General features: G+C 44.3%; 5 protein-coding genes and 1 long non-coding RNA gene across 10 annotated transcripts; 4 read left to right on the forward strand and 2 right to left on the reverse strand.

Moving 5' to 3' along the window:
- Window positions 1–7,765: 7,765 nt before the first annotated feature.
- On the reverse strand, window positions 7,766–13,848 carry LOC122176219. The gene is made up of 5 exons (XR_006177651.1): window positions 13,834–13,848; window positions 13,651–13,740; window positions 11,773–11,875; window positions 10,281–11,250; window positions 7,766–8,731 (listed from the first exon to the last, which is right to left on the reverse strand). It is a non-coding gene; the product is annotated as an uncharacterized LOC122176219 (long non-coding RNA).
- Window positions 13,849–60,377: 46,529 nt separating this feature from the next.
- Window positions 60,378–65,825, forward strand: KDM8 (lysine demethylase 8). 2 transcript variants are annotated; one of them, XM_042864504.1, is made up of 8 exons: window positions 60,378–60,844; window positions 60,937–61,103; window positions 62,531–62,663; window positions 62,804–62,811; window positions 63,448–63,484; window positions 64,281–64,430; window positions 65,176–65,268; window positions 65,357–65,825. In XM_042864504.1, exons 1-8 carry the CDS (start codon window positions 60,380–60,382, stop codon window positions 65,519–65,521), a joined length of 1,218 nt encoding a protein of 405 aa, XP_042720438.1. In that variant the 5' UTR covers window positions 60,378–60,379; the 3' UTR covers window positions 65,522–65,825. The 2 variants fall into 2 exon arrangements, with proteins under 2 accessions (XP_042720438.1, XP_042720437.1); XM_042864503.1 differs by lacking the exon at window positions 62,804–62,811 and having other exon boundaries at window positions 60,378–60,835; window positions 63,443–63,484; window positions 65,357–65,823.
- On the reverse strand, window positions 65,136–73,140 carry NSMCE1 (NSE1 homolog, SMC5-SMC6 complex component). 2 transcript variants are annotated; one of them, XM_042864505.1, is made up of 8 exons: window positions 72,979–73,140; window positions 71,879–72,038; window positions 70,483–70,604; window positions 69,861–69,938; window positions 69,143–69,289; window positions 68,082–68,198; window positions 67,297–67,417; window positions 65,136–66,852 (listed from the first exon to the last, which is right to left on the reverse strand). In XM_042864505.1, exons 2-8 carry the CDS (start codon window positions 72,033–72,035, stop codon window positions 66,785–66,787), a joined length of 810 nt encoding a protein of 269 aa, XP_042720439.1. In that variant the 5' UTR covers window positions 72,036–72,038; window positions 72,979–73,140; the 3' UTR covers window positions 65,136–66,784. The 2 variants fall into 2 exon arrangements, with proteins under 2 accessions (XP_042720439.1, XP_042720440.1); XM_042864506.1 differs by having other exon boundaries at window positions 71,879–72,022; window positions 72,979–73,139.
- Window positions 73,141–74,189: 1,049 nt separating this feature from the next.
- Window positions 74,190–87,931, forward strand: IL4R (interleukin 4 receptor). 2 transcript variants are annotated; one of them, XM_042864700.1, is made up of 11 exons: window positions 74,190–74,213; window positions 77,311–77,418; window positions 80,364–80,505; window positions 81,612–81,763; window positions 82,921–83,075; window positions 83,668–83,824; window positions 84,290–84,389; window positions 84,986–85,055; window positions 85,167–85,243; window positions 85,342–86,210; window positions 86,265–87,931. In XM_042864700.1, the coding sequence occupies exons 2-11, from the start codon at window positions 77,352–77,354 to the stop codon at window positions 87,332–87,334; spliced, it is 2,859 nt and encodes a 952-aa protein (XP_042720634.1). In that variant the 5' UTR covers window positions 74,190–74,213; window positions 77,311–77,351; the 3' UTR covers window positions 87,335–87,931. The 2 variants fall into 2 exon arrangements, with proteins under 2 accessions (XP_042720634.1, XP_042720633.1); XM_042864699.1 differs by having other exon boundaries at window positions 85,342–87,931.
- Window positions 87,932–94,450: 6,519 nt separating this feature from the next.
- On the forward strand, window positions 94,451–106,347 carry IL21R (interleukin 21 receptor). Its single transcript, XM_042864535.1, has 9 exons — window positions 94,451–94,557; window positions 97,377–97,451; window positions 99,549–99,654; window positions 99,781–99,977; window positions 100,517–100,668; window positions 101,060–101,237; window positions 101,676–101,772; window positions 102,205–102,286; window positions 105,139–106,347. Exons 2-9 carry the CDS (start codon window positions 97,397–97,399, stop codon window positions 106,042–106,044), a joined length of 1,773 nt encoding a protein of 590 aa, XP_042720469.1. The 5' UTR covers window positions 94,451–94,557; window positions 97,377–97,396; the 3' UTR covers window positions 106,045–106,347.
- A 3,395-nt stretch (window positions 106,348–109,742) lies between these two features.
- LOC122176395 (interleukin-9 receptor-like) lies at window positions 109,743–120,803 on the forward strand. Of its 2 annotated transcripts, XM_042864867.1 has the most exons (8): window positions 115,232–115,310; window positions 115,683–115,791; window positions 116,411–116,604; window positions 117,304–117,440; window positions 117,730–117,904; window positions 118,065–118,179; window positions 119,142–119,226; window positions 120,252–120,803. In XM_042864867.1, the coding sequence occupies exons 1-8, from the start codon at window positions 115,232–115,234 to the stop codon at window positions 120,801–120,803; spliced, it is 1,446 nt and encodes a 481-aa protein (XP_042720801.1). The 2 variants fall into 2 exon arrangements, 1 of the variants encoding a protein (XP_042720801.1); XR_006177730.1 differs by lacking the exons at window positions 115,232–115,310; window positions 115,683–115,791; window positions 117,304–117,440; ... (2 more) ...; window positions 119,142–119,226; window positions 120,252–120,803 and adding an exon at window positions 109,743–109,790 and having other exon boundaries at window positions 116,411–116,462.
- The last annotated feature ends 1,093 nt before the right edge of the window (window positions 120,804–121,896 follow it).

Here is a 121,896-nt window from a genome sequence, read left to right on the forward strand (position 1 = left end):
GCCAAATATTCAAGAGATAAACCATCCATCACTAGCAGTTCTTCTGAGGAACTGCAGCATCACATTTTCTTTGGGGAATGCTCAGCTAGCTGACTGTATGACCAATATGTTTTTATACTTGCAAGTGAATTTCATGCTTGTAAAACCAAAGCACTGGCAGTAGCCAGGGATGAGATGGAATGACACGCCAGCTTCCTGTGGCCGTGATGCAACACGACACTGATGAACGTAGAAGTTGCTTGTGCCAGCCCTCCTGTGGTGCAAATACCAACGAAGCTCCATGCAGCTCTGGCTGCCAAGGATTCACGATGGTAGTTTCCAGCATGGTTACCCAAATTCTCCCAAGAGATAGCAAAAGAGAGAGGAAAAACTCTTTCATTTTCCTTCTAAGCTAAGCATAAGCACTGGGCACTTTCCCTGCTGCTCTGTCCTCCTACTGATCTTCCTTTCCAGAGGCTAGGAGCCCTGGGACGCACCTCGGCTCACCAGCCCTTCCCACAGCACCACTACTTCCTTCCAGCTGTGTCCTCAGCCTCCAGCTGCCCTTGCATACATTAATGCCAAATTGTCTTAAAATTGCCCAGGCCTTCTGTAATACCCAACCACCTGCACAAGCCGGAATGGCCATGCTGATGCAGCACGTGCTTTCCTTTACAGCATACAAAGGCAGTGCCTCAGCCCTGGCCCTCCACACCTGTTTAACCCGGCTTCTCTCCTGCCTTCTTCCACTCTCTTATCACCTGTGCTGAAGCTCAGTCTCCATCTCTCTTCTCTCCATCTCCTGCAGTGATACAAACAGATTTTTTTTCCACTCATTTACACATTGCTGGTACTTACAGTCCACAGTTTTCTGGCTGATAACAGAACCATCAGGACTGACATCCTCTTGCAACTGCTGGGCTTTTGAACTCCCAAAGTGTGTCTAAAGAGCCAGTGCACTTTCTCTTCTAGCTCCTTCTGCCTCAGACCCTCCTGGACAATCAATTCCTCTTGCCCTTCCTATTGTGGCAGGTCTCTGGCAGGTCAGTTTGGATAAGCAGAGCTGTCCCCTCTGGTCTAGAGTCTGCAAAATGCCAGATTTTGCACTGGAGCTCAGTTTCCATCTATTTAGTGATCAGTGATCCATTGGCTGACAGTACCAGCTGCAGGGACTGCACAGAGCTCACAGGGGAAGGCCAGGAGCCAGCAGAGCTGTGAGGGCAAGAGATGCACAGTGGGGTAGAGACTGCTCAGGCACAAAGGCAGCACCAGTCTATGGCAAATAGCAGTTTTTCTTCCGATGCTACTGTCCCTGAAGCATAAACTCTGATGTCAGAAATGTGTGCTGGAGGGTAATCACAGAGAGGACGAGGGGGTTCTGACTGTTTCCCCCACACGTCTGCTGTCCACTGGGCAGCAAAGTGTAAACCCCAGGGTTATGGGATGGCTGGGGCAGGTGAATGAATGCAGGGCAACAGGAAGCTTCTGCTTTCTTACCTCCAAATGTTTTTGCAGAGCTCCATCTAGGGGGGATACTGCTGGACAAGGCTGCAGAGCAAGACAAGTACCAGTAAACAAGTAAATGGCTCCTTCCCTTGGCCCGAGGCCTCTTGTCACACACTTACGGTGCTAATTAAAAAGGGAGGGAACAGCCCATAAATTTTACAGTTTACTTTAACCTAGGTTCCAGCTGGTTTTAAAAGAGCTGATGAAGGTAAGTGCATCTGTGCAGCTCACTGGTGCATCACAGACAGCAAGCCAGCATGCTTAATTAAACGTTATTCTAGGAATAAAATTTAGCCCTCAACTGACAAGACTGCATATTAAAGCATCCATTTCCCAAAGACAGACCAACTGTAATCAGAGTCTTCTGCTATGGGAAAGCAAAAGTAATCCCAGATGCTGACACGAACATCCCTCAGACAATGGTGGAAAAAAGTGCCCCTGCCACAAAAGTGGACACAGCTCTGACAAAGGACAGAACTGCCTGCAGGGGCAAGGAGCCTACTTACAAGCCCCATAGCATCCTCTGCTCTCAGTCTAGAGACTAACAGGGAACAAAAGTCCTGGAGAGAACAGACTGTGAAGCGTAAGTCCTGGCAGCACGGGCAGCACGGAGCAATCCTCCAGCACAAAGGGCTTACAGCTCCTGAGGGCTGCTATTCAGGTGGTTCTGACGTTCCTTACAGGCACAGGAAACCTCTGCTAATGTCTGCAGAAGGATTAGCCCCTTGTCTGCAGATGTGCCAGACCCTCCTGTCTGGCAGATATACTGCCTCTGGATTGAGTCTGTCCACATGCTGGCATCCATACGCAGACATGAAGTAACATATATATCCCCTATCTGATATATCTGCTCTCTGTATCCACCCAGGCACCCCATGCTTCTCCCATGGCCTTTAAGGCAACAGCAAGCTGGTGCTCCTCCTTTCTTCTAGTACTTGGGGCATTCTCACCCTATTTTTGAATACTGGAAGGCCTTGAGAGCTCATGAGAGACAGCAGCACTGCAGATAGCACTGCTGCACCCTGAGCTGCCAGATACTGCTCTGGAGAAAAAGCCACTGCAGCAGGCAGCAGTTCAGGTAACTGAAGGCCCCTTTAGGGATGAGAAACAACAGATCTGCTCACATCCTCCATGTATTTTTATTTCCAAGTGAATCATGGTGCCTCCTTTCATGGTGTCAGCCCTGGGAAGAAAGACTAGAGCTAAACTGCACAAATCCTCTAATATTGCTGTGCCGACAGCTGGAGGCCTTCACATATGCAGATATTACTTCTTTGCTCAGAGGTCTCTTTCTAATTTAATACTTCTCCAATATTGCAGAAGCTATAACATGGGCTTCTCTGGGGTAATACAGCTCAGTTCCCAGGAAAGGGCAGTCGGGTACTGCAGCTGCACCCATCTAAACATCAGGACAGCAGGATGGCAGCCTGCACATCCCTGCACATCCCTGCACATCCCAACACCTGGTCCAAGCAGTGCCCAGCCTGCAAACATGTAGAAGTAAGTGCTGGGTTTTGTCTGCTGGGTCCTTCCCCTTCTCTGATGGTTCCCACCAGTACCCTACGAGTGGCTTTGACAACTCTCTAAATTTAATGATATTAGCCAAGGGGGCTGGCAGCTTGATCTGCCCTTTGCTGGTACTGTCAGATCACATAGCTGCTAATTGACCAGTGTGTCTCCTTTTGCTGAGCTATTAGCAAAGGCACCATGGCAGCTTTCTGACATTAATTATCTATGAGTTAGCAGTATCTAAAAACATAAATAATAGTTTGCCCCATGGAAGGCTGTGCTCACTGCACCACTTCTGAGCTGTGGATGCCATTGTGGGCCCTGCAGCCAGATGGGGTCAGGCAGCATGTGGAGCTGCCAGCACATGGGTTCGGTGGGATGTCACAGCCCAAGGATTCCTCCTCCATGCAATTGACTCCATCCCTGTTCCCTGAAGATGTGATCCCATCACCAGCTCCACAGCCAATGAGAGCAACACCCTCCAGCAGGAGCCGGGCTATCTGCGCTCAGCCCTGGTTTTGATGTCCTCTCTTACAGCCAGTTCCAAACATGAAACGCAGCAAAGAACAGCCAGTGCGAAGGCCACAAGGCCAATTCCTCCAGCAGACCATCACTAAAGAAAGGATCAAAACCAGCAAACCTCCACACAGGTTTCCTCTCCTGGCAGCTTTAAGTCCAATCACCTCTGGTTAGAGGGGCAAACTGTCTCCACAACAGCCACCTCTGGGATTAGCAGAGCTCAACAGTTAGCAACTGAAACCACGGCTGTTAAACAAACAGGCTCCAGGCACTCACGCTGCTGAGAGGGCTGTGATACATTTAACACACACTTATCTGCGTTTCACACATGCATTTTCATTTAGCAAACACTCATCTGAGAGTCTCCTAGCCCTCCTGCCTTCTCTGCAGCGCTGCAGCAGCGCAGCTCCTGTGCACACCCCTCCAGCCCTTTGGCTCTGCAGAGGAAAGGCTGCTTCCAGCCTGGACACTGGGCCATGGAAGCGGCCCCCAGCTGTTGCTTCCCAGGGCAGAACCTTGTTGTGCGACAGAGGCAGCCAAGCCCCCTCATTTGGGGAAGCGTTGCAGCCAGTGATGGCTGTACAGAACTTCAGCCAAAGGTGGATGGCTATGACCTCCTGCAGGGCAACTAACAAACTTTCCATTTTTATTCTCTACTAGAAATATTTCAAACACCAAATGACCCGAGGTCATTAAACTCTGTAAAGAGATTGCAGTGAGTATTTCCAGACATCTCTCAGAAACCAAGTCACCATGACTGACTGCCTGGGACTGGAGGAAAGCACAGATCGGCAAACATTAAATTGTCCCATTTTATAACCCTCCAGAATTTTTGCTGAGGTTTCATAATTTTTCATAGCCAATTTGATGACTATATTAATTAAAATCAGAGTTGAGTAAGAGGTTTCTTTATCTGCTTCTCACCCTATATGATATGAAAAATGAGTCTGTTGAAAAATAGGATGACGATGGATACCCACAGAACACAGGCTATCAGCCAGTTGCTAATTGAAGTCAGGTTGCTGTGCAGGACTGTTTCTGCTCATCTATGATGGTTAATAGATACATGCAAAAAAATCCCATGCTTTTGCTTCCTGTGTTCATAGCTGTGCAATGTCTGGCTACATACACAGGAGGAGATGTGGGCCTGGAGTACAGTCATCTCATTTCTGGTACGGTCTATCCAAGTATCTTTTGCAAGAATAGAAGTGTGACACAAACTTATATCACAGGATTAGATATTGCTTTTTCTTGCCATTCTTTTAGCTTTTCTTCAGCAGGGGAGAGAAAAAAAAAACCAAACCAGAGCTAACATGATCAGAGTGTGCATGGTGAGCAGCCCAGAAAGCCGTGAAATCACACAAAAGATTTGATCAGAGTCAATATCAGCTGCTGAGCTATAATAGCTTTTGTGATTCTCCTAACAGGATTTTAATTTTATGTTTATTATTTGGGGACCAGCAGAGCACAGGAAATGCATTGTGGTGGTGTGGGCCCCCTTTCCCTCTCTGAAAGGGTGGGAAAACTCCAGTGCAAAGCAAACGAACTTTCAGTATTTTTAATTTTTGCTTGTATTCCCCATGCTTGGCAGGAGAGAGTGAACTTAATTAAAATCAATGGAGAAAAAGAATGGGATAAATCACAATATGAATATTCTCTGTGCCTGTACGCAAGCACAGCGTGTGCTCCTGCCTGCACTCAGAACAGTGATCCCTCAAAGCACAGAGCAGCCTCCCTGCCCTCCATTGTCTCCAACAGCTCTGCAGCTCCAGTTTGCAGGCTGCTCCCTCCTGCCTCAGCTTGTTCTGCCCGATCTGGGGTGGTCAGAAGAGGCCAAGACGACACTGTGTGGTATGCATAGAGCAAAGAGCCCCTTCCCCTGGGCAGCCCCTACTGCAGGCAGCCTCTACTGCTGGCACTGGCTGCATGCAGCCAGGAAGACACACAGCTGTTTTCCTTTTGTTCTGGTTTTGGGATTTTGAAGGAGATGAAATCGTAAGACACTTTTCCCTGCCTGAAAAACTTGCTGTCAGTGTGCATCTTCCACAGCAGCATGCAGAATTGTCCTGCGCCCATTGTTATTAGTGTCTGCAACTCCACTGCATGGGACCTGCTGAAGAGGTTGGGGACATAAGTGGCAGAGCAGGATGTGGGATGCTGCCACAGGCAGGTTGGCTGTCAAGGACCACCACAGACCCTGAACCACCAGGGCTCAAAGTAGGAGAGCAAAAGAATGAGAGAGAGAAGAGGATGGGGAAAGAGGGAGGGATGGGGATTGCTGGCACTACCCACTCTGCTCGCTCCCAAAGAGTCTGATGAAGGGAAAGTCTTTGATTGCTTTTCAGAAGCAAATAACAGCTCTTTAGAGTCACCTGCCAGCAATTGTTGATGGACATCAAAGCTGTGACCACGTCTGTCAAAATTTAATTGTAACATGCATTGTGCTGAGCAATTCTGAGTCCTGCTCTGGGCTTGCTGGGCTCCACAGTGGCTGCCCAAAGGGCTGCAGGGCTGGGAGCTGTCAGGCTGTGCTGGCAGCAAGGATGCTCCAACATGTACAGGATTGACCCAGGCAGCCCTGGTCCTTTGCCCAGCAGCAGTGATGTGAGAGCACTGCTGAGTGTTCCCCTCCACCAAGAGCACACTCTGCATTCCTCCCCCTCCTCCTCCATTTCCAGTTTCCTCAAACCTCTCAAGACTGACCAGCACAATGTGGGGCCTGCAGTGAGCCGAGCCTGTGTCCCAGCAGCAGGAAGCCTGCGTGTACCTCAGGCTCCACACTTCCTCTCACCATGCAGCCTTAATAAATTAAAAAATAAAAATAAAAAACTTGTGATCTCAGTGTTTACCACTGCATGCCAATCCCTTCCAGATGAATTAATTTCTTAATCACACTTTTAACGGGGGAGATTGTTAGAGCCCATGCGGGAGTGGTTCCTATTAGTACTATTTAAGTGCTGAAAGCTTTTCATGTCGTAAACCAGCCTCGTGGTCAAACAATAAAACCACCATCTCACTGGTGTGTAACAGGCCTCCAGGCACCCATTGCTGACAGCAGCCCAGAAACACTGCGAGCTGCTCTGCACAGCAGCCTCGGCCAGAGGGACCCCAGAGCACTGCACCCATTGCGCTGGGCACCAGTGAGTGCTCCACGTCTCCACGGGCTGCTCAGCACTCTGCTTTTCTTCCAGTCAATCTTTTGCAGATTTATGCTGGGGAAATGGGAGCATTAAATATCCCCCTGCTGTAATTCAGTGTGCAGCAAGAGATACAGATTTAAATATTTAGTAGCACATAACTGGCTAAAAGGCTCAGCAACATTTTTAAAAATCACTTCTTAATAAAACCGGACTGAAATATTCCCCACAGTTAGAATTTATGGCTGGTAATTGGTGTTCTTTTGATAAATAGGAGTGAATATATATTTATGAACAACAAATATTAATGAAGAAATAATACAGGAGCCGAACTCCAGGCTGTGCAACTTGCTATTACTCTACGGTATTCCCCAAGGGACACTGACATTAAGCAAACACAAAAGCACAATCAACAGTGCTGTCTGACTGAAAAAGCCAGAGCAGAAGTGTGGTCCTGGGGCACACAGCCCTCCTCAGGGGCAGCTGGAGACAACGAGAGGACCCACGCAGCCCAGCAGATGCCTGCATCCAACATGAACTCTGCCCCCCACACTGAATATCAGACACATCTCGTATCTGCAGTGCAGCTTGCAAACACTCCAGAGCTATTGATTCTTATCATGATCGAGTCATTAATTTGCATGTGCTCCCCAATGATTAAAAACTTGGAGGCAGAGCCTATAGTAACTGCTCCTCTTCTGCAGGATGGCAGGAAGAGATTTATCTACAGGTGATGATCTCGATTACCACTTAGGCACAGCGTAACAGGAGCAGCATGTTGATTTCTGTTTTTCACCCAGCAGTTTTTAATGCCTGTTGCAATCTGCACCAGAATCTTGAATTAACATGTAAGCCAGATAGAGAAATCCCTGGAGCAGACAGGAGTCAGCCATCAGGTTTCCCAAAGCCCAAGGAAAGTCCTAAAGCCCACAGGAAGGCAGAAGCAGAGCACTGACACAGCCACAGGAGATGAGCTCCACAGGTTGGTTCTGCTTCTCTCCTCACATCCCTTTGCTGAGCACTGGGCCCTACTCTGACAGCACAGCAGAGCTACATCATCTGTGAAAGCCAGAGCAGCCACAGGAAACATTCCTAGCATTAAATAAAAGAGACTTTTATTCCGCAATAGAAACTCTGTGATCTCGGAACACGATTTGCATAAACAGACAATTTGGCTATAAACAATTTCAACATTAACGGGTATTTACATATACAACAACTCACTCAAAATACAATTAAAGGCCTTGATGGATTGGAAAATGTCAAAACATTTAAAAGGCTTCAGCACACACTTGATTTACATCTCCTCGGTCAGACATAAAACCAGAGATGTGTTTACATTTTCTCTGCCAGAGCACAAAGCACGTGGAGGCTCTGGCTCCCTGAATCAGCAGCCTGGCCCCAGCACGTGCAGGGGATTCTCCATGCAGAGAATCATCTGTGTTTTCTCTAAGAACAAATTTAAAATGAGAAGATTACAGCACCAATTCCTACAGTCACTTCACAGCCATCTCCACCAGGTTCACTTGAGGGAAGGTAAGCTGCAGCTCAGGCCCCCTCCTCCTCACTGCTCCACCAGGATGGTTGTGGAAGGAAGGAAGGAGCCCTGCTTGCAGACCTCACCAAACACTTGGCATTTCTGCACACCATTATTGCTGAAATAATAAGCAAGAATCCTTGTCCTCATCTGCTTCCAGATCATTTTGAAGGCTGGCCACAGCTTTACTTTTTCCCTTCAAGGTCAGATTCCTCAAGGTCTACAGGCCAAACAATTCTAGATAGATCCTAAAAATACACAGCTTTATTTGTAAACTATCTAATATATTTTAAAGGGCAGGCGCTCCACACTGTACTTTTTATTGCCACTTATCTTCCATCTCTGCTGCTGTGTTTATCCCCCGCCATGCAAAGGCATGTGCCACAGCTCTGTTTCTGCACAGCAGACACAGCAGAACACCAGGAGCTCAGTCAAGTGCAGTCCTTGTAATCTGTTGGAGAGCTCGTGGAGGAGACCAGCGTGCTTCATGAAATACCACTGAGCATATAAAGCAAAAACCCATCAACAGTCATCGACCATGGAGCTGAAAGGAGGTAAAGACTGTGAGCTGCACTCACAAAACCCACAAAATTCTGCTGGCAGTGTGGTGTAAAGCAGCTCCACAAGGCATTCCTGCTGGCAGTGCAACACCCTTGGCGCTGGGAGTTTGCTAAGCTGACAGAGCAACCTGCCTCACACCACTGCGTGATGCTTCCTTTTGGGCTACCGGTCACCACCAAACCTCAGCGCGTACAGCTGGGTCAAATGCTCACCTGCACAGCCACATTCACACACTCCTGCAGTGCTGTTGGGGCTGAGAGATGCTGTGGTGTGACACAGCAGTGCAGAGATGCAGCTGTCCGAGCAGCAACAGGAACGGCACAGCACAGACAGCCCCTCCTCACCCCGCTGGGATGGCACTGCTGGAAGCACAGCCCAGCTTGGGCTGCACTCGCCCCTCCAGTCAACACTCAGCCCTACAGTCAGTGTGGGGAACGTGGCGGGACAAAACACTCATCACTCCAGTTAGGTCATCAGCACTGCATTAACTGTGCTCCCTGAGGGTTCTCATCTCTCATCAGTCTGCCACTAAACACCTGTTAGCTCCTGGCAGGACCTTCCCACAGCCAATACTCAGCCTGAGTCCTCCTGCCCTGGCCGTGGTAGAGCCCTTTACTGGAGCTGCTACTCTCACCGCTCAACAAGTCACGAGCTGTAGTTTATTATAACACAGCACATAGATGCTCTCTTTTTCCATTTGTCTGCATTAAATAATTATTTAAGCTATATTAGGTATTTATCAAGTAAACTGCCACCATCTGACGTTTCCTTATTGTAGCTGGAGATTTAGAGCAGCAATTTGTATGCATCCCGGCCCCTGCATGGGCTCTCTGCACACTGAAGTTATGATATAAGCGTGATGTTTTATGAGATACTAGAACTTAATTCCAAAATTTTAGGAGGAGGGAGGACAGAGGTAAGGGGAAGCAGGTCTGCCAGGTTCCCTGGGGCAGTGAGGGTCTCTCACTATTTTTCCTCCTTGAAATAAAGGGCAGCAGCTGCCGTTCAGGACAGCAACAGAAAAACAGTGGCACTGCCAGCCCTGAGCTAAGGGTGCTGAATGTGACACTACAGGGCACCTCTGCACTCCCAGAGGGATTCCTCTGTGGGAAGTCGGTCCTTGGCTGCTGTCACCATCATGCCCGCCCCCCACTTTTCCCACCTCTCCTGGGATCTTGGAGGCCTCCATGAGCATGCCACACCACGGAACTGGAAGCTAAATGCAAGCCAAGCCAAGCCCTTTTTCCAAGGATCCTGCCAATATAAACATCATCTCTGGGGCAGGACAAAGGGTCCTGAGTAACAAAATCTGCCTCCACCTCTCTGCACAGCTGGAACTTGCAGTGCCATTCATCACCTCCATCTTCCTGCAGATTGCTCTAACACTCCTGACTAAGAGGCCAAGGTAGAGAGCAGGCTGTGTGCAGACTGGCAGCAATTCCTACCCACTTAAGCATGTCCTCTGAAACTGCAAGAAGCCCAGCAAAGAAGCCTAGGCTAGGAGAAGTGATGCAACATCTCTTTACCCTTACCTCTAGCTTTGGAGGTTTTCTCTCCCACTTCAGCTCTGACAGTTTGCACAGGAACCCATCCACACTAGAAGCTGCTTCCTTCAGTTTCACAGATGTTTTATGCTGCTCTTTTCTTTTCCCTCTCTCCCCATCTCTTCTCTCAGCTTTCTTCCATGTCATGCCCAAGCTGGACATCTCTGGGGCAAAACTGAGAGATGCTGTTTACAAAAGATGTCAGTTCTTGGCAACCTGCACATCTGAGGGATTTATCTGCTCTCTGCATGAGCAGCAATTGCAGCACCCTCAACCACACTTCAGCCATCACCATAACTACTGCCTGTCAGCCTCTCACTGCAGGTCTTTCAACAGATTAATTTTAAAGGATTCAGTTTGGCTGCATGCATCCAGTTTGCCTTGAACCTCTGCTGTGATGTGTGTTAGAGCTGCAGCTCTTGTCCTGGCAGCTTCTTTTCACCTCACCAGATGTCTGCCTTGGCAATTGCACATCCACTGAAGAGGCTCAACACGAAGACTGCACACCAGGCGAGCCCCAGGAGATGGCTCAGCACTTCTTCTCAGACTCAGCTGAAGATCTGTACCAAAAGAGTCGGGAAACTCAGCAGTGGTTCAGCCCCCTAAGCAGGCCTGGATGGGGCACGAACCCAGCTCTTCTGGAGAAATCAGCAGCAGGGGCTGTTCTGGGACCAGGAATGTTAGGAGAGCATAAAGAGGAGGCTTGCACAAGTGAGGACACTGGATGCCATGGCTCCCTAGTGGAAGGGATGGGGTGCACAGCAGAGCCCAGCCAGCAGAAGTCCTGGTCATCTGTGTACACTCCAGGGCTGGGCTCAGCTCTGTGAGTTCCGTGTTTGGAGCTGCAACTGCTACCTTTGCTACAGGAGGGGCTGCACAGGTAAGGACATTTGGCCTGCGTTTGGCTGGGTGTGTTTCATCCACAGGAGGCTTGGACCACTCCACCAACAGCTTTGACCTGTGAGACAACAGAAACAACTATAAAGACTGAGGGAAAAGGTATTTCTAACACACAACAGCAGAGACAAACTGCAGACACCAGCGCTCACTAAGTTCAGGCCAGGGCTGAACTGTGAGATGGTAAGAGCAGAGACAGAAACCCGTCCCATTTTCAGGTGTTCTAAGAATGGAAATGAGCCATTGTTTTTCTTTCTATATTCTTGACACTTAACCTACTCTTTATTTGCATTGATCACATTTTACAGTGTGATTAAATTTGTATGGAAGAAAGCCAATTAGTTTTGTCTTACACTTACTGAATGCGATTTATGGTCAGACAAATTAACTCTCAGCACTTAGTTTGATTTATCCAGCAGCATAAAGCTTGACAATCTGTACTCTCAGATAATCTGTTTTAAAAGAATTATCTTTATTGTTATTTTTCTTTGGAATAAACCATTAAACCTGGAGGTAGGTGCATCTTTCTGCTCACAAACAACTTTTGGCTAAATCCATACAGACAGACACCATATTTGCTTACCAAACATAAAATGATTCTTCTCTTCATAATAAAGACCTCCCTGTCTGGTTCTTACAAAGGTCTTGTGCTCATCTTGCAAACATTCAGAGTGCGTGTTTTGATCCTATAAAATAAAATACAAAAATAGCATTTCTTAGCGTATCAGACATAATGCTAATTGTCCTCTAGCATGTAAAGCCAAAACATGATGCTGAAAGCACCTATCAAGACCAGACTTGCAATCTAGGAAACAAAACTGTAGTTAGGAGCATCCAAGGAACAAGATCATGCCAGCACTCCCGATGCAGATAGTAACTTGGGAGGATCCTCAGGGGGCACAGTTGATCCTCTCTCTTTGCAAGGAGCCCCTTGAGAAGCTTCTCATGTGTGGACTATGCAACTGCTATTTGGCCAAGCCATGAAGTATTATGAAAGTCAAAGCTTGCACTGAGAGGAGCGTGCCATCTGTTCAGGCTTGAGAGACAGGAAATAACTATCAAAACTACAGCCTAATCATAATCAGCTGGCTGGCAGCTAACAAGCACACATGCTGTCTGGCAAAGAGCGAAGATGCTTATCAGCTGAGCATCTTGCAAGAGAGAAATGAAGTATCTGACAGTGTGAGGGAGAAATACAAAAAGAGCAGGCAGCCAAAACAAAGCTAATTAGTGAGGGGAGTCATGTGGTCCACTGAAAAACTGGGAAGCATCTACACAAAGGTCCTCTAATTGCTCCTGTGCACCTCTGCTTAGATTCATATGCATTGTTGAAGGATATGGGAAATGCATAAACCAGGAAGCAGCCAAATACGTCTGCAAGAACCAAACTGAAGCCAACAACAGAGATGGGAACTGAACCACAAAGCAATTAAATACGCACTGGGTAGAAAAGCTTAAACTACAGGAAAGTATGTTGGATGTTCTGTGAACAAGGACATTGACAGCTCATGGTCAGTGAAGTTAACTTGCTGGTGTGCTTGACACCATAACTGGTGTCATGCTTCAGTGCTTGCTATTTAGCTTGATAAGGAAGTGGAAAATTCATTACAGAGTTACATCTCTGTTCAGAGAGAACTGATCTTGGGTCAGTTCCTCAGTCTGTCTGGAGCATCTACATTGCTAATGACTGGTGGGCGAGCAGATGCTCCTGGGATAGCAAGGCTCTGGACGGCAGTAAACACAGCAGATGCATTTGAACCCAAGGAGCTGCTACTTTTTAAATTAGACAGCAGTGAGAGACAGTGTTCCCCTCACCAACCAGTCTGAATTCCCAATCCACAATCACAAGGGGGAACATGTCCATTCACTCTGTATGCATCCAAACCTGCAGTCCATAATTCTCGGCATGAAGAAGCATCAAAAGATTTTGCATGTACCAACTACTCAACAGCTTGAAAAAAAATAAAGTGAAGGACATCAGACCCTTCTTTGGACATAGCATATTCAGAGGCAGACAGTAAGTCTTCAGAAGCAGCAAGAAACCAACTGCATTCTCTGTAACCACAGCAAGCCATCAGTATCAGCCACGAGAGGAAGGCCCACGTGGGACTTCTGCAACCTTCCCACCAATACAGATGAAGAAAGAAGAAAAAATACATGTAGTTAGAAAACTATGAGGCCTTGAGACAAAAACGTCCATGGGTGAGGATGTTGTAGAAAGAAGAATGATAAATTGTTCTGCTGCATAGTCATCCTCTCTCAACAACTTGTTGAAAGCCTCAGCTGAATAACACAACATTGAATTTTGTATGAATTAGAAGATAAAGAAAATAAAGAGTGAATGAATAAAGATAAACTTAACAGAGAGTTAAGAGACAACAACAGAGAGTGCAGCAACACAGACATACAATAAAATAAGTAGTGCTGGATCACACCTACAACATCCTGACAGCAAACTTACGAATCTCCTGCACCGGTCTTGAATTTTAAGATGATGTGAAGTCTCTAACACAGAAATCAAGTCCCACTTTTAGGCACAACCCAACACAGCCTGCAAGAAAGCAGAATTAACAGGATAACACGAGAGAGCATGATTAACAGTATAAGCTAACTCCAGGGTCAGAAGCATCCCACAGGAACCCACAGAAAATGATGGAGGAGAGCCGGATAAAAGGCTCTGTGGTGGCCCAGGCCCCTGCAAGGGCTTTCCTCCTTTGCAGGGATGCATTGCAGAGAAAGAACTCGGCTCATGAAGTTTTCAGACTGCTATGGTACAAACAGTTTTGATTTTTAGTGTCTGTTTTTCTCATGTCCTTGGCCTTTGCATTTCTTTCTAGAACAATAACAGGAGCAGATAAGCGTGCTTTAATCTGCTCCCGGTGAAAAGGCGGAATGCTGATTGCTTGTTCTGCCTCTTTTGGCTGAGCATTTTTATCCTGCATTGCTGTGGGGAAAGGTCTTGGCTCTTCAGGCTCCAGCTTTTGTGAGCTGAAGGGTATTTCCCAAAGTGAGCACTGAAATGCTTCAATGATCTTAAAAAAAAAAAAAAGAAACACCAAAAAAAAAGAAGTTGTGCAGATTTTGTGAGATTTTGGACTGCGGTAAAAGAAAAATCTAACAAGCTGAATGTCATTTTTTTAAGGAGATAAGAAAAAGGCTACTGGAGCTGTCAGAGTTTAAGCTTCAACCTTTATGTTTACAAAGCAAAAAGGGCAATTAAATGTGGAAAAATAAATCTTTCCAGGACTCTGCCAGTGCTTTTCTGGTTGGTACTTGGACGGCTGAATGACAGGCAGGTTCAGTGCCTTGGGCAGGGACTCAGAATACAGCAGCCCTGACATTTATTTGACGCTAAGTAGTGTACCCTAATAAAGATGTTCCTTAAAGCCATTCCCTCTCGCCTGGCAAACAGGCATTAAAGAACCTCCTCAATGCAACTGGACTGCCCATCTGCCCTGTCCTCCCCACGCCGACTGCCTTCTCCCCTCCTTGCTGAAGTGTAGCTGCTTCTTGCACATTTTTGCCACTGGGTCTGTGGAAGAAATTGTTGGAATAAACCAAGAATATGATAAATTGGTTTATTCTGTGCTTTTCCTTCCTGGCTATTTTTCAAAGGGCTTTTCCACAAAGGTGTCAGTGGATGGCAGTGGATGCTCCATGCAAGCATAGGGTCAGTAAACACACATAGAGCACATGTGGTAAGGATGCCTGCCCACACCTGCCACAAACTGCAGCCCTTCTTGCAAATAAAGAAGCAGCTGAAGAAAGCCTTCTTTCCTCAATACACACAATAAGATCAACTCAGCTCCCTGCCCTTGTAGTCTGTCAGTTATGAGCCTCTGAGCACACCAACACAGCACTGCAGGGCACAGGTTGCAGAGAGGAGTACCCTGATGCCAGCTGTGAGGTGCTAGTTGCCATTCAGGGAGAAACCATGTTTCCTTCCCCTTTTCTTCCCTCCAGCTCTTCATGTACTGCTCTCTTCAAAGACCAAGTGCAAAAAGAAGGATGAACAGAAGTGGGGGAAAGGCAATGGGAAGCCCATCTCCAAGTGCTAAGTGACAGCAGATGGTCGAGGCGCTGCTCTATGACAGATGAAGAAATCAGTAATATATTTGTCACAGGCAATGTCATTTTCAGCAGCTTGCCTGCCTGCCTTAGCTCCCAGAGCTGCCAGCCCCCATTGGACACAGATCTCTCAAGGGTGCAGAGCATCCTTGTGCCTTCTCCCGCAAGGCTGCATGCATTGGCACTGGCACAGCCTGCGAAGGAAAGACATGTGGGGTCAGATGCTGTCCCAGCAGAACAGATTCGCTCGGTGTTGCCTGGGTGTGAAATGTTCTTCACAAGCTCAGCAAAGTAACACTGTTCCCTCTGCCATTCATCACCCTAGCACATCACTGACTGAGAGCCAGGAATGGTTGTTGGCGTGCTGCCACATGCACAGCGATGCCTGGGCACACAGTGCTGGAAGGAAGGAAGTCAGATGAATGGCAACATGCAGCTTCCAGAGTGACAGGCTCCCATCTGCAGGCCTGGAGCAGGACACTCAGGGTCCCTGTCCTTCCTGCTCTTTAGAGAGCCATAGTTCTACAGATGAGGGCTGGCACAGCGCATGGCGAGTGAGAGGATTCCAAGAGTACCTGGGAGTGGAGTAGAGTGGGTGGTGAGACTCGGGGGCTCCAAATTTCTTGTTCATTTAAGGACAAATTCCACTTCCTTGGTTTTGTATTCCTGCATTCGCATAGCAATCTGGGGCTGCTCCTCAGAGGTTCTGCCACTGCCCAGCTGCCAGCTCTGTGCTCCAAGGCTGACCTTCACCATTTCTCCTTGCCAGCCTGTCACACCATCCCATTAGAAATTCTGTGTGATCAACATATGCTCTCCCAATTGCTTCTGCAGAGAAGTATTTGGTTTGCAGTACCTGTGAGAAGATATCCAGCAGACAGTGACAAATGCCACATCCCTCCTGCAAGTTCATAAGCTCAGGGAGAAGAGTGCCTTCTGCCTACTGACCCAGAGCATGACAAACAGTGCAGGAGCATATGTCTGGGAGACAGAACTCAAATTGAATTGTCTTGTTGAACAAGCATGGGAAATCCCATTCTCATTATTTACACAAATAAATGTATACAACAGAGATCATTCTATCTGCTAGTAAATAGTGTTGGCTTCATATCTCCCTGCTCTTTTGTTGAGCAGGAGAACACAGAGGTTGCCACACTCTTGCTGGAAGCATTTTTGCAGTGGCAAGCTCACAAGCTTGCCAGGCTTTAAAAGAAACTTGGATAAGGAGGGGAATAGCAGCTATTTTGGAGGACAGGGGAGCAGAAAAAGCTGCCCAGCTCTGCAGTGGCACCCACACAGTCCCCATGTGGGCATGGGTGTGTTCAGCAAGACTGGAACACCAGCACTTGACATTGTTGTTGCTTGTAATGAATCTCACAAATAGTGAAAAATTAATTAATGATAACACTTAGCACTGCTACGCCACTTTTACATTTACAAAGCTCTATGTAAACATTAACTAATTAATCTACTGTACTTAGCAATTATATAGTGCTTTAAATTTTCCAGGTCTTGTACAAACATTAGCTAATTAATCTACTTAATTATTTCTGTGCTTTATATTCTGGAGCACTGCAAACCAGCAGCATAAGGAGGAGGTCTCAGCAGTGGTACTTTTGAGCTCTGTGGCATTTGCAATGCCTGCCATGTTCCGGGGAGACATTAGCAGGCATACATGCTGTCAGTAGGGCCAAGGATACAAGAAGTCTTCGGAGAGCAGATGCAGAAACTCCTACCAGTTAGTTAAAAACTGAAAGGAGTTCAGAGAACAGCTGTAAGAATGATTTCACATCCACAGAACTCACTGCACAGTGAGAGGCTGAAGTTGCTCAGCAGACAGAGAGTATCTGAAAGGTGAATTGGTCACAGCTCAGAAGCCCTCATACAGGGATAACAGATGAGTTATTCAAATAACATCAAATTAGATTTGACACTTGGAAGAGAAAGGTAGCAAAACTGGAAAGGAAATCCACTTTTCTAAAAGTGAATGTGAAAGGAAAGATCATAGTGACAGGCACTGGAATGGAATTTGGGGCTGTGTGCTTCTCTAACTGCTGTGGCTTTTAGTGTAGCTTCAGGTTCGATCACTTGTGGAATGAACACTGATCTAGTTAAAGCACACAGGCTTAAAAAAGATACGCACAGATATGAAGTATTAACCTCAGGGAAGTGAGAGCAGACCCCAGCTGCACAGTGCGCATGGCAGCACTGCTGCTCCTCTGCACAGCCCTGGGAGCTGAGTTGTCCTGGTACCATGGGGTGCCCAGGAAATTAGACAATCCACTCCAATTACCAAAGCTACAGAAACATGAAGCATTTTTCATCAGAAAAATCCTGGAAGAACGAGGTCTGCCAATCAAACAATCCCTAAACAAGTATTAATGTATACTCACTCATGCAGAGCTGCATCTCTCTGCTGTTTACTGCATTTTAACATCGTCAACACAGCTTGCTGAAGCACTCACAGTGCTCTGCTGACCTCCATTATTTATGATGGCATGTGAAATTGATTGTGGTTGAAAGATTCTTACTGGAATAAAATGAGCTTCTCAATTATTGACACACACACACAAATGTCTATTTTCCAGTGATCCCCCATAGGGACCACTTGCCTGGCCCTGAGTTCACGACAACAGATATCTCCAGTCACCAAAATACAGGTGACTGCATTGGAATGATTGTCAAGGTAAAGGACAGCAGAGGTCAAGTGATTCTCTCTCTGTATCACCACTTGGAAGGTAAACTGTGAGGACAATGTAAGGCTTTCTGCTGCTCCTAGACGGATAAATGATAAGCTCTACAGCAAAGCAAGTTGTGATCATTTTTTATACTTTCTATCAAACAGAGCAGGAAATATGCACTAAGTATTAATGAGATTATGAAAAGATGAACAAGGCTTTCAGAAATCCAACCTCCTACTTGCCTTTGCTCTCTAAGAAAATCCTCAGCTACTTGTAATCTAATAAAAGAACTTAACCCACTGCAACAGTGAGAGAAATCCAGTGCTGGTTGTATACCTCTCTTCCACAAGAATAGCAGAGCTCTACATATGCAATGATCAGACCGCAGAGAGCAAACCCACACCTCTACCTACCTCGGCTTCCTGCAGGGCAGACCCCTGAACCACACCTGCACTAGCTCCCAACACTCCATCCTGAAGCACCAGCCTCTCTGCAAGGCTGAGCCCAGCAGTGCTGACTTCAACCTGCTGGACTTCCCTCCCTGGCTGCAGGTGTCAGTGCATAGCCAAAATGAAAAGAAGTAGGCACAGAAGAAAAAGAGCTGTGTGTTGTCCTGCCCACAGTGTCCTGCAACAGGACTGTGACAGAATGAAGAGAGTGGAAAGCTCACCCTGGGACACCACAACCCAGGGTTGATACTTCTCCATTCAACAGGATTTTTTTTAAATAAACCTATTCTCTCCCTTCTGCCTGAAGCCTGACCCTATGCATGCCCCTTCCACCCCAAACACAGGTTGCTCAGTCTGCTTTCTTAGACCAGCACCCTAGAAACTCGTGCAGTCCCGCAGTCCCACTGCTTACTCATGCAGCAAACTTAGCGTTAAAACCATGCCCAGCAGCTGTTCTGTGCCCTCTGTTCAGGAGACTTCCCATGAAAGGCAAGCCAGCAAGTGCAGTTAGATGAGAGATGCATGGTGCTGGGACTGCCGCTTTTGGGGGAGTCAGTGGTGAAACACAACTTGACCAACCTACAGGGGAAAGAACCAATTATCTGGCAATTGTATGCAGCCCATTTCAGTGGGAGGCTTGTAGTCAAGGGGAATAAAATATACACTGACATCAGTACACGGAGGTTCCCATTGGAAGCCACTTTCACTGCAGTGTCATGAATCTTTTCAGAAACAGCTTGAGAAGATTTATTTTGTGTATCAATCTTCCTGGGGAGCGGAGCTGACAATGGTCATACATAATAATGTTTAAGTCAATTCACATGCACAGTCAGTGTCTGTCTACAAGTCTTGGCCCTAATCAGTACATTAAATAGAAACTTATGACTAATAACTCAGAAAGGACCTCTCTAGGGGCGATTAAATGCTCCTCTTTGGCCACTGTCAGCTCCTCAGGCATGTGCTGCAGCAGCACACACTCCCCTTGGCTCCAGGAAGGGGGAATGGAAAGTTACAACTCTTCTTCTGTTTGCTCGGCTGACGCATTTTTTATGAGCTGAATTCTTTACTTTAGATTCTGACAGTGATTTTGTGACTTCATGTCTGTAAATCAGTAATCACAGTGCCTCTCTGTCCCTCCCCAAGAAGTCAGGGACCACTCCAACATGGGATGTATTTTTTTATTTGGTTATACAGTTCTCCAGTTTACTGTAGGAACACCCTATCATGAAGCCTATGACCAACGAGGCAATCACTGTGTTTTCTTCTGGCCTCAAAATCCATAACCTGGACCTCACAGATCTTCATGAACACAGCACTGGCAAGATACATGTTGTGAGCCTTGGGACTCCTGCAAGGAGCAAACAACCCAGAGCTCCCTGTTCAGGGCCATCTACACTGTCAGGATCTCCATCTTGTGCAGAAATCATCCAACATATCCTCACCAGGCATCCAGGTAGGCATCATATGCTCCAGTACTGCTGGGACTATTCACTACATGTGCAGAAATATACTGCTGTTGGTAGATTTTCACACATAAAGAGCTCATGTGTGACACTTCTTTCTCCTGAGTTTCCTTTGGTTGTTTGGGTGGGGGTTTTTTTTGTTGTTGTTTTTAACAGGTAGCAGACCATCTCAAAACTGAGTCTTCCATCATTACACAGAAAAAATCTGTCCGTGAACTCCTGTTCATCCCCGTGCACAGACACCACTCAATACAGAGTCTGTGGAGTCACTCATTTAAACCATGAAGCATTTACTTGAAAGGTATTTGAACTCTGATGAAGGTGCCAGAGGAATGTAGCATTCCAGAGGGATTCTGGTATTCACCCTTATTGACACACTCGTGTCGTGGGCCGGTGGTGAGGTTACATGGGATGTTGGAGATGTAGGCATCACCGTAGCAAGCCAGCAACTCGACTCACAGAGATGCTGCTATGACTCAGTGGCAGATTATAGGAGTCAAGTGTCCCACTAGACCAGATTCTTCTGAATGATTCACTGTGAAGAAGAGAGATAGAAAGGAAAGCATCTTAGAAAGCAGATCCTGGCTGCCTGCACCATCCCCACCTCCGTGTGGCTGTCATTCCTCGCTTGGTGGGAGCACATGGGAGATTGCTGGCTGTGCCCAAATCCTACAGACAGCAGCTCTGTGCTAGGAGCCTCCATGGCATTCCCCATAGCACCGCACAGGAGAGCCCAGGAGGGGGTGTCCGGGTTAGGCTGTGTCCAGAGCAGTGCAAAGAGCTCTCCATATGTTGTTTTCTTCAACAGCTAAATCATAGATGATAGTTCATTAAGCTTGAGATTCATCCGTCACTGTTAGTGTTGCACTCAGTAATAAAATAATCATTTGAAGGAAACAGTTATCAGAACCCAACAAGGCCGTGGGCTGCTGGGCTGGCCTTCCCACCAGGCCTGGCAGACAGCCTGCTGCCTTCTGGTTCTGACAGACAGGGCTGTGATGGGAAAACCCCAGATGGCTCTTTTTATTGTGAAAGCACTATATGAAGCTGCAAACATATCTGTCACCTTCCAGCACGTTATTTACCAGCTCTCCTCAACATTCCCCAAACAATATTTTCTAGAGACTGTAATTCAATACCTCACACCCCTGAGCTGTAGCATCAGCCCAGAGAGTAACGTGATAAATGCACTGCATCCCTCCAGGGCTTGGGCTGGGGAACTGGTTCGTAGTATTCCAGCTGTTAATTATCCCTCCACTTTTGTTATTCTTATCCCAGCTGTGCCTCAGTATTTATTATATGGAACTACATGCACTAAAAACATTCTGATTGTTTTAAAGTGTAAGGAACAATTTACCCCTTTTGTGCAACACCATGCAGCTCAAGGGATCAAATGGCAAGGTTTGATCAATGAGGCATCACTGGATTACAGGCAGCAGACTGCATGTTTAGGAGAAGTGCACGCAAGAGAACACACCAAGAATGTTAAGCACAGACACACGTAACTTCCATCATTCTCCTTTCCCCATTTCTTCCTTCCCAGGCCAGAAACATCCTCAAATTAATCCCCATGTGAGTGCTGAAGAGAACATCTAAAGCCAAGGCAGCCTGGCTCTGCTGTGCTCTGGGAAGAGCTGCTCCTGCTCCAGCCAGCCGAAGCGCGGTCAGCCTCACTGCAGGCTGAGAGCAGCACCCGCACGCTGCAGGCAGCTCTGTGCTGCCCCTGCTCTGACCCAACTCCCTCACACCAGCACCGCACAAGGCCCAGAACTGTCAGCACTGCAGAAACGATGCTCTTGGCAGCCCCCAGGAAACAGGGAAGCAAATACTACTATCTCCGCTTTGCTTCCAAGAAACTTCCGCAGGTAATTAAGACCAATGCTGCCACTTCTTGAACTGTGAATTGCTGATATTTAATGACATTTTCCAAATATTTTTAATAGACATTTCAAGTCTCGCTCCTAATCTGACATCCGTCTTCTATTAGCATGAAAACAAATAGAAGGGCCTGAGAATCACTGCTTATATTTTAAATGACTTTATTGTTGGTTTTATTACCTTCCCCATTAAGCTGTCACAATATGTGCCTCTTCCCATTTCCGTGATGACCAGTCAGTGAAATCTGTCATCTTTTCCATGTGATTTATATAGGACCCCAGTGATAACTTAATTAATGCGAAGGATAATTATCAGCTATATTATTAAGGTTTCTCAGTTGCCCCAGGGGATAACGTGTCAGAAAGGTTAAAACACTGACAAGCAATAAAGCATATATTATAATTAGAGAAGAGCAGGGATAGATACTGGCTCTGAGCAAGAAGCTGAGCTGCAGTTTAGCATTCACTCAGCAAAGACAGCAATAGCACGGTCACATCTTCCACCTTCCACCAGGACTGCAGAAGTCCAGGCCAGTTCCTTGGAGGGGATTCCAACAAAGAATATGTCTTATCCCATTAATATATATTGATTACTCAAACCTAGATGACCATGCCTACAGTGAGCTGATTTATTATTCATAATTGAACAGGATGTGGTAGCTGAAGTAGACAAGGTTTCTCCCATAACTCTTCTGCTTTTCTTCCCAGATCATCCAAAAAGTTTTTCTTCACAAGAACGGCAAAAGGAGCGAGAGCAAAGAATTGGCATTTCTGAAATGAAACACTGATTTCTTCTGGGATTGGAACTGCGGGTGCCTGCCTTAATTGGTAATATGGCATATAGGTATAACCTGGAGGCTATCCCTGAGATAAACGGACCTTTGGCTCAGGCACAAAGCAGTAACTCAGCAGTACATCTGAAGTGAGACTACAAACCTAACGCAGTTATTTCTCTAGATCTGCTGCTGTTACATCATGAAGAGTAGGCAAGGGACTCAGGAGCTCATAAATAGTTTTTCATGGCAAGCACGTACACCAGCCAGATGAAATCTCTCTCTGAGAAAATATGGAAAAGTGGTAGATTTAACCTACTGCAAAATGTCATTTCTTGAAGGGGAAAAGCCACCATCACCACCACCACCACCAACAAAATACACAACTTTCTTGATGCTTAGAGGATGTGTTCCTTCTGCAGCAGCATTTTAAACACTCAGCTCTGGACTTGGCTTTACGCAGCAGAAGGAATTTGCTGCAGCAAATCCTGCCAGTTCTCCCCATTGTAATCACAGTGAAAATACATCATCACCTATTATTATCTCCACACCTGGGGCACCTGAGCAGGTTTGTGGACCCGAAGTAGTGCTTGGGTAGGACATGGCACAGAAACTGGGTGGGGAATAGTTAACTTAAACACAGCAGGCAAAGGTGCCTCTTCAAGAAATGCGTAAGAAATAACAAGCATCAAGTCAAATTAAGTGGCTGTCCTCCCTGCCAACTGTAAAAGCTGTTTCCACTTTCCTTCAGGCAATTTGTCCAATAGCATGCACTAACACACCACACATAGCAGGTAAACTTCCCCCCTCCATTGGTGGTCTAGCGGGGTGAAACACAGCCAGAACACAAAGCGAATGCACATGTGCAGATGCAGCACTGCAGGTTCCAAAGCTGCTGCCACTGCTGAGCTGGAGGGAGGTTTCAGTGTGACAGCCCATGCCAGGCACAAGGGATGCTCAGGAAAGGGAGAAGTTATCACAAGAGGCATTTACTACAGGAAGCAAAAGCACACACAGATCACACTGCCTGGTAGCTTTCCTATGCTCGTCTTCCTCCCAATATTAAAATGCCCCAAGAGAAAGAAACAAATAAAAAACCAAGAAGTGAGAGGGGCTGAGGTCAGTGCAGAAAAAGCACAGAGAGATTATCTATATACACCATCTCCTACCAGAAGCAGAGAAAGCTTCCCTCTGACTTTGGAAGTCACCCTTTATTAAAGACTTGTCAAGTGACAGAGAATTAGGGAACACAGGTGCTTAGAGGGAAGCAGGTGTAAATAACACCATTCCTAGCACAATGAATACAAACACCAACTCAGGCCTGAACACCAGCACCCAGCATCACAGCACCTTGCAGAACATTGACAGAGTCTCTACAGGAGTATTACCTCTGACTCTTGATGAAATGTCTCCAGTAGCATTTTCTCCCCGTTGTGCTTTGCAGATGCTTCCCTTTTTAATGTCAGAGACAAGCAGCTGCACTTCTGAAAACAACACATCCCAATAATGCTCTATTTACAGCCAGATCTCCATTCTCACCCAGTGCTGGTTGTGTTTATCCCTGTCTATCAGTAGGGCAAACCGCAGCCCAGGCCCATGGCTTAAGTTAACCTCAAAAACACGTTCAAATAAAACATCAACTTTGTACTATTGAAAGCTCTGTATCAATGAAAAGGTGAGAAACATGCAGTCTATGTATCATAGCTTTCCAATTGTGATGTCTTCGCTGAGCACAAAGGAGTATTCTACTCCTTAACAATCAAAACCAGATGGTACCAATTTTGATAGCCACTTTCACAGAGCTGAGAATGCTTTTGTTGTGCTGAATCTATTGTAAGCCAGTTAGCTTCAGTGGTAATCAGATATTTAACATACTGAAGAGACTGGGATGAATGCAGGAACAAGCTTGTTAATCGTCAGCTGTTTACTCCAAAAGCAGTGTGGGGAGCTATTGGAAGTTACGAAGGCGGGATGGAGCAGAACATCACTGGCAGGGCCTAAGCCCAGTTTGCTCCCTTCTTCCTGGAGGGGTGAAGCCAGCCCCTCCACTGCTTCTCCCTGATGGAAAGCCATCCCACTATCCCATTCCAGGTCACAGCTCATTTCAGGGACACACACAGCTCCTGACACTGCCCCACACAAACACTGTTTCCACACTGAGTGCCACAACTTAGGGCTACTTGCACATTATGGGTCTGGGAACACAGTTTTACTGTGCTTGAGGGCACCGGAAGGGGTGTTACAGTACAGGAAAACAGGAGAGCACTAAATGTACAACGCTGTTTTTCTGCCCTACTTCTGCTGGGGGAATTGCAACCAGGAAGGTTCTGAGAGCAAGCAGGTAACAATTCTTTACTATTACCAGATGACAGCTCCTGGGAATGTACAAATCAGTTAGCATCTTGGGGCCTGATATAGCAAGTCAGGAAATTCTTCCTCCCAGTTGCTGTCTGTTTGTAATATAGTTAGCACAAATGTAGGAATCAATATCGCTGCTCACAGAAGTTACAAGCATTAAGGATGCTAGGTAGAATATGAGCTTGTCCTCTCAGAGCTGAACGTCTTCTAATGGCACTTGAAGCATCCCTGAAAGTGAAGTAGTCTCCATCATCTTCCCTGAGTCACTTCACCACAATGAAGTATTGGATCTGATCCTATTTAACCAACAAGTTGAACTGGGAAGCCTAAACCTTACCCATTTTTGCCATCTCCAACAAATCCTTTTGATAATCAAACACTACAGCCTCAGACTTCTTCAAAGAAAGATGCACAGCAGTACAAGCCAGACAGCTCTCCTGTTTCCATACTCTGTGTAGCAGCTGCTGTTCCCTCACCGTGCCTGCTCATCAGCACAGACCCCCTCCTCCTATCTGAGACTTTGTGCATCAACTTGTTGCCTTCATAACAGAAAATGTGCTGATATTTGATGACTCAGAATAGGATTAGGAGATAGTCAGGCATCCGTCAGGAAGCTAAGAAACCCCCCAGCAGTGTGGCTTACATGCTTTGGCAATGTGAATTTCAGGAGAGTATATCTTGTGTCTTCTCCTAATAGCAACACTGAAAATCCACCAGAGATCAGTTTAATGCTTTGGAAAAGGTTAATGTTGTTAGGGATTTACTGCTATATTTGAAGTAGTTTAAACTATTATTTTTATTTCCTTGAGTAAAATGGAATTTCAGTGAATCGTGCAGTTAGACGGTCAGCTTGTGTCTGAAAGAGGTCATTAAAAGCTTGGGTGGTTTTAAATAGTATCTAATTCTGTCTGTCTGGCAGGGAGTGCGGAACTGCCATCAGCACTGGGTTAGTCACATCAGTCCCCCACCCCTGACACTGCTTTGCCTCCCACAGCAGCTGCCTGGCGTTTGCACCGAGGCACACGGATTCCTGTTCCTTCACACATTCCCCAGTCTTGGCAAACTCCAATGTCCAAGGGCAATACACTAACCCTCCTCATCTGTGCCGAACAGTGGCTTGTGGCAAGAAGTGCTGACAGGGTGAGTCCACAGGTAGGCTGTGCAAGAATGGACTAATAATGCTGCTTCTTGCACACAACAGCAGAGAAGCCTTTGCTTGAAAAACTTGACAGTGGCCACGTGCTATTTTGAGAGCCAGCAACTCTTTCCTCTGGAGGAAGTTAAGGGCATCAATGTCTCCTGATGCTCATCTCACGGGTCATCTGCTAGTCTACAACTGAAGTCATTTGTGCAAAATACTGTGACAATGTCAGTTGTAATTGCATCAGTCATGCCACACAACAAGACAAATATGACAACATCAGAAATTGCTTAAGACTGAAAAGCAAATGCAGGAAATAGCAAGCAGTCAGAAACAATTATTTTACTATAGTATGCGCAGTAACAGCTCTCTTTTCTGACAAACAGTTCTCCTGGGAAACAGTGTACAAAGCTGCCAGAGACTTTTCACTTTCCCATGGGATACTATCAGTCTGAAAAATGCACTCCGTTTTGTTTAGGGGTTCTGAAATTACAAGGCACCAGCCCCAGATACAAGAACCCTTTTGCAGTTTCCGCTCCTCACAGCGCACAGACACCTGCCTCTGCAGAAAGTCCAGTTCTGTTAAGATATAACATGAGGCATTTTACCCTACCAAATTCAGTTGTAAGAGAAAATGCAGTGATTCATCGTGCTTCTTTCAATGAGCTGTGAACATGCCTCTGCTACAGCCCTCTGACAATGGCATCTTTACTGCACGTGAGATTGGCGAGCCAGTGCTAAAGTGACTTCCCATTATACCCCTGGGAAAGAACAAGGCAGGTTTCCACCTCAGCAGACTGTTAACCTTGTAGCAGAGCTGCCTAGACCAAGCCGACATGTGGGAGGGATTCTTCCTACCAAAATTAAATAAACCTTATGTGAAAAATGCCATTTCCAATGTCTTGAGCTGTCAATTGCAGGAGAAAACGATATTGATTTTTCCAGAAACTTTATTTAAGCGAGTGACCTATTAAATGAAACTTATTTGACACCAGATGGCTCTTGCAATTTAATTCTTGACTGAAATGATGTCTCCAAGGCTTTGTGATGTTCTTTATCTTGAATGATGAAAGGCATTTTCCTTACAGCCATTTGCGCCTGTATCCCAGGACTTTTGCAAAGGAAGTCCTCAAAAGAACCTGGAATTCTTTAACCTGCCTTTGCAAGCTGCTGAAGCTGCCCGCAAAGGAACAACAGGCCCATGCTTTATAAAAGCTGCAGATAAACCTCCTAAGCTTCTGTGATGGTGTTGGTGCTAAACCAGCCTTCTGGGGAACGCTGGCACTCAAACCTCCCATCTTTCCTCCTGTGCATCTCTTTCCCCAAGTTCCTCAAGGCAAAGCTAATTCTGGGAAGAGATATTTGCTTCTTAATTCCAGCTCCCTCTGCACTGGTCCTTGAAGTTCCTGTTGTCTGGCTGTGAATACAGAGCTGTCTGCCATGCTTCAGAGACCACTTGCTTCTGCTTACAAAAGCTTTTCTGCAGTTTGTTCTTTTAAAAGAAGCCAATTTATTTGTATTCAAAATCTATAAGGAAACAATTGAATAGTAAAACTGTCAGAATATGTCTCTTCCATCAAAACGGCTTAGGCACATCCAAAATGTCAGCACTGAATAACAACCCAGATCCTTTGGGTGCCCAAACCCACAGCTGCTTCTGCTACTGAGCATCAAGCAAACTTGGCAGAGCAGTTAACGCTGCAGCATAATACATAATGTCACTTATGCAAAGACAGCTGAGTCCTAATGGTCCTTTTTACTCAGAAGTTCTCACCAAAGGCCCTTCATGGGCACACACACAAAGCCTTCTAGATGTTGGCCATGCAGTGCTCACAGGAGGACAATGCAAAGCACCTTGCCTGTGTACAGGATCCTGTTATGATGCTCTGCACCACGTATGGGACAGGTAAAGCCACATCTTGGTTGTATAAGTCCATGGGACTGCTCTAAGAAACTGTGGAACTAAGCAAACACCTCAAAGCTAAGTATGGAGCCAGAAGCAATGGCTGTGGGTCTGAGGAAGATTCCCAGGCCTCTCACTGGTACTCCTTCCTACTGGGAGAACTCACAGTCAAGGTATTGGATGCTAAACAGCCCTAGGAGAATAGAGTTACCAACAACACACGTTATTTCTTGCTCTAAGAAGCTATCTGATTAGCTGCTTCTTCCTAGTAGCTCCCATCAAACATCCCACCCCAGAGATGGAGCAGCAAGCAAAGGCCACTGTGCACTTTGATCTCCCCTGCAGTACCATCAGCACAGCATTAAGGCCCAAAGAGCATACAGTTGTTTCTTCCTTTCTTTCAACAAGTCTGCTATTGACCCATCTCTGTTCCATCCAAGGGGCTACACAGACAAGTCATCAAATGCTTCCCTCAGCAGGCAGCCAGCCTGACTATTCCTATAAAACCCCTTCTTACATCTCCCCTCATCCCAGTTCAGTCACAGCAGAGAAGCTCAAAGGATTCAAACGCAATTTTCTCATTGAGTTATAATAAGTCTTTTAGAGAAGTAGCTAGAATTACATAGAACCCATACAAACTAAAGCAACATAACTATTCTGCATTTGAACTTTTCATTATTATTCCTTGGAGTTAACCTTCTCAGCTTTTAAATCATAAATTCATTTTGCTTTCTACCATCAGACAGGGGGCATGAGCTGCAGGAAACGTGACACGAGTGTTTGTTTCACACTCCCTTTAGCTAAAAAATAACAGGGCTCTCAGCGGTCATTGCTCCTCAAAACCAGGCCTAGAGAAATACATTCACTCAGGCACAACGCTGAATGGCAATGTGGCATCTCCTGCACTCTGAACAGCCTGACTGCTCCAAACACTGCACCTATCCAGCCCCAGGGCTCTACTTCTGGGGCTTCCTGAACCACAAGAGTTAATGTAAGATCATTCCAGTCTTCTGGAGAAAGAATCAGGAATGCCACCTATGGCCCCAAATGGCACAACAGAGGGGACTGATTTGTCAGTGTATGCTACTGATGACTTGATTTTCCCAAGAACCACAGAATCACCTGTCCTGCTAGCAGCACACCTGCACAGACAGTGCAGACATGGCCATTTCAGCTAAGATCTGATGCTATTAGTATCTGAACTGCTTTGAAACAGAATAAGGTTTCCTGGCTAGTGTATGGGGCATGCATTCTCTCACAGAAAGGAGCAACAAGTTTAATCACCCTGTCGCTTCAAAGCAGCAGCTCATGCCACAAACCAGCAATTTGCCACTAAAACCAGTTCCTACCAAAGGTGTTGACATGCTGCTGGAGTCTATTGCACTCTGCATACAGTTGATAGGCTGCCACACTCTTCTCTCACAGCTGCCTGCAGATAGCTGGAGGAATACACCCTTAAGGACAAGTTTCCCTCATCTAATGTGTTTGGTTTCTGTTCCTGCTGCCAGTTCAAATGCCAAGACATCTTAAAAAAGAAAGCCCACAAAGCAGAGTTTAATTTATAAAACACTAATATCTTTCTGAAATTTCAACAAAGCTGAAGCTCGACTTGAAAATTAAAGCCAGCTGCATTTGCTCGGCTTGTAATTAATTCCCTTCATGCCAAGTGCTACCTTGGGAAAGAGAACCAGCCATAAACATATTCACCTGTCATTAAAAAAGGCATACAAGGTAAATAATTCAAGAGATTTGAAAATAAATTCATGCTTTCGCAGAAGCAGACTTCCAAGCTTCTTTTCATCTTCTCTCTGCAGTACCTTGCTGTAATAGAACAGTGATACACATATAAAAGGAGAGAGAACAGAGCATGAACTGGGCCAGTCTAGCTTGAAAACCAGAGGAGCCTGTTTGCAGGGCCACAGTCCTATGAAATACACACAAAGCATCCTGGATTTGCAGACACATCCACAGAAATGAAACCCTTGATATTCTAGAAAAACGCAGGCTTTCAAAGCAGGCAGGACTCTTCTGAATGGAGTGGGGGGAGGAAATCTGTGGTGCCTCCTCAAAGCTTTATGAGATGGAATGTGCAGCTGAGTTGTTGAACAGGGAACAACAGCAGCTTTGCTGCATTTATGATGCAATTTCATTACTATGACTGGCACTTTCAGGTCCTGCATTTATTAGCAGCATCCTACTAGAATAAGATAGTATTGCAGGTGCGAGACACTCAGCACCAACAAGGAGGCTGGCTACATCTGCTCTTTACGAGGTTCTGCATATATCTGGTAGAGACTGTGAGAAGGAACTGTGCACTCATTTCTGCTGCAGTGGAGTAGAATAAGTTTCCATTCACAGCAGCAGTTCTGTTCCCTCAACACAGAAGCAGGAGGTGACCCAATACAGGCATGCTCGCCTTCTGGCCTCAAGGACAGTGGAGGGACATGGCTAAATCTGAACCTATTTGATAATAAGAAAGGAAGCAAAGAGTTCTACATATTGTGTTTCTGTATCTCATGTTGCACTTCAGTTGCTTTGGATTCCTAACCCAGGAAAGAGGACTGCTGCCAAGACACCTTTCTGGGAGAACCAGGCACCTTCACTGGCCAAGGCACATCTTGTTGGCTGCTTCCAGAGTCACATTTTTGCACAGCATTTGTCATACAATAAAAACCTTCTTTGGGTGGAAATTCACTTCTTATAACCTTCATGGGAAAGCTGCATTTCTCCTTGGTGGGTGTAATGTGATGGAAAGCATAGCAATGACAAAAGTGCAACAAGGTCCAAGGCTGCAGCAAGACAGGATTTGTTCAAATGCAACAGCTGTGGGCACAGAAATAAAAGGAAGAAGCAACTTACCTTCAGAGGGTACAAAGGGATCTCTAGCAAGACACTCTAGCCTCCTCTGCATCTGAACTGCCTGCCCCCTGCCTCAGTAGCTACTTGGGTATTTTACAGCTCCTTTTAGATCCAAAAACTTGGGTATTTTACAGCTCCTTTTAGATCCAAAAACTGCTGCATGCAGTCAACGTTGCTGCTAGCAGTTGAGGGCTCTTGCCAGCTCCGCCATTTGCATGGCCAGGTGGCTGATCTCCCAAAACCAGGGCCTGTGGTCACAAATCCTATTTCTCTCCATGCCGATAGGAAGCAATCTTGATTCATTCATTCAGCTTGTATTGATCATCTTTATTTTTTATGGGAAAAGAATCATGAGGAGCTTTTTCTGTTTAAAGCTGAGGAGATGTTGTTCAAAGACATGCTGTGATATTCCTCTGTCTGACAGCTTTATTGGATAATAGCCACTGATGGTGTATATGTGCACGGACAGTCAGACCTTTTATGTATGTATGTTCCCATAGAAAAGATTGGTTTAAAGGTACTATTTTAGTATTGTTGTGATTGTACCATGGGACCAAGAATCCAAAAGGCAGATGAGAGCCAAAGGTTGATGAGTAGAGGTTCATTGGCTCTCCCTGTTCTCCATACCCCAGCAGGGCGATGCCAGACCACTGTCTGCCTGCTAAAGCCAGGCAGCATGGAAGGTGAGAGCACGACTCGTTGGAATTCAATTAGTAAATAATAATCAGACATCCCAACCTGATCTGGTCAGGGGCAACCAGCTCAGGGCAGAGGTTGGAACTGCATGGACTTTAAGGTCCCTTACAAGCCATTCTGTGATTCTATGATTATTTCAAAAGTGAAGAACAGATGTTCCTCATATTAAGGAGCTATTATGCTAAGTGTCATTGCAGTGACTTGTGGGAGCAGCATACTCATTTGACTAAGATTAGCTGTTACAACAAGGTCATTTATGCTTTAATGCAATTAGTTATGCCAGTATTGATAGAAGAAAAAAAAATAGTCTTGTGTTGAGACAGGGATGTTTCATTGCCAGGGTTGTACCTCCTTGAGTTCAAGCTTCCTCTAAAATCATTTGCAGAGATGGGGCACCACCACCACCACCTCTCTGGGCACCCCGTGCCAGTGCCTCACCGCCCTTAGTATAAACAGCTTCTTCCTTATATCCAGCCTGAACCTCCCCTCCTTAACACCTCATGTCAGCAAGCAGAAAACACACTAAACACACATAAACCTTCTCAAACAATGCAAAGTAGGAGAAAGAAAAAATTAGACTCTTAAGAGCATTCAAACAGCTTGCGAAATTTGCAGGAAAGGTATTGTAGGAGCCTGCATCACACTCAAATTGTCTAACAATAAGTTTCCCAATAAACAGCTGTTTCAAGAAACCCAGCTCCAAATCCACCCTCTCTTTTCTACAGTGCATGTCAAATCTGCATCAAAACGCTCACCACCTGTTTCCAGTTTGCAGGCAACCAATCATTGTTCATCAAAGTAACAAAGCTGTTTTAAATTTGAAAGCAACAAATCCAAGTTTAATTATTTTGTCCTTCAGAGCTTTACGCTATCTTTTGCGAAAGCCGTTTCAGAGATGGAGAACTCTCATTGGCTGCCTTAAAAGGGGAATAATTGATTGACAGCTGGAAAAACACTTCTAAGGACAATAGTATTTGTCAGTCTGGTATTTTTCAAACTAAAGACAAATTGCATTTTATCAACACCCTGAAATTATTTTGTCAACAAAATTCATTTTGTGGCATTCCCTTCATCTGTCAAGCTGACAGAACGTTCTCCAGAGTGTTCTAAAAAAACATTTTGCTAACATGATTAATTTATCCAAAATTTAATTTTGCTTTTTAATCATACGTATAGAAAGATGTTGCAGGACGTGCGGCACAGGGAGGTGTGAAGAGCAATGCCATTAGCTCACACAGCCAGGGAGGCAAGGCGTACCAACCTTCAGCAGTTGAGGAGATGCAAGATCTGATTGGTTCTGTGCAGACAAAAGCCCTGGTTAAGTTAATCGTGCTTTCACAAATCATTTGATCTTGCTGAAAACATTTCAAAGAGCTTTATGTGGAGTATTCCACAGCAATTCGAGAACAGTGTGTGTGCTTGCACAAAATGAAGCATTATCACCCTAACTCGAGTAGAATGTTCTGGATGGTTCTGTCAGCTCATGGCATGGATGGTATGGGAAGATGCACAAGTACCCCACACAACAACAGTACATTCATTTCTTATGCTTTCAACACGTTAATGCCAGTAGCAAACAAATGCTCTGGTTCTATGCCATATATTATATTTTTTAATGGAATTTTCCTAACAGATTTATGCCAAATGCATAGCAGTGACTGAAACACCAGGATTTCTGAGATTTCCCCTCAGATTCTCTTGACTGTGCTTCCACTTGAATGCAAATCTCTAGCAGACATGGAATCGGACAATCTTCCTTATGCCCATTTTGTTTTTTGATAAAATGTTCCACTGGGAGGTCAAGTAACTTTTCTAAGGTCGTGCATTAAACCAGCACCAGGTGAAGGAGCAACAACTACGCTTCCTGCCGCCCAGTGTATCCTCCTAGGCAATAATACCAGTGAATGTTACTCTTGCATTGTCAGAATTACACGTGTGTGCCTTGATTAACAATAAATAAGCTCAGATGCTCTCAAACAAGATTATATCTGCACTCGTAGGGATGGAAGGTATCACCCCTTTCCACAAAGCTCACGGGTTGCATTTTGAAACACTGAGAATGTTAAAGGAAAAAGCATTGCTGAAGCTTTAGAAGTGAATTCACAGGCAACTGAAATATTTTTCCCAAGAGCTGTAGTCTGCAAGACACCTTCTGAAGTCAATTGACAACAAGAGAAAAGACTCAAACTAAAGCATGGGTCTCTCTGTACTTCTGGTCCCCTGTTCAGAAGCACAGACAGATGCTCACATGGATTCAAAATGAGCGTTGGTTAGACAGACAAAGTCATGCTGTGTGCTCAGAAATGCTGATAATTGTTATCCCAGGAAACAAAACATTCTATCAAAGCTCCTGAAGCTTGTTTCTACATCTTTACCAGTTTCTATCATATCAGTTCTGCAGTGCACATTCTGATTTCCTGAGAGATGATTTGTGCTAAAGTAACGAAAAGCTCCAGTGTGGAAAAGCCAGAACACAGCACACAGGTTTCACCATGAACACAAATTCTTCCCAGATGCAGCAGTGTCTGTGCCATGCCTTCTTTACGACTTGCCTTCATGGCTAACAGCCCTGCTGCAATAGCTGAATTCTGACCTAGCAGAGGATGCAGCTGGTTGGTTATCCCTTACCTCAGTGCTGCCTGCTGAGTGCCCCAAGAGCCCAGAACCTCAGTGGTCATTCACTGACATGGAATTAAAATCTGATACAACCCTTTCCTGACTTGTCTCTGATGGAGTTTTGTAACTGCCTCTCATCCTTCTCCCACTGCTCAGTCTTCTTCTTACCTCCACAAAGTGCTGCAGTTTTTATAGTCACAGCCACATTACTTTAATAGACTTAATCCCTCTGGGCCTCTTTTGATACTGAATTATTAATTCATTAATCTGTTTTTCATATTTCTAAACAGAAACAGACATTACTGGGCTGAATAATCAATACTGTGTTCTCTCATTTCTTTCCTTTTCCATCATTTTAAGAATCTACTCTGCTTTCAATCTTGGGTCTTTTTAATAGGATTTGCTTTTGTGAAGAATTTGACACTTCATTAAGGCAACTCTATGCTAACAGATTTAATAATTCCTATCTGCATTGGTCACTTATAACTGACGTTACACATTCAAGTCACTCTTGAATCTGCCCGAGAGATATTCCTAGAGGAAAAAGACTTGCCTTTGGGATCTGTGCTCCTGTTGCCAGTGATAACAGATCCAGAGTGAATCAAGGCTAAGACTATATGCCCTGCCTTCTGCTGCCAGGAGCTTTGTCCTCTCACCCTTAGGAGAGAGGTGATGAACCTTACACATTGACACTAACTGCAGCCAGCACAGCAGCCCAGCTCAGCCAGCACAGCCCAAAGCAGAAGAGGTCATATTGTATAGAGCAGCGTTTTAGCCTAAATCTCTACAAAAAGCTCACTGCACAGCTATCAAGCCTGAGACACCCTTGGTCAGACACATCCCAGATCTCTTCCAGTTCAGCAATCATGTATCTGCAGGTTAACCTTCAGGGACCCACGTACTCTGGGAGAAGGACCCGATTTCTGCAGTACCAGCCAGGTGACTCCAGCACATGAATTCCAGAAGCAAGAGTTGCATTGCAGAGTCAAGCTGAAACACAGCATTGGTGGAGACCTCAGTCATCTTACCAGATGACATCCTCACCAACAAATAGCCAAAATATTGCCAGCCCTCCACCAAATGGCACAGTCTGGCCTGTTTGGTCCTGTTTCCTGTCCACTACATTCTCTCTGCTGTATGCCAAATTCTCCTCAGCACTGATTCTTCCCAGGCTGCAGTCTGGTGTGCCAGCTGCATCTGCCATCACTGGACTGGCACAATAGGAGTTAGCTGTCACTGTCAAGTGAGCTGACAGGTGTGCAAAACAGCAGAGCTTCATACAGAGAGGATCTAGGTGAAGCACCTGTGAGCAGAGTTTCCATCTGGTTGTAATGTTCCAGAACGAAATAGACAAACCAAAGACAATTACTTACAGTAAATGTTTCTATTACACACAATGATTGGGATACTTTACAGATTTAGAATGTGATGGCACGAAGGAAATCTTAATGAGGAATTAAAAGGCCATTAAGAGTGGGGGAAAATGTTAACTGAAGAGTACAAAAGTATTAGGAAGTGCCAAATGCCCACACATACCCATATATGCCAAGTGCATATATGGGTATACTCAAGGATGCAGAGAGTATAAGGGCAAGTTGTAGTTGTCCTGCAAGAAGCAGTGCCAAGAAGAGCCCTGATGTGCCTGGCAAAGCTCAGGAAGTTGCTGTCTGCCACCAGAATGGATATAGGATAGAGATGTTTCTCTAGAGTAGCCTTCATAAGGGAAGCATCTTTTCCTGCAAAGCAGGACTTGCACTGTTCCCCACCACAATAAATATCAGCATGATTTCTTGCAATTGTAGAAAGCTCTGTTTTATCTCTGAACTCCATGACTTTTCTTGAAACCAACTGTTCTCTCTGTCAGCACTGTACACCTTGGATCAGGTCTTCTACTAGAAAATGGCACAAAAGTTCACAAAATTTATTTCCAACAGCCAGACCAAAAAAAAAAAAAAAAAAGGCCAACAACATATTTGCTGCACATTTCAGAGAGAAAAATCACATCTCTTGGTTTTGTAGTAACAGGAAAACCTGAAAAAGATATGAACAGATCTTTTAATCATTCATTATTACAGAAGATGTCATTCTCTCTTCCTGAAATGAATGAACACGTCAGTAGTTGGTCCTCAAACCTCCTTAACTGAAATACAATTGCTCTATACTAGATTTCAAACCATGCTGAACAAAGCCTACATTTCTCTTCACTGTTGCTATAGTGAAAGCTTAATGGTCAAGGCTGCTCCCTACATGCAGGAATTTGCTCTCTGTAAAGGGTTATAAACCAGCCCAGCTTCAGCCCAGCCAACAAGAAAGCAGCAGACAGACAGCTCTCTCCTGTACCCCACGCTCTGTTCTTAAGGGAATGCCAGGTAACCTCAGAGGTCTTTCACAGCTCTTACTCTGGTGGCTTCAGAAAGGGAATGTTTCACCCTGAGTTGCAAACTACTCCATCCATAAGCAAAATGGTGGGACATCATTATAATTTTTTTTACCCGCATCCTGCCTGTGTTTTCAGGAGGTATAAGACACTGCAGACTGCTCCATCACCTTTTCAGTGTAACGAGCCCTCTCCTGTACCGTGCAGTGAACCAGGGATGCTGCACCTCAGAATGACTTGTGCATGTGAGGTAGAGGAAGAGAAGGAAGCAGCAGCCACCTCTTTAGCACACCTCCCTGTGACACCAACAGAGCAACATAACCCAGGCAACATAACCTGCTCCTTTCCTCCTCCTGGCCTTTGGCCCCTGCATGGTGGACCATGCAGCAGAACCTGTCACCCACAAGGCAAGTAAAGGAGCAGAGAGTTGGATCACACACGAGAAGTGCTTTCAACTGATACACACACCTCTGGCACCAGCTCCCTTGTCATCCAATCCCAGCAAGTATGTATTAATGAAGCTTGCCTGATTGTTGATTCATTTGATTGTTAAAGCTTGTGGAACTCGTACCGTTATTATTCACTGTTATTAATGTTCACAACTCGGCCTCTCTCTTTCCAATACGCTCCACAGAGGAAATCGAAGGCTGAAACCAATTGTTACAGTCAATGAATGATGGAGCCGCTTGAGGATAGGAGCATGCCTGCTGCTCTGGGACCGCTCCATGTTAGTGGGAGTCAGTTAATCTTCACACACAAGGACTGCAAACTGAGAGGCTATTTCAGGTCAGTTCTCTGTTCTGTACACTGCTTCCTGAGTCAACTGGTCTATGACAGTCACCCTAACAAAGTGGTCTCTGCATAGGACCAGCAACCCAGGGCAGGCTTTCATCTATGTGCAGAAACAAAGTTTCCTTTGCTCTCCTCCTCCAGTAAAGAAGACAACACCAGAACAGTGCAGTAGAGTGCAAAAGGGAGGTCAGCATTGCATTGTGTGTGTGCACGCTGCTTGCCTCAGTACTTCCCCTTTCCTCCCCTCCTGCAAGCCTTCTCCACCTCTGCACAGCCTCTTGGTAAGTGATCATTTTCAATCGTTGTGCCACTCCCCAAGACAGAAGAGCAGCACTCCTATCTGTCTGGTAGTCAGGTTGCTTCCAAATCTGCAACAGGGCTCTTATGGCAGCTTTTCAGAACAATGTACGTCTTCATGTTATACCTCCAGCATCTACAGAGCCGTCACATACCATATTCAGTCTATTATTCATCTCAAGTAGAGAATTCTGCAAAGCAGGAGGAAATAAAAGAGGGCTTAATACAGCTTTACTAAAATGGAATTTGCCAAGGACTCATAGAAAAATGGATTTAATTAGGGCTGCTAATGGGGAACAGTTTGTTCCTGTGATTTAAGGCAGAAGTTAGATAGTGTCTATAATTTCAACATTTTAAATTATATATACCAGGTCATTTCTCATTTCTACCTTAATTATAAAAATCCATCTTTATGTATCACAATTTCAAGGCAAATAAAGCAAAGGCAGCAAAAATGATATTTTATTTAATAAAACCTGTGAGAACTCACAAAAGAAGCAAAAGATACTTTGTGTGGATGAAGCAGACCTCATGTAGGAAAAACAGTTGCCAGACAGCCCTCCATGCACTACTTTGGGACAGCACAAAGAGGCCATTTGGAGGGGGGGAAACAGATGTTTCCAAATAAAGGAATAAGTAGTCTTACACTATATTAAAAAAAAAAAAAAAAAAAAAAAAGAATCTCAGTGTGATTTTTATTCAGTGGTGTGAACGTCCTTCATTTAATTTTGCAGCTAAGCAGAATATTATAGTTGCAGGCACTAATTGGCCTGACGTGCTCTGTCTAGTAATCCCACATTCCAGAACTCTCTGCTACACCTTCAGACATTGATCACTGTCAGGATATCTGAATTGCCTGAAAATCAGTTCTCCAGATAGGAAGGCCAAAAGATGTTGTTAGAACCGCTCCTCCCACGTCTCCTCTGTACCCCAGGTTTATTTAAGTCTAATAAACGTCGCTTTGGAGAAATTCCTCGTTAGCTGACTCTGACCAGATGACCTAAGTAAATGAGTCCAGGCATTGTAAAGCACGGATTAATTTAATAACAAGTAATGCAGACAACTGACTAGCAAGCTAGGCCCAGCCACTGCTGCAGCTTCTGCACCCACTGTAATGTATTTTAATGCCGCACCTCAGATCAGAACAGAATCAATGAGTGAAGTTCAAATGTGGCACTTTTCCTATTTCCCTGACAGCTTATTTCATGGATCACAGGGACCAAAGTACAGCTGCTTATTCAACAGAGGAAAGAATGAATCAATTTTCATTCTTTAATACACTATGTGACCTATTCTCTGATGCTCTATCCTTTACAATGGCTCTACTCTCTTCAAGACCTTCAATTTTGTCAGATAGAGAAAATTTAAAATAATGACAAAATGCCCTGCCCTAGGTCTGCTTCCAACTGACTAACTGCTCTGCCAGTAATAAGTCCAAATGAAAGATATTATGTCACTCAGGTTGAATTAAACAGACCAACTGTAATCCTACATCATTAAAAAGGATCCTATCTCCTGGAAGATTTCTGTGCTTGCTCTCCAAGCTTCCCATGAAAGGTGCATGAACTCCACAAAGATCCTGATTCTCACCTGCTTCAATAATTCTCCTGCTTCTAAATATGAAGGAATAACCCAACAAAATGGCAGCCACCAAACAGCTCGCAGCTAGAAGAGCAGGCACATGGCTGAGGATGTCACCACTTCTTTTTAAGCAGCTCTAATTTGGGCAGAATTAACACGCTGAGAGGCATCATTCCGCAATTTCACTGTGAAGATTATGTTTCTCATTTAGAAGCATCCCTTGGTACTGTAGTTTTAATTACCCTCTGTGTGGCTCATGTTTGTCTTGCCTTATTATTTATCCTCAGTTCACAGGTGATACTCATGCTGTTCTCATCACTGCTAACTTTGTTTCAGCCTGGGCTTTCTGCTGATAGCCGTGGAATGGAGGCTAAGTTGTCAGCAGCTATTGTAGTCAGCTGCTGAGCAAGTGGATTTTGATGAGGTTGATCTGATTGGCTTTAGATGCACGAATGAAAACTCAGCATCAAGTACTGGCCCCACAGCCATACGGGTTAGTGCTCTGCATCCCTGTCACCAGCACCCGTATGTCCTGCAGCTATCAGAGGACATGAAAACTGCCCACTAAGCTCTGTCAAAGTAATGTTTAAAATGAAGTTCCAACAAGACCTTTTCCCTTCAAACAAGGCACGCATTAACAGCAGTGTTTGAAAAATGAATCTAAGCCCTGTCTGCACTGGGAGTTTGTTCCCAGTGCAATGTGCCATATTATGGCAACAATATATTCTTCAAGTGAATGAAAACTAATGAATAACTAACCCCCTGACAGTCTTGCTATTACTGAGTGCTTAGGAGCTGGGTAAAACTGACAGAGTAAGATGAATATGGTACTAAGACGAGACGTTACCTTGCATGACTGGTCAGGGGAATCCAGATTTAATGGACATTACAGATGGGTTAATTCTAAAGGCTGAATTTGATTCTAAGCTGTAGCTGTTCTCTGAGCAAGTAGACCTAATTTTGCAAATAGGAAGGCTAATCACTTAGACGACTGAGGCACAGGTTGTAGCCCTATCTGTGAAGGAAGCATTGGGAGCTTAGTCTTGGGAAGAATGGGTGTGAATTGGCCACTTGCTTCCATTTCCCTGCGAGGCAGAGTCCTGCACCCTCCTCAGCAGCATCCAACAAAACTCAGGCAGAAGCTACAGCCAGCCAGAAAGGAGGACAATCCCCAGCAGGAGGAATCACCAGGGCACACTGAATGTTCACTTGCCTGCGTTCACAACACAGGAATCGCAAGACACCAGAGAAATTATCAGGTATCAGGCTGAAAGAGGAAGGGCAGTATGATCCCAGAACTGGAATCTGCTCACGGCTGGAGGACTTGCAGCAGCAAGCACATGTCGCTCTTTCCTGGAGCCACGACATGGCTGCACTTTGCAGTTTAAATGCACCAGTAGCAGACCTCCTCTGTCCTCTGGAGATGTGGAACAGGTCCCAGCCTGGACCTCTTCCCAAGAGCAGAGCTTTCAGATGATGGTAACCTCATCACAGCGAGACGGTGGTCACAGTGATGTTGGGACATCAGGTATAAACCAGGAGAAGACAGTTCTCGTAATTACAAAGTTGAGCAATATTAGAGGAAAAATAATCCCTTTGCTGGATGCCAGCAAATTAAATATTAATCATAACTGTTTTGAACACAAAAATGCTCATCTTCAGATATTTTCCATGAGTGTTAAAATCAGAGCAGAACTAAAGCTTTATTCATTTTCCATTATCAGCTTAAATAAAAACACTCAGAAAAACGGGCAATGATGTACAGAAGCCACTCAGCACAGATAATTGGAATGTAAGTTCAGGCAACCAATCACTCCTTGATTTTGCTTCTGATCGAGATAACTGGCTTGTTTCACTGCTCAGCTCAGTCTGCTCAGACCGTCTCTCAGCTTTGCCTGATGGAGATGAAGCTCCCAGAGCAAGCATCTTTAAGTGACAAGAGGGCAGCGTGGGAAGCAGGAGGAGTTCACCCTGCCAACCTCTGAGCAGGAAGGCCGAGGAGCAAGAGGGAGATGGGGCAGGAAAAGAGGTGAAAGGACAGAGCGTGGGGCAGCTGCCATAATGTTGTTCCTGCACAGGAGATGGTAAAAGGAGCAGCTGTGTGAGACTGAGAGCTGGCATCTGGGTGGTTGTGCGCTCAGCAGTGTGTTGAGGCAATGTCAGACCGCTGTATTTACTTCATCCAGAATAGAGAACATGAACTTCTGTTTATAGTTACAGCAGATCATCTTTGCGTTCTCAATCACTAATTTACATTTAAATTTTTGCTTGGAACCAGGACAAGAATTATTTTATAACAGCATTTGTGACTGTTCTCTCTTCTGCTTAATTATTAACTTTGTTGTAGTAAATAAAGGGTCTTTATGAATTCCATCAATCTCAACAGGCCCTTCGCGTGCAAGACACTCCCAGACATTTGTAATGAAGAAACCACATTCACTTTTGCTTTATTTAAAGGACTGAAATGATAAATATAGTTCTGTGGATGCTCTTGTGCAGTTCCCTAAATTAGAATGCTTGCCAGCAATTATGCCTGACTTACTAGCTGCTTCGTTACAACAGCCTAAAGGATAGAAATAGACTGGAATAAATTGGGGCTTTAAGAGCTCATACGCCCTTCAGCAGCACAGGTTTTCAGAGACAGCAGAAGCTCTGCTAGCTAACACAGTGCTCACTGCTCTGTTTTGAATCTACGTTATCTCTCCATGCCAGGAAATGTGCATCAGTTGAACTCTTCAGCCATGTCTCTGAACTGTGCTCTCACAACTCTGCACATTGTGGTGGTAGGGAACTGCTTTGGAAGGAGATGCAAAAATTCAGTATTTATTTCCTTTAATACATTTTATGATCAGCCTTTCTTTAGTCATTCTAATGGGCTTATGCTTTGTGGAGTGCTGGGTTGCTCTGCTGTCCTCAAGATCCCTATCAGAAAGAATGCACAGGGAAGGTGCCAGCCACTGAATTATTTATTTGGTGCAGCCTCCACAACTGGCCTCACCATTGCAAACACATCTCTCCAGAGACACAAAAACTGAAGCAGTCACTGCTCCTGAGTGTTACACATCCCAAGATGCTTCTCACAGCTATTTATACCTCGTTTTGCTAAGCACACATTGGCAGGGTTTCTTCCTCTGATCCAGTCTGATCCTGACAAACAGTTGTTTCCCTGAGACAGACACAGGAACATGTTCTATTCTGTTTTTATAAATAATTACGCATCTTTTTTCCCCTCTTGATCTCAAAAAGCCATAATCTTTGGGTGCTTAGCTATGCTACCCAGGATGATGCTAAGGGGCTCAACACAACCAATGCAGAAGCCTGTTAATGATATCAGCTGAGCAACAGAAACAACAAGAGCTTTTGTCCATATGAAATGAAAATGACCACACTCTCATTCTGGAAGAAACTGTGGTATTAGAAAGCACAGGTTTGACAAGATAAACTAAAAGCTACACTCTTCAGATTCCAATAGGCCTGTTCCGTATTAATTATTTACCACGATGTTTTCTTAAAGTAGTGCCTTTGTGCCTTTAATTTTCAATTCCCCTAATGCTATGAGGATCTCTGCTGGCAACTCATCAATTATTAATAGCATTAAAACAATATTTGTTTTCCCCTGAATACATTTTTGAGTGCCGTCCTCGTACCAGTTAGGTTTTTCTGAAACTTTAATGAGGGTCTCTGATTTCCTCCAGTCTGGTGGCTGAGGCACAGGCTGGTCTGGGCCTTTGAAGTAGCTGTCGGAGCATGCACAGCTCTGCATCCTTCACAGCGTTTGTCTCACTGGGGCTGGGGGAGTGATCAAGCTAAACATCTGTGTTGAGGGAGGAGAAACAGCAGTATGTCTGTAATTGGGAATTCCAGTTGCTGAGTTCAGAGGTTCTGTTGTTCAAATGACTGTTTTGCATTTTCTTATTCCAGCAGCCGTTCTGAGGCTCAGTGGTGAACGTCTGGGTTTTTTCTTGCTTTGGAATGATTTTCTCCTAACAAAGAAAACAGCAGTGCAGTTCCTTTAATCTACAAGAAAACCATTCCATTTCAGCAGAAGGATATTTGAAACATCACTGTTTTAAGAATTTTGTGCAGTCTCAGCCACTCTCCTCTCTACCAGGGCACATATAAAAAATTAAAACCCCAAATACCACTCCTTGCTTTTCTGGGCCCTAATTACAAATACATTTCCACCAGGAGGAGTCAACGTAAGCCTAACACTGTGCGAAATCTTATAATTTCAATATAATCTTTACTTACTGTGGATTGGTAATTGGAGCTGTGGAATCAATTTTTCCCCTAGTTGAAACACCCAAATGAGTATGAAATATGTTGCATTTGTTCCATGCACATCTACAGTTCTGCACTTTGCTTGGAGTGGGATGATCTTTCTGATGTATTTTTTATAACAGAGCAACGTTTCCTCAGACTTTGATGTTCCACATCTACAGCTATTATAACCATTTGCTATTTAGATGCATGATCTGTGGCTAATCTCCAAAGCTTTGATGCATGCAATAATTATTACTATTGATGTCATTGCACCATATTTAAAATATGAGCCTCTTTTATAAGTCTTCTACTAACAGTAAAGGCAGACAACCAGTTCACCCCAAGGCTGGAGATTTCCTGTTCATTAGGAGAAAGCCTCAGAAGCAGTGTAAGGTGGCATTCCATAACCTTCATTGAGGCAATAGCAATGATGACTGCAAGGGCTCAAAGAACAGACGGTGATGTAATGTCTGCTTTGGTCTCGGTGCACAGAGAACCTCTCCAGGAAACTGAGCCTTGGGGTCTCCAGTTGCTGCATTCTGACAGTCTGCTCAGGATGCTTGACCCTGAAGTCTGCCATGTAGTATGTTTCACCTAATCCTGAATCTAGGACTGTGAATAGTTTTACCTGTGCAGTGTGTCACTGACATTCAGGTGTCTAGTGTTCACTTAAGCCTTGGTTTTCTGATCTGGCTAAGCAAAACACCCAGAAACTCCCCACGATTCTTCACTGCTCTATCATGAAACCTGAGTCTGGATAGGTTGCTATTTGGGGCAATGTGATGAGGGTTTCTTTTGAGGGCCACAAGACATTGTGAGTCAGTGTCTCTCTTGGTCTAGCTGCATTCAGACAGTCACATTTAATCAAAACTGCACAAGAACATGACCACTGGGAGAAAATGAATGTCCCTTGATAAGTTTCCTACTTGTGCATACATTCTGGGAGTCAGGTTAGCTCTGAGAGAATAAATGTCATACTTTTAAAGTTGAAAAGATGCCTTGACACAGCTCTGTTAAGCTGCAGTGGAGCCAAGGTTTCACATGAACTTCATCAAAAAGCTGATTTCCATTATCCTAAGAAATGTCCTTACTCCTTGGCTGTTTCCTCATTTTTTGGGGGAATATCTATGAAACAAGAAAACCCAAATGGTCAAGAGCAGTAGCTTGTGATAAACTGGGGACCGGTGAAGAGAAAAAAGCTGCTTTTTTTTTTTTTTTAATGGCAGAACAAACAGACAGATATTTTTTCCAGTGGAAGAGGAGGCAAGTTGGAGTCCCGAATGGATGTGACCCACTTGGAGCAGAGAGGAGTTCATAACAGTCTGCCAGGCCAACGCAGTGCAGAACGCTGCATTTCCAAGCATGAACATCTCTATGTAAAGAGTAGACTGACAGATTCTGATTGTAGAAGACAATGAAAAGTAGATGCATCAGTGAACACTTTCTCATGTACCTTGTTTACACTGTGCAGAATTACGGCCTACAGAGAGATGTGCACTGCTACTCCAGAGGGCACAGGCAGGGTACACTGGCAGCCTGGATACCCACTGTGCAGCTGACCTGACACAAGCAGGGATAGTTTACTCTTCCATGCACGCTGTAACGGGAGTGGATATTTTTCACGGAGACCACATTAAATCTGTATTTTAGGAAGTGCTTATTTTGCCTACAGAAGAAATAATAGATTCTGCCTCCGCAAGCCAGAATCCTGCATATAGCCTAGAGCCCATTGGTCTGCTGAAGCACCTTCTGGAAAGACCAACAGCCCTACTGTACAGACACTGACTGCTGAGCTGCATCACATTCCTCCACCTCTTGTCACAGGGATAGCCACTGCAACTATAACAACATCTTCCTATTGGTCTCTTCTGGATTTGTTTTGCCTGAGCTTCTCTGTTCTGAGTCTTTCAGTGCACTCACGTGCCTTAAATATGAGTGCTTCCCCTCAAAACCTGCTCACCAAAGTTGGCACAAAAACAGGGCTGATTCAACTGGCAAAAAGGCCAAGTGCTGTAAAAGAAGCACTACTACAGTCAAAACCAGAAAGATTCAGTGTTTTTCACTTGCTAGAATTAATTCTTAGAGACTAGAATAAAAAGTTTCCACGTTTCCTTCCTTTTTCTCTCATCATCATTTCATTACCCATTTTCCTGAACTGCATTAGCCACACGCTGGAAGGACAGAACGACACACACACTCATCTGTCTTGCAGGGCAGGGGCACCTGATGTCCATGATCTCATTGCCCCCCTCGCTCCTTTTCCTCTCCATAATAACCAATGTTCTCAGCCTCATCTGAGCACAAGGCCTGGTGCAACACAGCTGAATTTTTCAAGTTGCAGGAAAGCACCCAAGCCACTGCGCCACCAGCAGCTCATCACTGCTCAGCCAGTCACTACTGCAGCCCATTCTGCACCAGGAGCTTCTGGTGCTTGCACCAACCATGTGGATTCATCTTCCCACTCATACTTTATTAGCTATGTTAAAGCACAGGTTGGACCACCAATGCCAGCAAAACAGGTGAGATGGCTTGGTTTGCTCCAAGAGCACATTGATGTCTAGCCCTTGTCTCGGCACTCCAATACCACAGGTAATGTTACAAAACTAAAAATGTACAAGCATGTGGGCCTTAATTAACATTTTCAATTTACTAAAATGTACTTTATAGGTCTCTAATTACACTGAAGCAAGCTGCATTCATATATTTAGTTAACTGTTTCATTATGCTACTGGCAACCACTCCTGGAAAGTCAAACTTAATAAATTCGAACATCCATTCAAACTTGCTAGAAGATAACAAAAGACAGAAAGCAGATTAAGAACTTCAGCCTACGAAATCACATGGGTCTATAGGCAGTGTGGGGACTCCACTGGGAGGCATAGAGCATGCAGGAGAAAATCAGTTTGATTCTGAAAAGTGCATGGCTTAAGCTGCTAAACTCAGCCTCTTTCTGAGGGCACCTGGAAAAACTTGCACAGTCTTCTGGCTTAAAACTGCCAGCTGACATGAGATGAAAGTTGTTGCTGTGCACCTCATTACAAAGATACAAAGAAAGACTTCCAAGCAACAAAATTCAGTGGCTCCTGTAAGGCAAGAGCGAGGGAGCCAGCCCGTCTGGATAGAGCAAGTCCTTGTGCAGTGAGACAACCCTTCTGCACGTCTGTAAGAGGTTAATTATGGGCTGCCTTTGCCTTACTCAGACTCCACTGTTTGGTCAGACATGTAATGTCTAAGTAGAAATTTCATTGATTTTATTATATACAGCCAATGTTTTACATGGCAGGATCAAGAGACAGAAGACAAAGAATGATTAACTGAGAAACAGAACAAAAGCAGAAGGCCAGCAAGGGCAGACACAAGGATCAGGAGTCAAGGACAGATGAGAGCAGGGAACAGAAGAGGCTCTTCGGAGCTACAAGACAATTACACATAGCAAGGACATTCTCTGTTCACTGTCGGGACAGTCTCACTTTGCCTCCCTGCCTTACTCAGCCATTACAATCAGAACCCTGGCCTTTACTACCCCTGTCTCTTAGGATGTGGTTGCCCAGCCCAAAGGCTCCTGACCTGCTGTGCTCGCTGCAGGGTCTCTCCTCCTTATTCTGTCTGCAGAACAGTGTGATGTGAATGCTGCATATTGTTCTTCTGCTGGTGTCAAGTTGCTTCAGCAGGATGACACTAAAGGTGCCCAGTTATCTGCCACTAGGGCGCTCCACTGGATTTCCCCAGCAGAGATCTATGGCTAACATGTATTGCAGTATGAAGGAAAGGGCAAGTTAATCCAGAACTGAATCAGGCAGTTCTGCAATACAGTTGTAGATCAGGAAGCACTAGGAAAGAGGCAAGACAATCTCTCTGACAGGACATTATCAAATCACAAACCTGAGAAGACCAACTGTTGCCTGCCCACAAACTCAGTGGTCTTAGCAGACGTGCTCCCACTCAAAACAAGTGCCTCACACAGAAGCTCTCCTTGTACCAGGAGTTACTTCCCAATCCAACACTTGCCTTACCATGAAGCTATTTGAAAACTCATCAAAGTTTTAAAAAGAGACTGATTTGAGCATCAGAGTAAGATCGGAACACAAATAATTGTTAATCAAGTCTGGCTTGCATTCTAGACCAGGCCAAGAGACCCTCAGAGCTGCACATACAGATCAGTCACCTGAACAAAACCACACAGAAACCTCTGGGGTATTTAAGCATTCAAGTGGCAATGTAGCAGTGTAGAGTCTTGCTTTAATGTGGATTACCAGCTGCCCTTCATGATTCGGGTTATTTAAATAAAACAGAAGCGCTGATGGGGGACGTTTCTCACAAAAATGTGTGTGTCTGAATGGCATGTAATAAAGCTCTCTGGTGTAAGACTGATAGCATTTTAACCCTAGGTATTTCTGCCCAGGGTTACATACATTTCCAGTTTCATATTTCCAGACCAACTCTTCGTCTGGATTGCTCTGAATTCAGAAACAAGCACAGCAAGCACAAGGTCACTCCTGTCCCATCCGCTCATGCTCTGTTCATGCTCTGTATCTGTCATCAGTTCCTGGGTGGAGGTGTGCCCAGGGACACCATCAGCATTGGCTGAGAACAGTACCTCTCTGCCAGACTGCAATCTGAACACAGCATCTTTCCTGGACAGAGTTCTGGTAAACCAACATTGTCATCTGAGGATTGAGGATTGATTATGATGATAGGAAAGTAATGACAGTATTTACACAGGAAAAAAAAGAGCCTGCTAACCTGATGCAAAGCACAGAGCTATTTGCTGTGACAAAATACTGCTCCTGCTCATGGATTGCAAAAACTATGCAGAAATCCAAGGAATGTTTTTTGGCAACTGTTACCTGGAAACTTGTTCCAAACTCATTTCTCAGTCTGAAAACAGAAGGACACACAGGACTTTGTCACCTGAAAGATGACGCCTTGGATTTCATTGTACACCAGAATGGGTACAGTTGAAACACACATGAAGCAGCAGTGCCAGAGTTGGCTTTTTAACTCATCTTTCGGCCTTAGCTTGCTGCATGAATTACAGAGAGCAGGGCTTGCTCAGGCTATGTAGCACTCTCCCATTTACTAGCTGCCCAGGTGTAAGCATGCAAAGCACACAGCAGATGGGACAAGCTGACAGTCCTGGCTGAGAGGGAAGGAGCTGAAATATCCATAATGGAAGTGCTCTGAACTTATTTTCATTTTTTGGCTCATAATGAAAATTATTGGTATTACCAAACATTTGATTTCATTTTTGAAAAGTGATGCTGTGTCACCTTTCCCAAGGAAGGCATCAAAGGTAGAAAGTTGTTCAGTTAACTAATGAGGCTGCAGATAGGAAGCAGGTACCCACATAGCTTCTAAAGCATAAAATATCTGAAAAGGATCCAAATGTCATTCCATAGGAGAGGAGAAAGGAGAAAAAAAAGAATTTCTATAGCTGTTGGCCTGGTCACTCTATCAATAAGCCAATAAAAGAACTTCATTATCTACAGTGAGAGCTTCGAATGCTGCATCATTTTTGCATTCTCAGTGAGATACTGGGTAGCTTCCCTGTTCTCTGCTGTAAGTTCTGAAGAGTTGATGTCACCTGGTGGAACAGGCTTTGCACAAGAACACCACAACGCCTCAGCACTCATCAGCCTACAGACGTGGGAGAAAATCTATGGAGAAGTGATCAAGCATCATAGATAGCAACAATTACATTCAGTGCTTAGAAGGACAGGAAAAGGTGGCAAAGGGTAAAATGCTCTGCATACAGAACGGCAACTGCTTTTTCTTACCTGCTCCTCCTTTGTTTCTGCACAATCTCTATCACACACAACAGTGACTCCTTGCACACTACAGTTATGGCCTCCTGCAGCTACATACTGTACAATATACTGTGTGGGAAACTGTCCTTACCATTGGAAGTTTGTGTTCCAAGAACCAGAATAGAAAACAGCTGCTGGTGCCTGAACAGCAGAAAGGCAAAGCTTGGTGATGAAGCAGCAGTCACACCTTACTGCCTGAGAGAATTTTGGTGCTCGTAAAACTGTCCCTATATCACATCTCCAGACAGAGCTCTCCTCACTTTTCTCAGTGAGGCTGCCAGGTTCATAACAGCTTTCTCCCACCGGTTAAGGAAAGGAAAAACAGCATCCTTTTCCTTTACCCCATGCTCTCTTCCTTCCTGTCCTCTAAATTGACTAGCTAACTGGCCAACTTCAGGAATAAGAAAACATCCCAAATTCTTGCAGAAAAGTGCCAGAGTTGCTTATCTTCTCAATACACAGAAGAAATCACTGTATAGTGTATAAATCATTTGTCACCATCCTCCCCTGAAAACTCATTACAATAATAGCCTAATCATTGTGATATTCACTCGTATTGCTCCCATGAACATTAATCCTCATTATTCATCTGGTATTAATGTAAATGTCACAAATACTTCCACATGATCTTCCAGGCCCTGTGTATGCTTTCACCATCCTGGTTTCTGCTTTGAAGAAAGAAAGGTTTTCATTCATTACTTGAAAACAGACGGGCATGGAAGTCCCAGCACTCGTTAACTAAGCTGATCCTGTCCCTTGGGTCTCCCAACGTCTTCCTTTTAGTGAAAAGCGCCTCATACCACATCACTGTGCAAGCTCCTTGATTTAAGGGCTTTGTGTTTTCATTTTGTTATTTTGTACACATTCCACAGAAGCTGATTACTACATCAGTGCTCAACAATTAACTCTAGAATCATCAAATCCACCAGAAGCGAAGAGCTGGGCTTTCCTACATGCTCTCTTCTGTGCCTGTGCACTCTGCTGGACAACAGAGAGGGACCGTTCTGCAGGCAGGTCACACCAGCACCACTCATTTTCATGTCAGACAGCCCATGGCAAGAAAGCACAGCTAGTGGTGAGCGGCATATTCTCCTACGGTAACAGGAATGGGGATAACACCGTCTGCACAGTCCAGGCATCTTATCACAGAGCCAAGAGTTTTAGTACCAATTCCTTCAATGCTCTTCTACATTTCACCAGCCCTGCCTTAGACATGGCTAGAATACGAAGTACAATTCCACAGAAGGAGCATCAGCTAACCCATGCTGCCCTCTTCAGGAGCTGCTATTAATTCATTACCAGGCTGCAGCACAAGCTGGATGGGTAGAGAATTTAAGCTGATTTTCATTAACAGGCCCATCAAGAACTTCATTTTAACAAAGAAGAAAAATGTCATCTCTATCTGAAAATAAACGAGACAGGGCATTAAGAGCAGCTACCCAACTTACTCCTTACCAAGCTCCTGAAATCACTTCCCCTGTGTCACTCCATGTGCACAGTGCAGCACATTGATATGGGGACTAAGGAGTGCTTTTGGCAGAGAAGGAGCAAAACCACTCATGTTTCTGAGCCCTGCAGAGGTTTTCAGGTCGCTGGCCTGAGTAACAGAAGGTAAAGACAGTGCCCTGTAAAGGAAGAGCTTTCCCTACTCCACCAAGTGCTCTGATATTTGACCCCGGTTCATAGGAAACAGAATCAGCTTTTCTTCAGGAAGGACACACACCTAGGAGAAGCAAAGGAAGTTGAAGAGTGGGGCAGCGATGGCAGTAGCTATGCTCTTTATCAGTAACTGGGAAGTGCAGAACAAAGGAGAGCAGAACAGCAAAAGCATTAGTCCATGCTTCAAGCTCTGATGCAGCACACACGGCACATATCAGCACATTCCCTGATGGCACGGGCTGTCGTGAGCTCAGCTGCTTGACCACAGTCACAGACTTGGCACTGAAGGGTCCTACTTTGACAGAGACTCAGGAAGTAACAAAGCAAGCCAGTTTGCCCACCCAACGACAGGAGTATGTTGTGTCAGAACCAAAAGGACGGGAAACTCATGCAGAGGAGAGGAAGGACACCAGGAACAAAGGCACACACCTGTCTGGGCCTTGTCCAGTCATAAACTCCTGAAGTAGGTATGGGGAAGGGGTGAGTATCAAACAACTCACACAACAGAGGGTAACAATCAAAAGGCAAGAAAGGTCATGTGAAGTGGGAACAAGGGAAGATTTTAGCATTACATCAGTACGAGGAAAGACCAGAAAGAAAGCCATTCAGAGAATTTCAACTAGTTATGTTTCATTAATCAGTTTAGAATTCAGCACAAGTATGTGTTTGAAAGGCACAGCTCTATCTGGGAAGGTCACAGTCTACCACGTACTGCAAAGAGCTCCCAGTAATGCTGCCTCAGTGAAGGGCTTTAAGCTTCTTCCCATTACACAAGAGAAAAAGCTAGACCTGTCATATCCAAAGCTGATATCTGGAGGCAAGCTAAGGCACATTTCAGAGATAGTGCTTATAGTCCAATGATGTTTAAATCTTTTGCTCCCATCTGCCACCCAGGGACATCTTTGCATTTTGCTTTTATTTATCACCAAAGTCTATTCTCGTTCCAGCCTGTAGAGGCTGGTGAGCTGCATTTCTTTATTTTTCATTCCAGGGAAGTATTACTTATGTTGAACCCATTTGTCCCTAACAGAGATGTAAGATGTAGCTCCCCAGGAATTCAGATGTTATTTAAAGTTATTTTCCAATATCTAATTTGCCTTTTATTTATTTAGGGAGTTATTTCAGCCAGAGCCTTGCTATTGAGAGACACCATGACTTGTTTACAGTGCTGGTCCTCAAGGCAGCCAGGAGCTGGGGGAGTCAGGCAAGCAGCAACATTATAGATTGAAATAATTACAACGTAGAATACAACACTAAATAAAAGTAAAACCAGCAAAGACAAGGGAGGAAAAGGAAACAAATTGGAAAAAGTACACTGTCGTTCAGAACAATCACAGTGAGGGGCCAGGACTCAGCCAGACGTCACCTCATTTTGGATCAGTTCTCCCTGTGCATGTTGTGACACTGTCTGTGGCTACTAAATGGGCTGGCATTGCACCTTTCCAAAGGCTAAATACCAGGCCTGCCCTAAGCAGATGGTTCCTGGACCATTTCAGCAAAATAACTGTCTTGCTGCAGCATCAGCAGATAATTCCCAGCACTAGGTAAATGAGATCCTGTCCGTTCCCAGCCCTGCTCTGTTGCAGACATACAAAACCTTTCAGCCTGGCATTCCCAGCCCTCTCACAGTATAGCTGACAGTCCGACATACACGGAAGACTCCATCAGGTAGCAAAGGCTGAGCAGCCTCACTCATTTATGTTGAAGCCCTCCTGTACTGATGAGCTCAGGTCTCTATGCACGGCAGTGTGCTGCCAGCTGGACATTCCCTCTGTAGTATCAACAAACCACACTGTCCTGAACTGCTTGGGCTCCTAAGGAGCATTAAGACCTGTCCTGTGCCCCGGACACAAAGTAGCTGCTAATTATTCCCTCTACTGTTGTTTATTTTTGGTCTCATTCTATGATCACTTAATGGGAAGTAGATTATGCAATAATTGAGTGTTGGAACCAGCAGATCCCTCCACAGCAGGAGATGTACATTATTTACCCATAAAAAATATTTCAATGGTTATTACCATGTAAACTGTGATTAATTAAATTCACAGGAATTATTTCTGAGGCATGTAAATGGGAAGATTCCTGCTGAGGAAAAGCTGGAAAGCTGGCTCCATCCTGACAGCAACAGGGCTGTGAAGCAGGAGGAAGCCCTGAACTTACCCCCATGATTCTTGCACTTCAGAGAGCAACAAAGCATGCAAAGGAATGGGAATGGTGGGAGCTGGAGTCAGTGCCCCATGAGCCCATTGAAAATTTCCATCTAGAAGGGTCACAACCTCCTGACCTTCTGGGTTCTTCAGTGCTAGCCAGGCTCCAGGGAGACCTCACTGTGGCCCTCCAGTATTCAAGGAGAGCTTATTAACAGGAGGGGAACCTACTTTGTACATGGTCTGATAATGATAGGACAAGGAAGAATGGCTTTAAACTGAAAGAGGGGTGATTTAGATCAGATGTGAGGAGGAAAACCTTTACTCAGAGATGGTAAGGCAGTGGTACTGCTGACCAGAGCAGTGGGTGCCCCATTCCTGGAGGTGCCCAAGGCCACAGATGGGCCCTGAGCTGGCTGATTTGGGGGGCACAGCCAGGGCACAGCAGGGAGTTGGGCTGGGAGGACAGTAAGGTCCTTCCCAATCCAGCCCATCCCACTCCGTGATTCTGTGATTTTTACTCCCTTGCACAAGTATTAGGAGTACTCTCCAAAATCACATAGGCTTAGATCATACCCCAGAGAGGTGTACACTCCCACTATTTTAGCTTTTACCACAACCTCATAGCAAGGAGTTCCATAGCTGCACTGTGTGCAGTGTAGAAAAATACCTCCCTTTCCTTTCCGCTCTGAATTTGACGTGTTATTGTGTCCTTCCTTTCACCCAAGCTCCTTCATAAACAGAGGCACTGAACAATCATTCCTTCCTACCCCACATGACATTACACACATATATTTATCTTAGCTGTCCCTTTTCCAAGCAAAGCTTTCCCCAAAGAATTTCCAGATGTGCGATCATCTTTGTCACTTGTCTAATGCTTTCTAGTTCTGCTCTTTACTTTCTGGAAAGGAGGATCAGCACAGCATAGTGTTCAAGGTGTGCAACACCTGCAATGTATGCTAGGATAACCATGTTACCTGTTCTACTTCTTCTCTTAGACCTGACACATCATTTACATTTTGGATTCCAGGCCAGTGCTGCAACAGAAGCATATTTTAGAACCCCAAGTCTCCTTCGTTACTTAACAATCTCTGCTGTACTCATTACTGTACACATAAAATTAGCAGTTTTTCCTTCTGTTCATCGCTTTATGTTTATCTACACTGAATCACATCAGATCAGCCACTCGTTATGCAGATGGATTTCCACAGCTCTTTGCATTCAACTCTTATTTCTACTGTCTTGAATAGCTGAGTGCTGTCAGCAAACAAGCAGTCATCGTGCAGCCTTTTCTCCAGACTGCACCTGAGTATGTCAAACAGCTGAAGCACAGATCCCCACAGGATTCAGCTGGTGACCTCTCCCTGCTGTGAAAACTGGCCATTTACTCCCATGCCTTTTGAGTTACGTGTCCATCTGGGAACCTGTCCTCTTGTACCCAGAGCTGCTTGCTTTATTTAGAAGTCTTTGAGCAGGGACCTTCTTGAATTCTTTTCTGGAAATCCAAGCAAGATACATAAATCCATTTTTCTATCCTAGGTTTGCTGCCTCCTTCAGAAATCTCCAAGAGATTTATGAGATGTCACCTTTCTCTGCAGAAGTCTTATGTCTTTGGTGCATCACGTGCTTCTGACTTTGTGCATTCCAAAAAGAACAAGATCCATCCTGTATCCAGGTTTTCCCTAGTGAGGTTACAATGACTAATTAACAAGGACCTTTCCCATAAACTAGCATTTACATCTCCTGGGTATACAGCAAATTGTTCCCAAGAAATGCTGCCTGAAGCCACACTGAGACGGCTGGAATAGGTACCTCTGCTCCTCCCTGCATATCAGAAAAGTCAGATGCAGCACAGTGAGGAAAAGGTGAGCTCTTTATTGTGCTCATGGTAATGTTCCTTTCGCTAAGGGCACAGGGAAGCTTCCTGGCAGTAGCTTTCCAATCCGCAGTTCTGCCACTGGCAACAGGCAGATCATCTCTGTCCATTTGTGCAGCTCCCAACATCCCCCAGCACAGGGACTCCTAAAAGCAGCATTAAAGCTAAAGGGGTTTGGTTCCATGCTTAGAATAGCTGAACAGGTGCAGCAGACAGCAGTCAGAAGCAGCATGTGTAACCTGGGAGCCATTTGTCACCAACTTTGTCTGACTTCTTAGAGTGAAGAAAACAGAATATAGTATTCATCACCTTAAATTCTGTACAGTGACAAAGCAGCAAGTGCATGTAATAACTGAAATACACTCTGCAGACAGTAATGGCCACTGTTAAAGTGTAATTTGATATTTGGAATATGACGGAGTCTATCAATTTTTGCTTTTGTATTAAAGTTGTTTTTTTCCATCTGTTGAAAGTAGAGCTTTGTGATTTCACAGCGCATTACACTTTATGGGCTTCATTTGCTGCACCCAAAGAATTTCATTCTGCTACATTAAAAAATACCTTGGGATGCTGGATATGCTTTTAACTTTCCAAGGCATGCCGTTGTGTGAAACTCCTAGCAGTGCACTTCATTGAATGTTTAGTTTATACATTTATAATATTTAATATAGTACAATATAGTATATATTATACTATATACTATATATAGTAATTACTAATTAATTATAATTAATTAATATATAAATATGTTTTAATATTAAATAATACGATGTGAATCATGAGGCATATTGGCCTTGTCACAACAATCAGAATTCTGTCCCTTTCTTTTTTAGCCAAATCCATGATCATCACTTGCTGGGAAAGCACTCATCTCTGAAGAGTGCTTGGGTCTCTATCAGTGCTTTCGTTTTCTTATGCGCCACACATAGACAGAGGAATGGGAAACTACTTCAAAGTTCGTTTTGCTGCTGATGTCATGCAGATGTGTTCTACACACATGCAGATACACGTGGGTATGCTTATGCCTATGCTTACACTCATGTGGGAATCTTGCTTTTTTCTAAGGTAAAGCACACGTTGTTCTAGCCAAGTGTTACCAATACCAAATCAGGACTAGCTCTTGGAGGATCGTCCCCATCGCATCACCATGACTACCATCCATTGCAAGTACCATCACAAAACCAACTGCCAAATGTGTCATCTGTCCTTCCTCAGCAACCAAGCACTGTTATCACCAGTGATCACGCCTCAGTAGTGTGCCTGGTCTCCCATTTTGTCCCAGGTTCCAAGCCTGCAGCTCCCTGCATGCTTGTTACTATTATTGCACTGACTCAGATCTTGCTGTCAAAAGATCCCTCTGCCTAAGGATCTTGCTACAAAGTGAATTCAGCAAGGTTTAGTGCATTGCTCAGCCAAAGCCTTCCTACTGGGCCTGTTATCTGGAACTGATGGTTTAGCCCAGCAGGTGATTCGAATTTGCGTGTCAAACACAGTGCCAAAAGCAGAGGAAGGGCAAGGCACTGCTCCATTGTGAAATCTGGGAGATCACCTTTTTAGAGCATCACCACAGCCTGCAGTTTCCAAACACAAGCTGTGTGGAAAACAAAGTGAGGTCACTCGCTGAGAAATGCAGCCCTCTCCAACAATGATGCATATTACATTTCCTTTTAAATCACCACGGGGAGAATTTCCAGGGCAGAGGAATTTGCACAGCACTTTCATGGTTTGTTACAACACAAAGGGATACTGACTGCATGCTGCTTCTGTTATCTTCTCTGCAGTGGACCAGAAAGTTTCCCAACAGGCCCAGCTGGCTTAAACCAGAGAGCTCACAAATGGAGGATATCTCTTTCCATTGCATGGGTGAAAACACAACTATAACTTTTTCTATTATTTCTCCTCACCTTGGCAAGTAGCTGCTCATTTTCAGAGCAAATAGCAGTGTGATCTGACTTTGCAAGATGCCAAGTACTCCAGCTCTGGTCAGACCTGTATGCTTCATGAGAAGCTCTGCTACCACTCGCACCATGCGAGGTGGGTACAGCATCGCTCTGGAAGAGACGAAACCCAAATTCCTCTCAGCGTCACATACATCTTGGATCTTTTCAGGAGGAGGCAGCAGAGCAGCAGACATTCCTGCCATTGCAGCAAGCATCTATCTACAGTCTGCCAGTATGGGGAAAGAAAAAAATACTTCCAGTTGGAAAATAATGACAGAGAACAAGGCTAAGAAAAAGCCTCCTGTTTCCTGCTGGGCACACACAGCGCCACGACAGAGTGGAGCTTCAGTTTTTCTGCTGTGATTCAAGCCAAGTGGCACCAAACCTATAGACAAAGCAGAGAGGCAGCAGGCATCACAGGCAACACTGAAAAGTCTGAGCTTGATGTGTTTCTCTCCTGCATTTTCTTACAACCTCCAGTATTATTATAGTGACGCACAACACCATAGAATATAATTGCTGTAGTGATTACTTACAGCCATTACATTAAGCTTTAAAATGTTCCTTTCAAATTGAACAATGTTTTTTTTTTTTCAAAGTCAACAGCTGGTTCACAGCTTGAAAGCAACAGTTAAGATAAATTAAATAAAAAGGGTAATAAAATCACAGACTAAATTTAATTTCTGAAGCAGATGCAAACTCCAGCATAGCCTTTTAAATATCTTTTTAAAACATCCACGGAAACAAAAGTCAATACGACCGATAATTATACTGTGCTCATTAATAAGAATATGATGTATGAGCTCAAATAACTGTGTACACTTCTAAATATACTTAAAACAAGTACAAAAACAAATTCATGCAGCATTTATAGCCCCAGTCTGAGGGATAAATCAAACAGAAGTTTCCAATGGGTGTAGTAAATCTTGTGAGGAAGGAAAAACTGTTTACTTATATATTCTTCTTCTCAAGGTATACATGCATAATATAAAGAGTAGTTTATAAAGAGGACTTTCTTACTCTTGGAATAAAAAGGTGGTCCAATATAAGCTCAAAATCAGGATGATGCCAGGAGCCCTTACCAGCTATTGGAATGCTCTACTGGAGCAAAATACAACCTTTCCAGTATTTCTAGAGTATACAGCCTCACTTAAATGCCACGAGGCTTTTCTCTGGCCTGGTTTTCTAGTCATCTTTGCCCAAAAAAATGAGTTAAGTATGTAAAAGAGGATGCATCCCTTTACTTTTAAGAAAAGGTAGCAGATGCATCTCTGTGCAGATGGACTATACCAAATATTTTGCGACTCTTAATGCACAAACAGATGCACAGAGGATGCCTTGGCATGTATTCAATATGTGATTCACCTCACCTACATTTGTCTGCCTGAAAAGCAAGGAGGTCATCTAAGTTAGTCTTTTAACTTCCTTCTATAGCCTGAGGAGAGAAACAGACACCGACAGAGAATAATGTATTCCACTTGCTTGTCCACCATAACTATCCTATCTCAGGATATGATATACCTATCAGGTTATGAAAAAGCCCATGCTGAAGACATCTCTTTCCAATCTCTCAAGAGCCCAGAGGAGCAGCTGGCACTGGACACCTCATGAAATCAAGTTAAATCCCCACCTCGGGTTCAGCTGTAACAGCAGAAGGAGTACTTACTGCCATAAAGATTTTTTGTTCCTTTTAATGTTGAAGAAGCTGTCGGAACGTGCTTGCAAATGTAGAGGAGATTCAAACCAATATAAGCAAGGAGGGAAATAACTGTATTTTTAAAACAGTGTGATTTACAAAAGTTCCATCCTGCAAAGGTAATTAAGGCTACATACAGTAAGCTATACTAATAGTGAATATGTCTCATTTGCATCTTAGCATCGACACCTATGTCCCAGATGGGTGTTTCATAACATTTTTGGGGAAAAAAAAGCGTTTTCCAATGATTTCTGAAAGTGGAACCGGGTGTGCTTTTATAGCCTGCTCCAGAAAGAACACTGTGTGTCCTACACACACTGCAGCAATATGCATCCCGAAGAGCCAAGCAAAATGTCACCTTAACTCATGGAAAGTTATTCCACCTCATAATATCACAGAAATTACGACAATATGTTGTTCTACACGAAAGTACATGGCAGTGCTATTTGTGAGACCTGGCAGCTGCCACTCTCAGCAGAGCAGATGGCAGCGATAAAAACACAGTGCAGGGAACAGGTTGATAAAGACATATCCATCATTACACTTTTGCTTTACAGCGGCGCTCAACTCAAAGATACAATCAAAACGCATGGGTCTGTCACTCTCGAGTAGGAAGAGTTTGCTTATCTGAGCAAAACAATTCTCCTGTAATGATTAATTCTGGATGTATTATTAGTCAATATTAATCATCTCCTGTCCACGGGAGCAGGCAGAGACAGCTGGGAAGACTTTCAAAATCTTAAAAGACTTATGTGCTTATCCCTTTGTTCTTCAGACGGACAGACAACCATTCGTTGTCTGTAGTGGAAAATCAAAGTCAGCCACGGTAACGCTGTCATGGCAATCATCAGTTTACATTCTCACCAGAGGACCACAGGGCACATTACACTCTCATTTTCTTTTCTCTATTTATTTGTTTGTTTGTTTGTTGCCGTGCAGAAGATGTTAAATGAAAGTGATTCTCATGGGAGGTACCAGCCAACAGTCCTGGAAGCAGAAATGATCTATTTACCTTAAAACACATGGACCAATGGACTAACTAGTGGACAAACTAATAAAATCAACTTTAAATTCCAGATGAAAATCTACTAGCTTTTGTAACAGAAATTCTAGGCCTATCATATAATGTTTATTTTAATAGATGACCTCCATCCATACTTTTTAAAGATTAATTCCACCCTTGCACCCTCCTCAGCAGAGGTGATGGCAACAGTGGGGCATCTCTGCTGGTATGGATTTAGAAGCATGGCATGCAGCTCTTGTTCATCACTGGCAAAAAATGCACAGCTGGTGGTGGTGACTGTGTTGAAGTGTTTTGTAGCTGAGAATCTGCTCTATCAGTGTCATTGGGCTCTGTGTTTGTTGTCATTTCCATGGAGGCAGATAGGAGGCACTACTTTCTGTATGGCCTCTGCACACACGGCCTGTGACAAATCCTCTTCACTCAGTGAGGCCCAGGCAAACCAAAAACTGGATGTGTCAATCGTACCAGCCTCATAGCAAGCTATGCTGTGACCTTAATGAGAAGTACACAGAATTAATACCACTTAAGATACAGGATTTATATAATACCGTGATGGTCATAAAAGTATCACAAAATGCCATACGCTGATGATGGAACATCATCTTCTTTACGAAAATACTCCATAAAAGCACTCCGTTAAAACTGAAGTCTACTCTCAATTGCAGCTGGAAAGCTAGCAAAGCCCATCGCGCTCTCACGCCCTGTTCCTCCTCTGGAGGCAGACTGCTCACAACGCACAGTCGCTCCCAGCACCCCGCCGCAGCCCGGCTCCTTCCCGCCCTCAGAACCCGGAGGAGCTCCGCCCCGCCCCGCCTCTCCCGCGCATGCCCGGCAGCGCTGCGGGGCCATGGCGGGATCTGCGGGGCTGTGGGAGGAGGTGCGGGCGCTGTTGCCCGACTCCGAGGAGGAGCTGAGCCTGGCGCTGAGCGGAGAGGTGGACGACTGCGTCCCGCCGCTGCTGCTCCGCGCCCGCGCGCTGCTTTACGGGGCGGCTCCACCGTGCGAGGCGGCGTTGCGGCGGCTGGGCGACGTCGTCCGCGACTACGCGTGGGAGAAGCTGAACGCGGGGCCGTGGCGGGACGTCGGCAAGGCCTGGCGGCAGGTCTACGCCTACGGCTGCCTCTTCGGCGCGCTGGCCGAAGTCGCCGCCCGCCGCCCGCTGGAGCCCGCCGTCCGGCTGTGCGACATGGGGTTGCTGATGGGCGCCTCCGTGCAGAACGACGTCCTCGCCCGCCTCGTCCGCCTCCTGCAGGCGCACCTGCCCCGCGCCGAGCGGCGCAGCGCGGCCCCGGGCGGCGCCAAGGTACCGCCCGTGCTGCGCCTTCCTCTCGGCCCGGCGTCCCGCGGGGCTCCTCGGTGGCCGTGAGGGGCTGACGGCGTTTCCACGGCGGCGTTCTGTTACAGAGGGCGCGGACTGAGCCCCCCCCGGCGCCGGCTGTACGGCCCGAGGATGCGGTGCCGCACGAGCGCTGCCCCTCGCTGGAGCGCTTCCGAGACCAGTATCTGATTCCGCAGAAGCCCGTCGTCTTAGAGGGGATTATTGACCACTGGCCGTGCATGAAGAAGTGGAGGTGAGAATAAGTGCTTGTTCCGCGTCCTGATGAGGGCCGGGATCGGTTTTGTGTCGGGTACTGCAGTGTTCATAATGCAGCGCACACCTCCATAGGTGGGTGCTGTCCGGAGCGATGTGCATTGAGTGCCTCTTTCTCGGCTCTTTGAACGTTTCCTCGTCGATGCTGGAAATCAGATGGCACAAACCTCTTAAGAACTTCATGCTAGAGGGGCTGCCGTGTGCCAGGGCAGTCAGATCCTGACTGTTGTGTCCAGCCCGTCCGCACAGGGGATGATGCAGTGCTGGTGTACTGCCTTTGTATTACTGGAAGCCAGAGGCAAGTATGAATTGCCAGCTGTACCAGCAGACTTACTCACATTTTGAGTGGGTTGGCCTCCATCAGATACTCACTTCTCAGTGATTTTTACATCTCAGAACTTGTTCTTCAATTTCAGAGTAAGTATGAATAAGCATAACTGGCTTTTTGATTCAGAGGTATGATCTTTGCCGAGTAGCAATTTTTGAACATTGAGTTTCAAACAACCACATCCAGGAGCAATAACAATATTGTGGTGCTGGTTTGATGTAGGCGATGGTGCCAGCATTTCCAGTCCTGAGAATGAAATATTTATGAGATAAAGCTTATGATCCCTCTCTGAAGGGTACAAAACACTCAGGTATAGTTTGAGGAATTGCTTACATTCTTGCATTCCACAGTCAATGATAAAGTCTACATTAGTTGATTTTTGTTATATGATGGTACATAGATGGTACATAGAAAATATGTAATAAAATATAACTTTAGTTATATATTTATACGTGCATTATATAGCCTTATTATTTCAGAAATGTCTTAGTCTTTTTTTTGCAGCCAAGGCACTCCATTCTTCAGACACTTAGAATGAAGAACTTTTTGTCATAGCTACTAATCACAGTAAATGAAGGGATATGGATTACTCTTCAGAGGAACTCTTCTGATTTTTGCCAGAGTGGATGTTATTAGCACCTAAAATTTGGCACTGACAGCTAACCTGGCATTAATAAAAAAAAAAAAAAAAAAAAAAAAAAAAAAAAAGTTATAGCATGTTATTTAGCAAACTTGGTAGCAAGCAGAAAAAAGCTCGGCTGTCAGTAGCCAGGAGAGGCTAACAGCCTAAATCACCTTCACTGGTAAGGAAATGATAATTAATAGAGAAAAACGAGGTTTTAAAGCAAAGCAAGGCAGATGTAGCATGATTTACATACAAAACTGGCCACTTGTTTTCTTGCTGGTTAGGTCAGTTTCTGCAGACTTTTGCTACTGCTTGGTTGGTTTTAGAGGAAAGGAACTCACTTTAATAGAGTTTTATTACTCTCAGAGATTGGTCTTGGTTGGTTGTCCTACTCTCGTTCAAAATTACTAAGAAGAGAATTAACAGAAGTGTGATGGAACTCCTTTTGTTTCAGCGTGGACTATGTTTGTCAGGTCGCTGGGTGCCGCACAGTCCCTGTGGAATTGGGTTCCCGGTACACAGATGAGGAATGGTCTCAGAAGCTCATGACCGTCAATGATTTCATCAGCCAGTATATTGTGAATGAGGTCTGTTACTTTCTTTTTTTTCATTTCCAAAAACAGCATGTACTGGTACAGAATCTAGCAACAGCTAGATTGTATTTTCATGTACAATCAAATGGACAACAGCTGAAATTTGAGGAATAGAGGAATTTCTGCACCAAAAGCCTGAATGGTGAAGTTCAAAGATAAGGGAATTAATTTTCCTCCTCAATCAGCAGCATTGTTCCACACAGTTATTAAACTGCTCAGTGAGACCTACTGGCAGGACCCAAATTCATGTGTACCAGCAAAAAATTAAGAAGGTGACTGGCTGCCAAATGGCTGTTTACTTTCACAGCTGAGGATCTGGAACTTTATTTCTGTTTAAGTCTTCTAGCAGGAGGGACTGTGTGCCATTACAAATTTGTCTATGGTATAGCCTGGAATGGAATATCAAGGTGACTGTGGGGAGCAGAGGTGAACAAGTCTGTGTCCCAGCAGGGCCTAGCTGCAGCTCTGCAGAGTATTGTCGTAGAACTGACAGCTGAAGGACTGGTGCAACTCCGTATCATTATTGCTATGTTTCTACCAATATCTTAAGTTAGATGATTTGTTAATTGTGGGGATCTGTCCACACTTTCAGAATTTCAGTATAGAAATAAATATTTTTCAGAAGACTCTTTATACTAGTCAACTATTGAAGCAATTGTAGACTGTGAATGGATCTTGCCTACAAGTAAATTCTACTTAACTGTACGTAAATGACCAAGTCTTACCCCATATGTTACTGTGCTTTTTTTTTTCTTCCTATGTTTTAATGTCAGAACAGCGTAGGATACCTTGCCCAGCACCAGCTTTTTGATCAGGTAAAACTGCATGAGTATTTCTTTCTGTAGTCAAGTGCCTTTGTATGACATCTCTGAGAACGTCATTTCTACTTGGTGAAAGGGTGTAGGGTGACTCTGTTTTTCTGCTTGGCTGAAAGGAGTGGGAAACAAAGCCTTTGGGGGGTGAGGATGTTCAATTTTAGGGCTGTTTTGGTACAATGTAGCGTTTGCTTACAGGGATACCACCTGGAAAGCAGCATTTCTCCAAATTATACATTAGTCAGGGAAGAGGTTTGAATAGGAAACAAACTTCAGTGTTGATATGTTCTCCATGTTCTGCAATGTCATTTCAGGTAACCAGAGGAAATCAGGTTTTAGGGACATAGTTTAGTGGGCATGGTGCTGATGGGTTGACAGTAGCACAAGGAGATATTAGTGGTCTTTTACAACCTTAATGATTCTATGATTGGAAGGAAATGTGGAAAAGAATCACATAAAAAGCAAGCTGAGTATAGAAGATAACCGCTACCTTCTCCTTGAACAGCAAACTACATATTCTTGTAGTTTTCTTATTCCTCGAGTTTCCCTGGTTTCTTCTAGAGCAAAGAGTCTCTGAATTTCCTTTATTTCTCCCACCTCCTTCCAACAGAATCCGCTAGAACAGAAAGTGTGAGGATATTTCCTACAGATTCCCAGCAACCCCGCTACTTTTCGGCTGCCAGAGCTGGACAAGGCTATTTGTTTTTTGTGTCAGGCCCTGTTACTCTCTTGTACAAACTACACTTTTTGCAAGTCAGTCGGTACCCTTTCTAACGTTCATTTCTTTATGGAGTAGATCCCAGAATTGAAAGAGGATATCAGTATTCCTGACTATTGCTGCCTGGGGGAAGGGGAAGAAGATGACATCACCATTAACGCATGGTTTGGGCCAGCAGGCACTATCTCACCTCTTCATCAAGATCCCCAGCAAAATTTTTTAGCCCAGGTCTGTACTCTACTTACTCTACACAAGCCTTTAATGCTATAGCTAGAAAAAAATGCTTATAATGTGTATGACAGACAAGGATGGTAGGCAAACTGAGATACAACTGAGGGATGGAGAATGTGAGCTTGGACACTTCAGCCTAGAGAAGACTGGGAGGGAATCTTATCAACACTTAGAAATATCTAAAGGGTGTCAGGAGGATGGGGCCAGGTTTTGGTGGTACCCCGCAACAGGACAAGGTACAACGGGCAAACCAGGACACAGGAAGTTCTAGATGAACACAACAGAAATCTTCAGTACTGCGAGGGTGACAGGGCCCTGGAACAAACTGCCCAAACCCAGAACCCATCTGGACACTTTGCAACCTATTCTAGGGAATGTGCTTTAGCAGGGGAGGTAGACTACATGCACCTCAAGTATGCATCCAGGCGGATGCAAAGCTCAACATGAGCCAGCAGTGTGCACTTGCAACCTGGAAGGTCAACTGTAAGCTGGGCTGCATCAGAAAAGGGGTGACCAGCAAGACAAGGGAGGTGACTGTCCCCTTCTGCTCTGCCTTCATGAGGCCATACCTGCAGTACTGCAGCCACCTGTAAGTAAGCAGGTCTATTTTACTGCTGATATTCTAACTGTGGCCCACAGTATGGTATAATAGACTGGTTGCTAATTAACTGAACTTGCCATTTTTCAATAACATAGAGGTTATTGGAATATAAATTAAAAGTATTTATTGTAATATATACAGGTATTTGGAAGAAAATATATCCGTCTTTATTCACCACAAGATTCAGAAAATCTGTACCCACATGAGAGCCAACTTCTTCACAACACCAGTCAGGTAAATAATCATCTGCAATGTTAGTTCAGTAATGTTAGTTCATCTAATCGTATTTAAGTAAACACTGTTTGTTTCTGTTTTTAAACAGGTCGATGTAGAAGATCCTGACTTAACAAAATTTCCCAACTTTAGAAAGGCTGCATTTCAGTCCTGTATTCTGATGCCTGGACAGGTTCTGTTTATCCCAGTTAAATACTGGCACTATGTACGATCTCTTGATATTAGCTTCTCTGTCAGTTTCTGGTGGTCATAGCACTGAAGCATGAATAACGTTTATTAGTATTGTAATAGCAATTAAAGATCCTGAAAAGTAGCATCTGGTATGCTTCAGAAGTGAATTCTATTTAAACATGAGAATGTTTTTTTTTCCCTATAAATAAAAATTCCTTGTTTCAGCTTGGTAAAAGAATGTGGATAAATGGTACCACTTTATTTTTGTGGATGTTTCTAATATAACCTTCTTGTAAAGAACATCTGTTGGGTCGCCATAAGGTTCAATAGTCTGGAGGGAAAAATAAACAACAAAAAAACCAGTCTCCTATATGGAAAAAGTTGAGTGTAAGGACTATGAAACTAAGTTAATTAATAGTTAACTGCAATTAAATAATCGAAAGCTTAATTGTGTTTTGATCAAGAGTCAGCTGAACTGCAGATTCTGCTGTCTACCAAGGAAGAGATACAATGCCACTCCACACTAGTATCTAGCAACATTTAGTCCTTGTTTCATTTTCAAGTCACTTTTAAAAGGATAAGGCATCTTTACAGCAAACAACAGTGTGAAGTACTAGTTCTAAAAACCAGTGGGGAAAAAAAATCTTTAGATTTTTTTTTTAATGCTTCGTAGATTAAGCTGAAATTTGTAACTGGTTTTGATTGTGGAAAAGTTCCATCTTTTCTTGAACATATCTGTCTGTGGCCTCACCATATGACACGAACTCTGCTGTCAAAGGAAGAGACAAAAAACGAGCAGTGGTACAAGCTGAAAGTTCAGACTCCAGCCAGGCCTTGATCAGGGATTCAGCAGAGACCTTGAAGTGCTGTGTGATCAGCTACTTGAAAACCATGTAAAATGTTATATAGGTGAACTGGTTGAGGAATATTTACAAGCCCTGTGGTTCTAATAACAGGTTTCATTCTCAGTTTTGCAACTGAAACCATACAAATACGGAGTACAGCGGCTGAGAAAGGCTTTGTATTATAATTCATTTGCATAAATCAGCGTTCAGGACTGAGAAAAACATTTATCTTTTGTTCACAAATGTGCACTGAGACTGCCAGCCCAAAATACAGAGAACTGCATACACAAACCCACCTCCTAGGAAGTTGTCTGGGCATAATTGTGTAGAAAAACAGGAAGGTCAATGACAGTTTTATTGTAAGTTTCTTAAAACTCTAGAAAAAATAAATACATTTAACAGTGCACTGTTACTACTGAATACAGTGCAGTCTGGCTATTCTGCCAAAGAATGGGAAAACAAAAATCACTAAAAGCAAGTTTTGCTAACTTCAGCTGAAGCTACAAAGACTGAAGCTCTCTTCTGCTCCCTCTTTTTGATGATGACTGGGAATCTATCCGACTCCTGTCTACAGAGAAAGGAAAAAAGCAAAGTTAATGACACACAAAAAAGAAAGGATGATATGGTATGACTTCCAGATTTTTACAGTTCTTTACATGTTCCTGTGTTCCTGCTCAGAATGTCCAATTTATCTGGTTAAACTGAGGAATTCTTGGACGAGTTTGTGCTTTTCTTTGAAACTCGGTATTTCCAAAAGTTTTAGTGCTCCTGCTCATCCCCCAAACCATTAGTGCTGTTATGAACAGTATGCACAGGATCTGCTAGTGACCACAGGACAGCCTGTGCAGTTTCAGGGCTCAGTGTTGCCTGAGTATGGTTCACTTAGAAACACACAACTGAAGTCACAAATATCCAATATTCGGTTACAATTTTAAGTCATTTCAGGCAGTGCCATTGAATATCACAGTCCATCCTTAAATATTACACTTTTTAAAAAGATGTTACTTGGTACCTGGGATCTCATAAGGCCAAAAATCATTACACTGAGGACACCGTGGTTTAGACTGAGTTTTGAAGTACTTTCCAATGCAAGGTAAATGCATCCCAGTTCCACAGGTTTCGCATGCTTGGCTCTGAAATCAGAAGTGTTACTGGAAAAGCTTTCTGATTTGCCCCTCTGTCATAAAAGGCTACAAATAAACGATAGTTTATACCTAACAGTAGTTCAAAAGATACAGTTGAAGGACACTCAGAAATCAAGGCTGGTAAAACATAATAGGAATTATTCTCCTGGAAGCTAGGAAATGCCTATGCGGACATAATTTAGTTTGAAAGACAAATGCTGAGCTGCTTGGCTGCAGTGAAGGAGAGCAATTAGGAAAAAGTAATGTTAGGGAAGGAAGTTAGGTGGGAAGATGAAGAGAAAATTCAAGGGCAAGGAGCAAGAGAATGTAAAAGTTCTAGAACAGGAGTTCAGGTTGTAATCTCTTGTGCAAGACCAAATTAGAAACTTGCCAGCTATCAACACACAGTGCTTTAGTAAAGTGTGTATCAATAAATTCATTCTTAAGTCCATGGCGGTCAATTCCTGAACCAAAATCCCACAACCAAAGATGAATATGTGTCATATGGAAGATTACAGTTAATCTGCATTGTATTATATTATAAATGTGAGTAATATTACCAGATTGCAACACTGGAATTTTCACTGCCTGCCTAATACTCAAGTGAAAGTGTCTCAAACTTCCACTGTGACAGGAATCCACTTGCAGATACTGAGGTAATCAGATGCATTACCTGGATGGCAAGGCTGTGACAGATATTACACTTCTTTGCTATATCTGGATAGGTGCTGAGAATGTATTGTTCCATCTCGATTATGCAGCGAGTATGCAGAGTATATTCCCCATCTCTCTATGGAAACAACAACTGAGATTAGCAATATCCCTTAGTTCCTTTCTTCATTTTGGACCTCTCTCACCACCTTGTACTAGCAAGTACTTGACATTAAAGAGTTTTTTTTTCTGCCATCATGAAACAAGCATTCTTACACTGATAAAACACAAAGCCAAAATGCTTTTGAAGAGGCAGAGGAGGATCATAACAATAGTCACGCTTCTAACAAATACAGTCCCTGAAAGGTACAGATGAGCAAGTATGCTCTCCTTAGAGGCATATCATTAGCAGACTCTTCATTTGCACATCAGTGGAACTTCCAGTTTTCTGCAAAATCTGAGCAGCAGGTATCTTTGAAAATCCCTGCTAAATCTCTCTAATATAAGGAAATGGGTGGCAGCAGGATGGAAATCTATGATGTGATGACAGCCAGGAGAAAAGAGACTCAGGTCCCAGTTGTCTTGGTAAACCATTGCTGTATTCCACATGGTAAAAACTAATCTCAATTTCTCCATTTTTTCCATAACACGCAGAGCAGCCTGTGTGCTTCCACTTCAGGAGTTTTTAACACTTCATTTCTTACTGCTTTTGAGGCAATTTGAAATGTAACTGAGGGCACAGATCACCCTTGAAGAGCCTTCCCCAGCTTTCGCTGCAAGCTTTAAATGTGCCATGCTGTTTTGTACAAAGAATGCCTTTTGTGTTGTAATACAGAGATGCACACATTAGCTTAGATAGAAGAAACAGAAACCACGTTGTCATGCATGCATCTACCCAAGGACTTTCTGCTTGTAAATGTACCAGCTCTTCTGTAAGAATCACTGACTGGAACAATAACCACAGCCCCCACAGAACCATTTCTGCCCTCACCCACTGATGAACATCTCCGGCTTCTGCCACCACATCCATAAGAAAACAACAACCTATTAAAGCACAGACACTTGCAAAGATAAAGCAGTTACCTCAGAGAGCCACTTATCATCCACAAAATTTTTCAGCACTTGTTCTGCTTCCTTTTTCTTCATTTTCTTTGTCTTCAGTTGGTCAGCGCAGTTTAAAATATCCGTAGAAGAGGCAAAGCCATTTTCTGATAAAATGATTAGGTCCATCTATAGAAAGAAATAGTTTCAGTTACTAAAAAGACTGTGCAATTAGATAGATGCACCTTATAATAATGTACAGCTTTTTCAGCATCTGAACATAAGCATACATTGCCAATTTTCAGAGATTCTCTCCTTGGGAACGTTCCTGCTGCACATCATCACAGAGCAGAAAGCAGAGCTGATGTGCTAGTAGTAATATGTGCCATGACAACACCATCTCTGCAGCACAAACATAGCTGTGTAGGTGCTACATCAATACTGGCAGAGTGGATTCTGAATAGTATCAGTTTGGATGACACTTCAGCAGCTGTCCCAGCACAGTAAATAACCTCTCTTTCTAGTTTATTTTAAAAAAAAATTAGGATGCAAAATTTAAAAAAGCTAATTCCCTTCAAGAGGAGAACCATTACTTGTTATATTCCCATTTCCCTCCCTGCCCCATTTCATTTAGGATAAAATTCAATGAAGTTAAGCAAGATGGCAACTAATTCTTGAAACACATCTCAGATTTCCATTCATTTTAAGAGAGTACCTTCACAAACAACGTTATTTGCTAACTAATATCAGCCATACTTACTGTTTTTCTGAACAATTCTAGTTCATTTTCTGCATAGTCAGATGCCATCTTAGTAATTTCAGTTTCTGCCATGTTCACCTACCAAAGAAAAAAGTAAAAGATTCTCTGGGGTTAGGAATACATCATCTTAAAATTAAAAGAAATGTCATTTCTTTAAGTGCCATGACAGAGGTTGTTCCTGCTAAATAAATCAGGTGCTGTTATGGGCTTTGCTGCCATGTTCCCTCCCCACACTTTTGGCAGTTTATCTTCCCAGTTCCCTGCTCTACAAGTAGTTTCCACAGCAATTGTCAGCACGGCAGTGGAAGAGCCCCATAAAAAGTCCAGACATGCTGAGGGCACAGCTCATGCTGGCAGATGTGGCCCTTTGTTCTGTGCTGTCATGTAGCAGTTGCATTACACTGTAAGGAAGGATCCTAGATAAATCAACTTTACTAACACCCAAAGATAACACGTAGCTCCAGTTCTTTGCCCGGTTTACTCACCTTTATTGCGCTTTTATCAACGCATGACTGAATGGCTGCTGTTACATCAGACACGTGGCAGAATCTCTGCGGTGTGCCCATGCATGCAACTCGTTACAGGAAGCTGCAACCACGAGATGGCAGCACCTCGTACTTACCAAGGCATAATGCGTTCTCCCATCAACTTCAGACATTCCTTTCCGGATCTGCATGAACAAAGGCTGTAGCTGGTTGTTGATGGTACTGACGAAATCATCCAGTTTATCTTGTGCACAGTAGACTGAAAATAAGAAAAAAAACACTGAGGGAAGGAAAAAAAACAACACCTTTTTATGTTTAATCTGCTTAAACTAGGTGAAATTGCTAGCAATTTCTGAGGCAGAATTCAAACGGGCCATTAAGTGCAATTACACAATACAGTTAATTTCTTTAACTTACCAACAACAAATTCCTTGTTTCTTTGATAACACTGTAGCTTTGTAGTTACACTGTTAATATCTTGTGTCCTACTCCATAAGCAAATGAAACAGTATGAGTTGTTTTATCAAACACATAATTCAGATGCACTTTGCAGAAGCATGTGCTGTGGCTTATGCTTGCACAGCAATAGCACACATTCTCCAAAGTTTCCATCCAAAACAAAATGACAGTGCCAAAATTCCTGTTGACTTTGAGCATTCAATAACAGCTCATAACTTCACAAAGACTGACATCTCAAAACTGCTGCCAGTTATACTGTTTGCAACTATAAAAGTCAATTGCCAGTGTAATGGCATCAGACAGAGGCCCCAAACTCAAAAGCCCGCTGTACTGTATGGTACGTTACAATGCAAAAACATCACTCAGGATATTCCTGCCCAGAAAGCTCTTTAGTCTTATTTATAATGACTCCATAAATGGACAATCAAACAGCAATAATAGATTAATATTGAAATACATAAAATTGTGACAAATTGTCTTGCCTGGCACTTCCCAGCAAGAAACACTGCATTAATCAAGATCAGTGAGAACTAACAAGAACAGCTCTAGAAAAGGGTAAGGCAAAAGATAACACACCAATACTCTTTTGTAACATTTTGAGATGAATGGCTGTTCCAGGAGATCAAAAATGATCTGTTAAAAATCTATTTACAATCCCAGACTCAGAATGCCTTTTACTATTTGCAAGAATGCACAGCTTTCACCTACAAAACAGTTCTTGTTCAGGAAGCTGTACCAACTGACTGGATCAGAAACCATTTATTCAAATGTGCTTTATTGAAACCCAGCTACTAAGCTTGCTTATTTTGCACAGAGTACTGTGCTCTCCATTAACTGAGTATCACTGTCAATTTATTTTAAATACATAAACAGAGAAAAAAAGGTTTTGTTTTGCTCTGTTTGTTAACTCTTAGGAAAAAGAGAAAACTCACACCACTGAAGTTTTTTGGATTGTTTTGAAGCTTTTTTTAGCTAGCATACACTTTTCAGAAACGCAATGATTTACAAGTTGCACGATGAAAAAAAGAAGAGTTCCCCCATCTCCCCACATTTCTTTCCAGAAGAAAGACCCACCTTTACTGATTTCACAGCAGCGCCTGTGTAATTTCCTGGCCTCTGCTCCCTCCATGATCCCATGTGACATCAGGATCTGCAAGAACCGTCGATGAGCATCGGACATCTGAGCTGCCATGGCGATGTTCCCCCAGGCCTCAAGTGCTGCAGAACACATCAACTGCAATTAATGCACATGCAGATTAACAGTGCACATTATGAGCACATGTATTTCAATTAAACTCCCCAAGTACTAGGGCTAAAAAGCAGATCTACCAGCTTGTTCTCCAAACACAGATGGTGAGCAGTGCCCTAAGGGAAGGATGCAAAAGAAGTCCAACTAATTTTCCTTAACACTTTTAATCTGTAGAACACTGCATAGCTCTGCATCAGCTGCCTCCTGCCACATATCCAAAGACATTGTCTAATTACAGCATATCTCACTTAGGACAGAAAATCCTTCATATGAGGGCTGCTCCAAAAGTCATGCCTCCTATTCTATCATGTCAGCCCACAACAGCAGAGGTGGCTCAGGATGGCAGCAGAGGTTGACCTTCCCACCAACATCCCATGACATGCTGTTGCCGTGTGACAGACAGCAGCAGAAGGGCACTCTGACACAACGGCATCTGACGTGGAAAGGGGGATAAAGCAAAACAAGTGGAGCTGAATTTCTCCGTGCAGAAAAAAACGGTGCCCACTGCCATTCATGGCCACTTGGTGACCATCGATGGAGACCAAACAGAGGCTGTGGCACAGAGGCACTGCTGGGGTGTTTCAGCAGAGGCGATGGCAACAGTGGGGACGGTGTGGATTTACAGGCACAGCACGCAGCTCTCGTTCATCGCTGCCAAAAAACGCACTGCTAATGCTGACGACTACACTGAAAAACTGTTTTGTAGCTGAGAGTTCCCCAGCGTCTGCTGGGAAGAACATCAGACCGAAGTAACGCCGTCTCAAGGCATTCCCTGACCAAGGAGACGAACAAAGCAGCAGAAACCCCCGCACCGCGGGACCACGAACGGACCGAACCGGGAAGCCCCGCCCGCACGGGGCTGAGGCCAAGCGAGGTCGGAGCCGCCGCCCGCTGCCCCCCCGCACCCCTCACTTCCAGCGCTTACAGCACTGCGCGCTGCCGCTCCGCGCTCCGTGCGGCTCCAGGGCGGACGTGAAGGCCCGCCGGAAGCTCCAGCCGTTCTCTTTTGAAAGAGCGCCCGGGCTCCAGCGATCAGCTCAGCGATCGCCGCGGCCTCCTGCCATCGATCGGCTCGGCTCGGCTCGGCAGCGCCCTGCAGCCGAGCTCTGTGATGGCGCCCCCTTGCGGCCGCGGCAGACGCTGCTGTGCCGGGCGCGAGGGGCGGGGGCTTGGACGGGGGCGAGCCCGGCGGAACGGAGAGGAGGGGTCCGGCCACACCCGGCAGCGGAAGAAGGGCGGGGTGTCGAGGTTCGCTTCGGGTCCGGCGCCGCGGTGTCCTCCCGTGAAACTTGGCCCGGCTCCGCCTGCCCGCTGTCAGTGCGGGGCTGCCGCTCGGCGCCCAGTGCGGGAGTTGCGGAGGCGGAGCGCGGCGGGACGGAGGGAGGAGTGGCTTCGCGGGAGGTGGATGCGGATCCGAGCGGAGCGGGTAGGGCGGCGGGTCGGGTCCCGTCGGGTCCCGTCCCCTCACTGCGGCGGGTGGTGAGTCCGTGCAGGCGTTCGGTGCGTGCCGGTACCCGTCGGTACCCGTCCTGGGGCGGCGGTTCTGCGTTTCTGCTCTCGGCTCTGCCCGTGACGGCGGAGTTTGAGCCGCTCGGAGCCCTGTGGGTCCGCGCCGTGGGTCACTGTTGGCGTTCCTTAATCGCTCGCGGAGTTCTGTCCCGCTGGGCGTTCTGGCAGAGCGCTCACTGAGCGGCGTTCTCCGGACACGTGTGTCGCGTTCGGGGAATTTGCCGCCGTGAAACTGCTCGGAAACGATGAGTGAGCTTTTCCTGAAATGCAGATTTCGTTCTTTAACAGCTATTCCTGGTGCGTGCGTATTCAGAGAGCTTAGGGCCAATTTATGATAGTCATAAAACGGGCTAGCAGAATCGATGGACCAGCGTGAGCAGCTCCAGAAGCTGAGCCCCAGTTCCTTTCCTGCCGGAGTTTCCCTGGCTGTGTTCCATGATGAGTTTCCGCCATGCTCCGTTTCGTGAGCGAGTTTGAGTGACGCGTGTGTAAAAGACAGCACGGAACTAAATACGTGCGAGAGCTGAGCTCCCACCGACAGCCTGCGTGGATTCCCTGTTTGTCAAGGAGGGGCACGGGTTGGTTATCTCCCCCCACGCAGTGGCCAAGTGATGTTTTCAATGCTGCTGCTCAGGAAGCTGGCTGGAAAAGGTGGGTTTCACTCACAGAATGAAGGTTGAGGTTGGCCAGGACCTCTGGGTTCATTTGGTACACCCCACTTCATCAGGGTTGCCCAGAGCAGAGTGCCCAGCCCTATGTCCCTTTTGGAGATCTCCAAAAGACAGAAACTTCACAGCCTCTCTCAGTTCCTTTCCTAGAGCTTAAAATTGGATTTACTGTACTGTAAGTTATTGGGTAGTACTGCATTCTGCTCCAAGTTGTTCTGGGCTTCCCACTTGAAGAAAGGCAGGGATCTCCTGCAGACAAGCTGGCAGAGGACCAGGGGGTTGATGAGGGCCTGGAGTATCTCCAGTACTGAGGGAGGGCTGGGAGACCTGAGGCTGTTCAGCTTGGGGAAGAAAAGGCTGACAAGGGATCTCATCATTGTTTATGAACACCTGAAGTCCAGGAATCAAGTCAGTGGGAGTGATCTCCTTTCAGTGGTGTGCAGCAATAGAACACAGGGCAATGGGCACAAACTGGAACACAAGAATTTGCATACTAACACAAGGAAGAAGTTCTCATCTGTCAGAGTGACGGAGCACTGGAGCAGGTTGCCCAGAGAGGTGGTGGATTCTGATCTGGAGATGTTCAAGACCCACCTGGATGTCTATGTGTGACCTGCTGTAGGAACTGCTTTAGCAGGGGTTGGGCTTGATGGTCTCCAGAGGTCCCTTCCAACCCCACAACTCTGTGACTCTCCCTGGCGTTCCATTCAGGTGTCCATACTCAGCACTCTCCACAGCTTCTGCTGCTCTGAGCTGGAAGATCCCTGAAACTGTCTTAGTGCTTTATTTTGCGGTTTTTCAAATTATGACCAAGCACTGTGTTCATTTTAGGTGATAAATGATGCACTGTTTTGCCCTTTGTTTTCTTCTACTGTCTCCATTACACCTTTCCCCTAGATCCATCTCAGCTCCTGAGTTACTTAGCTATGGAGTTAAGTCCAGCCACTGTGGGCTTTCCCTCTGAGCAGGGGTTTGACCCACTGCATTCAGCTTCCTGCTCTGGGTTGCAGGTTGGATTGCAAGGTTTTGTCTTTCCCATTGGTTGCAGTTGGACTTGATGATCTTGAAGGTCTTTTCCAACCTGAGCAATTCTGTGGTTCTATGATAAGAAAATATATTGGAACGCAGAACCCCCAGCTTAAGTCAAACATCTGGGGCACGCGCTTCTCACCCCGTGTTGCATTTGATGTCACGTTGCATGTCCAAGAGCTGATGTTTGGAGTTATATTTCTGTGGCTCTGCTGCTTTGTATTGGCATGTAGAAACTATCATTTGGTTCCAAATTTTGTTTCACATTTTTATACAAAACCAGGTGATGAATGTTGCTTTGTATTGTTGATCTCATGCTGGCAGCAATGATGGCCTGCATATTAAACCAAGAGGAATAAGACAGGCTTTGCTTTAATAAATGTAAAACTAAAGGGTGGCTCTGTCCAATAGCAGCAAAAGTAAATTGAGCAGCCCTAGGTTGAAATGACCATCATTGGTCATTTGGGGTGCACACCCTTTGAGCACAAGCTTTGCAAATTACACCTGTAGATTAAAGATGATCCTAATTTACTTAAAGGCCTACAGCTGAAATTACTGCTTTTCTAGATATTAAATGAAATCTTTTCAATCACATCTTTTTCTCCTTCTTTTTTTTCTTTTCCTCCTCCCTCTGTTGACAGGGATGATTTGATCTGCTGATTCCAGCACAGAAGCCAACAGATGAAGCTGCTTCCAGCCCCACTGCAAATCTTTTATAGTTTTTAGGAAAGTCACTTCAACTTCTTATACCTTATTTCCTCATATATTCCGAGATCGATAGGTTTGCTGTGTACTTGGTATTCTCTGTATGTGTTACATATTTTATGAAGGTTGACCTTTTTATGTCATTATCTGACATAAAATCTTAAGAGCTTGCAGGTGTTGAAAGGTCACTTCTGAATTTTCTCCCTTTGTGTTGACTTTATAGTCTGTTTTGTTACTGTTTCATCAAAGCTGTTCCATTTTTGTCAACATACACAGAGTGTTTTTCCTGCAAGGGAAGGACTTTTTTTGCTGCCATCTGTGGATTCATGTATGCTTATGTGATACGGGATTCTTTGCCAGAGTTTTAAGGGTTTCTTTCTTATTACTTCACAATGGATTGGAAGGCAAACGTCTTCTCCTGAAAAGGACGGGAGGAAGAGCAGAACAATGTCTTGTGCTGCATTCGTCTGCTCTTTATTTCTTCTTCCAAGCAGCTGCAAAACCATCTGTATTCTTTTCCAAAATGTTACTGCTGTACTCAGCCGCGTTTTCTGTTCCCAAATGTGAAAAGATCTGCTCTTGAGTAATAGCTTTCTTGAGTATTTATGGGAAACTTACTTTTGAAGCTGGTTGTGTTTTACTGGATGAGCAGTAGTTGCTGCCGATAAGATCTCAAAACAGTTTCCATTCTGATGTTCTGTTTTCACTCAGTGTTCTTATCTCTGAACCTGTAAGAACAAAAGCTTCTGAAGCTTGTTTTAAAGAGTGATCAATTACACTTGTGGGAATAGAAGCACAGTACCTCTTCTGATCAGCACTGCCAGTTGGGTTATGAGCTGGTTATCACAGGGCTGACTTGCGTACCAAAGCAGTGATTCACTATAAAGTACTCGTACTGTTAACTGTGTTGAAGAAATCAGTGTTTTGTTGGCATTGCCTCCCTGTGTTTATTCTGGCTGACAGCAAGCAGAAAGCAGCTGCGCTTCAGAATCCTCCCAGTTTTTGAGATGAGTTATTTGAGGGAATGTGGCTTTGGTAGCACGCCTTGAGCTCTGCGTTCTTAGATGTGTATGGCATTCACATGCATGCTTCCAAAAGGTCATTAAGTAGTGTCTCAGCTAATTACTTTAAAAGGTTGTGCCACAGCAGGGTTTCCTTGCATTGTCTGCACTTCTAGCTCATTTGTATTAGCTTTATTCCCCTGCACTTCTCACAGAGCAGATTTCTGGGGGGATTGGGCATTGCAGGGATACGAATCCTAACATCTAGCAAAGCAGCAGAGAAGAACTGTGCCCTTACTTTAATTGGGACTGATGTAAGCTTATAATATTGTCATCTTGTTGCAGGATCTCAGCACAGCTCACTGTTCTGAGCCCAGAGAGTGAAAATGATGGCAAGATTCCCCGTGCTGCATACCCTGTGGATCCTTCTCTTTTCATATGCAACAATGGAAGGTACATCTATCAATGTTCTTAAATTATTATACTTAAGCTTTCCTAGCAGTATTTTCTCACAAGTAGGAATAGCTAGCAGGCAGCACTATTAATGTTAAATAGTATAAAATCTGCAACCTCAAGAGCTAGAAATATCCATGTAGTAAACTCTTAGACCTCTTTGCTTTTTTGACCTTTTCCATGTAGGCAAGAAAAAAATATAGGAATTTGCAATAAGGAGAAACTGGGGTTAGGAAAGTCAGTTCTCTGCTTCCCCGTTGTCTGATCTATTCTGAGCACTGTGTTGCAAACAGAATGCTTGGCAGTGACCCACCAACATCTGTAGAAATCTCGTAGGAATCTCTTGTTTGTTTTTATAGCTGCCACTGCTTGCCCTGTGCACTCACCTGCGGCAGACCTGCAGAGACCTATGGGGGACAAAAGCAGTAGTGTCTAGATCTGCCACCAATGGGCATCTGTCAGTCTGTGTTCTCCAAAGTTGGAAGACTGAGTTGGCTGAATTTGAACAGCTTTGAGGACACTCTGTCAGCCGTGGTGTGCCCTGCCTTGTGCCTGTGCAGGGACAGCGTGTGGTGTCGTGTGCGTTCTTCACTACACCTCTATTGCTCTGGCAAGGTGTGTGGCTGCATGAAGTCTTAATGCTGCTTGTTAGTTAATGGCTGCTTTCTGAAGTTCATCATAGCGAGAAGTTCATGGTGAAGGTAACTTAGGAAGCCCTGTTTTTCTGATGGTGCACCTTGATACTTTGGAAAATGAGTCTTAGATTTTGCTTTCTGTAGCTTTTAAGTTGTGTCACGAAAATCTACAGGGTTTTTTGGTGTTAGTGCATGCACTGGTTTTAAAAAGCCAACCAAAATAGTTAAGATAAAAAATAGCCTGTCCAAAAAAACAAGATTTCTTAGCAATTTTCTTATATGCAATGAGTTCAGACATGCTCCTAGTGCTGGGGGGGAAATCTTTCAGTTTGAATTAATGAGAAGAATGAAGGTTTGTGAGAGTACATCTTGTATGTCATCTCATCCAGGTGGATTTGCCCTAAGTTATCGAGGTTTAATTTCACAGGTGTCCACCTCCCTAATTAATGGATATTTTAAGTTCTTTCATCATGATATTCCAGTTGAGGATTAAAAAAGAAATCCAGTGTTTCGGTTCCCTTTTCTAAGTCTGTGAACTGAAAACAAATTCTTTATGGAATGTGGTTGCTAAAGGAAATTCTCAGAGATGAATCTTTAAAAAAAAACTTTTTTTTTTTAAAAAAAAAAAAAAAAAAAAAAGGAACTTTGTACCAGAGATGAGGAAAGGGGGAAAGGTCACAGGAAGAGAGTACAGAAAATAATCCATAGTGCTGGGAATCCGCGAGGACCCTGGAAGGCAAGATAAAGCTGCTGATCAGCTTAATACAGCAGGAAGAGCTTCATTTAATTCAGGTGTTCTTGAAAGTGAAATGTAATGTTTCCATATGTTAATGATAAAATTCATCTTTAAAGGGATTAGAATGTTAGTATTACTTTAAGATTTCTAACAGAAACAGTAAAAGTATATAGGGCAACAAACTGTAAACAGGAACAGAGTAAATAGTGGTTCTTGTTTGAAAGAAATGAGCAGTGTTACTATTGTAGTAGTGCAGATGCTGAGTCTTCAACTTGCTGCAGTTGGAATTATTTTTGCTTTTGTCTCACTGGTGCACACGTTTGGTGTTTTTTTGTTGTTTGTTTTCCTTCGGTTTTGTTTGTCTTTGAAGAACTGTGGGCCATTCAGAACAAGAGGGAGCAAATGCGGTGCTGCCACACAGAGAGGATCTGAGTGATAGCTCTCATAGATTAGTAACGAGGGCAAGATATTTATCTTGTGAAAAACACTTTCTAAATACTGAACAACAACGAAACCACAAGCTGCAACCAGCAGCTCCAGGCTTATACCAGTTGCTGTATCAGACAACTTCTACCGTGATTTTCATTAACAATATGAATGGTTCTTTGGCAATGTTGTATATCCTCATTTGTGTAAGTGAGCTTCATTAACATTTGAGTTCACTCAAGTGATCCAGGACTCCTTGTTAATGAAGTTTTATGGGAGGCTGTGTAGAAGGCAAACGAAAGTGATGCACATTTGAAATGAGTGTGAGAGACCACATGCTGGCAGTGGTAAATGATTGTTTCTTTGAGTCGGGTTTTTATTGAAGTACCACAGAATGCAGTGGTAAATCCTGCTGTATGTTGTATTGGTGCACCCCAAAGGGGAACTGGCCATCACAGGTTTTGCATTTGCAGATAGTGTACTGTATCAAAGTGCATGAGTTGTATCAGAAAATGTGATATAAAGGAACCACAGAAAAGGAGAAACATGGGAGGAATAGAACCAAAGTAAGGTACTTACGAGAAGATTTTGCTTTGGAGGAATAATCTGAAACAGGCACCTCTGAAGTAAGCCCTGCAGTAGCTGAAGGGCCTTACAGGATGTGAATTTGTTGACAACTAGTCTTAAATTTGCAATGTAAATGATGAGAATGGAGAGTTAGTAATGTGCTAGGCTGTGTGAGCAGAAATGTTTACTTACTGCAGAGAAACCAAATTATTTATCAATATGGCCCTTGTATAATTGCCAACAGAAAGCTTCTGGCAGGGTAAGTAAAGAAATTCCAAGAAAAATCCTAACTAAAATGATTCTGAAAACCAACGAAAGTTACTCTAAGTTTTAATGGAGGAATTGAGGGAGAGAAGAGAGAGATTTGCAGTGAGGAACTGCTCAAGGGAGGCAGAAGGTATGAGCTTAGGGAGCTTAAAGCAATTGTAGATAAAACACAAGTTCAGGCGTGCAGGCAGTGAGCTTGGTCTGACCGTTGTCTGCAGTTTGTCTTTTGAATTTAATTTTTATAAAATGTTACTGGTTAGTTCAATTTATTCTTCTGATTTTCATGCATCTCATTACGTGCTGCTTCTCCCTAGTTATGGCTACAGAACACATACAGGAATTTGCATGCTTTACTGACTATGCCGAAAAGCTGATTTGTCACTGGAAGGTGCCTGCACAGCTGAACTGCTCCCAAGAGTTCCTGCTCTACTACAGGAAGGAACTTTTTCCTCCCGAGTGAGTGCTTAATGAGACTTTCTTTTGTTGTCATTGGAACTTTATATATTCTATAGCCACTACCAGCTTTGATTCCATCCCTTTGTCATGGGTGCCTGGGACAAGGCGTAGTCAGGGCTGTCCTCATTGCCAGGAGGAAGATGTGTCCTGCAATTAACATTATGCTCTAGTGTATGGGAACTGCTGAATCACAGCCTGAATCTCAGATCGACCACCTGAGGTGAGCCCTGAGTCAGCCCTGGGAGCACAGGTGAAGACAATTCTGTGCTATTGGAAGGGGTGGAGCCTGGCTGCACCTCTGCTAGACCCCATTTAAGAGCTGACTGCCACTAGGGAAAGATCCCTTTTGGAGATTGCTCCTCTTGGAGTCTTCTCAGCTAGCCCAGGACAAGGGTAAGCTTTCCATCCATTCTTCTTCAGCATGATAACCTGTTTAGCCTAACTTTTCTGTATATTTCTTAATTATAACATCTGTATACTCATTGGTGATGCATCTGCTCAGTAGACTCCTTTACAAACTTCTCTGCATTCTTGATATGTAGCATTTGTCAAGTAGTGCTTGCAGAAACAGTAGTGTTCTCATCAGTGCACTGAGCCTTCATTTTGTGAGAAACCATGCATGATTTACCAGGCTGTAGCATACAGTGTGACTCATTGTTCACAACTGTTTGCTGCCTTCTGCAGCAGAGGCAGTGTTCCTGCCATCTCCGACAGAGGAAGACAAATCTGAGCTTTCCTCTTCCTCTCCATGTGATTTCTCCAGAGAGACTTCTGGGTAATCTTGCTTTGTACACTGCAGTAAAGCTGTGCCTGGACTAGTAGGGCATCAGTCCGCTCCTTCAGAAGGGGAGTGTGGTGAAGGCTGCTTTCAGGGTTAACTTTTCTAGATCATTTCTTAGCTTTTCATTAGTGCAGCACTAAGGGGTTTGGGAGTTGAGAGGGACTTGGGTTTGTTTTGGATTTGTTTGGACTAAATTTTTCTACAAACTGAACTTGCCTGTATCAGATTTGACTGGCTCCACAACACTGGTAAGCTTGGTTCTACACTTTCAAGAAATAGCATGCTATGCTATGTGAACAATCATAATTTTCTGCCTGTTTTTCAGAAATATGTGTGTCCCTGAGAACGGAGAAGAGAGTTTTATGTGCACTTGCACAATATATCCTGATTATTTTGTATCTGGTCTCACCTATATCCTAGCTCTACAGTTCAATGGCACCAATATGTGGAATTCCAGTGTTACACCAGCCCAAGTTGGTAAGAAACTGTTTATTTTGTCACTAGAACATTTAGTTTCAGGCTTTGCAACTCTAGCTGACTCCCCATTAATGCTACCAGAAGAGTTTTTTTTCTTAGTAGATGTGAAAACTGGAACACTGGAACAGGCTGCCCAGGGAGGTGGTGGAGTCTCCTTCTCTGGAGATGTTCAAGACCTGCCTGGATGCCTACCTGTGTGACCTGCTGTAGGGAACCTGCTTTGGCAGGGGGTTGGAGGTCCCTTCCAACCCCTACAATTCTGTGATTCTGTGAAAACATGACATTTGTAATGCTGGCTTAAATGAGAAGCATGGTTGGCTTAGAAACCTGATCCTGGAGTAGATTCTTAAGGAAAGAATACAAGAAATGGGGCAAGCAGAATGGTTTTTCCTCTAGCTTTACCATCTCAGCTTCCAGCCATCTACAATTTGGGGGCTTAAGTGTGTATTTAGAGAACTTCACTTGTTGCTGTAGAATTCAAGGATGAAGAGGAAGACGCTACTTCCAGTTCTTAGAACAGTAAGCTCTGCCTACTGAAATTCTTTCATTCCTGTCTCTGTTATCCTCTGATAAAAAGTTGATGACCCTGCTCTTTCACAGGACAAAGCATAGATACAGTTCCTATTTCTCTGTCAGCACCTGGTTTGTTTAAACTAATAAGAGTTTGTAACACTGTGTCGCCTCAAAGGCTCAGAAATCATTCATGTGCCTTGGGCAGACATTCATCTACAGTGACGATCTGATTTATTTCATACCTGATGTCACTGAGACTCAGCAGGAGGCTGCATCAGTTTCTAAGACACAGGTAGGCAGGACAGTCTGACTGCAGGGTGGTCCGAAGCTTTATGCCCAGCATATGGCACAGCATGTTATTGTGAGGGCATGGATTGTTACCACTTCTTCAGGTTGAAAGCTGCACTCAGTGCACCAAAAGTAGAGTTTGAAGTTTGCTCAGCCAACCTGGGTTTTCAGTGGTTGTTGATGAATACCTCGCAGTTGTGCTGTTTTGGCCTCCTTGCAGAGCTTAGTGAAAAGGGCTGAAATGCATTGACTCTGACATTTTGGCTTCTGATTAATGTTTTTTTGTCCCTGCTTCTTTACTTCAACACTTCTACATTTTCACGTTCTCCTTAATTGTATTTTTTTTTAATGTACAGTTAAGCCCAGGCCTCCCAAAAATCTTGCTGTTGAGAAAGCTGAAAATGGTAATTTCAATTTGAGCTGGGAGGAGAGCTATGCTGCTTCATCCATGCTTTTTGGACAGCCAGTCATCTATGAAGTAAAATACTGGAGCAAGCAGCGCCCAGGAGAGGTAAGAGACAGCTGGCCTCATTTTCTATCTCTGGAGCTTCAAGGTCTAAATGTTCTGAAGGACTTTGAAATTGTTTCATGAACAATGGTGTAAGGGCCAGCGAGGGCGAGCCCCATGGTGTTCCTGAGCATGCACTTTCTGTTGGTGTCAGTCCCAAGTCGGTTCAAACAAGGCCTTAAAGGAGTGAAACTTTCCTGACTACCACCCCAAAGGGACCAGCTGCTCACAGGAGGCAGGACGGAGACTGAAAATACAGTGCTTCTGTTACATCTGAAGTGACATCTGAAGCTGGAGGCAGTTTGTGACACTGTGGAGCATTTGAGGCATTTCAAGCGCCCTCCTGATCTCTGCAGCATTTTAGAGCAGGGCTTATTCTGCCCCAGGAAGAACATGTGTGATGGCATGTCACAGATACGACCCCTTTGTGACAGCACAATACAACAGCATGTAGCAGATAATTTGTACAGTCATTCACTTGCTCGTTTATGAGAAGTCACAGAAATGTACAACACAGTTGGCATCTAATTAGTGCCACAAGCTCTAATCCCCGTAAGAAAATCAGTGAACTCTTACTGTCTTACCTTCTTTTCAGGTTACTGTGACATCAATTAACTACCAGGCCAAAAGCTTTGAAATTACTGCAAGCTCCTTGCAGAGAGGCTATGATTACATCGCAAGTATACGGTGTAACTATACAGACTACCCAGTCTACTGGAGTGACTGGAGTGATGGAGTTGAATTTCACTATGGTAAGTATTATAACTAATCACAGCCTGGTAGAAGCAGAGACATTTAAACTTAAAAATAATAATAAAAGCAAGTGGATATAAATGAGTAAGAGAGAATGAAGTGGAAGTAGCTCTCAATTTTCCATTAGAGGGGTGAGGCTCTAAAAACAATATTTCTTAAGAGCAGCACAGAGGGTGAGAGCACAGCTGCACTACAGTTCCGTTCCAAGGACTAAGATGGGTTTGTTTCTGAGGGCGGACAAATGGCTTCACAGTACACGTGGCTATCCAAGTTCCTACCTCACTGACAGTAGGTAACTGAAGGATCTGCACTGGCCTTTAGATGTGACACATGCCATTGCCACTGGTTCTGCTGTTGATCTGCAAAGGCTTTACTTTACGTCCTCTAAAGTAGCATTTTTTGGCACTGGATTTGGTATTGTCAGTATGTGTATATGTATGTATGTAAATATATTTATTTAACAGATTATCAAGTGACATCTGAAGACATTCTGCACATGGCTGTTCCTATATCTTGCATCCTGATCATGGGAGTAGCTGTAACTTGCTATTTCTGCTTTACCAAGTAGGTATCATGCTGCTCATGGGTTTTAGAGACTAGCACTTTGCACAGATGCCAGTATTGCTGTTGTTTAACTGAACATTTAGTAGTACGGGATTTTCCTTTGTAACTTTAACTCAAACTCTGTGAGCAAACATCTTTTAAACATCAATCTGCTGCACTCTGTCATTTTCTGAAAAGATAATTGAGTATTTTTTACTAATCTCACTAGAATGGTCTTATTACAGCACTAAAATAGGCTGCATTTATGGGTCTGTTAGCTTTGAATCCCAATCTTTGCTGGAGTTCCAGTAATGATGGTTAAATATGTGCATTTCTTTTTACATTTTTAGTGGCAATATGAAAGTGGGAGCCTATCTGTTTCACATGTCACTCTAAGGGCAATTGGAAGAACTTGTGACTGTGGTTGTGTAGAGCAGTCATATGAATCAAAGTTAGTGCAAATATGTTTATGAAAAGCAGCTTCTGGAGATGTGCAGAACAGGCACTTCCTTCTATGCTCTTCTCTCCTTCTTAGCAATCTGTACTGCAGCAGCAGGAAGCATGCTGATCAAGCCAAAATTCAGTTAAAGCAAACAGTTTTTATTCTTGCCTTACAGAATGAAGAAAGAATGGTGGGATCAAATCCCAAACCCTGCAAAGAGCCATTTGGTTGTAAAAAATGTCAAGGTATTGTAAGGGCTTTGCAAAATATACCTTTTGCTGATCACCAGGAATAGAATATGGAATGTGGGAAATACTAAACATATTTTGTGTGTCCTAACACTTCTGTTTTATCAGTTTTCAGTCTTGAACTATATTGATGAAATGAAGTTCCCTTTCTATGATTCAAAGCCAAGTCATGTGGAAAAGCAAATGTAAGTAAGATAAATAGGGTGAGGGGAGAACCTCAGCTTCACAGCATGACATTTTTCTATTACATAAACGTTTCTGTCTTTCTTATTTCCTAAAACAGCAGTTGCAAAAACTGTCAGGCTCAAGGTTTGTCAAGCCAGAACTTCAAGGAAAAAGATAACATCAGAAACATTGAGAAATCTTGCAGTTGCTGCAGCAAGCCTGGAGTGTGGTTTCCAAAAGGCATTAATGCAGTTTTAACCCCTGAGACTGTTCTTGTTGAAGGGTCTGTGGAAATCTGTGAACGTTTAACAGACATTGAGACTGAGAACCAGGAAAAGACCAGCGACCAGATCACCGTATTTGAGCCTTGTGAGAGCAGTGTCAGCATGCTGAGGGAGCACGCTGAACACAATGATGCACTAGCTAACATGTTCATGGAGCTCTTGGCAGATGAAAAAAGCATGCAAGATGATAAAGATCCAGACATCATTACAAGTGAAATCTTTCAGAAACTTGAGTCAGAAAATCTTTCTCAAAAAAATCTAGTAGAAAGTGCTGTCCGGAGTCAGCAGTCAGCTGGTTCTCATAGAGACTCTCCTTTTACTGAAGCCTCTCAGGATGAGTATAATTGCAGTACAACCAGCAGGAAGTCTGCACAATCAGAAGAATCCTTTGAATCTGGCTATCGGAGCTCCAGCACAAATTCTGCTTCTCTGGATGCAAGAGATAGTCCCTGTAAGCTTCAACAAAGCCTTTTGACGTGCAGTTCTGAAAGTCAGCGTGACTCATCTGTGCTTATTTGGGAATCTCTAAATAAACCAGCCTTTGACAGAATAAGCAGCTCAGCATACAAGGGCTTTGACACCCTCATATCTCCTTCTATGGAGCCCTGTGGCTCTGCATACAAGAGCTTTCATGCTGTAATGTCTCCATCTGTGGAGCCCTGTGGCTCTGCATACAAAAGCTTTCATGCTGTAATGTCTCCATGTGTGGAGTCCTGTGGCTCTGCATACAAGAGCTTGGACACCCTTACGTCTCCATCTGTGGAGCCCTGTAGCTCTGCATACAAGAGCTTTGATGCCTTAATGTCTCAGTCTGTGGCTAGCAGTAGCTTGAATATGCACTTTGAAAATATGTGCTTGTTGCCATCTTTAACCCAATCTTCAGAGGCACATGTGAATGATGGAGTTCCAGCTTTCCTACCAGAGGAAGAAATTCATAAGCAGGCAGTGTATCAAAATCTCCAAAAGGAAGGCAGCGTGCTTGCTTGCCCTGCTGGACCTCAGCCATCTGGTTATAAGTCTTTTGATGCTGCAGTTAAATGTAGTGGTGCACACTTTGACAGTAGCAGTGAGTTTATCTCAAAGTCACTGTACGAACCCTTAGTTCATCTTTTGTACAACAGCCTGGAAGAAACACCTCCAGATAACATAACCCATGAGCCTGATGGCCGTGAGTGTTTGATTGTACAGGACTTTGATTCTGGCATTGCCCCGGGTGCAGGCTCTAGTGAGAAAGTGTCATGCAGTAGTGATGACAGCCTTTCAATTGTCAGCTCTCATGAGCTGTTGAGTGATAACAAAGATGAAAACACCAGCAGAGACAAACAGCTGTTGCATTTCTTGGAGCTGAACTGTCAAGATTTTAATGGAGAGAGAGCTATAAAGGGAACAAAACATAATGACTTGAACTGTTGTGGTGAAGGAGTGCCAGGGGGCAGCAGTGACAGAATAAGTACTGACTTCCAGTGTGCCCCATGCAACCATTTGAGGATGTTTGGAAACTCAGAGGAAAATAAAGAGGTGGCAAACAGGTGTAGTTGCTCAGCAGCAAACTTACCTGATGAATTGCTGGATGGCATGGGGCTAACTCTAAAAACTGCAGAAGAGCCTCTGGAGCTCTTGGTCTCAGACAAGTCAGCTGCTGTTTGTGCGGATAACCCTCATCTTTCTGATTCTCGCACCACTCACAATGAGAGTTCTGGACTGGCACCTGCAGTTAGAAAAAGATCATCAGAACTATTAATGGAAAACAACAGGAAGAATGAGAAAAAAGTTGAATTTCTACAGGCTCTTGCCCAGGAGGACAGCTATTACATGAAGGTTGCCTAGCCATATTTACCAGGACAGCCAAACCAACCTTTGGAAAAAAAACTGTAAGGCAAACTGATAAAGTGCTTTGTTATTCCAATCTTGCCTACAGTGATGGTTACTACAATTCAGACATGGGTTTGCTGGGTTGTAATGCTCATGCTTGCTGCTGGACTGGCAGCTGGTATATGAGGCAGACCCCTGGGTACAGAAGGGGCTAGCAGCTAACACACGGAGCTACTGCACTCTCAAGGAGGCAAAGCCAGTGTTAAGGCTTCTCTGGTGGTGGTGGTTCTCTGCAAGGTGAGCAGGAGATGCATCAAGTTGGTGTTCTTATTCAGCACATCTCCTGTGCTTGTTGCTCTGGTTCTGTATGTTGCTTGGGAAGCAAGCGAGGTGATTCAACAGTGCTGATGCATCTGGAGGTGAGATAGAATCATAGAATGGTTTGGGTTGGAAGGGACCTTGAAGAGGAAGTGGCTGATTTGTGCAGATTGCGTTGCACGTTCAAATATTTGTTTGCTGGGGATGTCCTGTGTCCGTGGCACCAGAATGTGCTATGTTTCTGTATTTGCTCAATTGAGATATGAAATAAATATTACCATCATTTGGTCTAAAGAAGTTATGTTATTGATGCTCGGTTTATTATTTTGGAAGTAAACAGATATTTTATACTTACATTGTTGTAAATAGAATCGCATGTTTCTAAATTAGTTTCTCTGCAAGTTTACTGGTTTGTGGTTAGACTGTGTAAACTCATGGATTGTTCCTTCGCTGCTGCTTTTTGTCCAGTCACAATGGAAACCATGCCTGCTGCTTTTAAGCTCTGGTTGGGCAGCTATTCCAGAAGTCATACTCATGATTCTGAATTTTGCTAGGGCATTATTATGTATTTTGGTACTGTAAATTCCACCTCAGTATGTTGGCAGCAGCACAAAATAATTAAGGACTGTTATTTTATATATGTACCTATTTAGAAAACCCTGTTGCCAATCATGAAGAGGGAAAGATAACAGGTGGCTGCTACACAGGAACTCATTTGACACATCTTGTAAGATTTGTGTCCAGCTACTCTTCAAATTCCAGGTTGGCTCAGCAGCAGAGGTGTTCATACATCACTCTCGGAGCAGTAAAAAGCGGTATATAAGCCCAGAAAGGAGACTCAGAGTGAAGTGTCTGTATTTGCATGTGACGATTAACATGTGTGGTGGAGCCAAATGAAGCGCTGATGAACATGGTAATCATTTTTTTTTAATTAAAACTATGAGGATGAATTGTACTGTGAGGTTGCGGGGCATGAAAGTGAAGAGGCTTTGCAGGACTCTAAGCAAACTCACTAAAATGGTGGGATGAGAACATGCACAAAGGCCACAATCTGCCTCCTGATTAAGATGACTCACTTCCCTAAATCCTAACAAATATTTAAGCAAAAGCCCCCAGTTATTGCAGCTACCCAGAATGGATTACTCACTGTTTGTGGTAGTGCTGCAGGGTGTGAAGGGAGGCATGGTGCTGTCAGTGTTGTTTTCTTCCCCTTCTGCCTGTGCTCTTATCCATGTGCTCTTGAGGATGCAGGAATGCCTGCATGTGGCTGGAACAGCCAAGAGAGCTCTGCTCATGCCAGCTTGGAGGCTGTTTGCTGCAGCAGTTCCTCTGCTGAGCCCCAGCTTTGTTTTCACTTTTTTCCCCCCAAACTTATTTATTTATGTTTTCCCAACATAGCTGCACTTTCCTGTCTGCTCCTTTCCATTGGGAGATGTTGTGTTCTTGAGTACTCTACATCAGCCCTCTGGTGAAATCAAACTGCATCCCTTTGGGAAGGAGGAGCCCTGTTCTCCTGCCTCGGCAGAACCCAGGACTGGTGTTTAAACATCAGGACTGTGTGCAGCCGGCCTGCCCACCCGCTGTGCTAAGGGAGGCACACTATGTGTGTGACTCAAATGTGATTTCAGCATTCCATCTCCCACTTCCTCCACTTCTGCAATCTAGAGCTATTGCTATAGGCTGTTGGGCCATAGCTACATTTCAAATGGTAAGTTTGAGGCTTAAGATTAAGATCTGCTGAGAGGGTGTGAGAGTTCTGACTTTTAGGACTTCCAGAATGTGTGTGCACCTGAGCCACACCTCCTGGGTGCTGATCTGTGTTTGGGAGGGAGAGGAGCTTCAAACCTAAAGGTTGGGGTCCTCCAACCTTTTTAGCTAGCAGGTTGCACCTATCAGGATGGAGAGCTGCCTCTTGCAGTTAAGTGTGTTTGCAGTCTTTCTCGGTTTGTTTTGTGAGACTGAAGTGCAAATGGAGACTTGTGCTGACTTTCAGCCATTCATTACTAACTCACAATTGTTCCACCTCCGTGTCATCCTTACCTGTTTGCATACCCAGAGTTGGCAGCCTGACTCACCATCCTGAGTGGGTGAAGCAGGTTCCTGAGAAAAGCAGCTGTATTCACAGTTCAGGAGGAACTCATTCTGATAAAGTGTTTTTCCTCTGCAATGAATGCTATATGGGTTTTTCTTTTCCTTCCTTCTAAACATCTTTTAGCATCTTAGAAACAAGCAGCTGAACTGAGCAGTTGCATTCAAATTCCTATCAGTCAAGAGTTTTGTCACTGGAAAACACAATAACCCCAAGAGGGGGGTGAGAGAAGTGTGGGTTGTGGGGTTAAACAGACCTGTGACATGTGTTAACCCAGGGCAGAGGCATGTTGTGAGCTTCTGTAAGAGCTTGTGGCATCATCCTGCTATGGAACCTGTGTTGATCAAGCAGGGTGTAAGAACATATAAATGCTTATCCATCATAAGCTATAAACTTTATCAAAGAAAAACAAGTGCTGTTAGGTGTCACTTTCTAGCAGCAACATGGCCAGAAGGTGAGAGAAGCAAATAAGGGGTTTGTGACTTGCCCTACCCTCCTTTTCTAACCTCATCTCTGGCTGTGAAATTATTGTATGACATAACCCCTTAGTGGAAAGAGACTGAGAGGATGGTTTGCTTTCTCCTAACTATGCCTTTTCTTTAGGAAACTCCTTAGCATGACTTCTGGCAGTTTGTGCTCTGACAGAGGTGCTTTTTTCCAATGTTTGTAAATTTATGAGCAGGTGCTTTCACATATAGTAGGTGGTTTGGGCTAATTCTCGGGGTACTGTGCCCATGCAATGCATGCATTTATGTATGTATGCACGCATCACTTCCCCACCTTTGTAGACTGAGTACAAGCTCTGCCACATGGTGATGTATCATGATCACATAATCTGGCATTTTGTCTTTCTTTTCCCCTGTTATGACTGAGGCAGCCATCCCATGCTGTCAGATTTTCATTATTTGCAGCCACAGCACACAGCCTTCAAGGCCCCATCCAAGCTGTGGTGGCAGGGTCAGGAGCAAAGCCCCAGCTCAGCCCTCAGTGGCAGAGGAATGGGGCTAATGGCGCTGGTGGAGTTCTCAGCTGCAGTGCTGTTGTCCTTACTGGTCTCTCTCAAAGTTCTTTATTGGATGAGCTGAGGATGCAATGGTGAGAGGAAACTTATGTCTCTGCTGTTATCTAGCTAAAATCTTTCCCCTGTTTCTCCCTTGTGCTGTCCTACTTCTGTCTGGTCCCTTCTATGGCTTTCTACAGCACAGAATTCCCGTACGCCCTTATTTCACCTCACCAGCAAAACTTTAAGGTGAAAGAAAATTGACTGCAGCTTTGTAACGAACAGTGCAGAGAACTGATTGCTGTGGCATGTTTAGCTGCACGGTGATGACATATTAGACTTCCCCCAGTCCAAGGGCTGTGACAGGTCTCCTAAGGAGCTCTTTGCCCAGTTCAGTGATGGATCAGCTGCTCCTGTGCTCCTACCTGTGTTTGTCCCCTGCTGTGTAAGAGCAGTGCACTTGGAGCAGTGTGGTTGGAGGTAACTGAGGCAGTGACTAACATATTGCTGGGACTTTCCTACTTGCTGCTGTTTCCCCAGCTCTTAGACGTAGGGGAATTTGACACAAGCAGAAGATTGGGGTTGGCTGCTTCTCCCCAGCTCAGCCACTACTGGTTTCACTTGCAGTAAACCGCCCACACAGCAGTAAAAATGTTAACAGGGTGAGGAAGCATTGGACTGCCTTCTGGGGGGGGGGGGAGAGAATTTCCGCACCTGGCTCAGAGTCTTAATCAGCCCTTGTTCTTGTTTTAGTGCTATGGACAGCTGCTGTGAAAGCCAGCTCTGCGCTGGCTGTGGTTTGCCCTGAAATGAGCACTCCTGGCACTGTGAGCAGCCCACAGAGGTGCCAGGTAGATGGCTCTGACAGGTTTGACGTGTGCTGCATTCACTAACCAGTACGTGTACCTGACAGGCTCTGGGCTTGGAGGTTATGTGGGGCTCTGCTCCTCAGCTGCCTGGTAGAGGGGCTCAGGGAGCACCAGGTTGCCCTGCAGCATCACAAGGGAATTAACAGAGCTGTCCGGTGACTTGTTTCTGCCCCAGGGGCAGGAACTAGGATCCGTAGTTCAGCATTAAAGCCCTATTCTGAGCTGTGCTGGGCCTTTGCAACAGATGCTGCTGTTCTGAAACAACAGCAGTTCTTCCTGCTTCTGGTCAGACAGCCCCCGCTGTTCTTAAAACTTGTCTTAAAGCCTCCAGCTGAGTTCCCCAGTGAGAAGGGCCATTGCAGTCACCTGCTGTCCTTTTTGTTTCTGTTTTACATGTTATCTGCCATTGCTTCAATTTGCCACTCATAGCACATTCTGTTCCAACTTCTGCAAATGCACAGTGGCAGGATAAGCAATGTGGAAACTGGGCTGTGCACAGTTACTCTTCCTTGACTCCAGAACAGCAGCCAAGGGATGCAAGCAGCATCCTTGTTTGATCAACAACCATACCACAGCAAAAGCTGCTATGGAGCACAAAATCCCCCAGTCTCTACTCTTTGTAAGAACAGCGTTCAAACTCCTCTTTTTGCTGAGCAGTGTAAAAAAAATCTACCAGTGTTTGGGTGGATGCAGAAGTACTGATGTGAAATTATTTTGTTGTACTAGTCCCTATGCTTCAGTGGAGCCAATAACTCCACGTTTCAGCCTTTTCAGTCTCAAGTAAAATGTGTGCTCCTTCTGTTGCCTTACAGCTTCATAGCAAGACACAGCTTCAAGCAATGAGGATGATTGCAGGAAGGCTCCAGTAAGCTCTATAGCTTTTCTGTTCAGAAATGTAATTTTAATTTTTTGGAAACACTGGTTACTCCAGAACAGGCCATATTTGTTTCCAATGTTGTTAATAGATTGTAATATATTACTAGTCATAAACTGTCCATCCTCTATCCCCATCTTTTCTCCCCAGTGTATGGTATACCACTGCCAGCTGCACCAGGACAGTGTGTGCTATGGATTTAGGGGTGAGCTAGCGGTGCTTTTGGAGGCTGTGCACTGCCGTGCAGCCATCTGTAGCTCCCTGCTTGCACACCGAGGCAGCATGCAGGGTGAGCCATCAGCTTTTGCTTTGAAAGTGCTTCCACAAAAACAAGTTGAAAGCAGCTGGTATGTTTGCAAACCTATTTGAGATGCCAAAAGCTGAGCAAGGTACACTCAGTTGCTACACCCAGCCCAGGAAGTGGAAGGCCTGCTGTAAAAACTTGTGGCCAAGCAGAGTGGCAGAGTGGGTGAGGTGAAGCTTTTGCCACAAAAAGCCATATGCCAACAGCACTGCTCTGATCTTGGTGCACCGCTGGAGGCAGAAGGGATGTGCTGATAGATGTTGGCCCTAAATGGGTGTGATAGGTACTTCTGGAGGGAGAGACCTGTGTATGGGCTTCCAAAGGAGCCTGAGCACCTGAGGAGGGTGGTGTGGAGGCTCCATCAAAGAAATCACTATTTCCTGCAGGCTGAATGTCTGCCAGCAGGTTCCAGCACAGCAAAGCAACCAAGGAGAGAGCTCTGGGTACGTTCTGCATGGTTTAGACGAGGGTGATGGATCTGAGCAGAGCTGTAGGTTTCTGTTCCAGATGGTCATGGTGAGTTGACAGGCGCAGTCATTTCTGTTTCTGCTTACCACTGTGTATCTGGTGATTTCCTAAGAGAAGACACAAGGCTGTGAGTTCTCCCCTCCATGTGAGCAAGACACACAGTCACAGCGCTGTGAAGGTAAGCCCTTTTCCTTAGGTAGGAGCCAAAGCAACATCTGCTACAGCCTTCATGCAGAACGGGGTCAGGCTGAGATGCGTACTGGGGACAATAAGAGGCTGAGCCTACTCCTGGTGGCTATAAAGAGATAATAAGGAAAGAGGGAGTGTGGAGGGCAGTGTTGTGGGGGTCTGTGTGGGTGGCACTCAGCATTCCCCACAATGAAAGCAATGCACTCCCTTCTCTGTGCAGCATCCTGTGTGAGCTCGCAGGCTCCAGCTGTGGGGCTCTGTTGTTTTTCAGCCTGCCGCTTTGCTGACTAACACCTCCGCTTTCTGCCAGGCTCATTCATATTTTAACCCATTTCCTGAGCTTTGAGGTGGTTTCTTCTATTGCTTTTCCCTCCAGTAGAACGCAGTCACTCAGTTCTCAGCTGTTCTCCTGTCATGTTTGACTCATTCCTTATGGTAATACGTGATTGTCTCCCTCTTAAATGTCACCAGAATTGTTTTTAGAATCGTTATGCCTGGTCTGTGTCTTGGAGCCAACCAAGGAGGGGGGAGCCGGGAGCCAGACCACCTCCCTGCCTGCACTCTGGTTGCTGCTGCCTCTTGGTCCCAGAGTCTGTTTGGAGACAGGTGTTAGCAGAATAAAGCAGCATTGAGCTGTCAGATGTGGTCCATAGTGTACTATTTAGTTAGGTTTAACCACTTAACGACTTGCCACCAGTGCCTCATCCACTCATTCTACCAACCCCACTAAGTGACTTGCATGACCTTTTAGATCTAAGCCCTAGAAGTTTGCTTTATCTGCTCTCCCACCTTGTTCTCACATAAAAGTAAGATAAAAGAGCAATACAGTAATAAATGATGTGTGGGAGCCTGGACCTGAATTCATTGCCTCCTCTGTGCTCACCACATCCTTCTGTCAGTAATACTGATACAGGGATGACGTCAACCACCGCCTATCGCTGTGTATTCCAATACAGCACGGCTCCTGGGGCACACACTGGGTGTTTTTCTCACTCAGTGCTGATGAGAGCCACTTGCTCTCCATCTCCCACATGCAGTGTCTGCGGTCCCAGTAACCGTTTAGCCAGGCCAGTCCGACTGGGGGAGAGTTGGAGGGCTGACATGGACAGCTGAAAGGACGGGGCAAGGTAATGTCCGTGTTCCCATCAATTTTCCCTGCTGCCAGTTTGCTCCTGCTTGATACCTGTGCCCTCACTGTAAATCTTTCCCTTTGCTGATGTGGCCCTTGTGCCCCATGTCATTCACGTTGCCTCATACTGGGCAGCCGGAGTAGCCTGATGCCTCTCTGTTTCTTTGGGCATTGTGATTAGGTAGCTGTGTATGTTGCTAATGAAGATTTCGAGAAGAAAACTTGCTTTTGTATCTAGCTGGTGGCCTGAGAGACTTCTGCAGACCTTCCACTCTTTTTACTTGGATGTAACTGGGGCGTTTGTTTTCTCATGCTTGGAAATATCAGGAATAATAAGCAAAAATAATCTTAAAAGTCTGTCTACTGGTCTCATCTCCTCTTCAATGATGTATTTTAAAACATTGCGGAGTCATTGATAGGTATGCATATAGATGAATGGATAATCACTTTTTATTAAGAACAGCCAGCTTGGATGGGGCCCTGGGCTGCCTAATCTAATGGGTAGCAATCCTGCCCATGGTAGAGGGTTGGAACAGTCTGATCTGTAAGGTCCCCTCCAACCTAAGCTGTTCTGTGTTTAACATGATGCCATGATTATCACAAAGGGGTGGAAGAGACTTCTCTAATACAAAATAGGGAATAAGTTTCTGCCTCTGCTCATTGCCTACTGCCATTCTGCCCTCTGCTCAGAAGTGAACAATCTCACAAGCAGGGAACTGTCCTTATTCTGCTCCTTTGCTCTTATCCAGAAATCTTCCATCTGAATTGCTTTGTTTTACAATAACCTTTCTCCGGTGTGTAATAACACCAGCTAATGTTGCTATAAAACTACTTGGGCTTGTTGCTTTGACTTTATCTTGTTCAATCTTTCCTGTTCTCTGAGTAGAAAAGAAATAAAGAAGAAATAACAGACCAGTAAGCAACGAAGGCTTCCCTCTCATTGCTTTGCCTCTGTTGGCAGCATGAAGGAAAGCAGAACGACAGCAGTGTTGTGGCTGCAAAACACTCAGGGCACTGCTAGTTGAATTCTGAAACAAGCAGCGAGTCTGCAGAGCTTTCTGGGAGTCCAGCCCTTCCTGCTTTGGCTGCTTCTGCTTGCAGAGAGACCCAGGCTGTGGTGTGTGGCAAAGCAGTGACATTGAGGTTGGGCTTGTGCAGCAGGGCACAGCTCTGAGGGATCACTGCAGCCCCTGAGCCAGCACTGGGCTGCACTCAGGGAGAGGACACGAAGGCCTGAGGTGGCACAGCTTTGTTCTGGTCCTAGTGATATCTAGGCTTCGACGTACAACTCATTTGGTACAGCTCTTCTATTAAATGTGCTGCAAGGAACAGAGCTTGTGATAAGATATTGCAAGCAGATGCTGCAATGTGAGGAGCCTTCCCATCTGCAGGGGACTGTTCCCATGGGGCAGTTAGGTGAGTGTGGTTTGGATGGTGTGATGAGGGGTGCCTTACTCAGAGAAGGAAGAGTTTAGAGAAGAGTTGGGGAAGGGTAAATGAGAGCCCAGGTGTTGTTCAGCAGTGGGCTGTGCCATAGTTATCAGGGACTGGTGGTAATGACAGTAGTCACAGAGAATATTTGGAGAACTGGAGAAAGAGCTTCTGTCCTGCTGCTCACAGCAGGCAAGGGAGACAAGCAGGGTGCCTGGGCTCCTTGGTGAGCTGGAGCAGCTGCTTTTCTGTGTCTGCAAGGGAGTGAGGGCAGCAGCAGCACAACTGCTCCCGCTGCAGAGCTGAGGTGCTGCTGCCAGCTCCGGAGTGAGCCCTGCTGATCTCATCTGGACACTGCAGAGCCTTGAGAGCGAGTCTCAGATCTCACGTGGGTTTGCAGGGGCTTTTTGGTGGCTGCTAAATTTATTTTGCTTTCATTATTTGAGTAAACTTGGAAATTTTTAAACATCGTGAGTATTCCCCAAGTGGGAGAGGCGTTGCTGGTGTTCTCTCTGATGGGCAGCTGGTTGTTCGCTTCTTCCACATCATTTTCACAGGTGCCTTGCTGCAAACCAGGGCCAAGTTTTGCAGGGTTCTGGCACTTGTTGCTTGCAAGCATGGCTTGCAGTCAGCAGAGGGGGTCCTGCAGGGTCAGTCACTGAAGGTGTAGCAGTCATCTGTATTTGGTGTTGTTTCCTCATTTTCTTACACACATCTTGCTGTACCCTTCTCTGAAGACCTTCCTTTCCTGTAGGTTCTTTTCACCAGTGTATCAGGACAGTCTTCTCCTGAAGAGTGCTGTGCATTATTATTCTTATGACAGATGGAAGACTGTTCTTTGTTTTACTCTTCCTGGCTCTGTGGAGTCCCTTAGCTGGATGTCCCTTGCTTATTTAACTATACAGAGTCCAAATCAGTGAGTTCTCACAGGTGCTACCCATACAGACCCACACTGACATTCAGACTTGCTTATTGGACTAATGCACTCTAGAGAGGTTTAAGCCACAACAATGTCGCTTCTATTTGCAAGACACTTCTAATTGCAGGAAGTTGATGAAGGAAAAAATGAGTTAGCATTTAACCAAGTGTCTTCCTGTTGCATGGATAGGCTGAGGCTGCAGGCACTTTTCCGCTTGCTTTGAGCAAATGCTGCTGGCAAAGAACAGAAATGTCACTCATCTGTATAATGGCCATAGGCCCCCCACCCCAAACCCTTAGCTCATGGGAGGGATATATGAAGGAAAGCTGAGATGCCTTGCCCAAATTAAGCAGTTCACTTTTAGACATGTAAATGAAGGCTTGATTAATTCCACTTTAACCTCCAACACACATGAGCAGATGGCTGAGCTGAACCCCTCATTGTACAGCTTTTTTGCTTTTTTTCAGGACATCCAATCAGAACCAAAATGAGGAACAAACTATGGCTCCAGACTATTTCCTTCTTCCTTTTATTCCAGTACAGTAAGTTCACAGACACATATTCCTGGCTGTACACAAGGCTTGCCTTCCTGGTCGTGGACACAGGCTCTGCAGGGCTGTATACAAGAGTGCCACAGGGCAATAAGCACAAGACAGATGGTAGTGGAGAGGGTTCCATGGGGAGGGGAGGTGAAGAACAGGCAAGAGAGGGAGCAGAGCTGGGCAGATCTCAACCAAGTTGCAGAGTGGCGTCAACAGGGATGGGATGCTGCAGAGACACTTATTGCCTTGCACTGAAATGGCTCCTGGTGACATAGGGGTAGGATTCCTCCCCAGAGCTTTTGCTATCGGGAACGTTCTGGTGGCTGATAGCTGGATATACAGCATACAGCACAGTTGGAAGCCAACCGGACACTGGAGTAATCTCTCCCAGTCTGAACCCCTTTGCTCAGGTCTGCACTGTGCAGATGACCACTGCCACTTCCCTTGCTGGTTCTTATCTGCTGCTGCTGGACAGAAAAAGGTGGCAACAAGAGCATCTGCACAGAACGGGCGTGAGCTCAGCATTTCACACGCTGATCTAGGCAGAGCCCTGGAATTAGTGAAAGAGGTGAATTCAGAGTTGTATCTTCTGCCATATTGTGATGTCAGTATTGTGAATTTTGAGTAACATGAGGAATTAACTGTACTAACTTCTTTAGTAGTTAGTTTAGCAGGTTGACCAGGCTGGATCTTACTGTTAGAAGTAAAATCCTTTGATCTTTTTTTCTGAAGCTGCCAGGGATGGAATTCATCCTGAAGTCGATTGGGTTCATCTAATGTTTTATTACTCCGTTACCAGTAAATTTGACCTCTTCTTCAATTCGTTAACAAATTCTTGCAGAGATAATTGTGCAGACAGCCAAGGAGTAGTAGACTTTTTGACCAATATCATAATAGCATAGAAGAATGCTAATTAGCAGTGCTTATTAGTTTATAAATAGTTGCTGCCCTTTCTAAAAGAAAGCAGGGGTAACAGCTCTCTTTTTCTAGAAGAGCAAAGTTATTCTAACGAAGAAAAAGTATCTTGTTTGGGACCAAAGCAAGAAATGCATGCCCTGGGGGCTCAGGGCAGCCTGCTGAGGACACAAAATGAAAAGCTAAGATTGAAATGAAACAAAATGAAATTAATGAAAATTTCAGAACAGAATTCTGAAGTCAGAGTGAGAGGAAAAAGTCAAACTGAAACAAAATAACAGCCACGTAATTTGAATAATGCAATGTGTAGTAAAGCACACCGACACAATTTGGAGACAGAGGCTGCTGCAAGAATCCCCACACTTCTTTTTCTGCCACCTTCCTGCTTCACTGGAGGTCTTGCACAGGGATCTGAGTGCTGAAATAGACCGTGCCATGCTCAGAGTGACAGGGTGTTGCATGGCACATCTGCAGAAGCTCTTTTTACTTCTCAGCCTCTGAGAACTGTTAAAAGTGTAAATGCTGTTTTGTGGCCACTTGTAAGTGTGCTCATTTTCCTAATGACAACACTATGATCTCCATAATTGCCTCTCAGGTTCTCATCAGAAGTCTGTTTCAGTTTAAGTGATCAATAAATTCTGCCAGTCACTTGAGCATCAGAATTACTTATGGAAATAATAGTGGGAAAGTTGCAATACCTTTTTGCCAACATTTGATGAAGTCTATTCCAAGTCTCTGGAGCTGGATATGAAAATCATTGATGCTGCAGATACCAAACTGTAGAAAATTTTAAGCTGAGAGAATGGTAAAGAAAGAATTACTAAATTACCAATTTTTAATGTGCCAAGAGCCACGAATCTTAGGTTGTGATCATGTGAGAGAGGACAGAGAGATGTTTGAAAATTCAGCCCCGGTTTGGGCACATTCTGGTATTTCTGTACATCATCTGCTGCTACAGCATTCCCAGTGGGTTTTTCTTTATCACTGATGGCTGCCAGGGGTTCACCTCCCTTTGGAGGTGGAACATTCCTGTGCTCCAGGACTGGAGGCTTTCTGAGCCTGGTGCAGGGCAGTCTGTTCTCTTTGGATGCAGCAGGACTCCCAAGGGCTGTGTGTTGATACCAAGTTCTGCTTGCTGCAGCATGGAAGCTGGTATTGTGTTTTGTCTCTCCAAACCTGCAGCCGCATGTCGTGAAAACCTCACTTGTTTTGTGGACTATGTGCAGACCCTGTCCTGCCTCCTGAGGAATGACCTGGGTGCCAGTTCATACAATGTCACTGCTACATGGTACGTCTTAATAGAACACAGTTTTTATTGCAAACTGTTTTGTTACAGTGACAGATCAGTCCAACTAGTTTATGTGATAGAAGTGGACTACTTTCTTTGGTGTTTTTTTTTTTTTAATGGTTTCAGGGTTGATGAGGACGATCCAGAAAACACTGTGGCAGCCTGCAGTCTCCTGGAATTGTCCAGGAGCACCAACCACACAGAATACATTTGTACTGTGGACATGACTGAGCTGCTGGCAGATATCAAAGTCCAGGTGGATGTCACAGAGATAGCTGACAGGCAGCATGTGATTTCCAGAAGTTTTTATATGAGAGAAAACAGTAAGTACAAAAATGATGGGCTCGATATATGTTGTTTAAGCTTGTCTCGATTTGCCAGGATATAGTCTGGGCAGGGAATGAGCAAGACAACCAAGGGTGGGGAGCTGTGTTCAGTGTGCACTCCTCTGGGCAGGACAGTGGGATCTTATTGTTGCCATTATAAACTGCAGAACACCTCATGACTGTGCCTGAGCTGAGAGTCACCCAACTGTGCAAGTGACTGACTAAAGGAGACCTCCTGTGTGATGAACAGAACAAAGAACTCTGCTTTCCTCATCTCCCAGGAGCTAGCTGCCCTCGTGCTATTTTCCCTGGTTCCTGAGATGACAAGCAATTGCAGAGATGGGCAACAGAGTCAGGGACAGAAGGCATTCAGAGCACCAGATGTCACAGTGCTGCCTGCGCAGGAGTTTGTGCTGTGCAGGGCTGCACCCCCCAGGGCACTTCTGGCCCCTCTGTGTTCTGCCTTCCTCATACTGCGCTCTCTTGCATCTGCACTGATGTTGTGAAGAGTAACACTGTTGTGTCTTCACCCCCAGTCAGACCACAGCCTCCGTTCAATCTGACTGCTGTGTTCACAGAAGGTTACAATATTTCTTGGGAAACCATCTACCAGAACCCTCTTTTCTACTTTCTGAATGAGGAGCTGGAATATCAGCTGCGTTATAAGAGAGGGGCTGACACCTGGGAGGTAAGTGAGATATTGGCTTACCATCAAGTACCAGCAAAGAGGGGACCAGCCCTAGCAGGACAGGAGCACTGGTGTGGAAGAAGGGTTCTTGAGGTTTTGAAAAAGATTCTATTTTGCTTGCCTGGACTAAGAACAAGCAAAACTATAAAAAGAATTGAGAAGCAGAAGCTGTTAGAAAAGTACAAGGTTCTGTGGGGAAGAGAGGTAGATCATTTGCTTCTCCTGTTCTGCTTTGAAGAATCCCCCAGGGCCTCAGGCAGCTGCTGAGCAGCCAGAGTATAGCCCACAGAAACAACATGACAGCAGAGGGGATTCCTTTGCAGGGCTCCAAGTGAGGGTAAGGTGAGAGCACTCTCTCCTCACTGACTACTTGATGTGTAATTATTTACAGACTCAGAAGATTAAGTCTGTCCATGAAGACAAACGGACACTGGTGATCCTGCCATGGGAACTCCAGGGGAACACTGAATATGAATTCCAAGTGAGAGCCAGACCCCGAGAAGACACTGGCTACTATGGATTTTGGAGTGAGTGGAGCTCCCGGCTGACACTGAAAACCAGCCCTGCTGGTACGTTCTGTTAGCTCTCCCTGTCCTTCCAGTTTGTCCAGTGTCAGAGAATGATACCAGAAATCTACTGAAATCTAATTAATTAGAACAAAAGCTAGATAGTCTGGTAAAGGCGGGCATTTGGCTTGCTTATGGGTCCATGAACTGTAGGCAGGAGAACTGAGCCCAGGAGCAGGGAGCTGACCTGCCTCAAGCACATCGGCTGCCAGCTGCCCTGTGGCATTGCTGCAGCAGTGATGCACAGCTCCTTTCATCGCTGAATCCTCTCTGACCAACTTCACCCATACCTGACCTCATGGACAGGGGCTGGTCCCCACGTAACAGCCTCAGAGTCTCTAAGAGAAAGTCTGGGGTAAAATCTCAGGGTCTTCTTTCTGCTGCTTATTGACCACGGTCAAAGTGCAAGGTGAGTCTGAATGACCTTGTCTCTTTCTCCAGCCGTGACACAGAGAGCAGGCATGGGGTGGATGCTGTTCTTTATTGTTGCCATGGTGATCACTGCCTCAATCACAACCTTTCTGGCCAAGCAACAGAGGTAAGAGCCCATAGGGAAGCTGGACTTAAATGCCCCTTATTTGTTCTGCTAAAAATGGGGTGTTCACATGCAGCCCTCTTTGCATATTGTGCCTTCAGGCATAGATACAGCTGTGGCCTTGTGAGGGCCAGCAAAGTATAGTCTCCGGCTGGTGTAATGTCAAGAGTGCCTTGCTTTTCTTTGTCAGCTCTGATGCCTCTCAATAGGCTGGGTGGAAGAGAACACTGTGCACAGAGACTGAGCAGAGGCCTCCAGGCTCCTGAACTGTTTTCCTGGTCCTGTCCGTGCTCTGGAGATGCCCAGATGGGAGCAGGCATGGCTTGCTGCCCCTTTTCAAGCTGGTGCAAGTCACTCAGTGGCCTCAGGGGCCTCTCCCCTCTTGCAGAGAGACAGTGTGCTTAACCCCAAGACCTTTCTTTTTTTCTTTTCCAGCTTGTGGAAGAAGATCGCTTGCATCCCAGATCCATCTGCCTTTTTCAAACCACTTTACCTGATGTATAATGGAGATTTCAAGGTATAAATGAACTACATAAGTGAGTGAAGCTTATGATAAACTCATAAAATAACCTGGATTAAAAAGGACCACAACGATGATCTCATTCCAACCCCCTGCTATGTGCAGGGTCACCAACCACTAGACCAGGCTGCCCAGAATCACCTGCAGCCTGACAAAAGTAAACTAAAAGGCTCCACATTATTTCCTGGGCAAGGGATTCTCATTAGTACAGTAAGTGAAAGAATATCTCAAGGGAATGCTGCATGGGTACAGACAAGGATCGGAGCCCTCCAGTATGTTTTCTGTACTGTGATGGTCTTTATGCCTGCGCTGCTCATGTCTTGTAAATGCTGTCTTAGTGATGAGCTGAGCTCATATTTAAACTGTGAAGTTTCTAGTTGTGAAGGGAATGGACAAAGCAAAATATCAGGACTGCAATCTCATGCTGCAATCTCATGCTGCCATCAAGGATGTGGACTGTAGGCTTTGCTGTAAGCCACATCTCCCAGTCCAGCCTCTGCAGTAACACAGGCTCAACATTAATCTTTGCAGTTCTCTCTGGAGAGTCACTTGTGCAGACAACATATAGACGTATCACCTTGGAAAGATGGCTAGAATTCTGGGGAGAAATAGCTGCTGTGTCACAGCACTGTATGTGCAGCTGCCTCCTCCATGAGGAAGTATCTTTGTAAAGTGAGCAACTTCGCCTAGCCCTCATTAATTACCTTCTCTTTTAACATCTGTCAGACTTGCTCACCTGACAAAGTGTCTTGCAAAACCCACAGGGTTTTCAGGATTTGTCAAGATTAAAAAGTAAAGAACATTGAGTATCCATAGACTTTGCATTAAGCTGAAGAGAACCCCCAATGCCATCGTAAAACTGTGAAAGTGCTGGCACTGAACTGCAGAGATCACTGCCTCTTTCTGAATGAGTTCCTTTCGTTCCTGCTGACTGGTAGCGCTGCTCATAGGCGCTTCAGTGTCTGCTTTTTGTTTCTGCTTTTCTTAGACCCTCTGCAAGAGAGTTGCCAGCGGGGCCCTGACGATCATCGTGTCCTTTCCTGGTGCTGTGTGGATGATGTGTGCAGTTGGGTTAAATGGCAAATTTTGCATGGGCACCACTTAAGCTGAAGATTACAGCAGTTGTTTCTTTTCTTTCCTGCCTTCCCCTTTCAGTCCTATCACAGCTTCCTTTATCTGCATGCCAGGGGTACTTGCATCTCCTTGTGGTGCACATGGTTGTTCTCAGGAAGGGAGCCAGGACTAGGTGAGCCCAGTGTGGGAATTCCTAAAAGTTAAGGGATGGCACTCATAGTGGAAGTGAAACCAGCCTGTCATGCGCAGAGCCATGCTCTTGTCAGAGAATCTTGTGGCTTCACCCTGCTCGATGGGACTGATGCTACTGCTGGTTTCTAATCTGCTTGGTCAGTGCTTCTGGGAAGGAATGAGTGTCAGTTACAGTGTTGCTAAAGCTCAGTTCTGAGAAAGTTAATAAATTTGCAGAATAAAGGAGCACACGAGATTCAGAAACAGACAGCGTCAAGAGGATGTGGTGACTTCACTAATATGTGAACAGTCATCATTATCATCATCATTATCAGCAGGCAGAAAAACAATCAATTAAGGCTTGTTCAACTGCATCTTGCCTGCACCAAAGCAAGTGCTCAGGAAATGTCTGTAAATAATGACAGTAGCAATGCTTGCACAGAGCAGACCTGGGTTGGACAGGAAGCAGTGAAAACATTAGAGAACTGTTAAGACAGAAAAGGAGAAGGGAAAGCAGAGGAACATTGTTTACCACTTAGTGTATGTGGGTTCTTATGTTTATGTTGGGTGGGAACGTGCAAACGCGTGTCAAGAGGGCATAGGAAATATTCTGCCTGCTCAGTTCTGAGGAGGGAGTTTCCTTCTGTTCCCTCAAATAGCCTGTTGCATGCACAGCTTTAACACTAAGCTCTTTGCAGCTTAGGTTAAGAATAATTTGGAATAATTAGGTACTTCCTGTAGTAGTGAAGTTTCTACACTTGGTGTCAGTGTGTCACAAGATGATCTCTTCCCAAAAGCAAGGGCTGCTCTGAAACAAATGCCTCCTGTTTAATATGTTGACCCATGATGGCAGAGGTTGAACCTTCCCACCAAAATCCTGTTACACGTTGTTGCTGTGTGACAGATGGCAGCAGAGTGTGTGTGCTGTAATGCTCGTGGTGGTATGGAAGGACAATATCCAATGTGAGACACCTCCCAGTCATCCCAGTGTTATCTGCACCAAGCAATAGCTACAGCTCTTTGATGCCTGCAGCCCCTGCCCTGTCCGTCTTTCTTGTCACTGTGAGAGAAAGGACTAGTTTTGGGCATGGTAAAGATGATCTTCACAAAAGATCAGGTCAAGCCTTGCCATGAGCAGCTAAGATGAGGGAAGTGACAGAACAGGGCTATGTGTGTGCTGGCTGCAGATGTTGCATGTAAAGAAACTGACTTTGCTTCCAGAGAGAAACAGTGTCCCAGAGAAGGATGCAGGGCAGACATGGTGGCTTAGGGGGGATACCTCTGGCTGATGAACTGGGAATGCTGCTATGGGCAGTGGCAGCTTCTTTGGTTGGTTTATGTTGTTTTTTTGTCTGTTTGTTTCAGCATGAGGAAAACTGCAAAGCCATGCAAATCTCTTAGAGCTGATTAATTTTGTTTATGTGAGCTATTTTTTCTGCACTGCCTGTTCCTTGTAATAACTGCATCTCATACCCTACCACTTTAGGGGAGTCGGTGATATTACAGATTGATGGTGCCTCTGAAAACATAAAATCTTCAGTCGCCTCTGTAGAAACTCACACTTGACAATACTAACCTCTCTCTCTGTTTGTGTTTCCATGCAGAAGTGGGTTGGTACATCCCATATGAAAATGACCATTGATTTATTTGAATGGGAAATAGTCCCTTCAGAAGTCCTAGAAGTTTTCAGCATGCGTCCTTCCAACTGCACCTCACAGGAGGAGATAAAGGAGTTGAAAAATGATCTGCCTTGCAAGCCTTGTGTGTCCTGCCTGACCGCCCCAGTCCAAGACAGCCTCCTGTCAGGTGTGAACAGCAGCAGTGTGACTCAGGACCGCTCATATGGACATTTGTCCATTGACACTGTGACAGTGGCCGATGAATTTACACCTTGTAACTGCCAGTGCAGCTGTAACCGCATGTACAGGGAACAGAAGCATAATGGTGATGAAGATAGTGCTGGAGAAAATGGTTACCCCAAGGTTAACATTGATGATGAAGACAGAAGGCCTTCCAGTGCCTTGCATCTGTCTGACCTGAACTCACAGGACAAAATTCTGGCCTCAGGCTCTATGTCCACAGATCACCTGAGGACTGCAGGTGCCCCAGGCCACCAGAAAGTTGAAGAGGCTGTGGAAGGAGGGATGGGGAGCATCCTAGAAGCCCTCTGCTTGCATCCTAATCAGTGGGATTTGGAAAATCCAGCTTCTCTACCTTCTCCTGATGGTGAAAGTGTGTCCTACAGTGAAGGATCCTGTGACTTTTTCCCACGCAGTGCAAGGCCTGGTGACAGTTACCCCATGATCTGCCTAGATTTGGACACTATTGACAGTGGCTTTGTGGACTCGGACTGTGGGAGTCCAGTTGACTGTGACTTTGAGCAAAATAGCCAGACCAACTGTGGGTCCGTTTCTCTTGAGCAGGAGGGAGAGGACTTTCCGCGGAGCTATGTCAAGCAGTGGATCTCCTGCCATGCTGACAGCCCTGCCAGCGGGACTCAGACAAACTGAGCAGTTGATTTTGTTCTGCAGAGTAGAGGGCCTTTCCCATCCTGTGCCAGAAGCAAAGTGTTGGCCAAATTCAGAAGGAAAAGCAGAGTTTACTCTGTGTAAGCTGTACTGCATACAATGGAGAACAGTTACATCCATAGAAATATAGGTCTGTTTCTACTGCCACTCATTCTGTCCACATTGTATCAAACCTGGCATGATTAATTTTCTTTCAGCATTCCTTGTCAAACCCTTATATAATGACTACAGACTTTAATTTTTCACAACAAGAAAAAGCAACTGTACCTTTAAAATTGCTCCTTAGCTTACATAGATTTGATTTTTTTTTATTTTTTATTTTTTAAAGTAAGCTTGTAAATAGTAGAGAACTTTAAAGGGTTTTTCCCTGGCATTCTCTTATGACTCGAGTTGGATGTACATGGAATCTTATAAGCGTATCTAATGCCAAGCATGTTTGTTACATTAGAGTTCCCTTACCCTATTCTAACAACAGATGTTGTTACTTTTCCAACCACTCCCCTCTGTACATGCAGCTGTAAAGTTTGTATTAAGTATTAATTACATCCATCCCCATCCATGGGGTATAATCAAAAACATTTCTCATCATCAGGGAATGGCATATCCAAGAGACAAATCATACCTCAGGTTTTAGATGAGGCTTGCCTTTGCAGATAGAGTCTATAAATTAAAAATCTTCAAAACGTAATTCCAGAGAAACTCCTTCTGCTTGGGCTTCCTACTGATCCTGCACCTCTCCACACGTTTTCCAAGCATATTAACTATAGCGCTGAGTAGCTATTAGAATTATGCAGAAGTTTCAGGAGTGTTGTACCACCTGGATGTGCCTGCAGCTCTGTCTCCTGTCTTGGACTTCGCTGCAGCTCACAGGTCAGCAGCACAGAGCTTCACCAATCTCTGCTAGCTCATGCAGCCTACAATGAACGTGGCATTTACACTGCATCTGTGATTGTTTTCTCCACATATCTCTGCCTGTTTTGTTTAGGATAACTGTCTTAAAAAGTTAATGTGATACTGATATTGAATGTGAACACCTCACATCTTATCTAGGCACAGTGCTACTGACCCAAGAAGCACTTGGGTGCTGATTGTACAGTGAGAGAACCTGTGTCATCAACAATCTGTTCCTGTGATACCAATAAACACTCTTCCTTCTCCCCAAGCTTTTACTCCAGACTTTCAGCAACCTCACAGCTCCCTGTAGTAGTTTTGCTCTGATGGCCAGCTGAACTCCACGCTTCTCTCTCACTCCCCCTCCTCAAAGGATCAGGAGTAGAAAACAGGATGAAATAAGGACAGAGAAATCGCTCTCCAATTGCTGTCACAGACAGCACACTCCCTTAACAAGAGGGAGCTTTGCAATGAAGAGAAGCTGTTTCTTTTACAGGTGGGTGCTGTGGGAGATTTTTCTATGCATCCACAGCCCTTATTTGATTACTTACAGCAGCTGTGCTGCCAGTCGTGCTCATGTTGAGCCTACATGGGTTTGCTTGTTTGCCTGTACTGTTTTTACTGCCTCGAGATATCCCATAGCTCTGGCCTTCCTGCGTACAAAGTGATTGATATCAGTGAGTTAGGTTCCTTCTCTCCTTTTTTTTCTGTTTTTGCCGTCTTCTGCGGCTGTGCTGCAAGTACCCTGCATGTCCTCAGCGAGGCAGCAGAGGAGCGAGGCAGCTCTGCTTCCTCGTTGGGGAGATGCGTTCCTCGCAGTGTCCTGCAAGCTCTGCTGTGTCTGTGCAAATGCGCACTGGGCAGAAGCACCGCTGATGGTCTGTCTGTAACTGCCTCCTACAGACACATCATACAGCTGTTTGCTCTTCTAAAATGACCTCGTGGTAATTGGCCAAGGCTGCTGTGGGGAGGAGGGGGATCTCACTCATCTTTCTGGGCCCTTTCACATCTCAGTTCTACATGTTCCATGCTTCTGATAACATCATTGACCCCAAAACTGCTGGAGGAGAGGTTTCTATCATTGCTACACAGTCTGAAGCCACACATCTGGTACAAGGTGTTGTTTCACAGCTCCATTGGACTGAAGCTGCCTCTGGTCACTCAAAGAGGCAGAGAGGAGATTGTATGGCACGTGGCACAAGGATTGAAAACAGGTGGTACAGTCCCCATTAAAGCAAGCTGTAAGAGAGAAGCTTGGCCAAAGAGTTGTTGTCCAAAGAGTTGTTGATGCAGCATTGTGGATGTGGAGGTATTTGATGGGTTGGTGTGGGTTGTTTGCTTTTGTGAGGCTTCTAGCAGCAAACTTTACAAATGTCCCTGACCTAACAGTGTTTAATTTGAAAAAGACGTTTTTCCCAAGGATTCCTTGGGCCACACTGGTTGCAAGCCCACATTTTGTTGATTTTCTGGGAGGCTTCTTCTAAATTCAAATGTCTGTAACAGGTTCAATTCCACCCTCGACAGTATTCAAAATGATCAGGGACATGAAAGTGCACTTAAGATATTGCTGACTTGTGTGCTTAGCCTGGGGGACATAACAGAGCCCTCTTACTGTGGATGAGCAGAGGAAAGTGGTCTTGAGCCACAGAATGACCAGGGTACAGAAATGGTACCAGGCTATTGCACTGACCATCTATTCCAATACATGCTGAACTCCTGTACTGACTTTTCTGCCAGCTCTGAAGGCAAACAAGTCAAAACTGCATAGCTGGAGCATCCTTACCCTGTCCTAAAGCAACAGGCTGGAAGATGCAGGGTTACAATGCGTCTCTATCAGAGACAAAATGTTGTCTGTTGTAGCAGGCAATCTATGCCTGTCCCAACAGCTCTGAGGCAGCAGGTGCTATTTGCTCTTCCAAAAGGTTGCTTGCATTTTAAGGCTTTTTCTGTTTCTGCTCACATTTAGGGTTGTTGTAATGATAAGAAGTGTAAAATATATTTGGATGGGTACCCATGGGACTGGTAGAAGTTATACTAGGTGGGGAAGACCTGAGAGCAACTACTTGGAGAATCACCATCACCCTAACTGCATTAACAGTTTGGAAATATGTGTCTCCAGTTCCACATTGCCCTGTCTCTTGGTCCATGAAGCTCACAATGAGAGACTGTTATTCAACCCATCTTCTCTTCCCCTTCTTTGGCACCAGACCCATGTACATGACCAGCTTGGTAGATCTTGACTGTAACACTGCAGTATTTCAGTGAGTATTAGAAATATCTGTTCCCTGTGTTTTCAGGGATGCAGACAGGGAACTCTCATTAGTCCCTGCTGCCTCCAGTATTGCCCCTCTGAGCTCATTGCAGGGAAAGACTGGGGAAGAAGCGGAGGACAGGGCAGCTCAGGGTGCTTGTGATGCTGGGCAGTACTGATAGCCCTGCTGCACAGAGGCCAATGGATGCAGGCTCATCTCACATTCACACGAGGCAAGGAACTGGATTTAGGTCACCTACAGAGAGCTCTCTTGTTGGTACTTTTTATAGAAGTGTTCCAAGAAGATACTTTCATATTCAGCAAATTATTTGGCCTTTTAAAAGTTAACCTCTTAACAGAAATTCCTCAGATTATCCATCACTAATGAGTAATTGTAGATGCAGCTACTTCAACTCAATCTGATAATCTGAGCAGTTTTTCATTGGTTCTTGAGAATATCTTTAGAATCGGGCACAGTAAGCTCTACTTTATTACACCACTGCTGCTACTGCCTGATCATCAAACCACACACCCAGCACTATTGAGGGACAGAGGCAGCGTGAAAAGTGAAGTTTCCTTTGAGCTGGTAAGATGGTTTAACTTACTTCTATGCTTTGCAAGCCAGTAGATAATGATAGGATACATCTACTAAGATAAAATATAAGATATAAAAAATATAATTGATTCATGTTAATGCGGAATTGTATATTGTTTCTTGTACTATGAGGCTGGAACAACCAAACCACCAGAAGGATCTTTGCACTTTTGTTCTGCTAGATTGCTGAGCACAAAACCGCTCTGTCACATTGATTCAGACTTAGATTGTGCTGAAAAGAGGCATCATCTTGGTTTTAAAAAAAATAATAAAGAAATAGGCCCTCCTCTCTGAGTGAAAAAGATGAATGTAAACGAATTCAGCCAGAATAGCCCCCCTCAGTGTTTGGAACTATGCAGGCAAAAATAAATTCTTTTCATGTATGCATACATATGTATGTACATACATAAAAATACACACACACCAGTACCACTCTATTACAGTAGCCTTCCTATGTAGAAACTTCTCTCAGCTGACAGGGTGCAAATCTGTCAAAGCCAGTAGTTCATAGCTGTTCCTGTGCACCAAGTTGTGGAAAAATGGCTCTCCAAAAGGCAGCAAAAGATTGGTTATTTGAGGGAAATCCTTCTACTTTCTTATTCTCTATCAGTTCACACACACACAGGCTGATCATGTGAGTGAGCTACATGTGCTTTACATGTTTCTGTTGGACACATTCACAGATCTATTCTGTGGGTAGATAACATATTATTTTTTCTTAAGGGGTTTCTTACAGGAATTTTCTGTCACTTTTACTCTATTACTTTTCTCCCTGTCTCTGTCACATCAGAAATAACCTTCTTGTCCACATCTTCACAGTCCCTGACAGCTTCTCCTTTTCCTCTTGTAAACTCTCATTTCCGTATCAAGAAGTCAACTCCATGATATTAGCCTCCAGCTCCAATTAGTTCATCAAATCAGCCCTACACTAATTTCTGCCATGCTGTTGCTTACACGCTGGTGCCTATAATTCTCTTCTGAGCTACCTCAGCTTCATTTTTTTAGTCTCTCCTGGCAGCTCTGCTGAGTCGCTTCAAACCAGAGAACATCTAGGCTGCCTATATGCTGAGAGTGCGCTATCACCATCTCATATTAATTCTCTTACCTATCAGTATATTTATTTCACCCTATACATTCTAAAAATCAAAACTAACTTTTTATTTTGTGTTGTACTGGACCTCAAATGTGAGAGTGAGACTAAACTTTGAATATGGATTTCTGTTAACATGAACAGATTTGGCAACAACAGCTGAGCATTTGGGAAATCTGTATTTTGTAGAAATTCTGTTTGAAATGGGAAATAGAACTACAGGAAGGTATGGAAAAGGCACAGCTGCAAAGCCTTATTTTCTTGAGCAGACAGTAGGCAAGAGAACTCTGCCCAGGAAGAAAGGATGGGAATACTATTGCAACCAGCTGAGATCATTGGGAACCCAAGGTCACCAGCGCTGACATCTTGTTAGCTTCTGCTTGCTTCCTGGCTTGATTATTAGGTTCTTGTTCTCCTGCTGCTGTGAAAAGAATTGGCAGTGTTCTGAGATGATGGTCACTGGTAGTAATGACAAATGCTCACTAGGCCATTGAGAATTCCTTTGCTCCATTCTCACTGAAATTGAAAAGGGCTTTTGCACTTATCTCATTTTTGCCCCCTCAGTGGCTGTCTGCTGTCAAGGAGAACTGAGGTTTGAATTAGCCATATGCATTCACTTTGCTATTTGGCCTATAAAAATCTTCATTCCTACCAACAGAAGAAGAAAACATTACTGAAGCAGGCATTTTCTTCTGGACCTTAGCAGAACAGTTTATCTGTGGGCTGGCTGGGCTGTCATCAGTCTTTGGGCGATGTGGCAATTCAGTTTCCACAGCTGAGTAATTTGAAGCAGGTGGGAAGCAAAGCAGATCTGAACAATGAGAAAAGGCACTGGAGTATATCTAGGATACTAGGAAAACATACAGTTGCTTCTTACAAGACAGATCTCATTGTAATGTTCAGCAGACAGAGCTCAGCCTCATGATGTCTCTGCAGTTATCAGTTCCCCCAGATGCTAATACTTGTACCATTATTGCCTTTCTGCACATAGGGAAGTGCTTGGCAATTACTGAGAAGTGATATCACCTGTTTGTGAACCAGCTGACTGGACATACAGCAGGTTTACCTCTGCAAAGTAGAGGACTGCAGGTGTTCAGAGAAAAGTTCATTGTGATAACTTAAGGACAGAGAGCTGTAACTAAGAAGTCCTGTATCAGTCTTGTGACTTTCATCTGAGCAAAGGAATTTATTTTATTTTCTGGATACCTAACCAAGTTTTATAGATTGTAAGTGTTAGAACATATGCTTAGGTAAGAGGCTTTGGTAAGAGATGTGGTTCTCCTCTGTTCACCTTCTGCCCTTTAGAAATGAAGATACCTTATCTATCTTCAGCTCGTAACTACTGAACTCTCTCCATCTTTCTCTAGCAGATTTTAAAAAGCAACTTTTCTCCTATCTGAAGTACTCTTCCTGTACTGATAATTCTAGCTGGCGTAAAATTGCTTCTTAGCCTTTCCTTTGGTTAAGTCTAAGAGATGACTTGATCTCTCAGTTGTTTATCTCAGACAAAAGATATCAAAGATTAAATCATTCTTATAGCTCGTATCAGAACCATTTTAATCTTTTCAGTAACATCTTATTGAAAGCTTGGATCTCAAGGGAAGAACTAATAATGGCATTACAAATGCTAAAAGTAGTTGCAATAGCACTTCTTTTAATTGATACACATCCAAGATCTGTGCTGGTTCTTGTAATTGTGTCAGTGTACTGCAGGCTGTGGCTCAGCTGCTTATCTGCTACTTGCCCCAAATCATTTTCTTCTAAACTTTTCAGAACTTAGCGTTCCATTACCCCACTACAACAAACGTTCATGTGACTTGTAACACACAGATCAGCATTTAAACAACACTGTATTTGTTTCCAGGTGAGAAAGAGCAATTGTAGATGTCTGGCGTCCTTCAGACATTGAAGAACTGAACAAAGAGAATTTTTGAGAGGTTGAGAGAGAGGGGAAGGAGTATTAACAAATTAGCTACGTTTACCTGGAAATAGGTGATTACCTTGTGTAGTAATTTTGATGTTCTTTGTGTGCCTGGGCATTTATAATAGTATGCATAATTCTATTTGTGCATGTGCTTACACATCTCTGTCTATTTCAGATTTAGTCAGCCTTACTGTACTTATCACAGGGATCATATGCAACTCTGATCAGGATGATAAGCAGGAGAGATGACGTGCCTCCCACCTCCCCCAGCTAAACTCAGCTAACAGAGGCGCTTCCTCTATGCAACGCCCACTCTGAAGAAGGTCTGTAGCAAAACAGGATGTCTACCAAAAACCCATAAATGAAGGCATGGTGAATTGGAAGCCAAAAAGATTTTTTTTTTTCCTTTGATCAATTTCTGAGACATTCTGATTATTTTCCTACTTAATTCAGAAAAGCTATGCTGTAAGCAAATCTAATCATAGGAAGGAGTTTGCTATAGGAGTGCTGCTTGGTTGTGTGACATCTGGGAGTGGAAGGATGCTTTTGACCATAGAGTCCAGCTCCTGCTTCTGTAGTTATCAGATCATACAATACCTTCAATGAAACAATCCTGCTGATTGAAACATCACAGTCCTTCCTAAGTATAGACTTCTTCTCAGTCCCATTCAAGACCACTCCAGAGCCCCTGCTGACTAGAAACCACACTCATTCCATAGCCTGCTTAAGCTCACTTGGCTTTTTGCCAGCGCTACGCTCAGAGTTTCCTCTATCCTGTTGTGAATCTCTCTTTCCTCCAGCTGCTTCTGAAAGTTCATAGAGGTGGCATTCCCTCCTCCTCCCCCGCAATAAGTCAACCATGCCCTTTCAAGACAGGACATTCTCACAGCCTCCTCTTACCCCAGAGCTCAGTTCTGTACCTGCACTGGGGAAGCCATGGAAACATTTTCCTCTTAATTTTGAATTCTGCAAATAACTGCTTTAGGGTAAGCTCAGAAGTGCTCTTGGTTCATGCTCTCACTCTGTGTTTTCTGGACTCCAGGCTGAATCATGGGCTTCTTAGAGCAGCATGCTGTCTGCAGAGGTGCTGACCTTTCTTGCAGCATGAAGCTAGTGGCAAACATTGCCACAAGTTGGAAGCATCTCCCAAATACGCCATGAGTACACTGGGTCAGGATTCTTCATATTCAACTTTTGTTTGCTGGAATATCTTCCAATGGAAAGCTCATTAGGAAAGAAATCACAGAATGGAATTCCTATTTAAAAAGAAAGACAGAGTCCCATATAGCCCTGTGGAGAGACTATTCGATATTGCAGAAGAAAAGTTTCAAATTCCAACACAGTCCCTTTCAGTATATTGTGGCAATGACCGGGTCCTAAGTTTTCTACATCCCAGATGAGTGTTTGGCCAGAAACATGTTGGCTATTCTTTCAATTTCTGTCTTTCGGGGTTTTCTTTTGCAGCAAAGAAAATACTTATTGCAAGGAAGTACAGATGCCAAGATTCTCTTGCTGCAGGTGGGCAGCTTGCTTATCTATCTGGAATGGTGGCTTTTTCTGTATGCATGTGTTTGAACATGTAAGAGAGAAAATTATGACAGGTCTTGGTTTCTTTCAGATATGAAATGGAATAATTTATTAAAAAAAAAAAAAAAAAAAAAGTTTGTGCTAGAACACCCTTTTCTTTCCCAGCTTGTGTACTGACCTCAAACCATTTCACAATGGCTCAAGGCAACTTCAGGTGGTTTGAAGGAAGACTCCCCTAGAACTTTTGTGACACCAGCAGCCCAAGGAAACTTTCCTCTAGTGAAGAAAAAGGGGAGGTTTCCATCAGGAAACGGCAGAAAATCAGTGAGTCCCTCAAGTGAAGAAAGACCTATCATTAAAGGCAGATAGTGGTTATGGTGTAGATGCTTTCAGCAGGTAAATACTGCTCATGAGAGGAAAAAAAAAAAGCATTGAAGCCTTGAAGATGCAGAAATTATGTCTGCTCCAGGAGACCCATGAGCTGCAACATCTGGAGACTGAGAAGGTTTTCAGAGAAGAGCTTCAATGCTGTCTCTGGTCAGAAAGAGCAGTCAGGCACTGGCACAGGCTGCCCAGGGAAGTGGAGCCACCAAGCCCGCAGACATTTAAGGAAAGGGCAGATGTATTGTTGTAGTGGGCAATGCTGGTGGCAGGTGGATGATTGGAGTAGACCATCTTGGAAGTCTTTTCCAGCCTTAATATTCTATGATTCTATCACTACATGTTTCTCTAAGCATCTGTTTTCAGTTTCCATCAGAAACAGCACACAGGGAAACATGAATGCATCTGCCAGCTTGTGTTTGTCCTGGCAGGAGCGTGGAGCTGAAGCTGCTGGTACAACTACTGAAAAAAACTCTTCTAACAATTGTTCTGATTTAGATACTGTCTGGAATGGGGCGAAATGTGCAGCAGACTGGCCTTCACCTGTGCATTATTGCTGTGCTGCTTCTTGGTGAAGGACAAGGGAGAGGTAAGGGGAGATTCTGAATAGGTCCACTGTGGGAGGTGTGTATACATGCTCTCATTTTTATGTGAAGACTCTAAGGAATGGAACATAAGATCTCATGGTTGCCCTTTTCTGGTTCCTGAGCAGTGGTACAGCTGGCTGGCAGTGCCAGACCTGGGAAGCCACGCTCATAGCAGACAAGCTGAGCAGCAGAAAGCACAGCCACTGCACAGTCTGCCCTAAGGTCTTACACTCGTCTCACACAGGGAAGTGCAGTACCAGAGAGGAAGAGTGTATTGTGAGGAAGGCATCACTAAAGGAAAGGCTAGCAAGTAGTGCATTTTAGATCTCGTTAGGTGATAACATGAATGCAGCTCCTGTCTGCTTCTTCTGCAGATTTCCCTGGCAGCCTGAGCTGCCTGAATAACTACGTGACTACTGTGAGCTGTACGTGGGCACCTGAGGAGCCCGTGGGTGATGGACCTTTCCACCTGCATTTCACAAAGTAAGAGCTGCAAGCTGAGAGCTGCCTGTGGCTCTCCTGGCCCTGGCACGGGAAGGGCAGCACACAGAGGCAGAGACAGGTCATGGCTGGGGGCTTTCCTTGCTTTGGACATTGCCAGTTCAGTCACCCAGCTGCTCTCTTCTCAGTCTTCCACAGCGTCAAGAAGTGCAGCAGAGCTCTTGCAGCTGTGTGGCATCCTGCAGACTCAGGGTGGTCTTCTGCTCCAGTATTATCTGCTAGTAAGGGCCGCTCAGTGCAGAAAGCCCTCCTGTTGTAGCCTTGACTCTGTGTCATTGGGAAACATGCAGGGCTTTAGTAGCAGGTTTATTATGTGAGTAATTCTACATCTAAGATGAGAAATCTGGTGAATAATTTGTGATGTGATAGGATAATAAGCATTGTGTATGCTAATTTGAGATTAGCCTTTTTAGATTATGTAATAAAGTTATCTTGACTACCAGTAATTAATAAACTGTTACATGAGCGTAAGCTGCTCTGACATTTGATGCCTCACATGAAGTCAAAAATAGCGTAACTCTTAATGATACAGCATTTTAAAGCTGTAAAGCACTTAATCACATGACTTAAAAGAAACCTTCAGCCTTTCCATTTTTTTTAGCCTCTGGTCAAAGGGCCAAAATGCCAGCTGCCAGCTGACTGCCAGAGACAGCATGCAGGATCAGTACCACTGCACGATGCGCTTAGCAAGACAGATCTTGGAAACAGATGGTTACAGAGTCTCTCTCCAAGGCAACTTCTATGGAAGCAATCACACATATGTTACCTTCCAGGAGTACAGTCCCCGCCAGCACAGTAAGTGCAAACCAGGGCAGCTGTGGGCCGAGGCTCTGTCTGGAATCTTTGGGAAGGATCTGATATACTTCCTGATTAAAAGGGTGTCTCAAAACAGGTGAAAGTAATGGCAACAAGCCAGACTGTATAGCCCTGCAGAGTACATTATCTGGGCTTTAGCAGTAGGGATGAAGTCCCAGTGTCTCTCCATTTTGACTTTTTCTGGAGTTCAGAGAGTGTTTGCTCTTGAATACATTTTGGTTGTATTTCTTGTCTGCATCCTGTTTGCCTGTGCTATGGATAATGTACCACTCGATTGTTATCATGGTAGCTGTTTGCTGTTTTGCCACAAATAAATGAAGTCACAAAGAATCTAAGTTGTGGATCTAATTCTAGATCCCATGGCACAGTACTTCAGACAGATGGCATAGAGCTTGAAATCTCAAAGCCTCTGTATACCAGTGCCACACTGGAAGAGATGGTGACATCTTGAGTGGCTCTTTGCTTGCAGGAATATCCCCAGGGGATGAGACAGCATCCCTTTATGCCAGTTCCCTACCTGTTTTGACCTACTCCAAAAGCTAATTCAGTCTACTGTTGCATTTAGTATCACTAGAAGCAGCTTGATCTTCCAAGACTTTGATCAGCCTAGGAACATGCATCTCCTTCTGCGGTGCTTCAGTCCCAAATATTGTGGAAAACCTCTCTCTCTATTTGCAGTAAAACTTGATCCACCTTTGAACATCCAGAGCAATGTTACTGCCAGCAAGTGTCAGATATGGTGGACTGTGCCTTCCTACCTTGATGAAATTCTCCAGTACCAGTTGCAGTACAAGGAGTACAGCTCGTCATGGGAGGTAACTGGATGGGCAACACACTGATACAGTGCAATGGCCTTGCCACTCAGCTCAGAGCCTTCTGGCAGCTGATTACTTTAAGATAGCCTTTCTGGTTTGCCACACAAAGATAAAGTGGTTTTATATAAAACACTGTGGAGATCAATAAATCTTCTTAATCCTGCATTCAGATATCAGTTGTCATCATGGAGGCCTTCTTGCATCCAGGAACGGACAGTTGGGGAAAAAAGTAGTTATTAAAATATTCTCCCTTTGCCTCGTTAATAGAAACCTTTGTAATAACTTGCAGACTGCACAGAACAAGACACCACCCAGTTCACTACCACAGATAGAAATTGAAGGCACAGAATTTCACAGTGGCATCTCTTATGTTGCAAGAGTTCGCTGCAAAGTTTCTGAAATTGAGGATTCATACCACAGTCAGTGGAGCGACTGGAGCCAGACAACAGTATTTCAAAGAGAAGGTAAAAAGAATGTTGTTTTTGCCTTAATTTCAAGGGTTGCTGTTGTTCTTTTGTTGTTGGGTTGTTGCACTGATTGTTTATTTGGAGATCTACCTTAAAATCTAGGCTTTTTATCTTTTTTTTTTTTTTTTTTTTTTTTTTGTGCATGTTCTTTTTATAGATGCATCCAAACTGTCTGAAAACCTCTTTGATACCAGAACATTCGAGTTCTTGATCATTCCTCTGAGTTTTGGCACCCTACTGTATTTATTTTGGAACTGCAAGCTTTCTTCAAGGTACATTATGATACTTCATTAAGTTCTCCTTGATTTGCATAGCCCAAAGAGAAATTAAGCGTTTACATCTGTTTTGCTTTCTACTTTTGCTGCACAATCAGATTCTAACATGCTCAAAAGCTCTTTTGACAATCTCAGGACATGATGTAATCCTTGACTAATGACAATTAATCACCCCCTACTTAATAATTAAGGAGACCAAAACACCTTGGCATACAAGCTGGTCTCTTGGACTTAAGAAGATTTAAACCCATGGATACTTTGAGTTGTTTCATGTAGGTAAATCAGAAATGCAAGCATACAGCAGTCCTGAAGGATGGTTAAAGTGGTACAGAAGTTAAGCTGTTAGTGACATACCTACTAGTAGTCAATACGTATGAATCAACAGAATAATCAAAAATGTCAATATAGGCAAACTATAGAAATTAGTGCATGTAAAACCTTGGCTCAACCATACTCTTCTCTCTTTTATGCTGGTAACACAAAAACCTTTTCTGCCTTGACGTACACCTATTATGCTCCATATACATGTTGTTGTCAGAGAAACAGAATACTTGTCCATATGATAAAATATTTCTATGAGATAGACTAATAAATGGGCAATGATATATGGCAGAACTTTCCCTAAATCTGGTGAAACTAGCTCACTAAAATACTGCTTGAAGAGGTAGTTTAGATCAAACAATGCTAAACAAATGCATAAGTAGCTCAGTGCATATAATGAGTAATAAACTAGTACTGATTTTGCAATATACAGCGTTCCTCAGAAACTTTTGAGAAGACTGGACTAGAAAAATTGAATGCATGTGCAAGAGACAAACAAAGGATGTCAGGAAACACATAAAATGAGCTTCTACTGCAGTCCTTCCAGCAGTAGTGTTGGGTTTTCATCTCATCAGTGTGCTATACCATCAAGACACTGCAGAACAATTTGATTTTAAAGTGTTGTTTTCTCACCTCAGGCCAAAAGTCCTCTCCTGCCTTAATATTCCCACACCAGCTGCTTTCTTTCAGCCACTCTATAATTTGCACAATGGGAATTTTAAGGTAAGATGTTCCATTGACTTCTTATGTTCTTCAGTTAAGGGGAGGGTTGATTTGTTTCTGGGACCAATTGTTCTACCTCCTGAGCAGTGCTACCAACACATGGCTTTGGTCTTCCTGGGAGTCCATGGTTTCCTAGTTTTCTTTCTCCAAATACTAACTACACCATCAGAACAGCTTCTGCCTCTGTAGAAATAAAATCCCTCCAGTAAATCATTCCTCATCCATCTACCATCTATCCTTTTTTCGCATCCACAGAATCTTTTATATATTTATATATTACCAATAACTGGTGCCTTCAGCCTCCCCCTTGTTGAGCCAGACAACACTGGTATCCAAGTACATCATTCAAAGGTTGCTCTGGTTTAATAAATCAAGTTTGCCTCTCACAGGGAAGCAAGTATTTTCTCTGTTAGCTTGAAACAGAGAGATGGAGGAAGCTGCAGTCTTTCCCAACCAGGCAGCTTCTCCCTTGTAGAAAATTCACATTGCTGCATTCTTCCAGTAAGTTCCCCCTCCACTTTCAGATATCTAAGGTACGTTTGAATGGTCTTCATGTTGACCACTGTTGTTCCCTCCATACTGAGAGCCCTTCTGAAAACCAGCACTAAATCCAAGAGGAAAAAAGAAAAGGGGAAAAAAAAAAGAAAAAAAAAAAAAAAAGAAAAAACAGGGCAGATCTGTTTAACGAAAGCAGCAAAAGTCAAAAAGCATCAGTAGTGTATTTACCTTCTCTCATCTTCCATCTTCTGATATACATACTGAATATGAAAGATGCCTGATGACTTTGCAAAGCCAAAGGAATAGAAGAAGCATGTAGCATGTTATGGAGATGAGATCTCAAAAATTTATTATGAAATCTTCCCTCAGGAAAATTGAATGCTATCACTACTCCATAACTTACATTTCACCTATTAGATTTGCAATAAACCTCTGGATTATTGTGCCAAAGACATGTAGATGGAACAGTTAGTTTGAAAATTCCACCTCTGAGCAAATTGTCCTGAACTTACTGATCCTTTCACTAGGACTGGGTCGGACCCAATGAGGCTTGTAGCCAACTCAAAAGAGAAGAGGCAAGCAACTCAAACAAAGTGACTGCAGATGAAGTTTCTGAGCTAAGCATCCAAGAACTGATTTCCCAGATTTCCTTGAGACCTATGGAAAGCACAAATTTGGCTGCTGAAGAAGAGATGATTGCCTTTGCCTCTGGTCCAAGCCAGCAGCATGTCCCCAGCAGATGTGTAAGAGGAGAAGAGATAGAAGTCAGGCCAGCAATGCTGGTAACCCAAAACCAGGCTAATGATACAACTGACCTGAAAATCTCTGAAAAAATTAAAGCCAACCTTGAGAGCTCTAGTGTGGGAAGGAGTTATCCCTCCCACTTACAGCCTGGAAAGAGTGACTGTATTATGCTTCAGGAATCTTTGGAGGTGGCAAGTGTGTCATTCAGCAGTAGCGACTACTGCACCTTGTGTGATAGTGATACCACTGAAGGTTTGATTCCTGCTGAACTATTGAAGCTCTCTGATGGAAATGGCCTGGCCAAATGTGAGAATGATCAGAATGACCTTCCCTGAGGAATGCTGCCCACAAAGATATCTGTGTTGCCCTCACATCTCCCAGTAGTGTCTTCACAAATGGCTTAAGTGGTGACTGTGCAGACAATTACAATTGTGTAACTACATCCCTTTTTAGACCAAGATTTTGGTCTGGCTTGATGCAGTGTTTCCAAATTTCAGACCTTCAGAATGAGAAGAATGCTTCCTAATATTGTCAAATCATATGTATCTTAAATCTCTCATATCTACACAGCCCTTGCATATGAACACATCTGCACAGAAACTGAACCAGTTTGATGAGGTCTTGTTTGCTTTAAGAAGGTATTCTAAACTCTTATTACTAGCAAAAGTGTAATGTGAAGAACTATAGTCAGATACAAACATAAGGAGCAGTAGGTCAGGCTATGGAGAGAATCTAAAACTTAAGATAAAGAAGCAAAAGCAAATAGAGAGATTGAATGTGGTGAGAAATGACAAAAATGAAAAGCCAAGAAAGATGCTGCCTTTGTCCATCAAGCAAGGACAGAAGACTACAGGAACTGAGTATGGAGATGATGGTTAAAGGGCTGAAATGATATTGCATCATCAGATGAAACACTTATAACAATTTTGGCAGCTTCTGCTTTGATGCAGCCACTTAAAAACAAAACAAACAAAATGCAACAACAAAAGGAAAAGTGTAGAGAGGAAAAGTGCCACAGAAAAAGTTGCTTGTTGTAGCTAGATTAAAAAAAAATCTGATCTCACTTATGTCTTTGGAAAAGCTGAAGTCTAATTTTTAGTTAATGAATGAATATCCACATTTTATTTCTAGAGAAACAGCATATAAAAACCCAATTTACTGCTTTTTCACTTTTTTCACTTTTTTTCTTTTTTTGGCCATGTTTGAGACTTGTACTAGGTTAAGCTGCATTTTTCACAGCTTCTCCCAGAATTTCTGAACTGCTCCAAGTCCAATTTTTCCAGGAAAGTGTGATATACACCATGCCAGTGGGAGACAGAGAATTTTCATTTAGTATGGAGGCGTAACATGGGCTCTGGTCGAGCTTTTCATTTCCTGGGACTGCTGAGTGCATGCTATGACTATCACCAGCACCAGAACAAAGCCACC

This window comes from Lagopus leucura, unplaced genomic scaffold, assembly GCF_019238085.1.
Source record: "Lagopus leucura isolate 7727_CA_CO unplaced genomic scaffold, USGS_WTPT01 Super-Scaffold_760, whole genome shotgun sequence".
Lineage (NCBI taxonomy): Eukaryota > Metazoa > Chordata > Aves > Galliformes > Phasianidae > Lagopus > Lagopus leucura.

Coding starts and splice junctions, on each gene's coding strand:
- KDM8 (XM_042864504.1), top strand. CDS start 60,380: ATGGCGGGATCTGCGGGGCTGTGGGAGGAGGTGCGGGCGCTGTTGCCC. Junction 60,845..60,936: donor GCGGCGCCAAGGTACCGCCC/GTGCTGCGCCTT, acceptor GTTCTGTTACAG/AGGGCGCGGACTGAGCCCCC. Junction 64,431..65,175: donor AGCAAAATTTTTTAGCCCAG/GTCTGTACTCTA, acceptor TAATATATACAG/GTATTTGGAAGAAAATATAT.
- NSMCE1 (XM_042864505.1), bottom strand. CDS start 72,035: ATGTGTTCTGCAGCACTTGAGGCCTGGGGGAACATCGCCATGGCAGCT. Junction 69,290..69,860: donor TAGAATTGTTCAGAAAAACA/GTAAGTATGGCT, acceptor TTCTTTCTATAG/ATGGACCTAATCATTTTATC. Junction 67,418..68,081: donor GTCACAGCCTTGCCATCCAG/GTAATGCATCTG, acceptor TTCTGATTTCAG/AGCCAAGCATGCGAAACCTG.
- IL4R (XM_042864699.1), top strand. CDS start 77,352: ATGATGGCAAGATTCCCCGTGCTGCATACCCTGTGGATCCTTCTCTTT. Junction 80,506..81,611: donor AAGGAACTTTTTCCTCCCGA/GTGAGTGCTTAA, acceptor CCTGTTTTTCAG/AAATATGTGTGTCCCTGAGA. Junction 81,764..82,920: donor TGTTACACCAGCCCAAGTTG/GTAAGAAACTGT, acceptor TTTAATGTACAG/TTAAGCCCAGGCCTCCCAAA.
- IL21R (XM_042864535.1), top strand. CDS start 97,397: ATGAGGAACAAACTATGGCTCCAGACTATTTCCTTCTTCCTTTTATTC. Junction 97,452..99,548: donor CTTCCTTTTATTCCAGTACA/GTAAGTTCACAG, acceptor CCAAACCTGCAG/CCGCATGTCGTGAAAACCTC. Junction 99,978..100,516: donor TTTTTATATGAGAGAAAACA/GTAAGTACAAAA, acceptor CTTCACCCCCAG/TCAGACCACAGCCTCCGTTC.
- LOC122176395 (XM_042864867.1), top strand. CDS start 115,232: ATGGGGCGAAATGTGCAGCAGACTGGCCTTCACCTGTGCATTATTGCT. Junction 116,605..117,303: donor GTACAGTCCCCGCCAGCACA/GTAAGTGCAAAC, acceptor CTCTATTTGCAG/TAAAACTTGATCCACCTTTG. Junction 117,905..118,064: donor AACAGTATTTCAAAGAGAAG/GTAAAAAGAATG, acceptor TTCTTTTTATAG/ATGCATCCAAACTGTCTGAA.